General features: G+C 54.1%; 1 protein-coding gene across 1 annotated transcript; it reads left to right on the top strand.

Annotated features, from left to right (window-relative positions):
• Window positions 1-13,034: 13,034 nt before the first annotated feature.
• On the top strand, window positions 13,035-81,082 carry WNT7A (Wnt family member 7A). Its single transcript, XM_032647414.1, has 4 exons — window positions 13,035-13,283; window positions 17,999-18,225; window positions 35,466-35,737; window positions 78,749-81,082. Exons 1-4 carry the CDS (start codon window positions 13,213-13,215, stop codon window positions 79,226-79,228), a joined length of 1,050 nt encoding a protein of 349 aa, XP_032503305.1. The 5' UTR covers window positions 13,035-13,212; the 3' UTR covers window positions 79,229-81,082.
• Window positions 81,083-134,667: the final 53,585 nt, after the last annotated feature.

The raw sequence follows: 134,667 nt of genomic DNA, 5'->3' as shown, positions 1-134,667 counted from the left end.
GCAGCCCCGGCTCAGCTGGTGTCGGCTGTGTCCCACTCCCCAATCCGGACCGGGGACAGTACCCACCGCACGACGAGGGGAGGACACGCTCTCCGAACAACGTGACGGAGAATTTCTGCCCCAGAGAAGCAGAGTCTTTTAAGCGACATCCCCCAGAACCCTTCCCAGGTTAACTGGACCCGAGGGACCCCACCGAGAGAGGTGACAGCCAGTCCCACCAGAAAATGCGGAAGGTCTACAACATCCCCTGAGTCGGAGAGAGGCTGAGCCCCCAGCGGCTTCCGCCCCCCTCCACGGCCTCAGGTGTGCAAACGGGGAAACAAGGGCCTCCACAGGAAAAGAATCCTCTGACGTTACCTCGCGGGCTTGGTGAACGAAGTGCCCTGCTTTCCCTGTTTAGCCTGAAAAGACGGGGTCTAAATGCGAAGGATCACAGGACTTCCAGAGCAGCCTCACCTCCACCAACTCCCGCCGCCTCCGCTAGGCGGGACTCTCTCAACCTCCTGGCGGTCACCCGCGCTGTTCCGCGGGACTCGGCCCCGCTCGGCCCCGCTCGCCTCAGCTCGGCTCCACTCGGCCCTGCTCGGCTCCCCCCGACAGGCTCCGTCCACGTGCTCGGCCGTGCTCGGCCCACGTGCTCGGCCCTCGTGCTCTGCTGCTCTCCAACTGTAGAACAAATTCGAATTGCATGCTTGCCGCGTTGGGCCTTACGGTCTGGGTCTGGCTCGGCTCTCTTCGGCCCCCCTCGGGCTGTGTCCCGCACAGCCGCTTCCACCCGCAGCCTCGCCCCCTTCTCCAGTCACCTGAGAAGACCCCTGACACCTTCCCACCAGTCACCGACCCGGCCGCTCTGGGGGAGCCCGTCGCACACGACCCGCAGGGTTTCCCCGGGTTTCCATCGTCACTGAGGCCGTGCGGGCTGAGGGGTGGCCCTGGGTTCCGGACCATCGCGGACTCGACCCACATGGCAACTGGATGACCCTGGGGCCTCTGAATCTCCGTCTCTCCTTATGCAAAATGAAGCTGCTGATAACCCCGCTCTCTCGGGGCTCGTGGCGGGGCTCATGGCAGGGCTCGTGGCGGAGCTGGGGAGCAGTGAGTTAGTGCTGTGCGCTGTCGGTGTGCCAGGCCGAGGGTGGATGCAGGGGAGAGCCTGGGACAAGAGAGCGAGAGGCCTGGCCCTGAATGCGGAGAGGCGCACGGAGACCTGGCCCTCTCTGCCTGTCCATAGCTGTGTGGCTTCGAGCATGTTGCTCAGACGCACTGAGCCCAGTTTCCTGTCAGTAAAGGCCTAACTCCTGGGCAAGTAAAAACTATCTGTGCGCGCCCTGCCTCCAGCCCCAGACATCGCAGAATGAGGCCGCACAGGTGTCAGTCCCATTCGTCGTCCTTCAGAAGGTTGGGTTGAGGGAAGGACAGCCTCTTACAATGATTTCAGCGTGACTGAGGTTCACCCATAAACCTTTAATGGCCTGGAACTCAATACTGGGGAGACAGGGCCACAGTTGGGTACTTGAATTGCAAGCTGCAGAAACTGACCTTACGAATTTAAATGAAAACAAGTGTTGAACGGATAGTCAAGAGATAAGGAATTAAGGGAGGCCTGAAGACAAGAGTCAACAAGGCAGCAGCTGGGCTGCTCCAGGTGGTCTCAGTACCCAAAGCCTCTGAACAGTCACCCCTGGACACTGGGCTGCCACTGCCCAGACTATGTGTCCAGAGAGAGGATCTGATTAATGTGGTGTCAGGAAATTCTTCACACTGGAGTAGCTTTTGAAGGATAATAGAAACTTGCCAAAGGGAGAGGGAAGGCCTTCCAGGTAGGAGAAGCAGGTCCAGGGCATGTCCATGAGAGGGCAGGGATCTTGGGGCCATCGCAGAAGTCTGCTTGCCGCACTACGCCAGATGCTTTCCTGGCCCTCTTGTTCAGTGCTCACAAAACCCTGCAAAAATAGGTGCTATTAATTTTGGGGAAAATGATTTTATTTTCTCTATAAAATTGCTAAATGCTTTCAAGCTTTACAGCAAAATGCTGCAAAAATGCGGGGCGGAGGATCACTGCGAATATTAGTACCCCAAATAGCCAGTATTAATATTAGCAGCAGCATTCCAGATATCTTTCTAGGCATGTATATGACAGGAGGCAAGGAGGAGAGAAGAAAGGAGGAAGGTTGTGTGGAAGGAAGGGAGGGAGGGTAAAAGGAAGCAAGGAAAAAAAGAATTCTATAAAGTGGGATCACACTCTATTTGCTAAATTTTAAAATATATGGAGCTTATTTATACTCGAATTTAACAAAATAAAAAAATTTAAATGAACTAAAAGCAGTTGCTAATTTTACTTATTGTTTGTTACCATGACATGTTATTTCCTACCAGACTCCCCCAAGATTATGAAGAACGTTAAGAGGTTGGGGGTCAATTATTTTCTTAAATTACATGTTTGGCTCGATTTTTCCCTACTGTGGAGGATGAGAAAAGTAAGTCCCTCACACTCTCTTCCGTGCCCACACCCAGCATTCTGCCGTTGGGCTATTGTTTTCATAATGCCAAGGTCTTCAATATCTACATTTACTCTGCCACCTCCCTTCCCTGGGATGTTTAGTCCTAGTTCTGGGTTTATTTGGAAGCATTACTCACCTCTATCCCTGTTACCTTGGCTTTTCCCTCTCTGAGTTCCGTGTTTAGATTCATCTCTCGGTGGCCATAGCCTCAGTTGACAAATGTGAACATCGCGATTTGTTCAAAGACACTTTGCCCGTGGCAGATGAGTGCAGGAGTCAATCCAGCGCAGGATTCAAGAGTCTGAGCTAGATTTTCCTGACTCCAAAGACTGCTCAGGAGATGGGAGCTTTTGGTATGAGGTTGGCCTCTGGGGAGTGAGACAGTCACTCTCTCTTCCTGAACCTTCTGGGAGGCCAGAGGAGTCTGGACGGGACACAGGGCTAACTCTGCCCAAGAGGTCAGATTTGGGGCAGGGCAGGTTTCCTAACCCAGCCCCAGGGGTCTGAGGAGGGAATTAGTGACACCGGCTGCTGATCTTCTTGTCCTATATTTATCTGGAGGCTGAGGACTGTGGACAGAAAGTAGGACAATGAGGAAGCTCAAAGCATCTGTTTTCCTTCTACTAGAAACAAAAATTCCCAACCAGGGGTCTAAACAATGACAAGTTTCTTTCACTTGGCGAGAAAAAAAATAAAGCCCAGAGGTGGGCAGTCTGGGCTGCTGTGGCAGCTCGGCCATGTCCCCAGATCCTCCTTGTTTCCCATTCTGGCCTCCTTCTCAAGATGGCGGCCAGAGGTCGGGGAGGAAGGGGGAACCCCAGGGACTAGGAGCCCCGAGACTTGCACCTGAGTCTCATTGGCCAGAGCAGAGGCCTGCAGAGGATGCTGGGAAATGTAGGTTTTTAGGTCAAAAGACGGAAGCTTTATCTTCATGATAACATATTTCGTCATCACTTTTTAATATACAGTGAGGACAACAGCTGCATTTACATTTATTCACTCACAGATGTTTGTTTGAAGTGCCAGCCGTGGGTCAGGCACAGAGCCAGCTGTTGGGTATATAGTGGTGACTAGACAAGGGTCTGTCCTCACACGGGTCACTTGGGGGCTATGTGCCGAGCACCTGATAGTGATTCCTCCCTTTAATTCTCCCAACAGCACTGGGAAGTAAGCACTATTTTCCCCATCTTATGGACAAGTAAACGGAGTCTCTGAGAAGCTAACGATCTATTCAAGGCTTATATAAGAGAGTCAGAATTCAAACCCATGTTGGTTTACTTTAAAACTTCGGCTCTTTACAATTTTTCCACTCCTTGCTGTGCCCAGTGCCTGGGACCTGCCCCTCAGAAATGCTGACTTAATTGGTTGGAGGGGTAGAGCCTGGGCATCTGTGTACTTGAATTACCTTATTTAGCCCTCACAGCAACTGGAGATGGTATTTTTCTCTCTGTTTAAAATTGGGGAAACTAAGATCCAGAGAGGTAGACTCACTTGCCCAAAGTCACACAGCAAGTTCACGGTGGAACTGGGATGTGTGTCCACATCTCTTTACCTTCTCCAAAGAGCTGTCCTTGGCTCCATAAGAAGATCGCTTCCATAAAGTTGGGGGATACACTAGCCAACCCCTCTGCCCCAGCCAGCCCAGAAACCTCCCTGGGAATTTGTGTGCCTGAGGGGCAGGGCACCACGTGGCAGCCGGGTGATAAAGGGCCGGGCCAGGCCAGGATGTGCAGCGGAAGCCCAGCCCGCTGAAGGCAGAGGTGTGGCTGGGCCCAGGTCGGGGCAGGACGTGGGGATGCACTTTTTCCCCAGCACAACAAGCTGTGGGTTTCCTCCTCCCCAGCTGAGCCCTGCCTGATATGTCAGGCCCAGAATGGGTCCCTAGCGAGGGACTGGAGGGCTGGCAGGCGGGCAGGGGCCCAGGGCCAGTCCCCGGAGGAAGTCACGTGGTGGGGGTCACAGGCCTGACCCAGGAACGGTGGAGGGAGGGAGATATTTCAGGCCTGAGAGGAAGGGCCCAGCCCACGAGATGAATCACCAGGGACAGATTATCCTGAGGAAGACCTTGGGGGTGGAATTGTGATAAGCCCCCTCCTCCCAAGGTGACCGGAGCCCACGTCAGTGATCAGTGAGGCCACATGTGGCTCGAGCACTCAGCTGTGTCTAAGAATAGTTCCAGGTGCTTTCCAGAAGAGGCTTTTCGGTGACCTTACGCCATGAGGATGAACACCTCCACATTCGAGATGAGGAAAAAAAAAAAAACAGAGACTTGGGGATAAGTCACTCGTTCAAGGTCACACGGGCAGAGGTGGGATCTGAAGTGGGAGTCTGCCTATCTGTTGCCGCCAGCTCCTCCCAAAGCAGGGAGCTCCTGCCCTCCCGTTCCCGCCGCTCCCGGCCTGGCTGTGAAGTCTCACAAAACCACAGGCTCTCGGCTCCTCATGGCAAACCAGGCCTCGAGTCTTATGCTTGCTTCTAGAAGAGGCACTAGACTTGTCCAAACCCCTTGATGTCCAAATGGGAAGGGTGGAATCCAGAGGGGGCAAAGGGGATCTTGATGCCACTGAACTCCAAGCTCCCCATTCCCCCACCCACACTATAGTTAGTGTAAAATGGCCTCGTAATGACTCTAAGCCCCAGTTCAGTGGAAAATCCCATGTGATGGCCCACCTACGAGCTCATAAACCATGACGGTCCTTGGAAACCAACAGGGACAGTGTTTCTCGAATTTGAGAAAGCTGTCTGTGTGCTCCTCCCCTGCACCAAATGGTGGCTTGACCAATTTTTATTACAGGCATACCTCGTTTTATTATGCTTTGCAGATATTGTTTTCGTTTTGCTTTTACACATTGAAGGTCTGTGGCAACCATGCGTTGAGCAAATCTGTCAGTGCCAGTTTTCCAACAACATTTGCTCACTCTGTGTCTCTGTGCTCCATTTTGGTAATTCTCGAAATATTTCAACTTTATTATTATATTTGTTAAGGTAATCTGCGGTGCGTGATCATCGGTGTTATGGTTGCAAAAAGATCATGACTCACTGAAGTGTCGGTTGATGGTTAGCATTTTTCAGCAGTAAAGTATTTTTAAATTAAGGTGTGTACTTTTTTTAGACATAATGCTTTTGCACACTTAGCAGACTATAGTATAGTGTAAACGTAGCTTTTATATGCGCTGGGAAACCAAAAAATTCTTGTGACTCGCTTTATTGTGATATTTGCGTTACTGTCTGGATTTTCAGTGGTCTGGAACCGAACCCACAGTAACTCAGAAGTCTACCTGTATTCCATTGTTTAATATACACTATCATAAAACTAAGTACAGGCTCTTCTAAAATCAGCAAGTTCCAGATTAAATATAGACAACTACAAGCAACACAGAGACAAACTCAAGCAGGGAACTCAGCGGAGGGTGGCCCTCGGTCAGAAAGCTGACATCCCGATAGTCCAAGGTACGTGGATGTTAGATTCACACTGAATTGAAATGACAATTTTAAAATTCTCACTCTTGGAGCCTTGAGCCAGTCTCTGGAAAACTAAGGGTCTGCAGATGTCCCTTTTGGGGAGATGCAGACTTAGGGCAGCCACGCCTGGCCCCATGTCTGAGCTGGAGAAATCAAGGCCCAGAGAAGGTGGGGACCCACTCTTCCCTTCTCTGATCCCTCTGACCCCCCATCAGCTGCTTTCCCGTTGGTTTGACGAAGAACTGTGAACCTGCCACTGCTGTCCTCGAATGCCAGGGGCTCACCTGAAGTAAAGTAAGCTGCGCTCCCTGAGAGAGGTCTGAGCACAGTGGCCACCATTCAGTAGGGATGGCACTGAGGGAGGATGGGCGCTGCATTAGGACTGGGCGCAGAAGGGTTCCCCGGAGGCCTAGCTCCCCAGACGTGGCCGGCACCTGGGGAGCTGGTTAAAACCAGAGAGGTGACAACCTCCTTCAGGAAGTCCAGGAGGGGGACCTGGGCATCTTTTTATTTTTGTAACTAAGTTATCCTGATGCCACGGAAGTTTGAGAAATACTGACTTAGATGACCTTTAAGATTCCTGAAGGTCCTTAAGGGCTGGATTCCAATATACATGTTATCACCATTATCATCGTCAAGTAGCTGTCATATGTCGCATGCATGGTATATAACAGACACTCTGCTAAATGCTTCACACGTACGACTGCATGTAATTCATGAGGTAGCCTTATTATAATCATCCCGGTTTACGGAGGAGGAAGCCGAGGCTGAGGGAGGTTAATCACTTCGCTAAGGTCACACAGCAAGTGGCTGAGTCAGGACTCAAGGCTGGACCTGCTGCCCCAACGCCCTCAGCAGCGTTTCACATCTGACCCTGCCTCAAGCTGGCCGTGTGTCTTCGGAGCCTCCTGTAGCTTCTTCAGTATTCAGTCTCCTCAAGTATGGAATGGACAGTCTCTTGCATCCTTTGTGCTCCACGATCTCTGTCCCAAATCTGCAAACAGGCCTTTTGGGTTTTCTGCTTAGGTGGGCAGTCAACAGGACTTTGGCAGCAGGAGCAAGGTGCTGCTTTTCCAGGCCTGATGCCCACGTTCCAACTCCTCCTGGTCAGGATGCTTCTGCCCTACCGTCCTGGCCCCCTGTTTTCAGCACTGAATCACTCACCGGAGAGTGGGAGGGCTGGGATGTGGATGAAAACAGTGTGGAGGCCCCCATTCCTGGTAGGGGTGGGGAGATGGGGAGGGGGAGACAGAAAGGGAATTGACAGTTAACTATTAAGCACTGACTGTGTGCCAGGCACCCAGCTAGGTGCTGGGCAAGGGACTTAGCCACTCAGCAGCTCAGTTTTCTCTTCTGGAAAATGAGGGTGTTATAAGGAGTAAATGAGACCCTCTCAATTAGTAATTTTCCGGTGATCATCCACTGAGGTCTGACCACGTGCCAGCCATCGTCCTGGGAAATGCAGCAGTGAAGTGACAACTATGCCTACCTCACAGGGCCAGTAGTGCAGGGGAAAACAGACACAAATAAGTCAACAAATAAACATACCATGTAAAGCTGGGGGTGGTGACAATGAATGCTAGGAAGAGAAATAAAGCCAGGGTAAGAGGTGTCTAGAAAGTGCCGTGAGGGGCAGGATGGATGCTCGGGGACTAGCTGGATGGAGTGACCACTGATAAAACTATGTGGGAGAAGAGTGCTTCCAGGGGGCAAAGACACAGAAAGGGTCCAATGGGGGGGCCTGGCACATAGCAGGGTCTCAGTAAACGGTGCTGGCCTAGCTCTGAGGGAAGGGCGGCTCCTTATTGTACCAGATGGCCCATCTCTGTTGCTGCCGCTCCCAGCCGTGGGAGTGTGGCCTGCAGGCCCCCTTCTCGTCCCATGTGCTCCCGTCCTGGGAGAGAGGACCTGGGGGGGAATCCACAGCCCTGAGACAGGAGAAGAGGGAGGAAGAGCTTCCATGGGAGGGGCTGCACCACACCCACCGGTCTGACCCACAGCGGGGGCTCCCCCAGCGGACACTGCTGAGTCAGTCCCAAGGGGGCCAGGTGCCAGGCAGCCACAAACTAACGGAGGCTCGCTTGCTTGGAAAACCCACATGGGACTGTCACTGCCCTCCCTGCTCACGTACAGGTGACATGGACGAGGAAGAAACAAAAGAGGCCCAGAACGGAAGGCAGGGCCCCTGCAGCAGCGAGCGCTGTGAAGGAGCCGGACGGGCAAAGGGATAGAAGGAGGCTGGTGAGGAGGCCACTTGAGGTTGAGTGGCCTGGGCAGGTGGCTCTGAGGAGGTGACATGTAGCAACTCCTTTGAAGCCATGCAGAGTAGTGACAAAGGAGAATGTCACTCTCTTGGCTCCCACACGAGAGCTCTGCCCCACACCCCACAGCCCTGTGCTCCTTCATGCTGGAAAGGCCCGCACTTTCACGACAGGCTGCCCCGGGCAGCAGGTCGCTGGGGGCCTGGCTCTCAGGAATCTCCATGCACTTCCCCCTGCTCCCAGCTGCTCCAAATACTGCAGCCATGCAAGCCTCCCCTCTGATTTGGGTTGCTGACCTTTTCCTATAAGCCCAAATGAAGGCAGAGACTGCCTTAAACACGACGTCCTTTCCTGATCGGTGGTGTCACCAAGAGGTGGCTGTGGCCTCCCCATCAATTGAATGTCCCAAATGCATCCATGGCCCTCACCGTGCTCCAGGCAGCCTTCTAAGCACTTTACCTTAGCATCTCAAACCTCACAACCACCCTCGGGAGGTAGAATCTGTTACCACCCACAGTTTACAGACGAGGCAAGGAGACATGTAAGGAGCTCTCCCAAGGTCACAGAGATAAACGTGGACCCAGCTTACAGCCCACACTTAGAGCAGTGTCTGGCAAGCAGCCGACCCAGTGTGTTAATACCTGCTAATGCCAGTCTTGGGATCCAAGCAGCCGCTCTCTGCGTCCAGCAGGGGGCACCAAAGCCCCCAGCCCCAAGCCCCGCCCCAGGCCCGCTAGGGGTGGCTGAAAGGGAAAGCCGCTGAAGAGGGGATCTTTGAACGCCAGGGAGCTGAGTGTGGCCCCTTCTCAGTCCTTGCCTCCCCTGCAGGGTCTGACCCTGCAAGCTCCTTGCTCCTCCCCTGCTTCTCTCAGGGGCTCCCAACCGGTTCCTGAAGCTCCGGCTCCCAGCTTGCTCTTTACACCACGCCCAGCCCCTGTGGCTCCTGCACAGCACCCCATCCCCGCCTCGGCTTGACGACTGCCCACTTCTAGCTGTGGAGACCCCGGGCACCCTCCCTCCTGCGCGCCCGGCACACACGTGCCCCTGTCCCTTCTGTGACCCGCAGACACACCCAACTCGGCACCTCCAAAACCAAGTTCATGGGCCTCAGACCAGCTTCTCCTGGGTTGTCCTCATCAGCCACACTGGTCCTGTCCTGGGGCTTCCTCACCCTGCCTACCCTGCCTTCACACCACCTCCGGTCCACCCACTTCTCTCCTTGACTCTTGTCCGGGCTGGGCCTTTTCTCCCTGGATAACTAAGACCTTCTGCCTCTCTTCTGCTCCCTTCTACTGGTCCCATAACAGTTACCATGAGCCTTCTGAAACACAAATCAGATGCCATCACCCGCCTCTGACCCTTTCTGAGAAGGCCCAAACTTATGAATACGCTCTGAATGTATCCCCAGACCCCCTCTTGGGCCTCATCTCTACAACCCGCCCCCACTCCGTTCCTCCATTCTCCAGGCCTGCTTCCCCCGGCTCCAAAAACTCTACCTGGTTCACACCAACACATTTCTTCCGGATCCCAGTTTAGGTATACCTCCTCCAGGAAGCCTTCCCTGACGCCCCATGCTGGATTTGGAGCCCCCTTCTCTGTGTTCCCACAGTTCTCTGTGTGTCCCCCGTCTTGAGGCCCGATACCGTTTCTATTGCAATGGCCTAAGTCTCTCTTCTCCAGGAGGTGGGCGGCGTAATTGAGGGGCTTAGAGCAGACGCTAAAGCTGAAAACTCTCTAGGTTCAAATCCCAGGTGTGCTAGGTACTGGCTATGGGAGTTTGGGAGTATATTCAATCCCTCCACGATTCATTTTTCCCATACTGTAAAATGATGATAATTCTGACAACCATTGTATTAGGTAGAAGACTAACACCTATCTCATAGTATTGTTAGAGGACTAAATGAGTTAATACACTGGCGCTCTTAATGGCAGCAGCCGGCACGTAGCACGTGCTACCTATACTGATCATTAAGTTGGTCCTCGAACTCGTTGCTTCTGGAGGGCAGACTCTGAATTTATTTGATCCACTGTTACGTCTCCAGCACCTGCTCCAACGTCCTGGTCCTGAACATCCCCTAACATTCGGGACATGAACGCATCTCTGGTCTAAGAATGACAGCACATGTAGAAAAGAAAGAGAACACGTCAGTGATGTTCCGGAGGCAGACTGCTCAGGGCTGGGAGAAAGACAGGAGGAAGAAGATGGCCAGGAAAGACCTGTGACTTTGCTCCAAATCCTGGGTGGCTCCGTCCCCGCCCCAGTCACTCACTGCCACCTCTCTCCACGCAGGAACCCCAGCCAGCATGGGGGACGTTGCAGCTTCCTCGCTTGTCTCTCTCTCCCTCTGCCCCTCCCCACTGACTCCTTCCAAGTCCCATCAGAGCTGCTCACGTGCCAGCCTCCTCCCTCCTGTCTGCGCCCCACGTCCACCCTAGTTGTTCCAGTTACAATTGCTATGCAACAAGGGACCCCAAGACACAGTGGCATAAAATAACCATTGCATTATACTCCCAGGTTATGGGGCTCGGAGCTTGGGCAGGGCACACTGGGATGACCACAGAAGCCACTGTTCACAGTGCCTCGGCCGGGAAGATGGGAAGACACGATGGTTGGTGGCTGGGCTCTTCTAGAGGCTTCTTCACCCACACGTCTGGCACCTGGGCTGGGGTAATTCCAAGGTGAACCTCAACGGGGACGGTGGACTAGAACGCCCCCCAGGGCCTCTGCATGTGCCTGGGCTTCCTCACAACATGGCAGCCTGCAGATTCTTCCCCTGGTGGCTCAGGGCTGCAGAGCACTGTTCCAGGCAACAAGACAGAAGGGGCGTTGTGGTGTCACTCTGTCACCTTACCGGTCACCTTACCAAGCCCCCACCGGCCTGCCCAGACTCAAGCAGGGAGACACGGAGGACCCGCCTCTCACTGAGGGGCCACACAAAGTGAAGCCACCCATGTCTGGTACCTGCACCACAGGGTAGCCTCCTCTCTGCTCTGTCCCACTTTGCCCAGCCCTCTGCATGCCCCCGTGGACTCTCCACAGGGCAGCCTTTGAACATACAAGTCACGTGAGTCCCCTTTTCTTTGATCCCTCCAACGTCTTCCTGCCAAACTCTGTGCTGAAAGCTGAGCTCCGCACGTGCCCACACAACTCTGTGGGATCCGCATGCCCCCATCTCCTCCTTGGGGCCCGCTGCCCTTCCTTCTCTTTCTGGAGCAGCCCCTGGCCCTCCTGGGGCCCCGCCCACCTCTGAGCCTTTGCACTGCCTCCTCCTTCGTGCGCTGCTGGGCCCTTGGCTCCCGTGTCCTTCAGGCCACCTCCTCACATCTAAAATCAACCCTCCAGCCCCAGTAGTGCCTCTCCCATCACTCTGCTTTATTGTCTGCACTTGCCCCTGTGATGTCTCAAATGATACATTTGTTTACTTCTGGTCTGCCTCTTCCACCAGCTCCGAGAGCAGGACGTTGTCCTTGTTCCTCATAGTATCCACGGTGCCCACCCTGGTGCCTGGCACAGAGATCTGTGGAATGGGAATGAAGGCAAGAATAGTGGTTTTCAGGGAACGTGTATGATTTTTTTTTTTTTTTTTTTTTCCGGCTGTGCCATGCGGTTGTAGGATCTTAGTTCCCCAGACTGCGGGATTTTAGTTCCCCCAACCAGGGGTCGAACCCGAGCCTCCAGCAGTGGAAGCGCGGAGTCCTAACCACTGGACCGCCAGGGAAGTCCCCACGTGTGTGTAATTTAGAAAAGCAATTCAGAAGTAATAGCCCTGTGGAGGGGGCTGTTAACTAGAGTCAGGCACGCCTTGTTTCCAATCTGGCGCTGCCATTCACCAGCTGGTGACTGTGGGAAAACACCTTTGCGCCCCTGAGCCTCGATTTCTTCAGCTGAAACTTGAGTCCAACCGCCCCCTAGCTCACTGGACTGGGGTGTCTGTCACAGGAAAGGATCAGGACCTCTGGTCAGCCTCGACGCTGTCCCCGGGAGCGAGGCGGAGCTGCACCGCCCGTCGCGCCCGCCAGGTGTCGCCGCGAGAGCGCGCTGAGCAGCCGGCTGCGCCCGGAGCCTTACGGCTACTCGGGCGCCCCACGTCTGGGGTGCGTGCGGGGCGTCCAGGCCTCAGCCCGACTCCGACTTTCCTCTAGGAGCGGGACTCCACAGGAGGCTGTCTCACCTGGGCACCCACCTGCCTCCCCGCCTCGAATAGACGGGGGCGGGGAGGAATACTCTGAGCCAGTCGTCCCCGCTCCGCCAGTAGCCCTGCATAAGGGGGCGCCCTCCCCTGAAGCTGGGCTGGAAGCCAAGGGGAGGGAGGAACCTGGGTGCGCCCTAACACCCCACAGCTCCGAGCGCTCGGCCGGGCCGCGGCGACGGGGAGGCAGGCCAGGGCGAAAGGGTTCTCGGCTGAGCCCCGATTCCCGCCAACCCGAGGGCAGTCCCTGCGCGTCCGCTCGCCCCGCAATTTACGAGTTAGCGTCGGGTGGAGCCCCTCCGGACTCCCACTGCCCCGGACCCAGCTCGGCGCCCCGGAGCCGGGAGGGGGCGCCGCGGGAGCGCGTGGGGCAAGCGCGAGCGCGCTGGGAGCAGGCGGCCCTGTCCCGCGGGCGCGGGGGCGCGGGGCGGGCGCTCCGGGGAGGCGGGTGGGGGAGGGGCGGGGGAGGGACGGGAGAAAGGAGGGAGGGAGGGGCGGGGGCGGGGGCGGGCGGCTGCAGCGCCCCCGCACTCTCCGCGCCTCGCACACTTGCACCGGCCGCTCGCGCGCAGCCCGGCGTCGCCCCGTGCCGCGCTCGCTCCTCCCTCCCTCCTCCCGCTCCGTGGCTCCCGCGCTCCCGGCGAGGCTCAGGCGCCGAGCGCGCGGACGGGCGCACGACAGACGGCCCCGGGAAGCCTCGGCCCGCGCCTCCCGGGCGGGCTATGTTGATTGCCCTGCCAGGGCCGGCCCGCGGGATCAGCACAGCCCGGCCCGCGGCCCCGGCGGCCAGCGGGGACTATGAACCGGAAAGCGCGGCGCTGCCTGGGCCACCTCTTTCTCAGCCTGGGCATGGTCTACCTCCGGATCGGGTAAGGGCCGCTCGCACCTCCTGCACGCGCGTCCCGGCAAAGTTGGCGTGGCTTGGGGAGGGGTTGCGTCGCCCGCGAGCCGCCGCCGGCCGCCAACTTCCTTGGCTCCTCAGAGACGCCGGGTGGGCGCGGTGCGGGAGCGGTGGGCGCACAAAGGCCCCCCTCGGGCGGGAGCCCCAGGGGCGCGCACAGCTCCAGAGACACGGGCAGGGGGACCGGCCGTCCTGAGAACGCCTGAGGCTGGAAGACCCCCAAACCAAGGACAGCCAGTAGGGACGCTCCAGCTTCGGGGACTCTGAAGAGGGCTAGCCGCTGCAAAGGTCATCGTCTCCCAAGGACCCTTCAGACCAGGGCATGGGAACAGCAGGTCCAGCGGGAACACCCTGCCGGGACCACAGCCGCTCGCAGGGAGCTCAGCCCCCAGAGCCCGAAAGGAACTCTGTACACAGAGGCGAGGGCACAGCCGCTCCTAGTACAGGGCAGTCCCCGGGCGGCAGGCGGGGCCGGTCCGTGAACAGGGAACAGGTACCCGGAGGGAGGGACGTTCGCTGGCAAAAACACAAACCGCTCCTCAGAGCCTTGGCACCACCCGGTTTCCAAGGACCCTCAGACTCCCGGAGCCCCATCCCAGGAGAAGGGGACAGCGCCAACCACCCTAACAGACGCACACAAAGGTAGAACTAGAGATGGCCCGAGACACCCAGGGAGACAAGCTCGCAGAGCCAGCGCCAGAGAGAGGCGGGACACCCCGCCCCCTAAAACTGGGCACCCAAGGCGGCCAGCTTGCTCGCGGAGCAGCCCTCCCTGCCTCACGCCAGCCTTTCTAGGAGGTGGGGCCGGGGCGGCGCGCTGGCTGGAAGGTGGGAGGGGGCGGCTCGGGACGCGTCTTGGAGCTGCATATGCGCGGCCAGTCACCCTTTGTACTTCGGAGATAATGCGCGTGAGGCACAGGAGGTGGGGGCGGGGGCTTTAGGGATGGGTAGAGGTTCTGACGCTCAAGGGCCACCTTGCCAGGTTTCACGCAACCTGCTCCCCAGCTCCGCTCGGGGAGAGGTCGGACTGCAGGGGCTGCGGCGATGGTGTGTGTGTGGTGGATCCTTTGTGTTTTGTCACTACCACTCCCCCGTTTCCCCACCCCGCGGCTCTGGCGTGGGGATTTCTCAAGTTGACCGGCCGTGGCGGCCAGCAGGTGCGCACAGAGCGGACCAAGCGGCTGCCAGCCCTGACCGCGGGCCGAGACGCGACCGCGGGCGGAGAGGCGGCTGCGAGGCTCGCGCGCTGCCTGCCTGCCGGTGTGTTTTAAGTGTTATTGATTCGCCCGCATCTGGGTGGCTTTCTTTTTTTTCCCCTGCTTTAATCTTCATCTTGGCCCGCGCCCCGCCGTCCCGCGCGCATCCAGCATCCAGGAAGCCGGTGGGGCTGATTGGCGCTGGCCGCGTGCGGCTTTATCTCCTTTTTAATTAGAAACGGGGCGGAGGGACCCGGGAGGGGAGAGAGAAAGGGAAAACAACAGAAAATAACTCCTCTGGCCGCCCCGCCCGCCCGACCTCCCGCCGGCGGCGCCGAGACCTCATAGTCCCCGCAGGGGCCCAGCTGCCCGGAGGGAGGGCGCCGGCCTTCCGCCCCGCTGCCGCCCTTTGGGGTGGGGAGAGGGCCAGGTCGGAAGGAGTTGCAGGGTGGTTTGGGGCCAGGCCCTGCTGCTGCTCTCTGTACCTCGGGTTATCCATCTGTAAAATGGGCATGGGAGGCCTTTTGGTTCCTCGGATGGATGGCAGGGCACCTGTGGTATTCTTATTTTATCTGGATAGTTCAAGTGACTCAAGCACTAGCCTTTTTGTAACAATCAGATGCAATAATAACCACCACAGCAGCTCATTTATTGAGTACTCACTGTGTACCTGATACGTTCAGAGCACTTCCCATGTTTTGACACATTTAATTTTTCAGCAGCCCTATGAGGTGAGGTCCAGTTCATATCCTCATTTTAGCAATGGGAAAACTGAAGTACAGAGAGGGGATGTAACTTGCCCAAGGTCACACAGCTACTAGGTGAAGGAAGCTTAGATGGCACCCTAGACCTGAGCTCTTAGCTGCGAGACTATGGTGCCTGTGCATTTTTTACCGCAATATATAGTTTGGCTCTCTGCTGGTGTAGGGATTTCCTGGTGGTCAACTAGGTGTCGACAGGTTCCTCCTGACTTGTGGCCAGAACATCTCCACTTGACCTCCTCTTTCTGTGCTGCGTCTTCCTGAAACATTTAAAACATCCTAGCTCCCTGTTAGACTCTCTTTGAGTGGCTGAGACGAATGACTGAGAGCTCTTGCTAGGGTCCTGTTTTAGATCCATCACCTGCTAGCCTCCAGGCCTCAACCTCGGTGAGCCTCGGTTCTCAGCTTCGCAAAGTGGATATGTTAAACGGAGATGGTGATTCCTGCCCTATAGGGCTGTTTCGAAAGGCTGACTGGTCTAGAGTTAGTGGTAGCACCTGCCATACTGCATTTGCATATAATAGGGATGCTGCAGAAGTTCCCGGATGCATTCAAGGCATAACTAGGGGCACCTGCTGTGTAATAGGCAGTGACATTTTTGAAGCTCCACAATCCATTTAGCAAGCCCAGCAGACAGCCTCCCTGTCCTCAAGGAGCTGATGGTCTAATGAGAAAGACAGGTGATAAAAAAGCAAGCACACAGGTTAAAAACAAACACGTACATTAAAACATTTCAGAAGACCATGAGTAATCAAGAGTATTAAGTAAACAAAACAGATTGTGATGGAAAGTTAGGAGGGATGGGGTGGAGAGGCAGGTTCCCTTAGGTGGGATGGTCGGGGAGGGGACCCTTGAGGTTACTTGGATGATGGCAAGAAGCCAACCGTGTGAAGGTCAGGGGGTGAGAGAGCTTCCAGGGAGAGGGACCACCTGCCCGAGGCAGGAAGAGGGCTGGTGTGTGGCAGGAGCGGCAGTTATGTGCTTCGAGAGGAGTGGGGTCACCTCAGCTCTTGTGGTGTTGGTCAGGGGACCCTCGCCTTGAGAAATCCCAATTCCAGAACAACTTCCCACAGCTGAGCCTGGACTGGAAAGACGAGGCAATTAGCCCAGCGGCTGACCATGGCCCATGTAAATGGGAGCTCATTATTATAACCAGAGTGAGGTCTTCTCTTTCAAAGGGTGCTTGATGACCTTTGAAGGATTATACAAAAGGAAGCTCCAGACAAGTGGGCCATCTTTGTGTAACGGGAGGGCTAGCTGCATTGTCAGGGCTACCACTGGAGCCTCTTTGGGGTTATCTTGATATTAGGAAATGGGCCCACCCTCAGGCCAGATACCCACAAGCCACACTGACGCCTCTCTTTCCCTTGTACCCTTCCCCAGCCCTCCCATCGGCTCCACCTCATCCATCAGCGAGCTGGGTCGCCTCCATCTGCGGCCACCCAGGCCAAGCCACCTCTGGCCTGCCCACTCTCCCTGCTGTTGTTCTGGAGCCCTGTAGCCCTCTCCCCCCTGGGGCTGGAGGCATGGGATCCTGTCAGTAACCTGCTTCCAGCCCTTCAGTGCTTCTTGATGTACCGAGATAGATCAGCCCTGAGCCGTCTCCTCTCCCCAGACCCCGCCCCCCCCCCCACCGAGCCCTGGTTCTGCATTGGGTTCTGTGGGTTCTTTCTGTTCCTTGGCGATCCCAAGCTTGTTCCCTTCCCAGGACTTTGCATCTTCTGTTTCCTCTGCCCAGAATACTCTTCCCCAGACCTTCCCATGGCTGGTTCCTGACCATTCGGGTCTCTGCTGCACTGTTACCTCCTCAGGGAGGCCCTCCTTGACCACTCATGCTAAAGCGGCCCCTCTCCCTTCCCTCCCAGACCCACCACTACTTGTTATCACAGCATCTTCATTTATTTTCTTTGTAGTGCATGTCATTGAATGTTGTGTTGTGTTCATTTGAGACATTTGCATGGTCTCCCTCCATAGCCCCTCGAAGTTAGGGCCTTGCCTGCCTCCCAGCATGGTGCCTGGGAGCCTGGTGCCCTGATAGGTGCCTAGTACGTACCTGTGAATGAGTTGGGAAGACAGGAACCTTGCTGCGATAGTCATAAGCGTCCTCTAGGCCAGTTATACCTGGAGTGGGATACACGTATTCCATTGGCACGCAGGAAGGAAATACTACAACTTTTATTCACAGTTGCTTTTTAAAGATTTTTTAAAAATAAAACATATACATACATACAATATGTCGTCCATATATAACATGTCTGAACAGTTTTTGTTTTTTAATCAACATCTGTGCACCCATCCCCCTTTCAGAGGCAAACGCTACGTGAAACTTGGTGGTTACCTTTGCAGTTTTACCACCCAGAGATGACCCCTAAACAGTGCAGTTCCATTTTGCATGATTTTAAACTTCATCTCAATTGAATTCTCCCATAGATGCATAGGCAACTGGCTTAGTTCATTTGACAGTATGTTTGTGACACGCATCGTCTTTCTTTGTGTCTAAGAAAGAAATTAAGCCTCACTAATATTGAATATACACGTGGTACAAGTACCGATGGGAATTATAAATGAGTGAACGTGGGTTGGGGGTGCAGTATCAAAAAAGTTGAGAGACCCGTGCTGGGAGCAGTAGCAGGGGGAGGGCAGGGCTGGACGCCTAGGGAGGGCCTGTAGGTGTGCCCCCCACCTTGCTGGCCTAACGCCCCATCTCTCTGTGTCCCCTGCTCCAGTGGCTTCTCCTCGGTGGTAGCTCTGGGCGCGAGCATCATCTGTAACAAGATCCCAGGCCTGGCTCCCAGACAGCGGGCGATCTGCCAGAGCCGGCCCGACGCCATCATCGTCATAGGAGAAGGCTCGCAAATGGGCCTGGACGAGTGTCAGTTTCAGTTCCGCAATGGCCGCTGGAACTGCTCGGCGCTGGGGGAGCGCACCGTCTTCGGAAAGGAGCTCAAAGTGGGTATGTGCTCACCCAGACACCCCAAGCGGGGTCTTATAAACTATGGGGAGACCAAATTGCCTCGGGAGTGCTCTGGGACCCCCTTCTCTGCTGCAGGCTAGAACGCCCTAGATGAGGGATCCTGCAGGTGCCACAACTTGAATTTAGGTCTGCTGATGAGGGTCAGCTCTCCAATTGGAATCCACCACCAACTGTTCCCAGTAGAGTTGCACACCAGCAGCCAGTGGCCCAAATGCTAACTGGCGGATACAGCACTGATACTGTTTTTTAAATTGAAGCCCAAATTTAGAAACTATCTGTTTCGCCTAAAAATATGGACTTCTGGCTTCTTTGGAAAAATTGGCAGAGCTACGGATAGCTTACACCTGTGCCCACTTAGTTACTAATGGGCTACAGCTGAGAACACAGCGCCCTTTAGGTGGAACCTGGGCAGCCCATTCACTGCCACAGTCCCCACCCTTCTGCATTGCCTTGCCTGGCCACTGTGGGCATTTGAATTTCCAACCCCTGTTTTATGGGAATGGTGTAAAAGCCTGGTGGAAAGGGCACGGGAACAATGTTGGTTGCCAGGAAGCCCCGGTCGATGTGGGGAAGGCCATGTTGTATTTGTATGTCTTCTCGCTTGTATGCGTCTGGACTGGGGGGCCGGAAACCCTGCAGCCTCACTGCTGAATCGAGCAGTGAACTTCCCTTAAAGTCGGGTCTGCCTCAGGTCCCTCGGCTGCAGTGGTTCACCCAGCCTGCTCGACTGCTCACAGGGCACCCCTGGGTTCTCTGTCTCCTTCAGCCCCGACATCAGCAAATCCAGTTCATGTTGAAAAGATCCACCCCAAGTCTGGCCACTGCTCCATGCCCTCACTCGCTCCCCCTCGGGTCACACAGGTGGCACCTCCCAGCCTCCGGCCATCCTGCAAACCCTCCTGCCGGCAGGGTTGTCCTTTGTAAGTGGAAATCAGATCCTGTCATTTCCCTGCTTAACCTCCTTGGGAGGCTCCCCCTGGCCTCAGAATGAAATCCCAACTTCTCACTGGTCCGCCGCTGCCCTCTGTCCTCATCCGCTCCCATCTTCCTGTCCCCCTTGCCCACCCAGCCTCATGCTGTTTCCCAAGCACACGGCACTGTTTGGGTCCTGCTTGGGGGCCTCGGCTCCACGCATTCCTTCTGCCTGGTATCATCTCCCACCATCCTGGGCACCTTCCCTTGTGGTTGCTGTGGTTTTCCTGCCTTCTCCTGCTCACACCCATGCCCCCTGTTTCTGGGACCCAGGCCTGGGCTCTGGTGTTATTTTGAGCTGTGTCTTTGTTGACATATGAGATGTTACATATGGGGAGACTGAGGCCCAAGGTCAGCAAAAAGTGAGTGGCAGGTTCTCCTAGGACTGGGCGGATCCCAGTATCACTCGCAGTCCTGGAGTAGCTAGCCTGTTGGTGGCATTGTGATAATGCCTGCCAGGGTGCAACAGGAGGGCTCCAGTGCAGGGAGTCCTGGGATGAAGGAGTCCCTGCTGTCCAGAAGCCCCCAGCTGCCCAGAGTTGTAGGATTGAGGGATCCGTTGCAGGCTGAGGCGGGGGAATACCGCCAGTATGCACCACCAGTTTATTTATTTATTTATTAAAAAATTTTAAAATTTTAATTAATTTATTTATTTTTGGCTGTGTTGGGTCTTTGTTGCTGTGCGTGGTCTTTTTCTAGTTGCGGTGAGTGGGGGCTACTTGTCGTTTCACTGTGTGGGCTTCTCGTCGTGGCGTCTCTTGTTGCAGAGCATGGGCTCTAGGCATGCGGGCTTCAGTAGTTGTGGCTCGTGGGCTCAGTAGTTGTGGCTCGCAGGCTCTGGAGTGCAGGCTCAGTAGTTGTGGCACTCGGGCTTAGTTGCTCCGCGGCATGTGGGATCTTCCCAGACCAGGGCTCGAACCCGTGTCCCCTGCATTGGCAGGCGGATTCTTAACCACTGCGCCCACAGGGAAGCCCCCACCAGTTTATAATACCAGTATACACTGAGCAGGAGCAGAGGCCTGGGGCAAGGAGCATTCTTTGAGAGGAGGACCTGGGTAGGATGGCCTCAGGGGATTTAAGCAAACAGAGGCGCCAAGAAAACCCCTGGGATTGCGATGCTAGACAGCAGGCCTGCGGGACCTGGAAGGGAGTGGGAGCCAGAGCCTGGAGGTGTGTGGGGTCACGGCTCGCAGTTTCTATTTCTAGGTGGTAGGAGATAACGGGGAGCTTTGAGCAGGGGCATGACTGCCAAAGTAAGGTTGCACTATGTGAAATTGCCACAAGTCAGTGGTTTTAGGCCCACAGAAATAACAACATTATGTGATTCAATCTAATGGGAATTCTGGAAGAGTCATTAAAGAGTGGGTACAGAATTCATTCATTCACTCACTCATGCGTTCACCAAAAATTTCTCCGGTGCTCTCTGTGGCTGGAGGCTGCTCTTTCAGCCTCTGTGGTCAGGGAAGGCCTCTGGATTTGTGAGGGAGGTGTCTGGGGGAAGACAGAGAGGGGACGGCAGGTGCAAAGGCCCTGAGGCAGGAATGTGCTTGGTGGTTTGACAAACAGCACGGAGGCCGGCGTGGCTGGAGTACAGAGAGACTCAGAGGTCAGAGAAGGAGCCAGGAGGCAGACATTGTGGCACCTGTCAGGCCAAGTCCGGGGTTTGGATTTTCCTCTGGTGAGCGGAGGGGCAAGTGTGGGAGTGAGGAGTCTGGTCCAGTCTTCCAGGCAGAAGGTGGCAAAGTGGTAGCAGTGGAGACCCGTTTTGGCCGTGAGCTGCCAGGATAGAGCGAGACTGCCAATCTGGAGGCTGGTTAGGAAGGAGTTACCCTGGTCTGGGTTTCTCAGGTGGTGGCAGTGGGAGCAGAGGAAGGGGAGGTCAAGATGAGACCCCTGCGAGTCTGAGGAGTCACTTCCCCTCTGAGCCTTGGCTTCCGCATGTGTAAATAGGCAACCTGCTCCAGGACAGCAAGAAGCAAGCCTCAGATTTACGCTTTCCAGGCTCTTCAACACTGCCCTGCCCTCGTGGGATTGCCTCTTTCCGGGAATGACCAGCCAATTGGGGCTGCCTTGTAGGGGTGAGGGATCAGGATTCTAGTCTTTGGGGACTCTGGCCATCAAGTCCACACTCTGGACGCAGAACACATCACTGGCCTTTGCAGAGACTTCCCAGAAGCTCCACCCCACACTTCTGCCTACTTCCCATTGGCCAGGACCTAGTCACATGACACACCTAGCTGCAAGGGAAGCTGGGAAATGTAGTCTTTTTTTTTTCTTTTAATTCCGAGCGGCTGTGAGATAAGCTAAGGGTCTGTGACGGAGCAGGAAGGAGGAGATTGACATTGGTGGGGGGCAGCAGCCCTTCACGGGTTCTGCATCCCATGCTGAGACCCAAAGGCTCACCGTTCTCCACCTCCTCACGCCCAGTGCGGTCCCCACTCTGCCTATGTTTCTGTCTCCCCTCCTGAGTGTTCTGGATTTTACTGCTTAGATCTGAGGAGAGGGCCCCAGGGCAGGACCAGGCAAGGCCCTCGTGGATGCTGGAAACCGAAACCCAATTCAAGCTGCCTCAGGCGGGAAGGGGAATTGTGCATCCTCGGGAACTGAAGGTCGGTGTGCCGACTTGGGGAGCCCTGGGACGTGAGCTGGCATCAGCTTCCTCTGGGGCAGAAAGGTGTCTGTCGGGGGGGTCAACCTCCAGGCTCAGGTCCTGCAGGAAAGAGCCTGACCTTTCTGTGGCAGCGCCTGCAAGAGCCCTGGAGCTCACTCTGATTGGATCTGGGGCCTGACTTCTGGGCGTGTGTCCATCCCAAACCATCACAGGGGCCACTGACAATAGGGCTGTTGTTGTCCAGGCCTGGGAGCCACACCTGCACCATCTCCCAGGGAGGGGGACTGTTTGTGGGGCTTTCAGGCAGCTCGGGCAGCCGGAATGAGGACCGACCGCAGGCGGGGCGACTTCCACACACAGTCCTGGGGGCTGAAGTCCAAGATCAAGGTGCTGGCAGGGTTGGCTTCTTCCGAGGCCCCTACGCTTGGTGTGTAGAGGGTCGCCTTCTTCCTGTGTCTTCATTTGGTCTTTCCTCTGTGCACGTGCCCTGATGTCTCTGTGTGTCCTAATCTCCTCTTCTAACGACACCAGTGAGGTTGGAAGAGGGCTCACCCGGATGGCCTCATTTTAACTTAATCACCTCTTTAAGGGTCATACCTCCAGATACAGACACATTCTGACGTACTGAGAGTTAGGGCTGGGCATATGAATTCTACGGGGGGACACAATTCAGCCCATAACAAGCAGCCTGAGAGCAGCCTGGTCTGCACTTTAGGGAAAAGCATATGGGGTGTGGTGGGTGCTCGGAGGTGAGATTCCCAGTTTGGAAAGAGCAGATTGGACCAGTGGAGATGGCCTTGGTCTGGGTCTTGAAGGGTGGGAAGAATTTCATGGGTCAGTGAATGGGATCCCAGGCAGAGGGAACATCGGGACAAAGACGACGTGTGACTGCTAAGGGGATGGCGAGCGGGGGTCTGCAGCCTCAGGTGAGGTGACAGGCTGGCGCTCGAGGGTCTTAAACGCCTGGGCTTATGTGAGCCCACGACAAGTTTATCAACTGCTAACCAGGCTCAGTGTGGCCCTTGGGGACCCAAGAAGGTGTTCACCCCACTCCAGGTTTTTCATTTTCATAAATGAAACAATGAACTCCCCCTTGAATCCACCACCAGCATGACAATTAGAATAAGGACCGGTAGCTTGCACCCCTGTGTACGTCCCTCAGGCAACTCCTGCTCCCGCCTCCCAAGTCACACTTTCTCTATCCTGAATCTTGATGTCTAATTTATGCTACTGATATATTCCCCAGAAGCACATTATTTAGTTTGAGTCGTGTTTAATTTTACAGAGAAAAGGCATCACGCTATAGGCAGTCTTTTGGAATTTACTTCTTTCCCCTCAGTATTAACAAAGCCCATCTGTGTTGTTCTTCTTAGCTGTTGTTGATTCATTTCAGCTGTGGTGAATAGACCCCATCTGTGCACCCATGCCTTGGTTGAGGGGCATCTGGGTTGTCTCTGAGCACCTGCTGTCACAGTGCCACCGCGGGCCTCCCTGTGCGCGTCTCCCGGGGCCCACGTGTGTGCTTCTCTGGGGTGTATGCTGAGGAATGGAATTGCTGGGCACAGGGTATGAGGATGGACCTGATTTCTGCAGTGACCGTGCCACGTGCCACTCCCCCAGCCGGCAGTGTTGACCTTCGGCCTCGCTCACACACGGGATTGCCCAGACGTCTTCATTTTTGCCTGGGGGATGGGTGTAAAATGCTTTGTCACTGTCCTCTTGATTTACATTTCCCTGAGAAGTCGTGTGGTTGAAATCCCTTCCTATGTTTACTGGCCGTGCAGGTTGACTCTTCTGTGAGTTGCCTATTCGTGCTCGTTGCCTGTTTTTCCATCTGGTTGTGTGTGGTCGTGTCACAGGTAGAAGAGTGAGGGCTGCATCAGGCAGGACCCCAGGGAGGGTGGGTCCCATGGGGCTTCACACCCCTGTCTTTCGTCTTTTCGTGGAGGATCGGTGGGTGAGGGCCAGGAGCAGAGGCAGCCCTTCCTCTGGGTCCATCACCTCATGGGTCTTCTCCATCCCCGAAAGGAGGCATGTCCACCTACAGCTCAGCTCAGAGCCACGTGGAGGCTGACCAAGTCACGTGGGTGTTCTGTGGCAAGACTGGGATGGCCGGCGAGTTCCCTGCTGCTGGAGGGGTTCTTGTTTGTGTGGTCCTGCCACACGTGAGATTCTTGAGGCCGCCGTGTGTTGGACAGCCTCGTTTTGTTGGTGGGCCCTGAGGCAGCGACACGAGCCCTGACATCCGAGTCACGCAGCCCACCTTGTCAGGTGGCAACAGCATTGACAGGACGTAAGACCCTAGCGCCTGGTGGGTTAGGGCCCTAAAAGGATGTCCCTTCACCCTTCCAGGAGGCCCACGTGCCTGTCTCCTGTGAAGAGGAACTCAAGGACCTGGGGATGCTCCAGATTTTATTCCTGGTGCAGCAGGACAGGGAGATGTGGAGTAGAAAGGGGAGAAGCTATTGGTCCCATTGCTAACCTGAGGTCATCATTTTGATTCTACAAAGTGTATCCGCCAGTCTGTCCACTTCTCACCACGTCCCCCATCACCTCCTTGTTCAAATCTCCATCTTCAGAGACCTGTCAGCCAACTCCATCAGCCCCCTAATGTACCCCCCCAACCACCTGGCACCCAGCAAAGAGTCTCCCCACGGTCGCTGTGACCACGGTGTCTCCCTGTGTAAAACCCTTCCTCTCGCTCTGAGAATAAAATGCCAACAGGTCCCCTGGTGCTTTGCTGACCTCCATGACCTGCATCCCAACCCCCTCTCCACCCCGGCTCTGCCACCCTCTTCCCACCCTCTCACGTGACTACGTCCTTCCCACCTCAGGGCTTTTGGCCCAGCTGGTCTCTCTGCCTGGGTGCTCTCCCATCCTTCCACCCTCAGCTCACATGGCAGCCCCTCACCAGGACCGCCTGTGTAGTGTAGATCACCCATTCTCCAGCTACCCCTCACCTTCCATGTTTTTCTCCTCATCACTTACTACTCCAGGGCACATCCTCTATTTATTTGCTCATTTGTGCCGCCCAGAATTGTAGTTCAGCCCTGCAGTTACCTGCCGCTTCTCTTCCCAGCTTCCCCATTGCCTGGCTGTGGACCAGGACCAAACGGCAATGATAATATACCCATCTTGCAGGTGAGGGCAGCTGAGATTACTTACACCCCACGAGGCACCCAGGACGTGCTCCATAAATCACAGCTATGTTATTCTTGAGTCTCTCCAGCCGGAAGGGCTCAGTGGATGTGGTGCACCCCCAGGTACTGGTGCAGACCCCCGCCCCAGCTCCTTCTGGAGCAGAGGTCAGAGCAGAAGGGCCACAGGGAGAAACTGCTGAGCGATGGTGGGTAACCTGCACACCCCAGCGTTATGCAGGCCTCCACCCAGACGCCACCTTCTCCAGGAGGCCTCCTTTGACCATCTGGCCGAGACAGCCTCTCCTGTAGGTCATGCTGTGCTGTTGTCTTTATAGCACTTACCACTTCCAGAAGTGACTTTGCATACTTTTGCAAGGCTGTGTGTGTCTGCCATCGGTCCCTGGCTGTGGGGAAGTCCATGGAGCCCGGACCTGTCAGTCATCTTCTCTCTGTGACCCCCAGCACCTGGCCCATGGCCTGGCACACAGTAGATGCTCAGGAAACACATGGAGAGATGCTCGCCCCCCTGGCAGGCCAGCTCCTCTCTACCCTACACGCCCAGCTGCTCTGAGCCCTCCAGAGTCTTGTTAGTCTTGTGGCCCCAGGTCTGGGTGCACCGCACACATGGGAAGCGCTCTGTTCTCTTTGTTGAGTGAATGCTTTCCATTTCTGACCCAAAATACAAGACCGATCGTTCATTCCTGCACGTGAGCATTTTGATCCATGTTAGTCCAGCGTTCTGTTAGCTCTCCTCCCACATTTGCGTTGGCTTCAAATGGGATCAAATGTTGAGTAGGTCAAGGCCTAGGGGAGATCCCCCCTCCATGGCGTGACTCAAGAGGACCTGTTCCCCAGTCTGTTCAGCGGACTGGTTTCTATCCCTCCCCACCCCCACCCGCTGCTCTGGGGTAAAAAGGAGGGCTCCCTGGATGATAAATTTGGGAACTCAGCATGCTATACTCCCTGCTTGAGAGAGAGCCAGTGTATTAAAGGCTCTGAAAAGTCCTGCAGACAGGAGAGCAGCTTGAGGAGGCTTCCCTGGAGGTCCACACTCCTCTGACCTCAGACTCACTGGCCATCTGGTGGAGCTGCTCTTCCAAGGCACCCACACCAGGAAACACTGCTCTGGCGACCCTCACAGATTGGCCATGCTCGGACTGTGGCTTTTGGACTAACCAGGAATCCACCCAAAGTATATTTACCCACCACCAAGTCCGACATCCTTCCGCAAGGGCACAGAGGAGGCACGTTCCAGTATCTGACATGGACGTGGACGATGAGATCTATGCGAGTCAGCGTCACTCTGCAAAGTCCCTGAAATCAGCCACAAAATTCAGAATACGTAGTTTTCTATACAAGCGGGAAAACATTCGCGTGTGTATATAACGTATATGCAGTAATGCACCAAATATAGAGAATGAAGATGCACCCTATCCAAAGTGTTCATACACTATTTTTTTTAGTTCAATTTTTTTTTTTTTTTTTAAGATTCCACATATACATGAGATCATACAGTATTTGTCTTTCTGTGTCTGGCTTATCTCACTTAGCATAATGCCCTCAAGGTCCATCCATGTTGTCACAAATGACAGGATTTCCTTCTTTTCTATGGGTGAATAATATTCCATTGTATGTATATACATATATATATACACATATGCGTGTGTGTGTGTGTGTATCACATCTTCTTTCTCCATTCATCTGTCGATGGGCTCAGGTTGTTTCCATGTCCTGGCTATTGTGAATAGTGCTGTGGTGAACACGAGGATGGAAATATATTTTCGAGTTAGCATTTTCATTTTCTTTGGCTAAATACCCAGAAGTAGAATTGCTGTATGCTAATTCTATTTTTAATCTTTTGAGGACTCTCCATATTCTTTTTCCATAAAGGCTGCACCGACTTACATTCCCACACGTACAGTATGTTAAATTTACTTTTCCCCGGGTGCATTTGGTTGAATTCATGGAAGTTAAGTGCTCATGGGACACCCCCCTGCCACCCACAGTGTGTCCACCCATTCATTCACTCATTCATTGGTCCCACAGATGTTGGCTAGAATCTTCAGCGTGGTAAGTGGCTGATGAATTGGCCACAGGGTCTGCTCTCGGGGCGCTCACCGTCTGTTGGGGGCAGACAGCAGAGTCGGGGCTGAATGTGCTCTGAGGGGTCTGGTAGAAGAGCAGAGGGCACGGGTGGCACTGGACTGGAGCGTGGAAGGCTGCCTACAGGGCCACCTAAAATGGGCCGCCACAGCCCAGGAGAGGAAGGGTGTGGTGGGGATGGGCAGCCGCAGGAGGCTTGCAGGTGTGACCCAGCCAGAGCCGGGGATCCAGAGTGATCGGGGCAGGGAGGGCAGAAAGAGGCTGGAGAGAGTAGTGGAGACAAATCCATCCCACAGGGTTTGCCTGGGAGGGGAGCTGTCCGAAGAACCTCTCTCCCTTGTCTCTGGGGAGAGACAGGATGTGGGAAGATGATCAAATTCTTAGCACATATAGAAATTTGCTATGAGTCTAGCATTATTATCAACAAAGAAATGGTGATTTCCTGATGTGTGCTCCTGGGGACGGCTGCATTCTTTTTCACATACTCACGACCTCCTGTTTGGTACTCCCCTGTGGAATTTTTCCAGGGAAGGGCACAGATGACCTAGGATTCAGGCCCTAGGGGCCACCCTCTTCTGTCTACCAACCGGGGAACTTGGATGCATTTCTGGGCTTCTGCTCCTGTCCCGTTTCACCGCTTCTCCTCCCGAGTGGTCACTTCAGCAGCTCGCCCCTCTCCCTCGGGTGACCGGCTGGGCCCAGGATCCCAGGTCTGAGAATCCGTATGCCTCGCACAGTGGCTCCGTCTTTTCGTCTGTCTGGGGCGGGGTGGGTGGATGGAGCACATGTCTGGTGAGCTGATGGCTGCTTGGAGGGTTGATTTGAAGACCTTTCCGGTGAGAGACACAGAAGTGAGGGGCAGGCCAGCTCCACTTTCTCTCTGCCATTTCTTAACAATACGCCATCTTGCCGGAGCAAAAGACCTATTCTTTCCCTATTCTTGCTTAGAACGCCGCTAACAAAGGACTTTTTGTCTCGCGTGCATTTTTTTTTTTTTTTTTTTTTTGCAAGCCTCAGTTCATCCTGGGTTTTAGCTCTCCTGACACCATTCTTTGAGATGAGTCTTTTGTTAGAACGTTCTCTTGCCAGCTTTCTTATGGTTGACACACACTCCCACACTCCCACGCCTTTACATGCACAGTCATTCATTCACTCAACTGTCGAGGCTTCGCAGATGAATAATCCGGGTCCTCACAACCTTGTGGGGAGAGACTGATCTTTCAATTTAACACAGAGTAAGGATGGCAAAGGTGCTGAGCCAAAAGCCGAGGAGGGGATGTCAGGAAGGCCCTCGGACAGGGGACCCCGAGGTAACTGTCTTGATGGAGACAGTTAACCAATGCCACGCCTAGTAAGAGCTGCTGCGTACTGATCCCTTCCAGGTGTGGTCTTGGCTTGGTGGCTGGTGCCTTGGCTTGTTTCATCTTCCTAATGACTTTAGGAGGCAGGTGCTTTATTATTCCCATTTTACAGAGGAGGAAACCGAGGCCTTGAGAGGTCAGTCAGCTCACGCCTGATCCTTCCCCCCGGGGAAGTGGAGCCAGGCTGCCAACCCGGCTGGCTTGGCCCCCCAGGGCCCTGCTCTGAAACCCCTGAGCTACATGGCCTCTCACCAAGCCCGTGGGAGAGGAAGGGCATTTACCAACTGAGGGAGCGGCGTGTGGAAAGGCTTGGAGGCAGGACGGCTTGGAGGAAGGAAGGAATGCCCTGAGCATTTTTTTTGTAAAAATTTTTTAATTAAATCAGAAAAAGAAAGATACAGTTTACATGATATCAGTCAATCATATGGCTACTTTGACTTACATTTTAATACACTCATGGTCCTATTTACTCCTCTGTACAAGTATTAAAAAAAACCTCAGGTGTTTGAATAATCTTCTGTAAGTTGGTTGTTGACCCTTGGCAGGTGGCAGCAGTGCGGTCTGGCCTTCCTTGCTGGGGAGAGATGCTTGGATAGAACGGAGGTGGGAGAGAAGGGCGGGGGCTGGGAGACCAGAGTCCGTCTCTGTGGGCCTGTTACATCAGCCAGGCCCCGCCCAGACACGTGCCCCCTGCAGCCCCCGTTCTTCTATCTCTTCATCCAGAGGCCCCCTAGTTCCTCTGCTCGAAGACAGCCAGATGTGGCGTTCTGAGCCCAGAAGGGCTGTGAGTGTCATGCCGTGGGGCTGGCAAAGGCAACCTTTTTCCGTCTGTGTATTTTCCAAATCATCATGTATTTCAGCTGGTGTCACTGCAGATTGCTCACCCTCTGACCCGTTGGCTTTAAATAGCAAAATAGAAAAAAATACAATGCGCTTTGTGGTTTCCAGTAAGATACTGTAAATACACCCAGATAATATTCCGGTGCAAACCATTTGCAGTGGCTGCGCAGGGCGGTGGAATGGAATCTTTCAGGCAGGCTTGGACATCAGTTTATTTCCTCTGTACCCGCCGGGGTCGGTATGGAGCTGGAATGTGGGGAGGGCGTCAGCCGGGCTCCCCGGGTTCATCTCAGTGATAACAACGGTCTTTACTGAGCACCTTCTGGGGAACGGGGCCTCTCTGTACACAGAGGTTTCGTTTCGTCTTCAGGGCAGCTTGGCCGTGTCCTCCTGGTGGATCCCATTTCACAGGTGGGGAAGCTGAGGCCGGGGAGCCAGCATCCTTGCTCAGGGTCACCCCGCCCTGAGTGAGGAGCAGGGCGGAGGGACTAATAGGCTCCATCTTACCCAAGTTCTGAGCTGAGGCCGCCTGAGCTTCTGCGTGGAAAGTTACCTGGAGATGCAGGTGGATTGAAAGTGAAAGAAGCTGTGGTGGAGGTGAGGACAGGACTCCACGCCGGGAGCCAGGAGACCCTGGTCCTAATCCCCCAGGTCTCGCTGCTGAGTCATTGATGAGCCTGGGCACGTTTCCCGGCCTCTGTGAACCTCTCTTGTTCCAGGATGAACCCACGGGCCTTACGTCTGTGGCTCTGGGAGGCTTTTCTCTGGTTCCGGGCACAGAGGGCCCTGTGCTGGGGCAGGATGGGAGGGCTTGCAGGACCTGCCTCTGCCCCAACAGCCTCACTTCCTCCTACCCCCGTGGGCTTACCTGCTCCCGCCACTGCCCAGGCCGGGTCAGGGCCACCGCAGGGTCTGCCCATCAGCCGGGAGCCCCCTCTCCCCTCAGAGAGCCTCATGGCTGGCTCCTCCCGGCTCACAAGTCCCCACCCCAGGTGGTCCCCGCTCCCGTCACCTCCCTGTCCTGCGTCTGCAGAGTCCTCCACTGCGGCTGAGTGAGTGATGTGTCTTGCTTTCTGCCCCCTCAGGAGCCAAGGCCATGTCTGAATCCCTCCTCTCAGTTTCCCCAGCCCCCAGCACAGTGCCTGGCACATAGCAGGTGCTCAAGCAATATCTGTTGAGTGAAGGAACAGGGCACGTGGCTCGGTCGGGGGGGCCGAGGAGAGGCAAGGTGTGATGGAGGTTCTTCTTCTGCTCGTGCCCAGGAGGGAGAGGTAGGTGGTCAAGGCAGGAGGGGGCTAGGTCTGTTCTTGGAGGGGCAATGGTCAGTGATGGGCAGTAAGCCAAGCCCAGTGTCCTCTGCTTACTGGCCCCATGTGGAAGAGTCGGGAAAGAGCCTGGGCCAGGAGTCAGGAGGACTGGGGTGGGTGTCATAACCTTAAGGCAGGAGACAGGGTCAGACTCTGGAACCAGGCTGACCAGGGTTGAATCCTGGTCTGGGCCTCAGTTTCCACATCTGTAAAATGGAGATAAAAATGCTCCACACCTCGTAGTGTCGCCAGAGTGAAGCGAATTGATCTGTAGTGAGTGCTTAGGAAAGAGACTGGCAAATAGTAGGCATTTTATGACTTTGCTGTTCTCCTTATGAACCGTGTGCCATTGGGACCATCACCTCTTTCTGTTTCTGCAGCAGTAAGACACACCTTAGAACTGCCCGTGCAGACAGCCAGTAAGAGACAAATAGACAACTTCGGGAAATTGCCCAACTGGAGGGGCTTCCCCAGGCTGAGAGTGGGGTTGTCCCGGGAGCTCCGAGCGTGGTCAGGGTCGGGGGTGTCCTCCGCAGTGGTTGGAGGCCTGTGACCCCTAGGTTTGCATCCTGGCTCTGCCTCTGTAAGTCACCTCCTCGAGCCTCAGTTGCCCACAGATGCAATAAGGAACTGCTGCTTACCTGGGGTGGGCGAAGGAGGCATGGACGGATGGAGCTTAAGATGGCCTCTCACGCAAGGAATCTGCGATGGTAAGCTTCTGGGATGCTCGTCTACCTTCTTTCTGCCATCATACCCTGTTCTCAGGAGGCCATCCCATTTGAATGCGTCCTATAAATTTATTGATGTTTTAACTGGTAACAGTTGAATGGCAGAAATAAAGGCATTTTGATCAGGGTTGCTGCCTTAAGGCAAAGGAATCTCTCTCAACCGTGGGCTTTGCCACGCAGTGAGGAGCTGGAAGGGTGGTTGGAGCAGGGGCCGAGGGAGGACACTGCCAGCTTGGGCCTGGAATCCCAGTTCTGGCTGGTTTCTGGGTTGGCGGCCTCAGTGAATCAGGGTACTTCTCAGATCCCCGGTTTCCTCATCGGTAACGCTGTGGAGGATGGTGGCCACCGAACGGGGCTGTTGGGCAACACCCGCAGGTGCTTAACAAAGGTTACTTTCCTTCTACCCTCTCCCTGCACTGAAAAGCCCCGAAACCCCAGGCCTTGGACAGACTCTGTCCTGACGCCCTGGGGGAGGTCACGCCGAACGGGTGGAGCCCATTCGCTGCTCCGCACCTGCCTGGTCGGAGCCTCTCTGAACCTCAGTCAGCTGGTTTCCCTATAAATAGGTGACCAAACACTTTCCCAAAGCGCCTAGCGTGGAGCCTGGCCAGTAATAAGCACTAAATGAAGCTCACCTGGTTTTTGGCCACTGCTTGGAGCATTCATTCATTCATTCATTCATTTATCTATCCATCTATTCATCTAACAGATATGTACTGAGCACCTCCTACACGTCAGGCCCTGGGGACACGAAGGGCACATGACAAAGCTCTGCCTTCAGGGACATTATGCTGTAGGGGCAGCAGGAGTGGTGGCTGTGGTGTGAGAAGCAGACGACAAACAAATAAGTCTAAACTGGCAGGAGGGCCGTGGAGAAAACTGAAGCGGGGGAGTTTCTCTCTGTACCCCTCAGGGGGCCTGTAATTCCGTCCACTGTAATTATTATAATACTCACTACCGTTAATTCATGCACTGGTCCCAGGGCTCACAGATACCTGGGACCCCCACCCGCTGGGTGCCAGCTGGGTGAGATTCACAGATACGGAAATGGAGGATCAGAGAGGCCCAGCGACTTGCCCAGGGTCACCCAGCTTCTGGCGGGGCGGGCTTGGCAGTGAGGTCTGCTCATTCATTCATCCGTCACACACTATCGTGGGGACTGTAAACAGCGGGAGACAGACAGACACGGGCCCTGCTCCCTCGGGAACCCCCTGGGCAGCCGGAGTCTGGGTCAGCCCCACACGCTGGCCTCTGTGTGAGGCTATCGTGTCCTTCAGTGCATCGTGGAGCTCAACGAGGCAAAACGGACTTGGTGGTAATCGTGATCACAGCGGCAGCGGCCAGTGTTTACGGAACACGTACCCCGTGCCGGGCGCTGTGATTCCGTCCACTCACCAGCCCGTGATGCTGCTAAGCCCATTTCATGGAGGAAGCAACGGAGGCTTAGACAGGTTGACAGGCCTGACGTTAGTTACACGGCCAGCCCACTGCCCAGGGCAGCTTTCCTGGTGGTCAGTGAGGAGGGGGAAGTATGGGGACTGGGCAGTCCTAGTCTAACACTGGTGGGCAAGGCCCAGGTCAAGGTCAATGGCAGGGGTCGGCAGTGACCCTTTAGCATCTGGAAGCGTTGGACTGCAACAGCCGGTACCTGGGTCCCGGGGAGCTCAGAAGCGAAGAATAACGGCCCCTCTGTTTCTCGGGGGCCGTGGGTGTGGAGGTGAGGGCCAGCTGGGTGGGGAGGGAAGGCCATGGCCCATGATGGACTTCACTCTGGTCTAGGAGTGCACCTTGAACTCACGGGAGTTGTGCGTGTGCCGGGTGCAGCCGCCCTTCTCCCACCCACCTTGGGATGTGCTGGGGGATCCTGGGTAGGAGCAGAAGCCGTCTGCATTGCATGCGCTGCTCAGAGGGCTCAGAGATACCTGGGACCTCCGCCTGCTGCGTGGTAGAACCTCACACACTTGTCCCCAGCCCCACCCCCAGGGAAGAGCCTGGGGGAAGGGCAAGTCTCAGGTGGCGGGCCAGGCTCCGACCCTTCCTCAATTTGCTGCTGTGTTCTGAGCCTGATAAAGGAGATACAGTTTCCCTTTAGCTGCCAGAGGCTGCCAGTGGGGCCGCTGCGCTTTGCAGTCATTTGCTCCCCGAAGAAAGTTCTTGGTCTGAACAGGGTGTCCAGAGGCCACGACTGCAGCTCAGCGCTGCTGCCCACCAGTTGGGTGGCCTGGGTGAACCAGACTTTTCTCTTGGCCTCAGTTTTTTCAACAAATGAAAACTCCTACTCCATACCTCACAGCCTCCTTATAAGGGACCGTTATTACCATCGTCAATAGAAATCGTAATAAATCTAATTTATTAGATCACTGGGGTCACTGTCTCATGCCAGGCCCTTTGCTAAATGCTTTACCTTTGTTAATTCTTTCTAGTTCTCTCGACCTCCCTGATTAAAGTGAGCGGTTGTCATCCTATTTTGTAGAGGAGGAACTGGAGCACAGAGCAGTTAGGTGACTCACCCAAGGTCACACAGCTAGAAAGTGGTGGAACGGAGATTTCCTCCCGCCATCTTATTCTCTGTATACTCTGCACCTGATGATTCTTTCTCTGATGTCTGTGACGGTCGCCTGGTTCCTCCAGTGTATCCTTTTCTCGTGGGTTTGATTCTCAGTAGTGTGAGCTGGTGCCTGGAGACTGAGGCTCAGGTGGAGGAGGAACTGGTCCAAGTCACGGTCAGGCAGTGGCAGAGCTGGGATTGAATCCGGGCGTATGGGCTCCAGCACCCCTGTATTAACAGGGCCGCCGTGGAATGTCAGGGCCAGGCGTCGGCACAGTGAAGCCGTCGGTCCAGCAGGTGGACAGGCCTACGTGTCTGCAGGGTGGGGAAGCGGTGGCCGGGGGTCGGCGTACAGGTTGCTGGCATCCTAGCAGCCTGGGTGAGGGGCTGCGAAGTGAAGGAGGGACGGGTGAGAAGGTCCACCTGAGTCGGGGTGATGACGTCCTGAGACACTTCTCCATCCCCGGGGCCTCTTCCTCGAGGGTGCTTCCCTGACCCCCGCCCACCCTGGCTCCGAGAGCGAACGCGCTGAGCGCCCACACTAGGCACGGGGTCTGGGTTCATCTCCATCCCGGCAGGAGGTGCCGCTCTGGGACCCAGGGAGGCCGGGAGGCTGGGTGGCAGGGCGTATCTGCACCAGGCCTAAGTGACCGCCCCCCACTCTTGCACCCCAGCTACTCAGGACCCTTCCACCCCACTCAACAGCTCAGCACCGCCCTGCAGGGCCCTTGTAAATTCTTAACATGTGGCTCCCAGCCCCCCAACAGGGCCATCTCCACCTCCACGTAGCTGGGAAGCCCTGCGGGGAAGTGACACCTCAGCAGCTCCCCAGGCCCCCACTGACCCTTTGCTGTCCTGTCCCTCCTGCCTGCCCGCGAGCAGTCCCTCTCCCCTCCCGCAGCCCTTGTCCCCTGTGTCAGTCGGAGTCCCGAGGATGCAGGTTCCAGCCTTCTCTGGAGACGCTCACAGTCGAGTGAGGGGGGCCACAGGTGACACAGCAGCGATAGCAAGGCCACGAGCACAGGAGCTGCTGTGTCAGGCAGGTGCCACGAGCCAGGCAGGGCGCTGAGAGCTTCACATGGACAAACTCTACTCCCTTATCATCCCGGTGAGAAAGGGACTATTGCTGTGTCCCCACTTTCCAGCGACGAGACTGAGACACAGGGAGGGGGTGGTGGCGGCTGAAGGTGACAGAGCTACAGACCGATGTTCTGGGGTTTCAGCCAAGGCCTCTGGCTCTGGAGCCTGGGTGCACTGTGGTGGTCAGAGTGCTGCTTTACAGTTTGTCACCAGGTGCCACGAGTGCGGTGCGTGTGTGCAGCGGGCATGGCCACATCAGCCTGGGGGGAGTGGGTGGTCATCCACAGAGGAGTCCCTCTTCTGGTCTCCAGCCTCTCTCCTCCGCTGCCCCGTCGACTCCCCAAGGGCGTTCAGTGACTGGGGATTCAACGGGGATGCGCGTGATGGGGGTGCCTGGGACGGAGCTTTCTCGGAGTGAGGAACGGGCGCTCAGTCAGTCTCTGTGGTGCCCCGACAGTGAGCTCAGCCTCCCTTCCCATCCCAGGACGCCCTGGACCTGAGCCCAGCCTTTCCACTCTTGTCCCCGCAGGGAGCCGGGAGGCCGCCTTCACCTACGCCATCATCGCAGCCGGCGTGGCCCACGCCATCACTGCTGCCTGCACCCAGGGCAACCTGAGCGACTGCGGCTGCGACAAGGAGAAGCAAGGCCAGTACCACCGGGACGAGGGCTGGAAGTGGGGTGGCTGCTCTGCCGACATCCGCTACGGCATCGGCTTCGCCAAGGTCTTTGTGGATGCCCGGGAGATCAAGCAGAATGCCCGGACTCTCATGAACTTACACAATAACGAGGCAGGCCGAAAGGTAGGCAGCTAGGGAGGGGAGCCGGGCGGCTCTTGCAGAGATGCTGCAAAATGGCTTATTCATAACAGCTGGTGTTGGGTCTCTGGCGATGGGCCACAGGGCTCTGCCCGTAGCCTCATTCTGCTTGCGTCTGTTGTCGATTTGCTGCTGGTCAGGATTTCTGTGTGGCATGACGCTTGTCAGTTACCGACAAGGTTGAATAATCGAATCTCTGTTTAAACATTGGATGTAACTCAGCAAGATGGAAAGAGGGACGGATGTGAACTGTCATCCTCGGGCCCACAAAATCAGCTGTACAAAACTCTGATTGTGGGGAGGAGTTGAGGTGAGTGCAGTAGGAGTCATTGCTGTAGGGCAGATGCCAGGGTTGGTGACGTATCCTTGGTCATCTTAACCAAGATCTGGAGCTCAAAATAATGGAGGTGACCATTCCCTCTTCACCGCCTCCTCAGATCCTCCTAGATTCTGGGCTCAGCTTAGAAGAGAGTCCAGGCTGTCCCAGGATGTTTCTAATGGAGGTGGCTGGCTTACAAAGGCGATGGACACCCTATCCCGTGAGGCAAGGGCCTATGGGGTGGGGCTGTCACAGGAGGGTGACAGGCAGGACCCACCCTCCTGTGACAGCCTGTGTGAGGGCCCGCAGGCCCCGGAGGTACTGGGCAAGGAGGGGCTCTGATGGGCCAGGCCAGACAGGGAGGGAGGGCTCCATGCCGCCGGGGTGGAGGACGGACCACTGCAGTGACAGGGTGTGTGTGGGCACCACTGGGGGGGGCCAGGCAGGAGCAGCGGTGAAGAGAATGGGGGAAACCGTGCCCAGGGCTGTAGAGACCAAGGAACACAGACCCCGTCCGTGGGGCCCCCAGCTTGGCTCCAGCCCGTGGAGGCTGTGCGGGAATGCCGGCCCAGGGTGGCCTCATCCTCTGGTTTTAGACCCAGATTTTCATGCACAAGCACTTCTTCTTTTAGGCGTTGGCATTTAAAATTGGTCGTCACCAGTGACTCTTAAAAAATGTAGAAAAAGGAAAAAAGAAAGAGGATTACTATAGGAGCTCAAACACACACATGCTGGCTAAGGGTGGGCCTCGAGCTGCCCATTTGGGTGCCAGCTGACCAGGTTTGGCTAGAACATGTCCGTGGGCCAGCAGTCTTCTCGCTCAGTCCTGTGCATGCAACAGGACAAGCTGAGTTCCCTGTGCTTCTCACAGCGTCCCTGTGAACGGTGGCCTCATTATCCCATTTTGCAGGTGAAGAGATGGAGGCACAGGGGGATTGTCACGTGCTAATCGGGAGCAAAGCCAGGATGTGAAGCCTGGCGTCTGGTTCTCGGGTTGGTGTCCTTTGCACAGTGCGGGCTGGCGGTGGGCTGCCTGGGTTCGGATCCGAGCTCTGTCGCTCGCTCCTTCCCGGGAAGGAAGCAGAGATGGCAGGAGTGTCCTCGCGGGGAGAAGGCAGGAGTGCCCTTCCCCAGGGCTGGCACACAGCTGGTCCTCAGCACGGGCTGGGTGTGACCTCAGACCGAGGGAGGGAGCTGTCTGGTAAGTGGTGTCGGGGGGTGGCTTGCCCACCCGTGTACAGTTGAATGGGAGGCACCAGCAGCCCTTCCTCCTGCCTTGGGATTCCCTCCCTCCCTCCCTCCCTCCTCTGCAGTCTCCGGCCACATCTGGTGTGTCAGAGCCTCCCAGGCGGCCACGGTGAGTCACGCAGCAGGCTGCTCACCTGGCCTGTCCTAGGATGATGGCCGGGGTAGATCGCAAGGCCCTGCCGGCCCTGCCCTGTGCTGGAAGCTCCCGCTCAGGGTGGCACATTCCTCCAGGGTTCTCAGCTCTTCATCCCTCCCGATTTCTACGGTCAGCTCACTTCCTAGGGCTGAGGTCATAGGTCATGGGGTCCCTCTGGCCTTGAAGCTCCCATCCCTGGGAGTGGACAGGAAAGGGACAAGTGGCTTCCCTCTCCCCCTGTTTCCTCCTGTGTGGCTACCTGGTCCAGCCACAGTGAGAACGAAGGGAGAGAGCGCTTAGCTGGGGGAAGGAAGGTCCCATGCACATCAGGCGGGAGAGGGTTTCTTTTTTGGATTTCCTTCCCATTTAGGTCACCTCAGAGCACTGAGTAGAGTTCCCTGTGCTCTACAGCAGGTTCTCATTAGTTATCTATTTTATACATAGTAGTGTATATATGTCAATCCTAATCTCCCAGTTCATCCCACCCCCCTTCCCCCCCTTGGTGTCCATACATTTGTTCTCTACATCTGTGTGTCTATTTCCGCTTTGCGAGTAAGTTCATCTGTACCATTTTTCTAGATTCCACATATAAGCGATATTATACGATATTTGTTTTTCTCTTTCTGACTTACTTCACTCTGTATGACAGTCTCTAGGTCCATCCACGTCTCTGCAGATGACCCAATTTCATTCCTTTTTATGGCTGAGTAATATTCCACTGTATATATGTACCACATCTTCTTTATCCATTAGTCTCTTGATGGACACTTAGGTTGCTTCCATGTCCTGGCTATTGTAAATAGTGCTGCAGTGAATATGGGGTGCATGTGTCTTTTTGAATTATGGTTTTCTCCGGGTATATGCCCAAGAGTGGCATTGCTGGGTCATATTGTAGTTCTATTTATTTATTTAATTTAATTTTATTCTATTTTACTTTATTTTATTTTTGGCTGTGTTGGGTCTTCATTGCTGCACGCGGGCTTTCTCTAGTTGCGGCGACCGGGGGCTACTCTTTGTTGCAGTGCACAGGCTTCTCACTGTGGTGGCTTCTCTTGTTGTGGAACATGGGCTCTAGCTATCTGGGCTTCAGTAGTTGTGGCCCTCAGGCTCAGTAGTTGTGGCTGGCGGGCTCTAAAGCGCAGGCTCAGTAGTTGTGGCTCGCGGGCTCTAGAGCACAGGCTCATTAGTTGTAGTGCATGGGCTTTGTTGCTCCGCGGCACGTGGGATCTTCCTGGACCAGGGCTCGAACCTGTGTCCCCTGCATTGTCAGGTGGATCCTCAAAAACTGCACCACCAAGGAAGCCCTGGTAGTTCTTTTTTTTTTTTTTTTAAAGGAACCTCCATACTGTTCTCCCTAGTGGCTGTACCGATTTACATTCCCACCAACAGTGTAGGAGGGTTCCCTTCTCTCCACATGGGAGAGGGTTTCCTGAGCCACCAGCTCCAGCAGGCATGAGGGCTGTGCTTGCTGTTCAGGGCAGCTCTTGGGTGATGCAGATGTTGGGACTGTCATATGTTGTAAGGTCAACCTCAGGGGCCTTTTTGGAGTAGGTGGGCCCCAGAAAATGAGTGAGGTTTGGCTTGGCAGAGAAGAGAGGTAGAGGCAACCCAGCTAGTGGCCAAAGGCCCAGAGGAGGGGCTTGGGGCCAGTCCAGGGGCCCAGACTGGCTGGTCTGTGAGTCCCTGAAGGGGTGGCTGCAGCCAGAGGGCTGCAAGGTCACCTTCCAGGCCAGGGAGTGGGAGCCGTGAGTTTTCCCCTCAGGGCTGCCCTGTCTTTACTGCTTGAGTTCCAGCTCCGATATCCCCTCTTCAGAGAGGCTTCCTTCTCAACCCCTTCCTAGCCTTTCCCCGGGCAGTGCCTTGTTCCGAGGCCTTCTCCCCTCCCCAGATCATAAGCTTGATAAGGACAGAGACCTCATGCATCACATTCACAGCTGCACCCCAGGGCCTGGTGTATAGAGGCGCTCTATGTACGTACGGAGTGAATGGTTGAGTCCCCTACGGTCACTGGGGAGCCACTGATGGTTCTGGAGCAGCGGGTCAGAAGTCTCAGAGACTGACTCCAGGGCAGCAGAGCGAGGCCTTGGGCAGGGTCACGAACGGGGTGTGGGCATCCTTGGTGGGGTGCGCAGGTTGGGCCTCACTTGACACTTCTGAGCAGGAATGGTTTTCCCAGCTCAGGGTGCCCCCTGCTGCCTAGCTCCACTCTGGTTCAGGAGGACGCTTGAGGGTCACCTCCTGGAAGGGCAGTTCAGCCAGGCACTATATGTTTTCCAGAGCCAGGAGGTAGAATTTGGGACTCCCCAGTGGACACAGGAAAGGCCTCATTAATCACCAGTCCAGCCCCTTTGTGGCTTAGGGGTGCAAACAGAGGCCCAGAAAGGATCCCGACTGGCCCTCAGCTATGCAGGGCAGTGGCCACACCCCTTGGTCAGGGCACGGCAGGAAGGTGGTCTCCCAGCCTAGCCCCTCGCTCCCAGACGTGGGGCACCCCGAGGGCCCAGACACAGATCAGGCGGCCAGGAGCAGGGCAGCCACCTAGCCTGGGAAAGGTAAGGCTCAGTGTGTATCATCTCTGGGTTCCATCCCTTCTGGGGGCCTCAGTTTCCTCATCTGTCAAATGGCAGTATGATCCTCGATCTGTTCTGGATCCCAGGTGCTAGTCAGGGCCAGGCGAGGGCACACACTGGAGACCCCCAGGATCCTGCAGCCTGCCATTTACTCAAAGGCACGGGACCCCATTCCAGAAACTCTGCCCACAACAGGCTTCCGTGGGCCCCATGCACACTGGAGCTGGAACCGGCAGGAGGAGAGGGGCCAGCCCGCAGCAGCTCCTGGCTGAGCGTCTTGGGAAGGATCACAGATGTGTTTATCACCGGCTCCCTCCTCCTGCTGTGAGAAGACAAGACTCAACCTGACCACTGGCTCTGGGGCTTGTTGGCAGCTGGTGCGAGAGAAGGGGGAGGGGAGGTGGGGAAGGGGTGTGTGTCCCAGAGCAGAGGTGGTGGCCCCGCTGAGTGAGCGGAGATTCGGGGCTTGTCCTCCGGGCGGCCCTTGGGGTGGCAGGGTGCCCCCGACTCAGCTGGCAGATCAAGAGGAATAATGCTGCGGGGGGCACCTGCCCTCACAGGTCCTCGGTTTGGGTCCGGCCCAGCCAGAGCCAGGGTTTCACCTGCAGATGGGGCCGCAGGGCTGGGGGTGTCTGTGCCCTGCCTCCCCCCCCGCACTGTCTTGTGCAATTGTGTGGTCTGCAGGGTTGAATCAGAGGGGTCACGGTAGAAGACAGGAATGGGGGAAGCCAACAGGTCCTTTGGGGACGTGATGTTTGAATCAGAGTCTATCTCTATTGGAATTTTAGGGCCATAGTATTTTGGCACTGAAATCACAGACGGTTCAGGTTGGGACTGTAGAATGTTAGGTTTACACCCTCACATGGGGGGCTTGGAATCAGGATCGTTTGATGGGAGGGAGAGAGGCATCAGAAGCGGTGGGTTGAAACCTTTTTGTTGTTTTTTTAAGTATAGGTACATTTTGATGAGGTCATTTTTTTTTTTTTTAGATTAACTTGAGTAATTACACTGCAATTTAAAAAACAAAAAATGATTCACAAGAAATTTGCACTAGAGTAACTTTGAATTGTATTTTCTTATTAATGGTTGAAGGTATAGCTCATAGTTGGTGGTAGTCCGAAGGAGCCAATAAGAAAACTTTAAATTGCTGTTTGAAATCTTTGTTTTTTTAAAAAATTTTATTTATTTTTGGCTGCATTGGGTCTTGGTTGCTGCACGCGGGCTTTCTCTAGTTGTGGTGAGCGGGGGCTACTCTTCGTTGCGGTGCGCGGGCTTCTCATTGCGGTGGCTTCTCTTGTTGTGGAGCACGGGCTCTAGATGCGTGGGCTTCAGTAGTTGCAGCACGCAGGCTCAGTAGTTGTGGCTCGTGGGCTCTAGAGTGCAGGCTCAGTAGTTGTGGCACACGGGCTTAGTTGCTCCGTGGCATGTGAGATCTTCCTGGACCAGGGCTCGAACCTGTGTCCCCTGCATTGGCGGGCGGATTCTTAACCACTGCGCCACCAGGGAAGCCCCGGGTTGAAATCTTTGGATGGCGGAATCTTTGTGGCTTTGAATCGTTTCTTTCCCACCTTTGGGGCAGTGAGGATGTGAACTCACCGTGCTTCTTGCCCTCAAGGTGCTCTGTCTGGTGACAGAGGCAGTTAAGAGGAGCAAAAATGATGATTCAGGGCTAAACACCGCAGGAGAAATGCAACACAGAAGGTACATAAGAGCTCAGAGGAGGGTGCGGTTTCTTCTCGGAGGAGTCTGGACACTTCTGGGGCAAGAAGAAGGGACCCTTTAGAAGGGCTTTGAAGGATAAGTAGGAGTCCACCAGGTGGACAAGGCAGGTGGGAGGGAGGGCAGTTCAGGGAGAAGTAACGGCATCTATAAAAGCATGAAGTCCTAAAAAGGCATGATCAGGTGGGGGCGGACTGCCTGTATCTGGGGAGAGGGGATGATGGGTGATGAGACTGCAGAGGTGGCTGGGGTCAAGTGCAGGGCCTTGCCTGCCAGATCCAGGAGCAGGCTTCCCCCTTAGGCTGACAGTTCCTGAGGAGACTTTGCAGGAGGAGTGCCGTGTTCAGGTTTCTGGCTCTGTCTGGGACAAAGCGGAGAACAGAGTGAAGGGGGCAGGGTGGCAGCTGGTGCCCCAACCCAGCAGGGACCACGGGTAGGTGGGAGGGACAGCTGTTTTGGAGCAGAAGAGGCAGGACCCACCTTGGGTTGCACTTGGGGTGGACGGGTGGGCGGTGTACCTCACTGGGGCCAGGCACTGGGGCGTGTGGAGTCTGGACTTGAGGGGAGATGATTATTAGGGTGCTTTTGGGCATGTGAGTGGGAGAGCCTGTGGGCATCACATGGAGATGCCCAGGGGCCACTGGTGCCTGGAGAGAGGTCTTGATTGGAGCCACTTCCTGGCAGCCACCAACGCGAGGCAGTTGCCAAAGCCCTGGCATTTGGCAGGATTGGCCAGCAGGAAGATTCTAGTGGGAAAGCCCAGAGCCGGCCACAGCCTTGAGGAAATGGGCACTGGGGCAGGAGGGCTATGGAACACAGAAGAGCAGACAGGGAGGTGGGTCCTTGTGGATGCATCCCCGAGCACTGAGCTCAGAGCCAGTTTCTGCTGCATCCTGGCTCTGGAAGCTGGGCTGCGGGGCCGGGGGTCCAGGCTCTCCACGCCTCGGTGATGCTACTGCTCCGGGCCGGGGGTGCCATCGAGGCGTTGCCGGCCACTGAGGGCAAAGTGTGCTGGGAGCTCTGGAGGCCCCAGGGAGGGAGGGGGCCTCCACAACCCCTTCCTGGGAGCGTGGTGACTGAGCCCAAGAGAGGCAGCCCTGGGGATGGGGGCCCAGCTGGGACGGGGCTGGCCCCTGCTGGAATGTGCTCCAAGGGAGGTGAGCTCAGGGGGATGGAATTCCACCCAAACGAGAGTCACCTCCCAGTCCCTGCCCAGCCTCTGTGCGTGGAGGGTGCTGGTCTTGTCCCTTCCTGCCCTGCCCTGTCTGGTCTGGGTGCTCCTGGGAGCTGGATTTCCACCCTGCCCTGGCTGCAGGCAGGCCTGTGAGTCAGGGGACACCAGGGACCTGGCCTCTGGCAGCTGGGGCGGGGCCCCGATAAGGCTTGCTCAGCTATGCTCTCCTCTGCTGTCCCGAGGGCCACTTGCATATTTGTCCGGATAGAATGGTCAGTGGTGGCACGTTGAGGGCCCGAGGAGCCAGGCCCTGCCTGGCCTGAAGCCAGCTGACCAGGCCGGGCTGTGAGGAGGCCTCCGCAGGCCGCCGTGCCCTCCCTTCCTGCTCCAGATCTGGTGCAGGTGTGGGTTCTTCCCTTCCCAGATGCAAAGGCTTCCAGCTGGAACTTGAGGGACTTGGACCAGGGCTGGCCTTGGGCAGATCCCGGCCCTCCAGGGCCTCAGTTTCTCCCATGGTGGGACCTCGTGTCTCAGAAGGGTCTTCTAGTTCTGACATGTGGGGGTAGGGAATACAGGGTTCTTAGGACCACTGGACACCAACTGTGTCTCCAGCCACATGCTCCTGGAGTCCGCCAAGCTTGTTCCTGCCTCAGGGCCTTTGCACATGCTGTTTCCCCTGTCTGGAAGGCCCTTCCCTCAGATGTTTGCATAACTAGTTCCTGCTGTTCCTTCAGGTCTCTGCTCAGACGTCGCCCTCCCGGGGAAGCCCTCTCTCACTTTCTGACTTCCCTCCCCTTTCTCCACCTCGGCTCTGTCTGTACACTGTCTTGCTTTATTTTCTCTATAACACTTAACACCATATGAAATGATTTTATTTGCACAGTTCTTTACGTCTTTATTCCCTCTCTCCTCCCACTACAATGTCAGCACCACGAGGGTAGGGGTGGCCTGAGTTTACAGCTGTATCCCCTGTGCCTAGAACAGTGCCTGGCACATAGTAAGTGTTCAAGAAATATTTGTTGAGTGAATGAATGACCCGACAGGTGTCTCCTCTTACCTGGGGCAATTTCCCAGGAGTAGGGTTGCCAGATAAAAAACAGGACTCCCAGTTAAACTTGAGATAACAAATATTTTTTAGTACAAGTATGTCCCAAATATTGTGTGGAACATACTTATAGCAAAACTTTATTCATTATTTATCTCAAATTAAAACTTAAATGGGTTTCTTGCACTTTTTTTTTTTTTTTTTGCGATATGCGGGCCTCTCACTGTTGTGGCCTCTCCCGTGGCGGAGCGCAGGCTCCGGACGCACAGGCTCAGCGGCCATGGCTCACGGGCCCAGCCGCTCCGCGGCATGTGGGATCTTCCCGGACCGGGGCACAAACCCGTGTCCCCTGCATCAGCAGGCGGACTCTCAACCACTGCGCCACCAGGGAAGCCCCGGTTTCTTGCACTTTTAAATTCAAATTTTTATGTTGAGATATTGTCAACTCGTGCAGTTGCAAGAATTCGGAAAGATCCTATGTGCCCTTGGCCCGGTTTTCCCCAACAGCTCGTAAAATTATATAGTATCCCAACCGGGTTATTGATATCAGTATAGTCACGACACAGAACATTCCACTGTGAGGATTCCTGTGCTACCCTTTTGGAGCCAGATCTCCTTCCCTCCCTCCTTTATCCCCTCCTAATCCCTGGCAGCCACTAATCTGTTCTCTATTTCTACAGTTTTATCATTTCAAGATTGTTATATAAATGGAATGGTACAGTGTGTAATCTGTTGGGATTGGCTTTTTTCACTCAGCATAAGCCCCTCAAGATTCATTCAACTTGTTGCATTTATGAATAGTTTGTTCCTTTTTATTGCCGAGTGGTGTTTCACAGCATGGAACCGTTCATCTGTTAAAGGCCGCCTGGGTTGTTTCCAGTTTGGGGCTATGACAGATAGGCTGCTGTGAACAGTTTTGGACAGGTTTTGGTGTGAACGCAGGGTTCCATTTCTCTGGGGTAGATGCCCAAGAGTGTAACTGCTGGATCGTACGGTAGTTGTACGTTTAGCTTTGTAAGAAAGGGCTAAACTTTTCCAGAGTGGCTGTGCCGTCTTACGTGACCACCAGCAATGTGCAAGGGGTCCTGTTTTGCTGCATCCCCTCCAGCATTGACGGTCGCCACTGTTTTTTGGTTTTGCCGTTCTGAGAGGTGTATGCAACATCTCACTGTGGTTTTAATGGCTGTTTCCCTAACAGCTAGTGATGTGGACCGTCTTTCCACGTGCGTATTTGCCGTCTGTACATCCTCTTCAGTGGAATGTCTGTTCGTGTCTTATGCCCATTTTCTAATTAGATTAGGTTTTTACTGTTGAGTTTTGAGATTTCTTTGTATGTTCTGGATCCTAGTCTTCTGTCAGACACGTGGTTTGCAGTTTTTTCCTCCCAATTTATAACTTGTCTTTTCCTCCTCCTCATAGGCTCTTTTGCAGAGCACAAGTTTTTAACTTTGATAAGGTCCAATTTATCAGTTCTTCCTTTTACGGATAGTGCTTTTGTGCTAAGAACTGTTTGCTGAGCCCTGGGTCCTGAAGATTTTGCCCTGTGTTTTTTTCTAAAAGCTTTGTAGCTTTACATTTAAGTCTTTTGTTTTTTAAAATTAATTAACTTTAAATCAACCAACTAAGGTTTGTTTCTTTTTTAAATTGAAATTTTTAGTTCGCAAATTTGATTTTTTTTTTCTTATTTTCTTCGGCCGCACCTCATAGCATGCAGAACTTTCCTCACCAGGGATCGAACCCATGCTCCCTGCAGTGGAAGTGCAGAGTCATAACCACTGGACCACCAGGGAAGCCCCTTGAAATTGATTTTTAAAATGTATTTATTTTTTATTATAGTAAAATACCCATAGCATAAAACTTACCATGCCAACCATTTTTAAGTGTCTGGTTCCGTGGCGTTAAGTACATTCACCCTGTTGTACAGCCGTCACCACCATCCATCCCCAGAACTTGCTCATCTTCCCAAACTGAAACTGTCGCCATTAACCACTGACTCTCCTCCGCCCTCCCCAGGCCCTGGCAGCCACCGTCCACTTTCTGTGTCTATGAATCTGACTTCTCTAGGGGCCTCCTATGAGTAGGACCAGACAGTGTCTGTCCTTTTGTGGCTGGTTTATTTCACTGAGCAGAATGTCTTCAAGGTTCCATGATCCATTTTGAATTAACTTTTATATAAGGTGCATATATTAGGTCAGGGTTATCGTTTTGTCTATTTATGTTCTCAGCCTGGCAACCTCTGCCCAGCCTCTGCTGCCCCGTGGAGGAGGCTGGTCTCCAGACAGTACTGAGAAAAATCGTTTCAGAACCAGACTCCCTTCCTTGGGCCCATTTAATAGATGAGAGACTGACACCACCACGGAGGCCCTGCCAAGGCCACACACAGCAAGGGGGGCGGGGCAGGATTCACACCCAGGGCCTGGCTCCCAGGTCCTCCTGCCCCCTCCTCCCCCCATGACTGGCCGGGGCAGGTGGGGCTGGGCGGGGCTGACGTGTCCACTGGGGAATGCCCACTGGGATGACCAGGCCGGGATGTGCAGGCCTGGAGGAAAAAGACAGGTCCAGAGCGGAAGCCACTGAGGAGGGGCTGGAGGGGAACCAACTCGGGCCCGGGTGGAGGACGCCCACGAGGCCTGAGGTTTTTTTTCCAGTTTTCTCCGATGACACAGCGAGGGCAGGGCCCAGCCAGGTCCGGTGGGTGATGCTGCCATGATAGCAGTGGATGGTGCCGGGGAAGGGAGGGGATGAGATGGGGGGGGGATGGGGGTGGGGAGCCGGGGGGGGGGGGGCAGGAGCGGCCCTTCTCACAGAGAAGGGAAATGTCTGTGGGTCCCCAGCCCCGTGAGGCCTGGTCCTCAGCACCCCACTTTGCTCTGGGCTACTGAGACCCCCTCCCCACCCCAGACTGGGTGGGCGTGGGCGGCCTGGGGCAGGCCCAGAGGGGGCGGCTGGACACAGCAGCCTGGGAGGGGCTTGGGAACTCTGTCCTGCAGTCAGTGAAGGGCTGGGGGCGGGGGCGGTGGGAGGGCGGCAGGCAGGACCAGGACCATGGAGTAGAGGAATGTGGGAAGATGCAGGTTGCAGCTCTGATGAGAAAATGGGATAAGCCGGAGGGCAGGTGCCTGTTTGGTGGGAGAATGTAGATGATGGGGTACATACTGACTTAACCTCCACGAGTCCTGTGAGCTTGACGTTCTCCGTTGTTCTCTCCATTTTACAAATGGGAAAACGGAGGCCCAGAGAGGTAAAGAAATTTGCCCAAGGCCACACAGCTGGCAGATGCTGCCCTACGCTCTGAATCCAAGTAGTCTGGCTCCAGACCCAGTTCTTAACCTCTGAACTGTTTCACCAGCCCTGGGGCTTCTTGGACTCAGATATGTTTATCCTCAGACCCAGTTCTCACATCCTGCCATTCCAAAATGTTGTCCTAAGATTCTCCAATCCCCTGTGTGGGGCAACTTGGAGACTCTGGGGTCCCCAGCCCCCAAAAGGCCCCAGTGTCTGGTGGTTTGGGGACTGTAGATTATTCTGGCACTGTTCGTGCTCCCCCCTCCTGGTCACTGCGGCCCTGGGACAGTCCTTGGGCCACTGTCGTCTGCCTGAGAGAGGCCTCTTGCAGGCCAGGAGGGAGCTTGGCCATGTGGAGAAGAAGATTCTGTGCATTGCCCCCTCCCCAGCAGGAGAGGGGGCCTGGACCGCAATGGGGGGTGCAGGGGCTGGGCAAGGAGGTGCCCAGGAGTGCCCACACTGTGCAGAGACCTGGCACACCTCCTGCTGTCACGGGTTTTCTGGGCTGGCTCAGCCTAGGGAAGGCAGTGGGGGACCCACATCCTGTCCCCCTGCCGGATCCTCTCATCCTTCCGGGCAGGCGTGAGAGACACCTCGCCATCTCCCAGAGCCCAACCTGGAGCCTGGCACCCAGTGGGTGCTCTCAGCGACGTGGCGTGACGTGAGTGCAAGGCTGGCATCCAGAAGGGGGCTTAGAGGATTGGCAGGCCTGGGGGTTGGGAGTGCGTGTCCTTTGCCTTCCTGGGCACGGCTGTGCAGGGGATGGGGATGGACTGAGGATGGCTTGTCCCGGTGTGGGAGGCGGCCTCCAGAGACCATTCCCGGCTTCCCTGCTTGTCAGCTGTGTGGCCTTGGGCATGTTCGCTTGCCTCTCTGTGCCACAGTTTCTCCATCCGTAAAGCAGGGACAGTGATCGCTTTGTAGAGTGTTGTGAGGGTTAAAAGATTAAATGCATTTGAAGTGCTCGCAGCTCTGCTGTCCTATATGGTGGCCACAGGCCACGTGGGGCTATTTAGATGTAAATTAATCACAGATGAATAAGACTGAGCATTCACCCCCTCAGTCCTCCTGTCCAGTGCTGTGTAGCCACGTGGCTCGTGACTTACTGCAGGAAGGTCCAGTGGACAGGCCGGCTTGGAGCGGCAGGTGCTGGGCTCGGGCTTTGGTGTCACTACTAAAGGGACCCGGAAAAGTCTCAGCAGCGAGGGGAGCAATCCTTTCACCTCCCTGGGCCCCTGCCAGCCCAAGGCGGGGTCTCCAGTAGCGGCCGTGTCACTTCTCTTGGAAGGAATCCCCACCATGGCTGTTGGCCCTTCAGAGGGGGCACATTTGAAACCGGCTGAGGTGGGAGGGGGCGGCGTGGCGAGGCCCCGGGAGGCCTCCCAGGTGAGGTGCAGCCGAGGGGGCTCGGTTACACCACGGTGAGACCAAGTCAAAAGGCGCCCACCAGGGACAATTACCGCCTTTGTCCTCTGCAGGGGGAGTGGGACTCTCGGGTGTTATCAAATCTGCCCAGACAGGGGACGGGGAGCCAAGTGGTGGAGGGTGGGCAGGGGCGGGGCGGGGCGGGGGGTGAGGAGGAATTGGCACCCGGGCGGCAGCGTCACTTGCCCTAATCTTGCACACTGTGTGTCCTTTGAGGAGAAATCCAGGTACTATTATGTCCCGAAAAAGGACCCATTACCTGACACAGGGCCTTCTTCAAGTCTTCACCCTGCAGTGTGCCTTCCAGACGCTAATCCCGTGCTCTGTCTACACGAGTGAATCCGTTTCACTGGCCCGACCACCTTGGGGGTCCTTCTGAACTCCATTTCACAGATGGGCAGCTGAGGTCCAGCCAGTGACTTGAGCAGCGTCCCGGGGCAGTCCCCGCTGCAGCAGATCAAGGGCTCACCCGATCTCAGGACCTCCCCAGGACGTCGTGCGGAGGGGGCAGGCCCAGGGCCGGCCGGGGGTGGGCAGGGTCAGGCCAGCCCTCAGCTGCTCTGCCCGCCTCTCCCAAGGCCTGATGCACCATGTGCTGCCCCACGCCTAGTGCTCTCCATAAATGACCCCCAGGGAAGGTGTGGCTCGCCCCGTTGCACACATGAGGAGAGTGGAGGTAGAGCGGGTTTACTGAGGTGGCCCAAGTAGGAAACATCGAGCCAGGGTTCCCTCCCAGCCATCCTGCTTCTGTAGCCCACGCTCTGCCCGTCCTCTCTGGGTCTCTTCTTAGCCCTCAGTTGTGTGTGTGTGTGTGTGTGTGTCTAGTTTAGACCTGGAAGGATTGGTCGTATTTTGAAATAATGATTCTCACAACGTTTGTAAAAACACTTTATAATTTGCGAAACCTTTTCTAACGCTTTTCTTTGGCCGAGGCTCACAACTTTCCTCCAAGCAAGCGGTGTAACTGTGCCCATTTTTCAGGCGACATACCTGAGGCTCAGGCCGGGCGCCGCTCAGCCTGCAGGGTGGGTGGCTCTGCGGGGCATAGAGTCCTGGGTTGCGGGGGGAGGCCGGGGGCTCCTAGCAGGAATGACACGGCTGAGAAAAGTGGCCAGAAAAACCCTGACTCTGTAATTTGTTTGCTGCGTGCCCTTGGGTAGTCTCCCGCAGCCTTGGTTCCCTCAGTGGCAGGAAGGCCGCGATCACCTGCACTTCTCAGAGCCATCGTGCTGAGTGAATGAGATGATGCCCGGGGAGTACCGAGTCCCACACTCTCGGGTGGTGAGTGCTCAGGAGACAGTAGCTATTGGTACGGATATTGTTATTACTATTATTAGTGATGGTAGCAGCAGTAGTCATTTTAAAGCCACTGTTAGGTTTTAATTCCTGTATTCCATTCTGTAGGATCTTTCTAGCTCTAAAGCTCCATGTTTCCCATGAACCATTCGTGTAGCCTGCTAGGAGGACTTGGGGAGGAGATGTCTGGGAATCCATGGAGATTTGTCACTTCACTGAAAAGAGGGGGTCGCTGGGGAGAACGCTGTTGCAATACCACATCGGCCCTCCTCACTTCGTGACAGGTGAGGTCCATCTGGGTCTCTCGGGGGTATCTGAGCTGCTCCCTGTGGAGAGAGCCCACCCAAGCCCGTGCCACACTCTGGGACCTGCACAGTTGTCCGTAAAGTCCAGTCTCCAGCCCAGACCTCCTTTCAAACTCAAACCTTGTGCATCCAGCTGCCCCCCGCCCCCCGCTCCTGGACGTCTGCTGGCCCGGAACCCACCTGTTCCAAACCTCGCTGCAGGTCCTTCTCCCACAGCCATGCTCCTGCCTTCCATCCCCTGCCAGCTCAGGAAACAGCAGCCCCGTCCTCCCGGTTGTCTGGGCCCAAAACCTTGGCTTCATCCTGACTCCTTTCACACCCCACATCCAGCATGTTGGCTCTGGCTAAAACGTCTGTCCAGGACCTTCCCCGTCTCACAGCCCGCACCCCTGCCCCCATCATCTCCCACCTGGAGCAGCACAACAGCCTCCTAACCCGTCTCCCTGCTTCCACCTTGGCCCCGGCAGCCTCTTCAAATGTAAGTTAAATCGTCTCCTCTCTGCTCATAACCTCACAGTGGCTCCCAACTCAATCAGAGGAGAAGCCGAAGTCTTCACAAAGGCCGACAAGGCTCTTCATGACCTGGACCCCTGGGCCCCTTTGACCTCATCTCCTACTTCCCCTTCACTCACTCTGTTCCACCTACATTGTTCCTTAAACACACCGGGTGTGTCCCTACCTCAGGGCCTTTGCACTTGCTGTTCCCCTTGCCTGGAGCGTTTGCTATCCGGACATCCACCCCCTCCCTTCCTCAAGTCTTTGCTCAAATATCACCTTCTTAAGGAGGCCTTTCCTGACCACCCTATTTGAAATTGCCCCCCATCTGCCTCACCACTTCCTGTCCGCTGTCATGTTTTCTTTTTCTACATGGCACTTATGACCACCTGACATAATATTGGTAAGTCGCCAAATGATCCCAGGGTGGCTGGGGAAAAAGTGCTGTAGGAGGCTTCTGTGGGAACTGTACAGGCTCAGACAGAAGCTTTCCTCTCACCTATGTCTTCAGTATTTGTTCCAGAGGGTCGGTAGTAAATAGAGATTTTATTTTTAAATTCCTATGTCCCCTTATCTTACTCCAGGCACTATTCTAAGTACTTCATATATATTAACTCATAAAATTCTGATAAGAGCCTAGTGAAGTAAGTACTATTTCAAAAAAAATTTTTTTGAAGTATGGTTGATTTACAATGTGTTAATTTCTGCCATACAGCAAAGTGACTCAGTTATAAATATATATATATATATATATATATATATATATATATTCTATTTCATGTTCTTTTCCATCATGGTTTATCACAGGACATTGAATATAGTTCCCTGTGCTATACAGTAGGACCTTGTTGTTTATCCATCCTATATATGATAGCTTGCATCTGCTAATCCCAAACTCCCAATCCTTCCCTCCCCCACCCCCCTTCTCTTGGCAACCACAAGTCTGTTTTCTATGTTTGTGAGTCTGTTTCTGTTTCGTAGATAGGTTCATTTGTGTTGTATTTTAGATTCCACATATAAGTGATATCATACGGTCTTTGTCTTTCTCCTTCTGACTTATGATGTAAGTAGTATTATCTCACTTTTACAAATGAGGACACTGAGGCACAGAGAGGTTCACTAACTCACCCAAGGTCACACAGCTAAAAAAATAGCCAGGATCTGAATCCAGGCAGTCTGGCTCCAGAGTCTCTACTCTTGCTATAGTTCTTCTCTTGTGTGCATTCATTCACTAAATATTTGTAACATATCTACTTTGTGTCAGGCACAAGATTTTAGAGACCAGCAGATGACTAAAAAATGGTCTCTGCCACCTCACACCAGTTAGAATGGGCATCATCAGAAAATCTACAAACAACAAATGCTGGAGAGGCTGTGGAGAAAAGGGAACCCTCTTGCACCGTTGGTGGGAATGTAAGTTGATACAGCCACTATGGAGAACAGTATGGAGGTTCCTTAAAAAACTACAAGTAGAACTGCCATACGACCCAGCAATCCCACTACTGGGCATATACCCATAGAAAACCATAATTCAAAAAGACACATGCACCCGAGTGTTCACTGCAGCACTATTTACAATAGCCAGGACATGGAAGCCACCTAAATGCCCACCAACAGATGAATGGATAAAGAAGATGTGGTACAGATATACAATGGAATATTACTCAGCCATAAAAAGGACTGAAATTGGGTTATTTGTAGAGACGTGGATGGATCTAGAGACTGTCATACAGAGTGCAGTAAGTCAGAAAGAAAAACAAATATCGTATATTAACGCATATATGTGGAACCTAGAAAAATGGTACAGATGAACCGGTTTGCAGGGCAGAAATAGAGATACAGATGTAGGGAACAAATGCATGGACACCAAGGGGGGAAAGTGGCGGAAGGTGGTGGTGGGATGAATTGGGAGATTGGGATTGACATATATACACTAATATATATAAAATGGATAACTGATAGGAACCTGCTGTATAAAAAAAATAAAATTCAGAAAAAAAGGTCTCTGCTATCAGGGAGCTCACAGTCTAGTAGGAAATGCAAAACAAATAAATAAGGGGAAGGGGAACATATTCATTCAGCAAACATTCACTGACATCTACTAAATGTCAGCCCTCTGTTAGGCACTGGAAATCAGAGATAAGACACAGTTTCTGCTTCAGGGTGCTTACCTTCTAATAACAGAGGGAAAGTGTGAATTACTGCGTGTAATCATGGCAGCATGAGAGGAATAGGGTAAAGGAGAAGGTAGGGGACTCTGGGACCCCGGGACAGGAGGTCTAACCCCCTGGGGGCTGGTTTGGATGGGTCGATGGCTGAGTGGTTGGGTAGATGGATATGTGGATAGTTGGATGGATAAATAGATGATAGACAGTATTTTGAAGGATGGTTAGATGAATGGTTATACGGATGGATGAACAAACTTATGATTAGGTGGATAGATATTAGAAAATGGTTGGATGAATGGATATATGGATGGATGGATGGATGGATGGATAGATAGCTATTTGGAAGGGTAGGTAGATAGAAAGAAAGTGTTTGGAAGGATGGTTATATGGATGGACAGATAGATGGATGAATGGATAGTTATTTGGAAGCACGCTTGGGTGAATGGATGGGTAAAAAGCTGAGCTCATTGCTGGCAAGTTGGACATTATCCCAGTGAGATCACCGGAACAGCTGAAAGAAAGGGATGGAAATCCATTCATTCTTTCAGCAAATGTTTATTAAGCACCTATTTATGTGTCTGGTACCATTTTAGGCTCTGGAATTAGATGGTACTTGCCTTTATGGAACTGAGATTCCAGAGAGAAAGCAGAGGACAAACAAATAATCAAATATATATAGAATCTGCTGTCAGAGACTAATAAATACTACGATGACAAAGTAAAGCAGGTCGAGAGGGCAAAGATGATGGAGGGGGCATTTTATCTTAGGGAGTCGGGAGAGACCTCTCTGAGAAGGCGAGTTCTGAACAGGAAGTGAGGAAGTGTGCCGTCTGGGGAATAGCATTTGAGACAGAGGGAACAGCAAATGTAAGAGCCCGAGGCAAGGAGGCCAGTGTCACTGAGTGAGGGAGAGAGGAGATGAGGTCCCAGATGGTGTGTTTGGAGTCTGGGGTCCGGGTGGGAGATATGGGCAGATCACCTTCTGGGCCCTATAAGGAGTGTGTGTGGGTTTGGTTGTGTCTCGGAAAACCAATGGCAGACTTTGAACCTGGGCTGATTTGTGTTTGGAAAGCACCACCCCCCTCGCCGTTTCCCTGCTCCCCTCGGTGGGGGTCCCAGCCCTGAATCCTCCTGGCCTGTTCACAGCTGGGAGGCTGTCAGCATTTTGATTACAGCTCCCAGCTCTCAATGGTTTACAGCTCAACGGTGAAACAGGCCCTGGGCCACGGGTGGCACCTCGGAGTGATTTACTTGCTCACCATTTCTATATTTAGTGCTGTTTAATGCCTCTAGGCCAAGTTTTCAGAAAGAAAAAGGAGGAGGAATTTAGGGGGAGTTGGTTACTTTTTTTTTTTTTAACACGTAGATCCATTTTTCAGTTATTTTCTGAGATTATTGCCCAGACTTTAAAAAAGTTGCAGGATGCCAACTAATGGTGTATTCTGGGACATCTTTTCTTTCTAAGAGAGCCTAGTCTCCGCTAAGCTGCCCTTTTCTCTTGAAAGTTTGTGTCTGCTTTCTGCTGAGCGCGAGCTGGACCGAGTGTGTGACTCAGGGGGCGAAGGTATCCATTACTTAATATTTCACAGAATACGGCTGGACTTCAGGCCGTTTGCTCTCACTGACCCCTAAAGCGGGGTCCCTCAGACCCCCAGCCAAGGCATCTGCCGGGCATCTCAGATTTTAATTTGCACACGCATCACCTGAGGAGTGTGAAGACGCAGCTTCTGATTCTGCAGGTCTGGGATGAGGCCTGAGAGTCTGCATTTCCAACAAGCTCCCGGGTGATGCCCTGGGACCAGTCTTTGAGCTCAAGGATTTTCATCAGTGCTGTCCAATAGAAATTAATACGAGCCACACAGGTAGCTTAAATTTTCTAGTAGCCACATCAAAAAGGTAAAAAGGATGACAGTAAACTTAATATCTTTTATTTAATCTAATATGTCCAAAATATTGTCACTTCCCTACGTAATCGATATGAAAATACTGAGATGGTTTGCGTTCTTTTTTTTTCCCATAAGTCTTTGAAATCTGGCAGCTGCTTTACACGTAGAGCACATCTCCGTTCAGACTAGCCACAGTTCAGGCGCTCGTGTGGCTGGTGGCTCCCCTCTTGGTCGGCACAGATCTCAATGTGGCTTGAATACCTCTGGTGACAGGAAGCTCCCTCCCTCCCGGGACGTTCACTCCATCCCCACAGGCTCTTAGTTGGGATTTGCGCCCAGGCCAACTGGGAAGAGCCAGCTTCACTCCCCGGGTCCCCGAGCTGGTTGGCATCCTCTGCAGAGAACCGTCTTGCAAAAATGCGGAGGGCCCCTCGAAGCCCTCCCCTCCGGCTCCCTCCTGTGAGCGGGCCCCTCACGCGCTCTGCCTCAGCGATGGTCTCTGTTGTTGTTGTTCTTTCTTGTTGAAGAACCGGGGTCAGGGAGTTTCAGTGCTGTTCCCCTGATCACCCAGCCAGGAGGTGGCAGAGCTAGGGCTCCAAGTAAGGACATTGAGACCTCTCCTCCCTCTGCTGTAAGAGGCTCCAGGTCCTTCATGACAGCGGACCGTCCTGGCCCACCCGAGCTCCTCCAGGCACACAGGGCCGGCCCACCTGGACTGACGGAGCCGCAGAGCTGGCCGGGAGGGTGGGCATCAGAAGCCACACGGCCCCGGGGCTCAGATCCTGTGTCAGCTCCTTGTTGCCACAGAGCAGTAAGAAGCAGCTCGTCCCCCCACCATGCCCACCCCCTGCCCAGGGGAGAGCCCCCGCCATCTCGGCTGGAAACTGCCCTGGGATAGAGATAACCCAGGGTGTTTTTCCCAGTCGCTGGCCTGGAAAAAAACCTGACTCCACTGGGGGCAGGAAAGAGGCTATCTCAGGGGAGGTGTCCCTGCGCCCGTGTCCTCAGGCCTGGCTGCAGGGCAGCAGGAACTTCGGCCCAGACCAGCCACCCTCCTGGACACCAACACAAAAGGGGCTTCTGCTCTGGGATGGGGGCTTCAGTGGTAGCTGGTCACTGGGCAGGGCCTTGCTGAGGTCAGGGCAATTCATCTGGGCGTGGCCAGGGGCACAGAGGGTGGTCAGCCGGAGGGCGGATGCCTCTGTGCTCTGGGGCGTCCGCTCCTATGTCCTCTGTCCCAAAGCCCCTCCCTGGGGGCTTCAGCTTGATATTCTATGGACTGAGCCAGGGCCTCCTGTACCAGACCCAACCGTGAAGGAAATGGCCGTCCAGGCTCCCGAGCCAGGGTGGATTCATTCATTCGCTCATTCGTTCATTCAGCAAATGCTTGCTGAACATCTCAGCCTCGTCTTGGTGCCTCCTGAACGAGAAAGATGAGGAACCGGAAGAAGGGTGTCACAGGCAGAGGGGACAGCAGGTGCAGAAGCCCTGGGGGCTTGGAGTGGTTCAGAAGGACGTGGCATTAAGTGTGCACAGAGGGATTCACAGGGCCGCACAGCCGTCAACACAAGCAATTCTAGAACTTTTCATCGCCCCAAGAGGAACCCCCGTACCTGTTAGCAGTGACTCCCCATCCCCCTTTCCCCCAGCGCTGGGCAGCCAGTAATCTGCTGTGTCTGTGGGTTTGCCCGTTCTGGACATTGTGTGTAAACGGAATTGTACAATATATGACCTCAGGGGTCTGGCTTCTTTCACTGAGCGTCATGTTTTCAAGGTCCATCCGTGGTGTAGCAGGTGGCGGCACTTCATTCCTTTTTATGGCTGAGTAACACTCCCCTGTAGGGATAGACCACATTTAGTTTTGTGTGTTTCTGGACGCGTGTTTCTGGTCTGACTGTTGTGCCGTGCTGTGGTCAGTGCCCCACATCCTTGAAGTCCATCCTCTTCAGGGCTGTCCCTGAAAAAGCCATGTCTCTGGGTCAAGAGAGGAGGAGGGTCTGGACAGACACAGGCGGGACCTGCGCCCTGAGTACTCTGGCTCTGCATCCCCGTGGGGCTGGCCAGAGCCCCGCAGCCCAGCAGGTGCCGTGGACACTGGCTCGGCCTCCGTCAGCTGGTTCGCGGCGGCTGCCCCTGGAAAGCGGCGAGCGGGCCTCCGGCTTCTGTGCTTCCTTGCTCCCCATCTGTGGTTCTGCCTGGCTGAGCCACTGTCCTACTTCTTCCCGCACCTGCTCAGGCCTCTGGTCTGTCCCCCACGTGGCTGCCTGAGGGAGCCTCTCCAGTGCCAAGTACCCTGTCCTGTCCGGCGGTGGGTTGGCCCTCCCCCCTGACGGCTGGCTTCCTTCCCGTTTCTGGGCTCCCCCGCTCCCTTCCGCACTGCCCTTCTCCCGTGCCGTTCCCTCTGCCCGGGTTGCCCTTTCCTGCTTTCTGTCCAGCCTGGCCCTCCTCAGGTCCTGTCTCAGCTCAGGGATTATTTCCTCACCTCCTCATTCCAGTCGGGCTCCTTTGTTCCTGCTCTCAGCCACTCACCCAGCAAGTACTTGCTGAGCACTGACTGTGCTCTGGACACCAGTCAGAGTGCTGGGGCCACGGCAGGAGCAGACAAACCGAGTCCCTGCCCTTGGGCAGTTGGCATTCTGGTAAGAGACAAGAGAAACCGAAGACAGAAATGTGTGCTATGTCAGATACCGATGCCCGTGGGGAGCAAAACGAACCAGGGCGGGGGTCAGGGAGAGTCCCTGCAAAGGTGAGATTTGAGCAAAGGCCCCTAGGAAAGGAGGGCGGGAGCCATGGAGAGGGTGGGGAAGAGTTCCAGGCAGAGGGAGAGCTGTGCAAAGGCCCTGAGGCAGAGCATGCCTGGTGTGTTGGAGGAGCAGCAAGGAGCCCATGGCGATTAGGGTGGAGTGAACAAAGGTGTAGGGGTGAGGCCAAAGAGGTAGCAGGGACCACAGGGTGCAGGTGGAGAGAGAACAGTGTAAGGGACCATGGAGTGTAGGTGGAGAGAGAACAGTGTGAGGGAACACGAGGTGTAGGTGGAGAGAGAACAGTGTGAGGGACCACGGGGTGTAGGTGGAGAGAGGACGGTGTACGGGACCACGGGGTGTAGGTGGAGAGAGGACGGTGTGAGGGACCACGGGGTGTAGGTGGAGAGAGGACGGTGTACGGGACCACGGGGTGTAGGTGGAGAGAGGACGGTGTACGGGACCACGGGGTGTAGGTGGAGAGAGGACGGTGTACGGGACCACGGGGTGTAGGTGGAGAGAGGACTGTGTACGGGACCACGGGGTGTAGGTGGAGAGAGGACGGTGTGAGGGACCACGGGGTATAGGTGGAGAGAGGACGGTGTGAGGGACCACGGGGTATAGGTGGAGAGAGGACGGTGTACGGGACCACGGGGTGTAGGTGGAGAGAGGACGGTGTACGGGACCACGGGTTGTGGGTTGAGAGAGAACGGTGTATGGGACCACGGGGTGTAGGTGCAGAGAGAACACTGTACGGGACCACGGGGTGTAGGTGGAGAGAGAACGGTGTGAGGGTCCACGGGCTGTAGGTGGGGAGAGAACGGTGTACGGTACCACGGAGTATAGGTGGAGAGAGAACATTGTACGGGACTACGGGGTGTAGGTGGAGAGAGAACGTTGTAAGGGACCACGGGGTGTAGGTGGAGAGAGAACGGTGTATGGGACCATGGGGTGTAGGTGGAGAGAGAACACTACGGGACCACGGGGTGTAGGTGCAGAGAGAACACTGTACGGGACCACGGGGTGTAGGTGGAGAGAACGGTGTAAGGGACCATGGGGTGGAGGTGGAAAGAGAACGGTGTATGGGACCATGGCGTGTAGTGGGAGAGAGGACATTGTACGGGACCATGGGGTGTAGGTGCAGAGAGAACACTGTACGGGACCACGGGGTGTAGGTGGAGAGAGAATGGTGTAAGGGACCACGGGGTGTAGGCAGAGAGAGAACGGTGTAGGCAGAGAGAGAACGGTGTAAGGGACCACGGGGTGTAGGCGGAGAGAGGACGGTGTACGGGACCACAGGGTGTAGGTGGAGAGAAAAAGGTGTGAGGGACCACGGGGTGTAGGTGGAGAGAGGACGGCGTATGGGACCACGGGGTGTAGGTGGAGAGAGGACGGTATACGGGAACACGGGGTGTAGGTGGAGAGAGGACGGTGTACGGGACCATGGGGTGTAGGTGGAGAGAGGACGGTGTACGGGACCACGGGGTGTAGGTGGAGAGATGATGGTGTACGGGACCACGGGGTGTAGGTGGAGAGAGGACTGTGTACGGGACCACGAGGTGTAGGTGGAGAGAGGACGGTGTACGGGACCATGGGGTGTAGGTGGAGAGGGATACGGGACCTCTCGGACCCAGCACAGAACCCCAGCATTGGCCAGCAGCCATGAGCATCGTTCTAGTCTCCACCCCCAAGCTCCCACAAACTGGAACGGTATGGGGCAAATCCAACAAGATGTTATTTCACCTACTGTGTACTTCTAATCAATAAGGATTTTAAGAACATAGCAGTGGCAGCGTTAGTACTTGGAGCAACGTGAACAATCCCTCAGTGCTTTGTAACACCCCACCTGACTCAGATTCTTCCATTGTCTTAGAAACATTTTCCAGTTGGGCTGTGGAGCGGGGGACCGCTGGGGGACTGTGACCACGGGAGGGGCAGGTACGTGCTTTCCTTCAGAGCCACCGATGGTGGAGGCTGGCATTGGCCTCGTGCCCGCGTGACATTTGGATGCGTGGCTGCCTTATCCCCCAAGAGCGTAAGCTTCCAGAGAGCGGGGGCCTGGCCTCTTTCTGCCACCTGGCCACCAACCTCAGGCCCGCCCAGGCCAGGGATTAAATTAACATGCGGTAGAAAAATGAATTAGTGAGTCAATGAATGAATGAATGAATGCCAAGGCCAATCCACTGATGCGTCAGAGGTCGGGAGGAACATGTGTTTGATGGCTCCACCTACTCCCGCTGGCCTCCCTGCCCCTCAGGCGATAGTTGGGGTCCCTGACTGCCTCACTCAGTCTGCAGTCCACACTCCAGGGCGGCAGACCCTGTCAGAGGCCACCCCCAGATGAGAGAGCCGCAGCCAGAGCGGTGGCAGGGCTGGGCTGGGGCAGGGTTGCCCGTGGGGCTTGTCTGTTCCACGTTGACAGTGGGCCGCGCTGGCCCCGGGAACAGGCGAGCACAGCAGAGGCTGCCCAGGCCCTGGTGGGCCGCACGGGGACCCCCCCTGCTGGCTTCCACCATCCAAGAATCTGTGTGTGAGCTTGTGTCGGGGGTGGTGACTGTGAGAGTCACGTCAAGAAAGACACAAGTCTGGGGGTAAGGGGTGTCGGTCCCCGAGAAACGGTTCCTCCGAGACCTCGGAGCTGGCAGAGGCCAGTTCGTGGAGGCCTCGAGAGCCAGGCCACGGACTCTGGGTTTCAACCCCCGGATGACTGGGAGCCAGAGACAGTGTTTGAGCAGCCGTAATCTGGCGAACACTCCTTACAGGAGGTCCCAGTCTAAACCAGGAAGATTGTCCCTCGGGATGGGGTTGACACCCCTTTTCCTGAGGCCCTGGCCGGAGTCCACGCCTCCCGTGCCGTCGGGCTAACCCAGCTGCATTCCAGCGGCCTTGTTCTGTGGAACGCAGCTTCCCCTGCCATCCCCACCCGAGGCAGACAGGAATACTTGCTTGAAGTCGGTGCATCCAGTGTGACTCAAAGAATGTGACCAAGAAGAAAATACTCCAAATGTTTACTAAAAAAAAAAAAGCTGTCTTTTCCCCTCTTTCATCTGAGTTGCCCAGAGGAATACAGCTGCAGCTGAAAGAAATGCAGCTTTCTGTTCATGATGGATGGACGTGCAGGAGGAGGGCAGGTGGAGGAGGAAGAGGGGCGGGGGCGGCGGGAGAGCAGGGGCGGTGCTGTCACCTCTGGGCCCCCAGCCTGCAGCCCCCTCCCAGGGCGGCGCTCACACCTCGCGTCTCCTGTGTACGTTCTGTGAGGGCAGTGTCCACGGCTGCCTGCCCGCGGGCTTCCACGTTGTCTTAGGTCAACGTCCTTGGAAAGGCCCGCTGCACGCAGGGCATTTCCCAGGAAGTGGGAGCAAAGCTGGGCTGCGATGCGGCAGCTACAGAGGCTTCAGCTGGTCCGATGAGTGGCTCTGGGCTGGAATGGCCCTTTAGAGTTGTCCCCAGCATCGACCAGTGGATTGGCCTGGCCCAGGGCACACCTGCCGAATGCAGCCGTGCCCCTTCCAGGTGGGTCTGGCCAGTGGAAGGCACTGGAGGGAGTCCTGAGGGCACAGCAAAGTGGCCTGGGCCAGGCCACTCACTCCTGGGGCTGCCCTGATGAGGGGCCGTGACCGCGGGTGAGGCTGCTCCCGTGATGGGAGGACGGTTCCAGGACGGATGCGGCTGAGGGTGTCAGCGGCTGACACTCCGGGCAGCCAGGCAGCGAGTGCGTGGTCCTGGAGGAGGACCTGGGGGGGCACCGTGGCGTCCACAGCACTATCCAGTCCCGTGACCGTGGCCTGGGGGAGCAACGCCATCCCGGCACGCCTGCCTTCCTTCTGTTCAGCCGCGTTCCGTAGTGCTGCAGCCAGACTGCCTGGGTTCACATACCAGCCCCGCACTTCCCGTCTGTGGCCCCTGGTGCCTCAGACTCCTCACCTGTAAAGTGGGGATGATGAGGTAAATCTGCCTCACAGGGTGACTGTGTGGATTCAGCGAGGTGCTGTCTGTTAAGAGCTTGGAATGCCAGCTGATGCTGTCAGTGGCTCTTATTGGAGTTGGGCACCGTTCCTGCCCTCGTGGGGCTCACAGCCTGGCGGGAGGGATGGGTGTGCAGACAGGAAGTTATGACACAGGGCAGTTTGGCATGGAGCAAGCATGGGCCTCTGTGTGAGCAGCTGTCTCTACTCTTATCCAAGAACACAGGGAGTTCACGCAGTGCCGTCAGTAATCTATAACCACCATAATAACACAGCTGCCCTTCCTGAGGGCTCCTCCGGCTGGGCACCACGCCTTTGGTCACTGGGTCCTGATGCTGCCACCACTGGATGTGTTCTGTTGAACAAGGAGACACAACCGAGGCCAGTGGAGGGGTGGCACTCGCCCAGTGTCCCAGCCGGGGTCTGGTCAGTGGCACAGTTGGGATCACGGAAGGAACCTGAACGAAGGGGTTACTTACAGGGCATACGTAGCATCCAGGCTGTCCTCCGAGGGGTGCTGCAGCAGCCGTGGGGAGCTCGTACTGCCTGGGCCCTGTGGGGCAGAGAGGGGAGCTGTGGACTGGAGGGCGAGCAGCTGGAGGAGAGGGGCCACCTGGCGGGAGCTGGGGCTCCAGGTAGAGGAACGGGGTAACGGCCACCACGTGGCCCTACAGAGAGGGGATCCAGGGAAGAGATGTCCCTGCCCCTCTCTCCTCCTGCCGTCCAGTCTCTTGCAGGACTCCCCACTCCCTGCTCCCCACTGCTGGCTGGGCCTGACCAGACGCTGGAGGACAGGAAGCCTGTGGGCGCAGGGTACACAGGTGAGCCTCCAGGGCCGGAGAAGGGGGCACAGAGGTGCCCAGCACATCCAGGCCCTCAGCCTTGACTCCAGCATGGCCCCCACCTTGTGGGGCTCCTTAGGCAGATGGCATGAGGGGCCCAGCACAGGGCATGGCCATAGCACGTGCACAGCGAGGGACACCTTGTGTCACACACAGAGGACGAAGGACCAGTGCTGGCCTCTGTTGTTACAGGTGGTTTGGGTCACGTGCAGCTTGGAGACAAGAAACACGGGCAGCTGGGGCCTGGAGCCCTGGAAGAGGAAAGTAGCGGGACGCGGGGACCATCCTCCTGCCCGCGTCCCCTGAGTCTAGCCCAGGCAGGGCCTTCTGTGGAAACCACACAGCCCCGGAGGAGGCGGCCTCGGCACCCAACACATCTGCCTCCTGCTCTCTGTGTTCTCCCTGCCGGTGCCGCCTCTCCCAGGTGGCCTGGCTGCCTCGGGTCGGGTGGGGAGTGGGTTTGGAGAAGGTTCGGGAGCCAGGTCTCCTGCTGGGGGAGGGTGGCTGGGAGCTGAGAGCGGCAGAAGGCCCAGCGGCAACACGGACGGGCAAGGATGCTGCCGGGAGTGGGGCAGATGGGGTGAGGGAGGAGGAGGTGACCGTGGAGGCTCTCCCGTGCAGGTGGCAGCAGCGCAGACGCGCCGCAGGAGCTGGGGGCGCGGGTCACAACAGGACAGGCATCTGCGTGTGGGAGGAGGCAGGAGGCAGGGCGACGGGCCGAGCTGCTTCAGGGGGCCCACTGGCCACTCACGGTGGCCCTGGGGGGACGGTCACTTCCTCTTGTCTGCACTACCGCACTACCCAGAGGTCGACTCCCACCCGGCAACGTCTGGGAGAATGTGCCCTCCCTGTCCTTCTGTGTCACTGTCTTCTCTCTCGGAAATCCCCCTCCGGCGCCTTCAGGCAGGGGAGACTGGGGCCCAGAGAAGGAAAGGGGCTTGCCCGCAGCCACACAGCAATGTGGAGGCAGAAGCAGAACCAGTGCCTGCCAGCTCCTTCCACCCCATAACCCTGCCCCCGGCCCCTCCAGCACCATGCCACACTCACCCCGGCACCCCCAGCATTCGTTGTGTGGAAACGGGAAGAACTCACGGGTTAGGGGCCTATAGTGTGAGACGTGCCACACCAGGCCCTGATAGCCCTTCTCTCCTTAATCCCCACCATTTCTTCTGAGGAAAGAATTGCTCCTACTTTACAAGGAGCAGACCACTGAAGAGGCTTGGGTGCCAAGTAACAGAATGCTTAACCAGATGTGGCTTCATTGATAGGAGCTGGCTTTTTCTTGCAAATGAAAATCTGGATGTAGTTTCTTTCAGACGTTCAACAGTCTCTTCGAGGCCCAAGCTGTTTCCCATCCTCCCGTCTGCAGATCGTCACCTTGTTGGCCTCTGGTTCTCTTGCCTCGGCATCACAATATGGCTGCCTAAGCTCCCAGAACCACGCTCTCACACCACAGCATACAAAGACGGAAAACAAGAAGTTGCTCTCTCAGGTCTCTCTTTTTATCAGGTAGTTCCTGTGTTTTCGGCCTCTGTGGTCAGCGGCAGGCAAGCTGTGGTTGGACCATGGAGGGCCAGACGGGAGGTGTGCCCTGTTCCCTCTGGCTAGTTCTCCTATCACCAGCGTGTGGTGGCCAGAGGTGGGATTCGAAGCAGGTTCTTGGGCTGCCTGGCTCTGACACTGGTGCCTTCTCCCCTGCTTCAGGCTGCCTTTTGTCAGTGTGCTGCCATGTTGAGACTGATTCTGACTGCCTGGGTCACTGATCACCAGCTGGGGTGCACACGGCCCAGAACTGACCTCTCCCTGCAGAAGAGTCAGGCTGGCCAACAGTGGGGGGGGTCAGACGGACAGAGCAGCAGACGCCCAGCTAACCTGCAGCCTCTACCTTCAGGGCCTGGTCTCCCCAAGGCCCTCAGATCTGCTTCCTGCTGTGACTTCAAACCCATGAACTAAAGGACTGGCTATTGGGTCTATGTAAAACATCTTACTGCACAGACGAAAGGACCTCTGGGACAGTTAGGACATTTTAATCCATAAAGGACAGAAACCCAACTCAAGCCAGCTTAAAAACAAAGGAAATTCTTTAGTTCATGGAACCAAATGGTCCTGAGTTAATGGATTCAGGGCCAGCTTGATCCAGGGTACAAATGATACTCCCAGGAACCAAGTCCACACACCCCTCATTCTCTATTTCTCAGCTCTGCTTTCTTAGTTAGACCCACATGGTTGCGAGATGCCTGTCCATAGCTGTCCACAGCTCTGCCCTCGGTATCCCATCCTGTTCCTCTGGCAGGAAATTACCAATAGTTCTTGACTTCTCTTCACACCAAATCCCCAGGACTCACTCTGATTGGTCCTGACTTGCCTGAGTCACCAGTTCATACCTAGCAATGACCAGAGGGAACTGGGAGTGATGACTGGTGGGAACTGGGGGTGATGACCTGTGGGATCTGGACATGATGACCAGTGGGAACTGGCAGTGATGACCGGTGGGGCTAGGGGTGATGACCTGTGGGATCTGGGAGTGATGACCAGTGGGAACTGGGGGTGATGACCTGTGGGATCTGGGAGTGATGACCCGTGGGATCTGGGAGTGATGACCCGTGGGAACTGGGGGTGATGACCCATGGGAACTGGGGGTGATGACCCGTGGGATCTAGGGGTGATGACCGGTGGGAACTGCGGGTGATGACTGGGGAGAACTGGTGGTGATGACGAGTGAGATCTGGGAGTGATGACCAGTGGGAACTGGGGGTGATGACCGGAGGGATCTGGGAGTGATGACCCGTTGGAACTGGGGGTGATGACCCGTGGGATCTGGGGGTGATGACCCGTGGGAACAGGGGGTGGTGACCCGTGGGAACTGGGGGTGATGACCCGTGGGATCTGGGGGTGATGACCCGTGGAATCTGGGGGTGATGACCCGTGGGAACTGGGGGTGCTGACCCGTGGGAACTGGGGGTGATGACTGGGTAGATCTAGGAGTGGTGACCCGTGAGAACTGGGAGATGTGACCCGTGGGAACTGGGGGTGATGACGCATGGGATCTGGGAGTGATGACCCGTAGGAACTGGCAGTGATGACCCGTGGGATCTGGGGGTGATGACCGGGGAGATCTAGGAGTGATGACCGGTGGGAACTGGGAGTTGTGACCTGTGGAAATTGGGGGTGATGACCCGTGGGATCTGAGTGATGAGCCGTATGAAGTGGGGGTGATGACCCGTGGGAACTGAGGGTGATGACCGGTGGGAATTGGGGGTGATGACCGGTGGGAACTGGGAGTGGTGACCCGTGGGAACTGGGGGTGATGACCAGTGGGAACTGGGGGTGGTGACCCGTGGGATCTGGGGGTGATGACCAGGGAGATCTAGGTGTGGTGACCGGTGGGAGCTGGGAGTGGTGACCCGTGGGAACTGGGAGTGGTGACCCGTGGGATCTGGGGGTGATGACCTGTGGGACTGCTTTAGCATCTGCGGCTGGGGAAAGGCTCACCGAGGAACCAGAGTTTGCGGAACTCGGAGGCCCAGCTGCGCTCGCTGTAAAACAAGGCACAAAGAGAAGGGCGTCAGGAGTGGGAGAGGTCGGGAGAGGTCCGTGCTGGAGGAGTCCTGCTGGGGCTAGGCGGGGCGCAGGCAGGGCACTCTGAGGAAGAGGTGGCTTTTGCCGAGGCCCTGGAAAGGCTGGGATGGCCTGGGCTATGCCGGGATGAATGGAGGTGCATTCCTGGAGGAGGGCAGGTAGGAGGACCGGTTGCCCTGAGGTGGGGAAATCCTCCTGGGCTGTTTTTTTCCTGGGGACTGCAGTTTGGCGGAGAGGTGAAGGGAGGCGGTGGAATTCAACATTGGCAAACAGCTTTTGGCTTTAATACTCAGATGCCTTTCAGAATGCTGTGGCAGGTGACAGAGGCTCCTGGTCCCAGGAGCACCACATGGCGGGGACGTGTGGGAGCCAGAGGTCGCTGTCTGACCTCCCTCCTCCTCCAGGAAGTTCACCCCTAGATCATCTGGGCAGCCCCGAGAGTTTGGACAGCCCAGGAGGCCAACCTTGATGGTATCTGTTGCGTGTAATGAATCAGGAATCTTTCTGGAGCCAAGTTTCTCCGGAGGCCTCTCCCAGGCGTGGGAGCCCCGCCCTGGTAATTCTGGGCTCTGGGCAGCACCTGGTACATTGTTGGCACTTCCTGGGGGACCTGTCAGAAGGAGATTGATTTTCTTCCCTCCAGCGATGCAGAAAATCCTTCCTACTGCTCCAGACAGGTTTGGGGCTGGGCTGGGGGACAGAGAAGCAGGGTGAGAGCAGCCCTGCCCCACCTGGTTCAGGAATCCCCACTGCAGACCCCACACCCTCCCAGGACAGGTGCTCACCAGCACCCCCCCGCCCCCTGGCGGCCCCTCCAGTGCTGGTCAGCCTAGTGGGGACGGCTGGCATCTCACTGACCTGGGATCTGTTGCCTATGACTCCCCTCCAGCTGGGGTCCCAGTCCTGTCCTCGGAACAGACACACAGTCCCTCCTATTCACCCTGCCCCAGGACAGGCCTGCAGAATGTATGGGGCGGTGACCAGGACCCCAGACACTGCCTTCTCTGGGCAGGACAGCTCCAGCTCCTTTAGCCTGGGCTCTCCAGTCCCTTCCCCTCCACGTGTGCTCTGTCCATCTGCTGGGGCGTAGCCCAGTTCTGGAACCGATAGAGCAAGACCATCTCCTCTGGTGTCGTGAGCGCTAGACCTCTGTTAGTACGGCTTCAGATGGTTGGCTTTTTCGCAGCCTCTTTGTCCGTAGTGCTCTGGTGGTCAGCTAAAGCTTTCCGTCTTTCTCAGTCTCTCCTATCTTGTGCTTCCGCAATCTTTTTTTTTTTTTAATACCAAGAATTATAGGTGTTCGTCCTACTTCTGGCTGTTTTCAACCACACGTTTCATTTAGTCTTTGGAAGTGACTGAATCCTGACTGGGATGATCCACTGTGGACACCCAAGCTGGCTGGGGCCAGACTTCAGTGGCACCAAAAGACCCTTCTGCTCCCCGAGAGGCCCCTTTTCCTGGCCACTCACTGTGCCCCAAATTTTCTCATCACACCCTCAACACTAAGCCCTTCCCCAAGCCTGGCCCCTCCTCCGGCCCCTCGTCTCAGTGCACGGCCTCCGTATCCATCAGAGGCCCATGAGTCACCCCTGGGCCCCGCAATCCTCCCCCACCGAGTATTGCCTTCTCTTCCCTCCACTGCACCCTCTTCATCGGAGCTGCCGTCATCTCTGGCCTGGGTGATGGGGACATTCCCTCTGGATCTCCATCCTGCCACTCTGACTCTCTGACCTAATTTCCACTCTTTTTGCCACGATCTTTCAGAGTGTCAGACCTCATCACTCCCTGCACGAAAGCCCCTTGGCTCACAGGTACTCCAGGTGCATCCCAGCCCTGCCGCCTCCCTGCTCCATCTCCATCTCTTCTCACACGGCCCCAGCCGTGTCTCCTCCGTTCCTCTTGGGGTCGGGCTGCAGCCCTCCCACCTCTGGGCCTTGGCGTGTTGCTCTTCCCTGGTTTGAACTGCCGTTGCCCCATCCCCCTACGTCTGGCTGATTCTTTTTTTTTTTTTAATTTTTATTTTATACTGGAGTATAGTTGATTAATAATGTTGCATTCGTTTCAGCAAAGTGGTTCAGTTATACGTATACATGCACGTGTATCCTTTTTCAAATTCTTTTCCCACTTAGGTTATTACAGAATATTGAGCAGAGTTCCCTGTGCTGTACAGTAGGTCCTTGTTGGTTATCTATTTTATTTTATTTTTTTAATGTCAGGTATTTATTTAGAAAGATTTTAGTTTCTTTTCCTTTACATTTTTACGTTTCTTCACTTTTCTCAGGTTCCATAGAAATTTTTTAAAAAATATTAGTCCAAGTTTGAATTAAAAAAAATTTTTTATTTTATATTGGAGTATAGTTGATTAACAACGTTGTGTTAGTCTCAGGTGTACAGCAAAGTGATTCAGTTATACATATGCATGTATCTGTTCTTTTTCAAATTCTTTTCCCATTTACGTTATTACCGAATATTGAGCAGAGTTCCCTGTGCTGTATAGTAGGTCCTTGTTGATTATCTATTTTAAATATAGCAGTGTGTACGTGTCAGTCCCAAACTCCCAATCTGTCCTTCCCCCCTGGTAACCATAAATTCGTTCTCTAATCTGTGAATCTGCTTCTGTTTTGTAAGTTCATTTGTATCATTTTAGATTCCAGATATAAGTGATATCTTATGGTATTTGTCTTTGTCTGACTTATTTCACTTAGTATGATAATCTCCAGGTCCATCCATGTTGCTGCAAATGGCATTATTTCATTCATTTTTATGGCTAATATTCCATCGTATATATGTACCACGTCTTCTTTATCTATTCCTCTGTCGATGGACATTTAGGTTGCTTCCAGGTCTTGGCTACTGTAAATAGTGCTGCTGTGAACTTTGGGGTGCACGTATCCTTTTGAACCATGTTTTTCTATGGATATATGCCCAGGAGTGGGACTGCTGGATCATGTGGTAGGTCTATTTTTAGTTTTTTAAGGACCCTCCATACTGTTCTCCATAGTGGCTACGCCAGTTTACATTCCCACCAACAGTGTAGGAGGGTTCCCTTTTCTCCACACCCTCTCCAGCATTTGTTTGTAGACTTTTTAATGATGCCATTCTGACTGGTGTGAGGTGATACCTCACTGGAGTTCTGATTTGCATTTCTCTAATAATTAGTGACGCTGAGCATCTTTTCATGTGCCTTTGGCCATCTGTATGTCTTCTTTGGTGAAATGTCTGTTTAGGTCTTCTGCCCATTTTTTGATTAGGTTGGTTGTTTTTTTGATATTGAGCCGCATAAGCTGTTTGTAAATTTTGGAGATTAATCCATTGTCGGCCGCATCGTTTGCAAATATTTTCTTCCATTCTGAGGGTTGTCTTTTCGTTTTGTTTATGGTTTCCTTTGCTGTGCGAGAGCTCTTGAGTTTAATTAGGTCCCATTTGTTTATTTTTGTTTTTATTTCCATTTCTCTAGGAGGTGGGTCAAAAAGGATCTTGCTGTGATTTATGTCCTAGAATGTTCTGCCTATGTTTTCCTCTAAGAGTTTTATAGTATCCAGTCTTACATTTACATCTTTAATCTGTTGCGAGTTTGCTTTTGTGCATGGTGTTAAAGAGTGTTCTAATTTCATTCATTCTTTTACATGGAGCTGTCCAGTTTTCCCAGCACCGTTTATTGAAGAGCCTGTCTTTTCTCCATTGTATGGTCTTGAGTTTGGCTGATTCTAATATGTCCTTCCTGGTATCTGGCCCTTGCTGCAAACAGAGCAGCTCCTCCTGGGTCAAGTTTTCCTCGCTCTCTGTGTCACTCCTTCACAGCACTCGCCAACTTGTAATTAGATTTGGGGGGAGTATTAATTCCATGGCTGCTTCTGGTGTGGGTCTGCAGGCTCAGAGAAGGCAGGGGCAGCATCTGTTTGTATCATGGTCCTCCCAGGGCCTCCACAGCAGGAGTGATGCCAGCAGCACACAGTAGGTGCTCAGTGCAAAATGAGTGAGCAAGTGAATGAATGCACATCAGAGCAGACACACAGTAGGTCCTTCTTTCCCCTCGCAGTTGGCCGGCACCTGTTCTACGCCAGGCTCTCTGCCCGGGGCTAGGAGGTGGAGGGGAATGTCCCCAGCCCCCCAGGAGTGTCACAGGTAGGGTTCTCCAGGAGGAGAGGCTGAGATGGAGTTCGGTCTAAGCTGTTTATTAGGGGGTCAGTGAAGAGGGTGGGAGGGGCAGGACAGGGCAGAAGTGCAGTCGTGATGCTGGCCTGCAAAGCCACGGTGGGAGTGGCCGGACCTTGGGACCCCTGCCTGTCTCTGTCCCCGGAGAGGGCTGAAGGGATTTGGAGCTGGGACAGACCCTGCAGGATCTGACAGCTGGAGCCTTCCCTGTCCCATGGTGTGCTGGTGCCAGGGCTTATCACTCGTAAGATGCAGTATTAAATAAATATTAGAGATTTGCAAGCTGATTGGGAAACCACCGGTAGCTTAAAATTGGCCATGGTGGGAGGATTTATCCCACAGGAATTGGCAAACGCTACAAAACAGGGCTTTTTTTTTTTTTTTTTTTTTTTTTTTTGAGAGTCTGTTCACCAGCACATCTCTACATGTAGCTGTGAAGCAAGACCTCCCTTGAAGGGGGTTTGGGTGGTATATCTCCATGTCCACCACAGAGGGCTGCTGGCCTGATGGGGGAAGCTAACAGGTAGACAGTCACCACAGGGACAAAGTGAAAATTACCCAACAGCCCAGGACAGTTATGGAAACCATGAGGGAGTGAACGACTGCCCTGGCGATCAGGGAAGGCTTTGTGGAGGAGGTGACTTTTTTTTTCTGACAGTGTAGAATATTCAAATGGTACAAAGAACAATCCTATGAAAAGTAAGGCCCCTGATACCTGGTATCCTCCCCGGAGGCAGCTACTCCTACCAGTGTCTCACGTATTCCTCCAGGGATGTTATTCTGTGTTCTTAGGAACACGCACACACAGGTCTTTTCTGTCTCGTACAAACAGCTCCTGCTCTGCATACTTTCCTGCACCTCTGTTCTCTCCACTGTGTACCTCACTAGAAAGTACAGGGCTGCCTCATTCTCTCTGGCAGCTGCAGGGCATTCCACCTCATCGGCGCACCATGATTTGTGGAACCCGTCCCCATTGGTGGATCTTTAGAGCCTTTCGGCCTTTTGATATTTCAGATAATGCCTCTCTGAGGCTGTCATTTTACACATGCATGAGCCTCCCCGGAGGGTACATATTCTGTGGTGGAATTGTTGGGTTGAGCCTCTATAATGGCAGTAAAGATTGGCCTTCCAGATAAGGGCCGGCAGGTGCAGAGCCCAGAGGTGGACGAAGGGGAAAGAGGACAGGCTGGGAGTCCCGGCGTGGGACTCGTGCTTGGCTCTGCCACGAGGAATGGTGTGCAGCGCCGGGGTCGGGGCCCATGCAACAGGCACATTCGGACTAGGAAATCCGGGAGAGTTTTAAACAGAGACTGCAGGCCAACAACTGACGAATGGGGGGATGGAGTGCGGCATACCCCTACAATGGAATATTATTCAGCCATAAGAAGGAATGAAGTGCCGACACCTGCTGCACCGTGGCTGAACTTTGAACGCATTATGCTGCGTGAAGGGAACTGGACACACAACAGGCCACATACTGTATGAGTCCATTTATATGTCCGGAACAGGCACATCTATAAAGACAGAAAGTAGATGAGTGGTCGCCAGGGACTGAGAGGAAGGGAGAGGCAGGAGCGACTACTGACAGGAATGGCGTTTCTTTTGGGGTGATGAAAGTGTTCTAAACTTGGTGGTGATGGTTGCACAGCTCTGCGTGTACTAAAAACCACTGAATCGTGTACTTCAACACAGTGAATCGTGTGGTATGTGAATTATATTGCAACCAAGCTGCTTTGTAAAGGAGAGGTTGCTAATAAAACAAAGGGCAAAGTTAAAGGAACCAAGGGGGATGGTGCAGCACCCTGGGGCTGGCACCAGGGGTCCCATTACTCCTTAGGGTGGTCGGGCTGCTAGAACCCAGGGGGACTCACAGAGAGGATGTGGGAGCCATGACCTCTGCTAGAGGAACACAGCCACCCTGTGGGCCAGCAGTGGGGGAGCGGGAGGAATACTAACCAGGACCTCGCTCTGCCCTCAGGGCTCCCTCCAGTGCCTTCCACTGGCCAGACCCACCTGGAAGGGGCGCGGCTGCATTCGGCCGGTGTGCCCTGGGCCAGGCCACTCACCGATAGCCATCAGGGAACTAGATCAAGCTCAGGGGTGCCACCCTCTGGTCCAGCCTCCTGGGGAAGGGTGGGGAGTGCTCTGGAGAGACGTATGGAGGAGATCCAGCCTGCTCTGTGGTCTTAAGTCCCTTCCTTTCTCTGAGACTCAGTTTCCTCACCTGTGAAATGGGATGGATATGCCCATCTCTCAGCACTTGTCAGACTACCAGATGCCATCAGAGCTCTGAAAACGCTTGGTCTGGGTGGGTTAAAAAGCAGTGTGGATATGAGGTCAGGATCCTCAGAGAGAGTCAGAAGCAGCCTCGTAAATCATTTACTTCAAAGCCTTGAGTTCAAAATGGGGAAACCCAGGCCCAGTGAGGACATCCAGCCGGTCAGCTGCAGAAACAACCGAATCTTGACTCCAGAAAAACTCCCTCCTTCTCTCCTGGGATTTTTTTTTTTTTTTAAATAGACTATTTTTTCAGAAAAGTTTGAGGAGAAGGTACAGAGCTTTCCCATATTACCCTCCACCCCCAAACACACACACACACACACACACACACACACACAGTCTCCCAGCACCAGCGTGAGTGGTGGATTTGTTACAGCCAACGTGAGGTCTTTATAAAATCGTAAATCCTGCTCCCGGCAGCACTGGCTGCCCTGTCCACACGCAATAAAACCCCATCTCCCGGCCCAAGGAGACAGGATGACTAAATGCCGTGTGGTGGCCTGGATGGGATCCTAGAACAGAAAGGGACATACCATATCAACCAAGGGAATGTGCATAAAGTATGGACTTCAGTTCATAATAGTAAATTAATATTAGCTGATTAATTAACTTACCACGCTAATACGTTTACATTTACCACACTAATGTCAGATGTTAGTCATAGGCAAAACCGGATACAGGATGTATGGGAATCCTCTGTACTATTTTCACAATTTTTCCGGAAATATAAAACTTAAAGAAAAGTTCAATAAAAAACACTGAATAATAAAAAAATCGCACCTCCTTAACATGGTTGGTAGAGCCTCTGGGATGGGCCCCCTACCTGTGCCACCTGGGCACCGGCACCGTAGCCCGGTCACCGCAAGGCCTTGGCCCGTTGTGCAGAAGCCTCGGGCCCTTTGCCCTGCCTCAGTCCGTCTTTCAAGTGGAGATGAAACGAGGGGACAGGTCTGTGCTGCCCTCTGCTCGGGTCAGTGTCACGTAGCCGCCCCTGCCTCCTCCCGCGCTCTCCAGCCCCGATCCTCTCCCACCTTCTCCGTCTCACTTATTCTATTATCTGAAGTGGGTGACTGCTCCCCTCTCCCCACAGCATGTCTTCTTCACAAGGGCGGCAGCTTTGTGGCCTTAACTTTACCGAGACCCCAGTCCTTGCACGGGGCCGGCACACAGTAGGTGCTCGGCGTGTCCCAAGCTCTTCAAGTGTAAGGGGGGTGCCCCGGAAGTCCCCCTGGGCAGCTTGGAAGCTGGGAGCCAGCTGGCCTCACGGTGGGAGCACAGCATGGCTCTGTCCCACACACTTCCTCTGCTGTTGTCCCCTGCTTTGGGCAAAGGGCTCGGTGCCCATCTGGGTGATCAGCCCTGGCCAGGGCGGCTGTGATTATGCCCAGCTTAATGCGGACATAATGCGATCACTGAGGCTCTCAAGATGCAGAGTTCGCGGCACGAAGGGGCTGCGTGTCATCTGATTAGGGGCCGACACAAATGCCGCCACGGCCTCAGGTCGTGGTGGCCACAGAAGAAGAGGAAGGCAGCTGCCTGCCCAGCCTGGGCGCCTGGCCCTGGCTCTGGGGCTCGTTGCTCGGGGGCCACCGCCGAGGACACATTCGGTGTCACAGACGCACAAATACAGCCCAGTGCTTCTTCACGACATCCCACCAGGGACTTTTTCTTAAAAAGCCGACTTAATTAGTCTAATTCATATACTGTACCGTGCCCTCACGCAAAGCGTACAGGTCAACACCGATATGTTCACAGATATGCGCAACCATCCCCACAATCATTTTACCTCAAAAAGAGACCTACGCCCTCTTCAGCCGTCTCCCCCCATTTCTCCAACCTCCTCCAGCCCACTAGTCTACCTTCTGTCTCCACAGAGTTGCCTCTTCTGGACATGGCCTATAAACACAGTTGTACAGTACGTGGTCTTGTGTGTCTGGCTTCTCTCACTGAGCAGCATGTTTTCAAGGTCCATCCGTGGTGCAGCAGGTGTCGGCACTTCACCCCTTTTTATGGCTGAATCATATTCTGCTGAGTAGATGGACTTGTTCATTTATCTGTTCGTCAGTTGGGTTCATTTATCTGTTCATCAGTGGTCATATGGGTTGTTTCCACTTTGGGGCTATTTTAAAGAATGCTGCTATAAACTTTGTTTGATCAGTTTTTTATGTGGATGTGTGTTTTCATTTCCCCTGGGTATATGCCCAGGAGTGGAACTGCTGGGTGTCTTAGTGTGCCTGAGTGGCTACAACAAAATGCCCCAGACTGGGCGGCAGAGAAACAACAGAAATTGATTCCTCCCAGTTCTGGAGGCTGGGAGCCCGAGATGAGGGTTGAGTCCTGATGAGGACCCGCTTCCTGGCTCATAACTGGGGCCTTCTCACTGGGTCCTCATGAGTTAGAAGGGGCTGGGGTCTCTCTGGAGCCTCTTTTATGAGGCGCTAATCCCATTCACGAGGGCTTCACCCTCCTGATTTAAGAACCTCCCTAAGGCCCCACCAAATACCATCACTTTGGGGGTTAGGATTTCAACGTATGAGTTGAGGGGTGGGGAGGGCGAGACCCAGACATTGCGACCATAATCCTGGGTCACTTGGTAACTGTATGTTTAACACTTTGAGGAACTGCCGGGCCATTGCCACAGGGGCTGCACCATTTCACATTCCCACCAGCAGTGTCCGAGGGTTCGTTCCCTTTTCTCCGCATCCTCGCCAACAACTGCTCTACCTGTGTTTCCTCTTGTAGCCATCCCAGTGGGTGCGAACTGGTGTCTCACCGTGGTGCTGATGTGCGTTTCCCTGGAGCTAATGATGCTGAGCGTATTTTCTTGTGCTCGTGGGCTACTGTGCCCCCTGCATTTTTATAAATTGCAAGTATAGCTTACACGCAGAAAAGCACTCGGATCCTCCACGTGGATTGAAAAGAATAATTTTAAAGCACTCATATCAAGGAACAGAATATTGCCAGGACCCCAGGCGCGCCCTGGGTGATCCTCACCCGCCACAGCCCCTCACCTCCTACCCGACGGACAACCACTGCCTTGATATTTATGACCCTCATTTCTTTCCTCTCCATTGCTCTCACCGCCTCTGTATGTGCCCCTAAACAACACAGTCCAGTTATGCCGCCCTTGAACTTGATACGCATGAAATCGTTCTGTGGAAATCGTCCACGATTGCCTCCTTCCCTCCCCACTGTATTTCTGAGGTTGACCTCTGCCGCCGTAGCTGGTCATGGTACTGCCCTCGAGTGTCCCGCTGAGCCCACACGCCTCCGCTTATCCATTTAACCGTGGATGGACATCAGGTCCCGCCCAGTTTGGAGCCACAATGAACGCTGATGCTCTGAACATCCTTGAACCTGTTTCCTGTGCGCACAAGCATATGGTTCTCTAGGGCACACATCTTGGAAGGGACACTTCTGAGTCACGGCTCTGTGTATCTCAGCTTTCCAGGTGCTCTGTGGCCTCACCCACACTCAGTGTCAGAATCTGTTCTCCATGCCCCCTGCCCCCAGGCATCCGTGTTGGAGTCTCTGACACGCTAAGATCTACCAGCCAGGCCGTGCGGCCTCAGAAACGCCTGCCCAACTCTGCCCCCAGCACACATCACACCTCTGCCCCTCGCTCTTACCCACGCTTTTTAGGCCAACACGGAAAGGTCACATTTGGGAACTATCTCCTCACTGATGACCAAAAGGGACACCTGTGGGATTTGGGGGGCTGCTCACCCACCACCAGCTGCACGTGTGTGGAGGCTGCAGGACAGTACGTGCTCTGTCGCTCTAGGTGTCCCGGAACCAGGCATTCAGCTGACCAGAATCCATCCCTGTCCCCGAACACTCTGGATGCCCCGGCCTCGCTGGCTTGTTTGAGTGCAGACACCGTGGCCTCCCCTTCTGTTGAGTATACTGACCAGCACTGGTCACCTCCTCCTAGAAGCTGAGCATCTAGGGTTGGGAGGACCCTGGACATGGGCCCATCCTTGGAGACGGGAATCTTACCTCGTCACCTCTGTGTCCCCAGCACCAGCACAGGCCCAGACCCAGAGGCAGAACTAATGGCTATTTTGGGATATCTGATTTTGTTCCAGCCCTCTAACTTTTGTCAGAAAAGACGGAATTGCCTTCACTCCATGTTCACTGAAGGCAACTGAGGCCCGGAGAAGGGGGTGTGACAATCCCAAGGTCACAGAGCAAGTAAGCAGCCACCAAGCACTTGATTCGCACCCCTTGGCAGTAAGACCCTCGTTCCCGAACACCTCACAGACCAGCTCCAGGAGTCAGCCGAGCCTCGGGTTTTGCCTTGTTCAATGGAGTCACACTAACTCCATGGAGTTAAATAAGACGCCACGTATAAAAGCACGGACCCAGTGTGTGGTGTGCACAGGTGACAAATAATGTCTAGTCATTTACTCATTCTTTCACTTATTCTTTCACCATGTAACAGGCAAAGGCAATTTGGCAGTCTGGATGAAGAACCAGGAAAGTGACCCAGAAACCACGTTCACTAATACATCCCCATCCCAGTGCCTGGCACACAACAGCAAGTGTCCATTAGGATGAAATCACGTGGAAGATGAGGAGGAAGTAGGAGAAGCTTTAGTTCCAAAAACGCCTCCTTACACATTACATATAGTTTTTAAAAAAACAGAAAGAAAGGAGGGAAGATAAATATTGGAAAACAAACAAACAAACCCTGAAAGCAATATGAATATCTTATACGATGGGGGGTTTGGTAAATGGTGTCTTCTTTTATTGCTGGGATATTCCAAAGCAGGGGTCAGCAAAATCCAGCACGTGGACCATCTCTGGCCCACTGCCTATACATGTAAATAAAGATTAAGTGAAAACCAGTCGTTAGCTTTGCCTGTCCTTGAACTTCCTATCAGTGGAATCACACAGTATATTCTCTTTTGCGTCCAGCTTCTTTCACGCAACATTACATCTTAGAGATCTGAGCTTCTTGTGTGTGTGAGAAGTTCATCCTCATTTCTGTCCAGCATCTCATTGTGCGATTATAATGAAGTACTATCATCCTCCCCGTTCTGCACGTGGGGAAACTGCAGCTGCGCTGAAGCAAGTTGCCTGAGGGCACACAGCAGGTTCATGTTAGATCTGGGATTTAAACCCAGGGTCCAAATCTCTGCTTTTCACTCCCTGTACAATGCTGCCCCTCATGCTGTGATGATGCCTGAGAGGTGCTGGGAACTCAGAAGAAGGAAAACATCATCCAGGCTGGGAGTCAGGGAAGGTGAAATCAGAGTCAGGGTTCCCAGACTCAGATGTCCATAGCAGTGTGGACATCTCTCTACACTGGGTCCAACTACATCCAGTGCCTCTCAATCTGGAAAGCTCTCCTCCAGAAGGGTGTGGTGTCCTAATGTGTGTCCATTTGCATTTCCCTGTGGTGTGTGTGTGTGTGTGTGTGTGTGTGTGTGTGTGTGAGAGAGGGAGAGAGAGAGGGAGAGGGAGAGGGAGAGGGAGAGGGAGAGGGAGAGGGAGAGGGAGAGGGAGAGGGAGAGGGAGAGGGAGAGGGAGAGGGAGAGGGAGAGGGAGAGGGAGAGGGAGAGGGAGAGGGAGACTTTAAGGATGCTCGGGGTTGCCATGTGACGGCAACTCGAGCACCTCCCGGGTGCTGATGTGTGTACGTCTTGTGTGCTCCTGCATGTACACAGCTATCTGTGTATCTCTCTCCATGTGCCTGGGAGATTCAGGTTGCTGCCACAAGTGATCAAAGCAGATGACCTCTGAAAAAGCATAGCTTGTGGTCAGGGAAGCGATAGGGAGTGGTAAGGACTGTGGTGAGTTGAGGGATGCCGACCCGTGAGGGAGGCAGGTGCTGATAAAACTCCAGGTATCATGCCATGCGATGATGCAGGCTGAGGGGAGCCAGATGCAGCAGGACTGCCGTGCTGGCCTCTGTGGCCAGCAGGTCAGTGCCCAGATGCACTGGTTTTGAAATAATTTGAGTATCACTGCAGAGTTGCCAGATGCCCTTTCTGTTTGCCAACAAACCTGGCAGTCTGTCTTTGAAAGTCTCCTGGTTTTTAAAAGTTGGTTCAAAAATGATTTTAAGCCTGTGCAGCCCCGAGAGAACCTATGCGTGGTCTGGACTGGCCTGAACTGATCTAAGCGCCGGCAGGAGGACCACTCAGGGCGGGCTGGCAGGGAGGGGGGGCGAGTCCTGGGGAAGGCGCAGCGCAAAGGCTGCAGGTGAGAGTGGTTCGAATCCGGGTCTCAGTTTCCTGCGCCAGAAAGAAAAGCACACGCCAAGCCCAGCCAGGCGGGGCAGGGGGTGGGCGGGCCAGGGGCCCCACTCGGCCGGCCACTCAGTGACGCGCTGTGCTCTCCCTGCCACCCCCGCAGATCCTGGAGGAGAACATGAAGCTGGAGTGTAAGTGCCACGGCGTGTCGGGCTCATGCACCACCAAGACCTGCTGGACCACGCTGCCGCAGTTCCGCGAGCTGGGCTACGTGCTCAAGGACAAGTACAACGAGGCTGTTCACGTGGAGCCCGTGCGCGCCAGCCGCAACAAGCGGCCCACCTTCCTGAAGATCAAGAAGCCGCTCTCCTACCGCAAGCCCATGGACACCGACCTGGTGTACATCGAGAAGTCGCCCAACTACTGCGAGGAGGACCCGGTGACGGGCAGCGTGGGCACGCAGGGCCGTGCCTGCAACAAGACGGCCCCCCAGGCCAGCGGCTGCGACCTCATGTGCTGCGGCCGCGGCTACAACACCCACCAGTACGCCCGTGTGTGGCAGTGCAACTGCAAGTTCCACTGGTGCTGCTACGTCAAGTGCAACACGTGCAGCGAGCGCACCGAGGTCTACACGTGCAAGTGAGCGGCGGGGCGGCGGCCCCACTGGCCGCACGCGGGGCGGCGAGGACCGGACGCTCTCCACGCCGCGGGCACGGCCCAGACCTCTGCAGCCGCGCTGAGCTTGTCTTGTCTGCTGTGGGGTCCCCCGCGGGGGACCCCTCCAGGGCCCCGAGCTGTCCACGCTACACCCAGCGCCGCTCCCTCGGCCCCAGACGCCGCCTGGGGCCTCCTTGGCTGGAGCAGAGCCTTCGCACCAGAAACTCTGGACTCCGGGGCCTCAAGAGAGCAATATTTAACAATTTATTCTGATAAAAAATAATATTAATTTATTTAATTAAAAAGAACCCTTCCACCTCGTCGGGATCCGTTTTCTGCAATCAAAGTGGACCGCTTGCTTTCCTGTGGGATAGTTCCGTCGCTAGGACAAGGAGCTGAGTAGAACTGTACATAATGATTCTTTCTGCAGACACTTCTACTAGTTGATTTCGCAAGTACCCCCTTGCCGCCCTAGATGTTTAAGTGCAAGGGCAGACATCCTCTATACCTATGTAGACATATACACACACACTTATATTTTTTTGCCGTTTGCTGCTAATTCTCCAGAGATTTAAGCTGGTCCAGAAATGGAGACGTTTTCCAGGATACGTTTCCCATCCTGTAGTCCTCCCCAGCTCAAACGTCACCGTTAGAGAAGTCCAGTTTGGAATATATAGAGGGAGGAAAGGTAATACTGAAACTCCCGGCAGTTTCCATCTTTTGGAAAGTGAGCCACTGGATAAGAGAATATTTTGTAAGAGGCTATTTTTCTACGAATATTTTATTTATATCGGGTCTGCCTGTGTCATTCCATGGCTCGTGCTTCTTCTTAATTCCACTACTCCCTTTGGGGTGAGGAGGGGTGAGCCCTGGGTATGGGGTCAGCCCCATGGGGACCCTCACATGGCTGGGTTCTCAAGTTCCGTGGGCAGAAGTGGCCCCAGATGCATGGGCTGCAGTGTCATCGGTATCCCTAGGAAGGAAGCAGGTCTCTGGCCACAGAGCAGTGACCTCGAGTTGAGCCATGTAGTGGGCAGGCTCCTGCCCTTGGCGTCACATGACCATCACAGGGACAGGTCATCGTCACTCAGCAGAAGCCAGCTAAGGGAGCCCGCTCCTCGCCAGGACGCCCTGCCGTCGCCGTGTATCCTCAGTTATGGGGCAGCAGAGCTGGGGTGAGGGGTCCCACGGGCAGCAGTGAGTTAGCGGATGGCTGGTTGGTGTCACGGTCCCAGGGCAGAGAGAGGTGTGGGTGAGGCCTCTCTACACTGGGTCCAACTACAGCGAGTGCCTCTCAATCTGGAAAGCTCTCCTCCAGAAGTGTGTGGTGTCCTAATGTGTGTCCATTTGCATTTCCCTGTGAGTGTGTGTGTGTGTGTGTGTGTGTGTGTGTGTGTGTGTGTGAGAGAGAGAGAGAGACTTTAAGGATGCTCGGGGTTGCCATGTGACGGCACCCTCGAGCACCTCCTGGGTGCTGATGTGTGTACGTCTTGTGTGCTTCTGCATGTACACAGCTATCTGTGTATCTCTCTCCATGTGCCTGGGAGATTCAGGTTGCTGTGTGCCCGTGCATCTGCTGGTCCCGGGTTGTCTCTGCTTGCGGTTGACAGCTCGTGGCGTGAAGCAGACAGCGAGGACCTTTGGTGATTGTGTTGAGCCACCAAGAGATGGCACCTCTGAACTACGTGCCCATAGACACTGATGAAACTCAGATACCTCTGAGACCACAGCCCCATGGCCCCACACACTGGGAGCCCCTCAGTGTCTAAGCTGTGTTGGACTCCCCAATGTTAGCACTGGGCCTGGATCACAGCATGGACAAATAAAATGGCTGGACAGTTGGTTGACTTCTTCCCTTGGACCATTTTTTTCTTCTTTACATGGGTGTCAGGATGGGTAGGCATGTAAAGGGATGAGTGGATGGATGAATGAGTGAGTGGATGGATGGATGGATGGATAATGATGGGTGGGTCGGTGGATGGATGGGTGGATGAGTGGACGATGAGTGAGTGGATGGATAATGGATGGGTGGGTAGGTGTGTGGGTCAGTGGATGGATGGATAATGAATGGGTGGGAAAGTGGATGGGTAGATGGATGGATGGATGGGTGCGTGGGTAGATGGATGGATGAATGAGTGAGTAGATGGTGGATGGATAATGGATGGGTAGGTAGGTGTGTGGGTCAGTGGATGGATGGGTGGATGGGTGGATGGATGAATGGGTGGGTGGGTGGATGGATGAATGGGTGGGTGGATGGATGGATGGATAATGCATGGGGGGTAAATGCGTGGGTCAGTGGATGGTGGGTGGATGGATGGATGGATGGATGGATGGATACGTGGATGAGAGTGTGGATGGATAAGTGGATAGATAGATGGTTGGATAATGGATGGATGACTAAGTGGGTGGGTTGGTAGATGGGTAGATGGATGTGTGGATGGATGAATGGGTAGGTGGATGGATGGATGAGTTGATGGGTGGATGGATAATTTGATGGATAAAGGATGGGTGGGTAGGTGGGTGGGTCGGTGGTTGGGTAGATGGATAGATGGATGAATGGGTGGGTGAATGGATGGATAGATAATGAATGGGTGGGTAAGTGGATGGGTTGCTGGATGGGTAGATGGATGGGTGGATGGATAATGGATGGGTGGGTAGGTGGGTGGGTTGGTGGATGGGTAGATGGATGGATGGATGAATGGGTGGGTAGATGGATGGATGGATGGATGAATGGGTGGGTAGGTGGATGGATAGATGGATAGATGGATGGATGGATGGATAGATAAGGGGATGGGTGGATAGATAAATGGATGGGTGGGTACATAAGTGGATGGATAGATGGATGGATAGTGGGTAAGTGGGTGGGTCAGTGGATGGTGGATGCATGGATGGGTGGGTGGGTGGGTAGATGGATGGATGGATGAGTGAGTGGATGGTGGATGGACAGTGGATGGGTAGGTAGGTGTGTGGGTCAGTGGATGGATGAATGGATGGATAATGAATGGCTAGGAAAGTGGATGGGTTGATGGATGAATGGATAGGTAGATGGATGGATGAGTTAGTGGATGGATGGTTGGATAGATGGAGGGATAATGCATGAGTGGGTAAGTGGGTGGGTCAGTGGATGGTAGATAGGTGGATGGATGGATGAATTGGTGGGTAGATGGATGCATGAGTGAGTGGATGGATAATGGTTGGGTGGGTAGGTGGGTGGGTCAGTAGATGGGTAGGTGTATGGGTGAGTGAGTGGATGGGTGGGTGGATGAATGGGTAGGTGGGTGGGTGGATGGATGGATGGATACATGGATGAGAGCATGAATGGATAAGTGGATAGATAGATGGTTGGATAATGGACGGATGGGTAAGTGGGTGGGTTGGTAGATGGGTAGATGGATGTGTGGATGGATGAATGGGTAGGTGGATGGATTGATGAGTTGATGGGTGGATGGATAATTTGATGGATAAAGGATGGGTGGGTAGGTGGGGTCAGTGGATGGGTAGATGGATGGATAATAGGTGGGTGGGTCGGTGGTTGGGTAGATGGATGGATGGAAGAATGGGTGGATGCATGGATAATGAATGGGTGGGTAAGTGGATGGGTCAGTGGATGGGTGGATGGATGGATAATGGGTAGGTTGGTGGATGGGTAGATGGATGGATGAATGGGTGGGTAGATGGATGGATGAATGAATGAGTGGGTAGATGGATGGATAATGGATGGGTGGGTCGGTGGATGGGTAGATGGATGGATGAATCGGTGGGTAGATGGATGGATAATGGATGGGTGGGTCAGTGGATGGGTAGATGGATAGATGGATGGATGGATGGATGGATGGATAAGTGAGTGGATGGGTGGATAGATAAGTGGATGGATAGATGGAGGGACAATGGATGGGTGGGTAAGTGGGTGCGTAGGTGGGTGAGTAGATGGATGGATGGATGAATGGGTGGGTGGATGGATGGATGGATGGATGGATGGATGGGTGGGTAGATGGATGGATGGATGGATAATGGATGGGTGGGTAAGTGGGTGGGTTGGTAGATGGGTAGATGGATGGATGGATGAATGGGTGGGTGGATGGGTGGGTGGGTGGATGGATGGATGGATGGATGGATGGATAGATGAATGGGGTGGGTAGATGGATGGATGGATGGATAATTGTTAGGTAAGTGGGTGGATTGGTGGATGGGTGGATGGATGGATGAATGGGTGGGTGGGTGGATGGATGGGTGGGTGGGTGGATGGATGGGTGGGTGGGTGGATGGATGGATGGATGAATGGGTGGGTAGATGGATGGATGGATGAATGGGTGGGTAGATGGATGGATGGATGGATGGATGAGTGAGTGGATGGGTGGATAGATAAGTGGATGGATAGATGGATGGATAGTGGGTGGGTCAGTGGATGGTGGATGGATGGATGGGTGGGTGGGTAGATGGATGGATGAGTGAGTGGATGGTGGATGGACAGTGGATGGGTAGGTAGGTGTGTGGGTCAGTGGATGGATGAATGGATGGATAATGAATGGCTAGGAAAGTGGATGGGTTGATGGATGAATGGATAGGTAGATGGATGGATGAGTTAGTGGATGGATGGTTGGATAGATGGAGGGATAATGCATGAGTGGGTAAGTGGGTGGGTCAGTGGATGGTAGATAGATGGATGGATGGATGAATCGGTGGGTAGATGGATGCATGAGTGAGTGGATGGGTGGATGGATAATGGTTGGGTGGGTAGGTGGGTGGGTCAGTAGATGGGTAGGTGTATGGGTGAGTGAGTGGATGGGTGGGTGGATGAATGGGTAGGTAGGTGGGTGGGTGGATGGATGGATGGATACATGGATGAGAGCATGGATGGATAAGTGGATAGATAGATGGTTGGATAATGGACGGATGGGTAAGTGGGTGGGTTGGTAGATGGGTAGATGGATGTGTGGATGGATGAATGGGTAGGTGGATGGAAGGATGAGTTGATGGGTGGACGGATAATTTGATGGATAAAGGATGGGTGGGTAGGTGGGTGGGTCAGTGGATGGATGGATAATAGGTGGGTGGGTCGGTGGTTGGGTAGATGGATGGATGGAAGAATGGGTGGATGGATGGATAATGAATGGGTGGGTAAGTGGATGGGTCAGTGGATGGGTGGATGGATGGATAATAGGTGGGTGGGTCAGTGGATGGCTCGATGAATGGATGAATGGGTAGATGGATGGATGGATGAATGAGTGGGTAGATGGATGGATAATGGATGGGTGGGTAGGTGGATGGGTAGATGGATGGATGAATGGGTGGGTAGATGGATGAATGAGTGGGTAGATGGATGGATAATGGATGGGTGGGTAGGTGGGTGGGTCGGTGGATGGGTAGATGGATGGATGAATGGGTGGGTAGATGGATGGATGGATGGATAATGGATGGGTGGGTAAGTGGGTGGGTCAGTGGATGGGTAGATGGATGGTTGGATGGATGGATGGATGGATGGATAAGTGAGTAGATGGGTGGATAGCTAAGTGGATGGATAGATGGAGGGATCATGGATGGGTGGATAAGTGGGTGGGTAGGTGGGTGGGTGGATGGATGGATGATGAATGGGTGGGTAGAGGGATGAATGGATGGATGGATGGATGGATAATGGATGGGTGGGTAAGTGGGTGGGTTGGTGGATGGGTAGATGGGTGGATGGATGAATGGGTGGGTGGATGAATGGGTGGGTGGATGTATGGATGGATGGATGAATGGGGTGGGCAGATGGATGGATGGATGGATAATGGATGGGTGGGTAAGTGGGTGGGTTGGTGGATGGGTAGATGGATGGATGGATGAATGTGTGGGTGGACAGATGGATGGATGGATGGATAATGGATGGGTGGGTAAGTGGGTGGGTCGGTGGATGGGTAGATGGATGGATGAATGGGTGGGTAGATGGATGGATGGATAATGGATGGGTGGGTAAGTGGGTGGGTCAGTGGATGGGTAGATGGATGGTTGGTTGGATGGATGGATGGATGGATGGATAAGTGAGTAGATGGGTGGATAGCTAAGTGGATGGATAGATGGAGGGATCATGGATGGGTGGATAAGTGGGTGGGTAGGTGGGTGGGTAGATGGATGGATGGATGATGAATGGGTGGGTAGAGGGATGAATGGATGGATGGATGGATGGATAATGGATGGGTGGGTAAGTGGGTGGGTTGGTGGATGGGTAGATGGATGGATGGATGAATGTGTGGGTGGACGGATGGATGGATGGGTGGATAATGGATGGGTGGGTATGTGGGTGGGTTGGTGGATAAGTGGATGGGTGGGTGGGTAGATGGATGAATGGGTAGGTGGATGGATGGATGAGTTGATGGGTGGATGGACAAGTTGATGGATAGATGGATGGATAAAGGATGGGTGTGTAGGTGGGTGGGTCAGTGGATGGGTAGATGGATGGGTGGACTGATAAGGGAGGAGAAAACATACAGAAGTTTCTTGAAGCCCCCCACCCCATGTCTCAGTTTATCTCTGCCTTGGAAAACCTACAGTGTCTACCATGAGCAGAGACTTCCCAATCCTGTGGTCCCTCTGCTCCTGGTCTCATGGCCCCTGAGAATGGGGGAGTTTCTGACCAGACTCCCCAGATGACCATTTAATGCTAATCACATAACATGATATCAGAAATCACCCCATGATTCCCCTTCGATCCAGGTGAGGAGCGGGCGTGGCATGAGGGCAACCAGGCCTTTGAGAAGAATGACCAGGTCGGCTGCCAGGCTTCCCGTGACCCCTTAGAATACTGTTAGTTCCCAAGCTTGGGGCCTGCCTTCTCTCTCGAGGTGCCCAGCTCAGCTGTGCTCTGAGACTCAGCTTCTCCATCTGTAAAGGGGGAGAATAATCTCTCCCTCACAGGGCTGTTGTGAACGTCCTCCCTCCTGGTAATGACTGCACGGCCCTTTGAGTGGCAGAGCAATGGATCAGTGCTAAATATTAGTATTGTTAATTATCACTACTACTATTACTATATTCTTCCCATAATGATGAGATTCTTCAAACACGGCTTATGGTAATAAATATTTGGCTCTGTGGTGGGCAAAGGCATTTTCCCCCTCTTTGGTTTATTCCTAAAGTGGCTTTTCCAGAAAACTGGCTTTAAAAAGGCCAAAATCATAAGAGGCTGAATCAAAAATCAGAAAGCCCCAGGACTGGTGCTGAACACCCAGAATGCCGGGGCCCAGGTGTAACAAAACTGGGAAGTGAGCCGCTCAGCACAGGCCCATTGCAGCCACAAAGGGACGTGGGCCACCCCGTGGCCAGATCTTCTGGTTTTTCAAGAAGGGCTGAACATTTAGGTTTTTAAAGTAAAATCTACTTTTTCTGTACGTTGACAAACACCATGAGGATGGAGCAAAACATGACGGCAAGCTGAACTTGGCATTTGTGTCGGCGGCGTGCAGCCTCGGACTCGGACCACATCTCTTGTTTCAGAGACAGAGAAACTGAGGCCCAGAGAGAGGCAGGATTCTACCCCAGACCACACAGCAAGCACAGTGGAGGGATGACCAAGGCCAATCTGTTGTTCAGACACATATGTGAGTACGCGTGCGTGTGCACTCTCACATGCCCCCTGGACTGAAGTTTCAAATCAGCTCAGGGCTCCCCAGGGAGGAAGCCGAGCCTCCCCACGGCCCCGCAGGGATGGGCTGTGCCCTGCACCACTCTGCAGGGGGTGCCCTGGCAGAAGGCCTGGGACCACCCCCCAATCTTCCCGCGCTCCTTGCCCCCTGCCCCTCCACTCAAGGGACTCCCTCAGCAAGACCCGGGTCAGAAGAGTCCTGGGACAAAGTTTTCTCCACCTGAGGTACAGCCGTCCCCTGCCAGCTTCAAGCAAGTCCGTGACATGTTTCCTGAGCCCCTAGGAGGCTGATCACTCACACGTACAGGTGAGAATCTGTATTCCAGACTTGGCGGCTATGGGCTGATCTAGAACAACTTCAGCTAGGATGGCTGGGTCTTTTCCCACACGATCTCATCCTCCAGCAGGCCTCATTCACACCAGAGAAGAAGGATTTCAGAAACAGGAGCAGAAGGGGCCAGGCTCCTTGAGGCCAGGCCCAACACCAGCACTACGTTAATTCTGCTACATGCTAAGCGCCAAAGCAAGCCACAGGGCCAGCCCAGGTTCCAGGAACTGGGAAGGAGACTCTGTCTCTTAATGGGAGCTGCTGCCCGGCCACACAACAATGGGTTGTGGCACCGGGAGGGGACTTGAGACAGGACCCCTGTGAAGACACTGGCACATGCTGTCCCGAGCAGAAGACAATCTTAGCACTGACCATGTGGCAGGGACACAGCCACTCTGTTTGATGGACCCCCCCACTCCCACCCCAGAGCCTCAGCCACCTCCACCAGCTGCTTGGTCCTAGAGTCAGTCTTGGGTTTTGTCTTCCTCCGCTCCCCCAGCCATCAGCAAATCCCACAGGACTACCCTCTGTCTGCAAACCCACCATCCACTGGCGTGGCTGGATCTGGCTCAATTCCCGCCACACAGGTCCTCTTCCTCCAGGTGACACTGCTGGACCACACTTCCCATCTCCCTTGCACTTGGAAGTGGCCATGGGACTAGGTTCTGGACCGTGAAGTAGGGGTGGTGTGCTCCACTTCTGAGCCCATCGGCACCCCCCACACTCTTTCCCTTCCACTAGCTTGACACAACGGGCCATGAGGTGTGGGCAGTGGAGCCCCAGAAGGAAGAGCCTTGGGTCCCTGAATGGCCACCTGGAGGAGAGTCACCTGCTCATCAGGAACACCCAAGGGCAAGGAATACACGTCTGTTGTGGGGAGCCACTGAGATTTTGGAGTTCATCTGTGACAGCACAGAGCCCCTCCCTCACTAGGCTCCAGCCTCAGAGGCCTTCCTCCTGTTCTTCCAACATGCCATGTTCCACCCTGCCCCTGGGCCTTTGCATGTGCTATCCCCTCTGACCTCTGCATGGTTGGCTCTTTCTGATTAATGAAACTCAGCTCAAATGCCAACACTTCAAGTATATACCTCTACCACCCTGGCTTCCAGCACCCCTCATCCACTATTTTTGTCTCTCTGTGGCATTTACCACTATCTGAAATGTTATCTCTCATTTACTAAAGGTTGTGCAGTATAGGTGGTTAAGAGCATGTACTCTGGAGCCAGATACTCTTATGTTCAAGTCTGCCTCTGCTATTTATTGCTGTGTGGTTTTAGGGCAAGTAACATAACCTCTCTGTGTCAGCATGTCCCTATTTGTAAAATGGGAGCAGTAATAGAATTATCACAGTGATTAAAGGAACTAACACATGTAAATGGCAAAACACAGTGCCTAGTACACTACAAGAACTGAGGAAGTGTGAGGTTTAATTAACATGCTTACTGAATTTCCTGGGGGCAGGACTTTGTTTCTCCTTGCGGCCACTGGGTCTCCAGTGCCCAGCACACAGCTGGGGTTTAATATTGGTTGACTAAGAATGAATGACAATAAAAGGGACAACCTAGAAGAAATGGATACATTTCTAGAAATGTACAATCTCCCAAGACTGAATCAGGAAGAAATAGAAACTATGAGCAGACAAATTACCGGTAATGAAACTGAATCAGTAATTTTAACACTCCCAACAAACAAAATTACAGGACCGGACAGCTTCAAGGTGAATTCTACCAAACATTCAGAGAAGAGTAACACCTATCCATCTCAAACTATTCCCAAAAATTGCAGAGGAAGGAACACTTCCAAACTCATTCTAGGAGGCCAGCATCACCCTGATACCAAAACCAGACAAAGATATTGCAAAAGAGAAAATTACAGGCCAAAATCACTGATGAACATAGACGCAAAAGTCCTCAACAAAATATTGACAAACCAAATCCGACAATACATTAAAAGGATCATACACCATTATTAAGTAGGATTTATCCCAGGAATGCAAGGCTTTTTCAATATCTGTAAACCAATCAATGCGTTCATCACGTTAACAAAATGAAGAATAAAAATCATATGATCACCTGAATAGATGTGGAAAAAGCTTTTGACAAAATTCAACATCCATTTACGATACAAACTCCTCAGAGGCAGCATACCGCAGCATAATAAAGGCCATATATGACAAATCCACAGCCAACATCATACTCAATGGTGAAAAGCTAAAAGCATTTCCTCTAAGACCAGGGACAAGACAAGGATGCCCACTCTTGCCACTTTTATTTAACATAGTTTTGGAAGTCCTAGACACAGTAATCAGAGAAGAAAATAAATAAATAAATAAAAAGGCTCCATTAAGAAGTAAAGCTGGGCTTCCCTGGTGGCGCAGTGGTTGGGAGTCCACCTGCCAATGCAGGGGACGCGGGTTCGTGTCCCGGTCTGGGAGGGTCCCGCATGCCACGGAGCGGCTGGGCCCATGGGCCGTGGCCGCTGGGCCTGCATGTCCAGAGCCTGTGCTCCGCGACAGGAGAGGCCACAGTGGTGAGAGGCCCGCATACAGCAAAAAAAAAAAAAAAAAAAACCCAAGAAACAAGAAGTAAAGCTGTCACTGTTTGCAGATGACATGATAGTATACACAGAAAATCCTAACGATGCCACCGGAAAACCATTAGAGCTTATCAATGTATCCTGCAGTAAAGCTGCAGGATACAAAATTAATACACAGGAATCTGTTGCATTTCTAAACACTACCAACAAACTATCAGAAAAATTTAAGGAAACAATCCCATTTACCACTGCATCAAAAAGAATAAAATACCTAGGAATAAATCTACCTAAGGAGTAAAAGACCTGTACTCAGAAAACTATAACACACTGATGAAAGAAATTGAAGACGACAAACCAGATGGAAAGATATACCATGTTCACGGACTGGAAGAATTAATATTGTTAAAGTGTGATATGATATCACTCATATGTGGAATCTAACTTAAAAAAAAACCATACAAATGAACTTACTTACGAAACAGAAACAGACTTACGGATATTGAAAACAAACTTATGGTTATCAAAGGGGAAACGTTGGGGGGAGGGAAAATCAGGAGCTTGGGATGAATATACACACATTACTATATATAAGATAGATAACCAACAAGGAACTACTGTATAGCACAGGGAATTCTACTCGATACTCTGTGATAACCTATGTGGAAAAAGAATCTAAAGAAGAATGAATATATGTGTGTATAACTGAATCACCTGAACTAAAACACTGCAAATCATCTCTACTCCAATAAAATTAAAATATTAAAAAAATATATTGGCAAAGTGACCATACTCCTCAAGGCAATCTACAGATTCAGTGCAATCCCTACCAAAATACCAAGGGCAGTTTTCACAGAACTAGAACAAATAATTTTAAAATTTGTATGGAAACATGAAAGACCCCAAATAGCCATAACAATCGTGAGAAAGAAGAACAGACCTGGAGGAATCAAGTTCCTTGACTTCAGACTATACTACAAAGCTACAGTAATCAAAACTGTCTGGTACTGGCACAAAATCAGACACCTAGATCAATGGAACAGAATAGAAAGCCCAGAAATAAACCCACACACTTATGGTCAATTAATCTATGACAAAGGAGGCAAGAATATACAATGGAGAAAAGACAGTCTCTTCAACAAGTGGTGCTGGGAAAACTGGACATCTACATGTAAAAGAATGAAATATACAAAATAAACTCAAAGTGGATTAAAAGACTTAAATGTAAGACCAAAACTAAAACTCTTAGAAGAAAATATAGGCAGAACATTCTTTGACATAAATGGTAGCAATATTTTTTTTGGATCCATCTCCTAAAGCAAAAGAAATAAAAGCAAAAATAAAACAAATGGGACCTAGTTAGACTTAAAAGCTTTTGTACAGGGCTTCCCTGGTGGCGCAGTGGTGGGCTTCCCTGGTGGCGCAGTGGTTGGGAGTCCGCCTGCCAATGCAGGGGACACAGGTTCGTGCCCTGGTCCGGGAGGATCCCGCGTGCCGCGGAGCGGCTGGGCCTGTGGGCCATGGCCGCTGGGCCTGCATGTCCGGAGCCTGTGCTCCACGATGGGAGAGGCCGCAGCAGTGAGAGGCCCGTGTACCGCAAAAAACAAACAAACAAACAAACAAAAGCTTCTGTACAGCAAAGGAAACAAAATGAAAAAACAACCTACTGAATAGGAGAAAACATTTGCAAATGATATGACCGATAAGGGGTTAATATCCAAAATATATAAACAGCTCATACAACTCAACATCAAAAAAACCAAACAACCCAATTAAAAAAATAGGCAGAAGACCTGAAGAGACATGTTTCCAATGAAGACATACAGACGGCCAAGAGGCACATGAAAAGATGCTCAACATCATTAGTCATCAGAGAAATGCAAAAATCACAATGAGCTATTTACCTCAGAGAGAATGGAACCCTTGTACACTATTGGTGGGTATGTAAGCTTGTGCAGCCACTGTGGAAAACCGTATGGTTTCTCAAAACACTAAAAACAGAACTACCATATGACCTAGCAATTCCACTCCTGGGTGTATATCTAAAAAAATGAAAACACTAATTTGAAAAGATACATGCACTCCCATGTCCATAGCAGCACTATTTACAATTGCCAAGATATGGAAGCAACCTAAGCGTCCATCAATAGATGAATGGATACAGAAGGTATGGTATACACACACACACACACACACACACACACACACACACACACACACAACGGAATACTACTCAGCCATAAAAAGGAATGAAATTTTGCCATTTGCAACAACATGGATGGAATTGGAGGGCATTATGCTAAGTGAAGTAAGTCAGAGAAAAACAAATACTGTATGATATCACTTACATGTGGAATCTAAAAAATAAAACAAACTAGTGAATATAACAAAAAGGAAACAGACTCACAGATATAGAGAACAAACTAGTGGTTACTAGTGGGGAGAGGGAAGTGGGGAGGGGCAAGACAGCAGTTGAGGATTAAAAAGTACAGACTATTGTGTATAAAATAAATGAGCTACAAGGCGATACTATAAACACAAGGAATACAGCCAGTATTTTATAATAACTATAAGTGGACTACAACCTTTAAAAATTGTGAATCACCACGTTATACATCCGTAACTTATGTAATATTGTACATCAGCTTTATCTCAATAAAAAAATTTTTTAAAATAAAAATAAAAACAGGGAAAAGAAAGAAAGAATGAAGACCTGGATCTGTTCCCAGACTTGCCCGGCCCCTGCCCCGATCCAGGCTGGGGGGCAGTGGGCTGGGGCAGGCTTCTGGGGCCCAGGAGCTGGGGGACAAGAGGTGGCCTGTCCTGAGGGTTGTCCGCCTGCTCAGGGAGTGGCTGGGAGTGTAGACACAGCTCAAGCCCCCTGGACGTGGTCACAGGCACATCTGTTCCATTGACAAGGTGGCCACTGGTTGCCATGACGACGCTCCTGGCCCCAGAAGAATGTGCTGAAGACAACGGGAGAACTCTGCAGCCACCCCCAGCTTAGCCTCCAAGATGGCAAGCCACCTCTGACCCAGAGTAAGTGTCACCCTACATGCTCACGTGCAAGCATACACGGACCCACGGTCACAGGCGGACTGAACGAGACACCCAGAGGGACCTACACACACCCGGAGGGCCTCACGCCCAGGGAGAGGCCAGACACCAACATGGGAAGGGCAGACACACGTCCGCCCTGACCAGAGCCCCAGACAGACCCCCGCAAGAGGCCCTGAGACGCGCACAGGCCTCCCCAAGGGGCACAGGGTCACTCACAAGACGCACGCCCACCCAGAGGCCAGACACGGACTAAGCAACCTGAATCACCTGCGAGGCCATGGCCTGACCTCGCCATTCACCTGTGGTCCCTGGGACCTGCTCTGCGGCAGGCCCGCAGAGAGCGTGTGAACGTGTGCGTGCAAAGACAGACAAGCCCTGAGGCTGAGCCCTGCCCCCACAGAGCAGTGTGCCCCCCACCAAGCCCCCGCTCTCAGCCCCAGACGCAGGGTTCCAACCACAGCTCGCTCCCTCTTACCTGGAGAGATGGGGTACACGGATGATGCCAGGCGGGGCTCCCTGTTGCTAGCAGCGCAGTCAGCAGCAGCGCCCGGACCACCTCGACACCGCAGGCCCAGGTCAGCCCCACCGCCATTGCGGCCGGGTGGGTTCAGGGGCCGTGCGGGCCGGCGGCGGGGGTGGGGTGGGGGTGGGGGTGGTGGCTTTGCCCCCAACGAGCCTCAGACAGTGATTCTCAAAGCGAGGTCCTGGCGCCTCTCTCAGGGGATCAGGAGATCAAAAGGTCAAACTATTTTCATGGTAATAACTGGGATACTCACAGTTTTCACACACGCTCACAGGCGTACTGTGGAGTTTTCTAGAGGCTACGTGAGGTGTGATATCGCGAGAGGTGGAAAGTGGTGGCTGGTGTGAGAATCCAGCTGACTTCTATTAACCACACGTTCAAGAGATTTGCAAAAGTGAAAAACAGTGCCACCCTTTTCACTAAGTTTCATTGTATTTCATTGGTTTTAAAAGAGCTGTTTTTCATTAAAAATGTATTATTTCTGTAAACACAGTGGGTTCATTGTCATTTAAAATGAATGCATAAGTATTTATATTTTTCTCAGCTTTCATTTCTATCACTGTAAATATTGATAGAGATACACATACACAACAGCTGTGGGTCTGCAATAATTTTTTTAAAAGCTAAGGGGTCCTGAGACCCCCAGTGTTTGAGACCTGCTGCCTTAGACACATGGCTAATGGTTGATTATAGTTCCTCTGTGCACCCAGATTCAGTGAATGATAGGGAGCATGTATCGAGTCCTTACTGTGCCCAGGCCCCATCTGAGGGCTTTAGAAGGGTCATCTCAGGGAATCCTCACGCCAGTCCTATGAAGAAGGTGATCTGAAGATGAGGAGGAAACCCAGGGTGAGCTTCCAGTAACCTGAGGGGACTGACCGTGGGCCCAGTAAGTGGCAGAGTCAGGACTGAAACTCAGGCAGTCTGGCTTGAGAGTCTCCCGCCCGAAACCCCACCATCTTCTACCCCTCCCTGTGCTTAAGGTTCCAAATAAGATCCAAGATGCCCAGTTAAGTTTGAATTTCAGATCAGCAAAAAAATTTAGTACAAGTATGTACCAAGCATTACGTGGGACATACTTATACAAATGCACTGTTTATCTGAAATTCAAATTTAACTGGTGTCCTCTATTTTTATTTGCTAAATCTGGTGACCCCAGCTGTGCCAGGCCTGCTCTGGGTGCTCAGGGCCCCTGCCTTCTGGACATCTGTCCTCAGCAGCATGACCTGACCACTTTCTGGCTGTGCACCCCAGGGGCAGTCCCTCCACCTCTCTGATCTGCATTATAGTCCTTCTCCCCAGAGCTAGAGATGAGGGGGTGGCAGGAGCAGAGTTGTGGTGATTGTGGGCACATTTCATTCTAGTAACATTTTCCCTAAAATTCAGTGTCCACAACATCCACTCACCCACCCTACACACCCGCCCCTGTACCCCACACGCTATAGCCAGTCAGGTCTACTTGGAGAAGTTGTCCCACAGCTGCTGCAATCTGCTCTCCCACCCCCTCCCCAGCCCTGGATGACTGGGAAGGACTGTGTCCTCTGCAGCCTTGCTTTGAGTCTCTCTGGCCTCCAGCAGGGCACGGCTGGGGAGGTGCCACCCGGCAACAGGCTCTTGAACGTCCACAGGTCCTGGGGCTTCCCCATCACAGTGACACCCATTTTACAGACAAGGAAACTGAGGCTCGGCTCCCGGAGCCTGTGATTCAGCACTTAATTAGGGGCCAGGCCGCTGCATCCTGAAACGCCACGCCCTCCTCTCCACGGGAACGTCTTCTGCCCAGAGCAGCCTCCAGCCCACCTTCCAGCCCCCACAAGCCGGCAGACCTGGATGGTGGCAGAGAGGTGACTTACAGCAGACACTCTGACACAGCTCTAGCCACTGGAAGGCAGCCAGGGCTGCACATCTGACAAGGATGTGGCAGTGCTGAATCACTGAACACGCTGGTGGACTTTTCCACTTAATATATAATTACTTCCTTGAGTAAGATCCTTCTTCTGCCAGCCTGGTCCCCTTCTCTGCTGTTTCAGTTTTTTCCTTTGACCTCTGAACCGATGATCGATTGGTGTGGTTAAGCACCAACCACAGGCAAAGAAGGCCCAGGGTGGCAGGAACCCCACCAATCGCACTTGGAGAGAACTTAGATTGGAGTTCAGTAGGGTGACCAAGAGATCAGGAGCCCAGGAGCTGTGTGATCCTGGGCAAATCGCTTGACCTCTCTGAGCCTAAGCTGCCTCATCAATTATTGCATGTTGGTGTGGGCCAGGCCCTTTTCTAAGCACTTTCACACATCTGCTCTCATGTAATCCTCTCCATGTGAGACAGGTACTGTTATCAGCCTTGACATATGGCTGCTGTTAACATAGTACCACAGACTGGGTGGCTTAAACAACAGAAACTTCTTTCCTCACAGTTCTGGAGGCTGGAAATCCAAAATCAAGGCATCAGCAGGCTGGTTCCTTGTGAGGGCTGTGAGGGAGCATCTGTTTCAGGCCTCTCTCCTTGGCTGGTACCTGACACCCTGCAACCCGAGTAGCTGCACACTGTCTGCCTTCAATGCGTGCCTCTGCGCCCACATTTCCTCTTTTTATAAGGACTCCAGTCATACTGGATTAGGGCCCACCCTGATGGCTTCATCCCAGTTTAATCACATCTTCATTGATCCTCATTCCAAATAAGGTCACATTCTGAAGTTCTGGGGGCTAGGACTCCAACGTATGAATCTGGGGGGAAAATTCAACCTATAACGCTTAGTTATAGGTGAGACAGCTGAGGCTGAGTTTAAGTGACTGGTCCAAGATCACACATGCTTTAAAAGCTAGAAGCAGGATTCAAACTCAGGTTCCAGAGGCGCTCGCTCTCTCGAACCCTCAGCAGCACCGCTGGTTCAATACTGAGCCAACCACTCCTGCGTGACAGGGCTGTGCTGGGGACTAAACGTCATGAGCCACAGAAAGCATTTCAAACGGTGCCTGGCACAGCGTAAGTACTGAACACACGTTAGCTATTAATACTACGGTCCGCCAGGCCTGGGTTCAGATCCTGCCCCGACTTCTCATGCTGTGTGACCTTGGGGGGCTCCACCTCTCTGGGCCTCAGCTTTCTCACCTGTGAACGGTGGGGTGGATGACACGTGTTGTCGGGTGCCTGGACCGTGCTGACTGTGACCCCTCCTTCTCCCCAGGCGCCGGGACCTCTCCAGGCCCAAGGCTCTCTGGGCCTCCATGTGGCCTCCCTCAGGCGTGGCAGGAGGTCTGACCCAGGGTGCACATCAGCCTTGGCTGGTAGAGGGAGGAGAGAGAAGAAACAAGTTTAATTCAGGTGCAGAGGCCCGGAATCACTGGGGGTTGTCTGCTCTGGCCAAGATGGAGTCACAGGGACCGATTTAGTACCTGAAACAAACTAACCAAACAGATAAAATACATGACTCAGTGATTATCAAGACACTGGCTTCAGGACACAAAGGACCATGATCACTGCAACACAGGAATGAACACAGTGAGCTCTTTTTTTTTTTTTTTCTGTACGCGGGCCTCCCGCTGCTGTGGCTTCTCCCGTTGCGGAGCACAGGCTCCGGACGCGCAGGCTCAGGGGCCATGGCTCACGGGCCCAGCCGCTCCGCGGCATGCGGGATCCTCCCAGACCGGGGCACGAACCCGTGTCCCCCGCATCGGCAGGCGGACTCTCAACCACTGCGCCACCAGGGAAGCCCCCACAGTGAGGTCGTATGATTACCCACCTTGTTGCCTTGAGAGCTTTCAGGCTGGGTCGTGGGGAAGGGGAGCTCACAGGGCTCAGAGAACTCCTGGGGTACACGGAGACTACAGCAGCCATGGTTCAAGGGCAGAGCACAGGAGGAGACAGTGCCCAGAGGGAGAACCTGCTGATCCAAGGAGGGGCCCCCTTGCAGGTAACCTGTGCAGGTGTGCGAGGATGCTATCTGAGGCCGGGGAAGAGCCAGCTGAAAGGATCAGAGAGACGGTGGCCTGGTGTCACACAGGACAGGGAATGGTGCCTGTGTCCGCCAGCCAGACCAAAAGCCTCCCATTTCACAGGGCGGTGAGCAGAGCACTCAGGAAGGCCTGGCCTCAGGAGCCAGGCATGACTAGCCATAGACTGAGCCTTGCTCCAGACCCACCGGCCAGGTCATAAAAGCAACACCTGAAAGAACCAAACCATTTCCAAGTGACTTGACTGCGTCTCTGAATAAAGCTCAAGAAGATTCACAGGACACAAAAATACTAGCACCCAACCAGGTCAAATTCACAATGTCTGGCATCCAAAGATCACCAGGGGGCAAAGAAGCAGGAAAACACAACCATGATGAAGAGAAAGCAAATCCACTAATCAAAACCAAGCCAGAACGGACACAGACACCAGAATTAGCAGAGAAGGACGTTAAAATAGTTCCTGTAACTGGGTGCCACGAGTTCAAGAATTTTAAATGTGGAAGATTAAAAACACCTTCTCAAGATAACAACTATGAGGTCTGAGATGAAGAAATATACTAGACAGGGATAAAGGCAGATGAGACACTGCAGAAGAAAACATTAGCAACGTGAAGACACAGCAACAGAGACTGTCTGATACGAGAGACACAGAGAAAAAATTTAAAAAACTGAAAAGTGCATCTGTGAGACCACTTTCAGCCACCTAACATACAAGTCATTGGAGTCTGGGAAGGAGAAGGCGGGGAGGGAGGCAGAAAAAATACTTGAAGAAGTAATGGTTGAAAACTTTCCAAATGTCATGAAAATTTATAAACCAATAGGTCTAAGAACCCAACCAACCCCAAGCACAGGAAACACGAAGACAGTCACAGTAAAGGCACATCGTATCAAATTGCTCAAAAGCAGCGATAAAGAGAAAATCTTAAAAGAAGCCAGAGGAAAAAACATGCTACTTTTTCAAACACACAAAAACTAAGCTAGTTCATCACCAGCAAACAAACGCTACAAGAAATGCTAAAGAATTAGCATTTAGTCTTTTCGGAGGAAGGAAAATTGACACCAGATGGAAACTTGGATTTACACAAAGGAACAGATTGCACTGGAAGTGGCGACTCCATGGGGAAATGTAAAAGATGATATTCTGCAGTATTTAAATGTCTTTCAAAGTAACCGACTGTCTAAACACAAGCAGCGACGCATCTATTGTGGGAGTTATCGTTTAGACGAGGAGCACGTGGCAGAGAAAGGTTAAGTTACCTGCCTAACAGGTGAAGGCAGGTGTGAATCCAGGTCTGCTTGAAGCTTAAGGGTTTGGTTTTATTTTTGGTGGAAATAAAAGTATTGTAGTTACGAATACTTGTATATACATACATATACATGAATCTATAAGTGTATAATTAATATATTTACCTGTGATTTGCCTGTAAGGTTATTCACAGTGATTTTCCCCCAGGTGGTGGACTTAGGCATTTCGTGTTCTTTTTCCTTACCTGTATTTTGTAATTGTCCTTTATTCCGATTTGGTGTAAAAACTTTCAATTACTTTGAGAGGAACAAAGCTCCCGGTTACGCTGGCGTGTGGGAACTGTTTTCACAATCTGCTTCCTTTCTTATCCATTTTTTTAAGTCGATCCCCACAGGGTTCCCTTTTCAGGAAGGCGCAAGGCAGCGACTCCCACTGGGAAGTGTTCTGAGCCACGTGGCCGGAGACCAGGGTCCGCAGCACCAGGTAGGACCTCCGTCCAGAGTTAGCTCTCCAGCTGCCTTCTCGATGTTGCCACCTAAATAGCGGTACAGAAAATAACAGCATCGAACCTGGAAACGAAAAGCTCCCCAGCGTGCCAGGCAGAGCAGGTGAGGCAGTGGTCCCCAGCTTTGGCTGCACTTGGCCTCATCCGCCAAGCTCTGGAAGTACAGTGCCTTGCCCCCACCCTGCGACTGAGTGGGGCTGGGGAGCCGCCGGGGCGTGGGGTTCTCTCAGAGCTCCCTGGTATTCTTGTGAGCAGCTGAGGCTGAGGGCCACCGATGCGGCACACGGGTGACATCAGTTAACCACCCCCCAACCATGCCAGAACTTTGCAAAGTACATAATTTTCACTCCCAGGTTACAAGTGACAAAATAAGGCTCAGAGAAGGACTGGCTTCTGACTTGTCCCAGACCGTGCAGCCAGGCAAGGGCAGACCCAGGTTCGAACCCCACAGGCCTCCAATGAAGCAGCCCAGCATCCCACCAGACACCATGCGGCCAAGCCTATACTCATCATTTTGTGCCAAGATGTTTCTGCATCCCAACTTCTTCTTTTTTTTTTTTTTCTTTTCCATTGTGGTCTATCACAGGATATTGAACGCAGTTCCCTGCGCTGTCCGGTAGGACTGTGTTGTTCATCTTGCCTCCCACGTTCTTAATCTGCCCTTCTCAAGCTTCCCAGTTACCCCAGGTGGGACCCCCAAAGTCACCCTGGGTTATCCCTTCTCCCGGCCTCCAAATCCAATCAGTCACCAGGTCCCTGCCGATCCCACCTCCTAAATCCCTCCCCTCCAGCCCCACTGTTATAGTCAGCCTTCGTCATCTTTCCCTGGGACTGTGGCCCAGGTCTCAGAGCTCTCCAAGCCCCAGGCCCCTCTCTGGGCAGCTCTGACCTCTGTGCTTCTCTCTCACACTGGATGGCAACTGCCTGCCCCACCAGGATGGCCCCCGTACCCCACAAAGAGCAGGGTACTCTGTGGGCACTAAATAAGTGCTTAGTGGATGGATGGATGATTAATTCATTAATGACCAGGCCTTTCCTTTCTTCCCCGCTGGGCTCTGAAGTCTTCAGAGTTAGGGATTATTTCATCTGGCTCTGTGTGCCGTGCTCTCAGCACTTGCCCAGCCCGAGTAGGGCCTAATAAGTGTTTGTCGACTGAGTGACAGAACGGGCCTTTGCACATACTGCTCCCAGCGTCTGGAATGCTCTTTCCAGACATCCCCATGGTTCACCCCCGCACCTTCTTCAGTCATTGCTCAAATGTCACCTTCTCAATGAGGCCTGACCACCCTACTTAAAACTGAAGGGCCTCCTTCCATCCAGGATGCCAACCTCCCCGCCCTGACTCTTGTTCCCACCTTCTCACTGAGGCTAGCCCTCACTCATTTATTATGTTGACTGCTTATGTCTCTGTTCCCATGACCACCAGAAAAAAATAAAGTCTGTTTTAAACACAGAGCTTTTTGGCCCCGTTCTGTGTGATTTCTCCAATGCCTAAGACAGGGTCTAGCACACAGTAGCTGTTCAATAAACAATCGTCAACCGAGGGAATGGCTCTTGTTCCGCCGGTGACTGCCCTGTGGTCTGGGGCCGTCTCCTTGGTCCCTCTGAGCCCAGCGTTTAGAATAATGAATAGTGATGATGGTGATGAAGGAGGCTGGCTGGGCAGGCCGTCGCTGGCGCGGCTCATACGTAAGGTGCCTCTCCATCCTCCAGGTGCATCCAGGGCCGTGCTCCTCCCTTGGGACTGGCCACGTGACCGGCACTGGTCAGTTTCAAGGAGAAGTGATGTGCCTCAGGTCCAGGCAGACACTCTAAGAGCCAGTAGCAACCCCTGCTCCCTTCTCTCTGCCACAGCAATTGGCAGTGTTCCTGACGCTGGCTGCCCCATCGGCCTGACTCGATGACAGCGCAAAGCCACAGCTGAGCCATCGGGGGCATGCAGAATGAGTGAAAAACAAACTTCTGTTGTGCTAAAGCCCCCGGGACTTGGGCTTTTGTTACCGTAGCATAACTTCGCCTCTCCTGACCGACAGTCCTGATGAATGGGATGCCGTGGCCCACGTGTTCCCCAGAGGGTTTGGTGGACGTGCAAGAATCACAATGACAGTGGCTTACCTGTGTCGTGTGCCTAACGCAACAGCTGCCCTGCTGCGTGGTCACAGCAACCCAGTGACTAGGCCCCGCTGCTGTCCCTGTGGTGGCACAGGCAGGCGACACACTTGCCCAGGGAGCCGTGGGAGATGGGCGGGCCGCGAACCAGGCCGTCTGGCCCCAGTGCCTGGACTCTTCACCGTGAGCCACCCTCCGCGGGTTCCTGTTCCTTCCCTGACGGTCTGAAGGTTCCAGCCACCCCAGCCCGGCGGCCAGCTTGCCCCCCGAGGAAGGCTGGCAGCTCAGCGTCTGGCCTCTCTGTTCTGTTCGGGCCCAGGCGGAGTGCAGTGGGTGTCAGGTCCAAGGGTCTTTACTGAGGCAGTTATGTGGGTGAGGCTCTGCTGGTGAGAAAAGGGCTGGGGCCTCTGGCTGCTGTGAACCCCTCCACGTGCCCCCACGTTGGTGTGCGGGTTAGTCCACACTCCCTTGGGGAGTCTCCCTTTCCCCCCCCACCCCGGGCTCTTTCATCAAGAGCACCCAGAGCTCCTGGCCCCCAACAGAAAGCATTGCTTGGATCAGAGAGTGTCAGCTCCCCGGACCATCTGGCCTAACACTGGGGGGACGGAGGCCCGAGAAGGAAGGCCTCACAACTGAGTCAGCCTGGATTCAACTTCTGCAAAACCAGTTTCTATGATTCCCCGGCTGAGAAGCCTTTCTTATTGAAATTTGGGGTGGTGATGGGAGAGTTCCCCCGTGTGCATGGGGAGTTGGGGAGAAGGGGAAGACACACCAGTTGTGTCAGGGGCTGGATATAAGAAACCCACTTCCCTGGTGGCACAGTGGTTAAGAATCCGCCTGCCAATGCAGGGAACACGGGTTCGGTTCAACTCCTGCTCCGGGAAGATCCCACATGTGGCGGAGCGCTAAGCCCACGGGCCACAACTACTGAGCCTGTGCTCTAGAGCCCATGCACCACAACTACTGAGCCCGCACGCCTAGAGCCTGTGCTCCGCAACGAGAGAAGCCACCGCAGTGAGAAGCCCGCACAACGAAGAGTAGCCCCCGCTCCCCACAACTACAGAAAGCCCGTGCGCAGCAACGAAGACCCAACACGGCCAAAACGAAATAAGTCAAAATAAATAAGTTTAAAAAAAAAAAAAAAGAAATCCACTAAGGCCTCTGAGGTGGGTCCCCCTGCGCCCACCTCACAGGTGGGAAGCCTGAGGATGCCCAGAAAAGGGGCAACTTGTTTGTAGTTGTGGGGCTGCTGAGTGGCAGGGCCACGACTCACACCAGGCTCCTGACGATGGCCAGGGTGCAAGACCACCTCCTGCCGCCTCACAGCCACCAGCCCTGCAGAAGCTGCCCCTGTGACGGGGAGTGGGGTCAGAAGCTGAAGCCACCGGGACAGCTGACTCTGAGTCAGACCTTAGCTCTGGACACTCAGTGCCTTGGGCCAGGGGGTCCCACCTGCTGAGCCTCAGTCTCCTCGGCAGTACAATGGGCACAATAGAGATTCTTTCTGCAGTGGGATCGTGAGGTCAAGCGCACGGCACAGTGCCTGCAAGTCACAAGTGATGGGCACCCAGGTGCCTGCAATGCCCGCTGCCCCAGACAGCACCACAGGGCGCCACAGGGACCTGTGAGGAAGTCTTGGGACAAGTGTCCAGGAGCAGAATTGCTGAGTCCCAGGACGGGGGCACTTCATTTGCATGAGCCCCAGAGGTGGCTCTCGTGATTGGCTCCAGCAGCTGCTGTTCCCGCGCAGGGCACCAGGGGTCCTCCACGCCCACACCCATGCCCACACCTGGCAGCACCCAGCCCTGTCCTTCCCAGTCTAGTGGATCAAAGTGAGACTGGTGAGTTTGCCCATCTCTGCACGTGCTTTGGGGCCTTTTCTGTCTCCTCTGCTGTGAATGGCTTTGCTTACAACCCTGGGCCTCGTTTCCCACCAGGGCCACTACCTGAGAAAACCGTCCCGAGCTCCCTGGCTGGCCGAGCTCCCTGCTCCCCGGCGTCGTCTCCTTATGTCTGGGGGGCTTCTGGACTCGGGGGGTGCCCCGCTCTTGGCCTCTCCCTGCTGGGGACAGACCACGCTGCATTCTCACCCCTGTCTGCTCTTTTGCCTCGTTCATTCATCCACTGGTTTCCCATCACAACTGGAATAAATCCAAACTCCTTACCGTGGCCGAAGGGGCCCCGGGACCTGGCTCCTGCGGCAGCCCACCTCTCCTGAACGGCCTGCTGGCAGCCTAAGCCGGGGATTCCAGGCTGGGTTTGACCCGCCACGCTCATCCCCACTCTGGGGACTCTGCCCGTCCTCCCCTCCAGGCAGGTCCCTGTTCCCAGAGGCGACCCCCACCCACCCCAACATGTGCCTTCTGCAGACTTAGGAAAAGCAAGGGGCTGGCCTGGATTGCATGAAGCCACCAAGATGCCGAGGTTTCGCTATTAGAGCAGCAGGAATGACCAGCTGGAACAGCGGGAACTGGGGCCGTGTCCATCTCATCAGCTTGGCCCGGCCCGAAGTCTGGTGACAGCGCTGACAGATGGGATGAATCGAGCAGCCCTTCCCTCTCCTGTGCTCGCTCCAGGCACAGGAGGGACGCCCTCTTTCTTTATATCTTCAATAACAAAAGTTAATACTTGTTCCCTGGTTTAAAAACACACAGAAGTGTCTCAAGTAAAAGGTAGAAATATGCATGTCTCCTCCAAAATCCTACTCCCGGGAGGGAAGCCCCAGGACCGCACTGTGTCTCTGTGAACAGGGACATACACATTCTCATCTCCACCCCACCCCGGGCCTGTTTCCCAGGCTGTTCCGCTAACTTCACCATCCATGTACGTAGACTTACCTCCTTCTTTTTACCAGCCGTAGAGTATCTCATGGCACGGAGGGACCCAAATGATTTCATCAGCCTCCTGATGACGGACACAGGAAAGGGCTCTGTGCACTTTTCCACCATCACAAACAACATGGTGACAAAGACCCCTGAACGTTTACCTTTCTATGCTGGTGTGAGCCTTGCCGTAAGGCTGCCTCCTAGAAGTGGGGTTTCTGGGTCAAATGGTGGTGGCTTTTACATTTTGATGGACCTCCCAGGAAGGGGGTTGATCATCCCCTAGGATGACCCTGGATCAGCCCTGAGGTAGTGAGCTTTCCTTCGCTGGAGGAATTCAAGGGATTTTTAAACCACCACTCGACAGGGTGCCGCAGACAGGGGCTCCTCCGTCAACGTCTGAGTTGCCCTGGACGACCTTTCATTTGTCCCCACTCGCAGCTTTTATTTTTGTACAAACCTACTGCAGGCTGATCCTGGCTGAGACCTGCATGAGGTTCCTTCACAGCCATGATCTGAAGCCGGGGTGGGGTCTGCTGAGGGAACTAGAGCAGCCCCAGCCTCAGCCTGACACTCCCCCATCCTCCCCCGGGAATGCCCTGTGAGATACACACAAGAAATGCAGTGGCACTTGTAGAATCAGTGCCACTGTTTGTCACCAGATGTTCAGAGGCAGGAGTGCTAATTTATGCAGGCAAGTAGGAAGGGGAGACGGGAGGGAGGCTGCTAGGAGGACATGCGGGCTGGGGAGGTGGGAGAGCCTCTCGGTGGGGCAGTGCAAGAAAATGCATCCTAGGAGGGACTGAGCAGGAGGGGGACCACAGGACATTCAGGGGCTCCCGGTAGTGAGACGTAAGGAGGCTGTGAATAAGGATCTCCGATTTTACTACAAGATCTTGTAATACCATTGAGAATTCCCACCATCGGATTCCTGTATCTTATGACTCTGCTTTAAAATGCTCTGATAACGTCATTCTGAGCCTCTGATTCTATCTTAACGCTCCAGGGGGGGCCACACAGAGCGGGCGGCTTTGGGTCAAGGTTCCTGGAGATCACATCCAACTCCCAAGAGTGGTGAGAACAAGCTCTGCCTGGTGGCTCTGTGCCTCGGCTTCCTGGCTTGTCGATGGGGACAGAAGGTACCAGCTCAAAGCGTCCCAGGGAGGGTTCAAGGAGCTCACCTACATGGACTGCTGCAAAGGGGGCCTGGCACACAGTGGGTGCTCAGCAATGCTGGCTTCAGCTGCTTTACAAGTCGTCTCAATGCCCAGGAATCCAGCCGAGTCTGGGAGCTGAGACCAGGGGCTGAGCTGTTCTGAGCGGCCTCTGCAGCTCTGGAAGCATCTGGGGCTCCAGGGCCCGGGTCCACTGGGTGGCCAGCCCTCCACAGCAGACAGCTGCTGGGAAGTAAAGCAAACACGCAGAGGGAAGGAAGCTCCCGGGGCTGCAGGAAAGCAAACAAGGGCCACTTCCTCCAGCCGTGCATTGTGGACAGCCAGCCTTTCCCAGGGCTGCTCCTTGGGAGTCCTCCTCGGGCGCCCGGCCCGTGTTTGGACAGCTTGAGGGGCGCGGGGCAGAGCAAGCAAGAGATGCAGACAGCCAGGCCCGGCCAGACCCTCATCCTGCCCGTCCCCCAGGCAGGGCACTGCCCAGCAGCCTTCCTGGCCACACGCTCAGCTACGCCCACGGGGCCCCCAGGATGGGGTGCTGGGGCTGGGAATACAATAACATCAATAATAATAATTAGCGTTGATTTAATGCTTACCAGGGGCCAGGCACTATTCTTAGTGAGGTATGCAGTATATTCTCATTTAATCTTTTTTTTTTTTTTAGTTTATTTATTTTTATTTATTTATTTTTGGCTGCATTGGGTCTCCGTTGCTGCGCGCGGGCTTTCTCTAGTTGCGGCAGGCGGGGGCTCCTCTTCATTGCGGTGTGCGGGCTTCCCATTGCGGTGGCTTCTCTTGGTGTGGAGCGTGGGCTCTAGGCGCATGGGCTTCGGTAGTTGTGGCACGTGGGCTCAGTAGTTGTGGCGCACGGGCTTAGTTGCTCCGCGGCATCTGGGATCTTCCCAGACCGTGGATCGGACCCGTGTCCCCCACGTTGGCAGGCGGATTCCTAACCACTGTGCCACCGGGGAAGTCCCTCACTTAATCTTAATAACATCCCATCACCACTGCCATTTTACAGATAAAGAAATCCTTATGAGTAATTTTACAGCCCAGATGGTCCAGTTCTGGGCACTACACGCTCAGGAAACCACATATTGCCTTTCAAGAGATAATAAGAATGATGCCAACAGGGGACATTTCCTGAATAGTCTGCTTGCGTGGTACCCTATTAGGTGGGTATCATTATGAGACCCATTTTCCAGCTACAGTAAACTGAGGCACAGAGAAATGGAGCCACTTGCCCAAGAGTAAACACTTAGAAAAAGGAGTAGCTGGGGGACTTCCCTGGAGGTCCAGCGGTTAAGATTCCATGCTCCCAATGCAGGGGGCCGGGGTTCGATCCCCGGTCAGGGATCTAAAGATCTCACATACCGCAACGAAGATCCCGCGTGCCGCAACTAAGACCCAGTGCAGCCAAATAAATAAATAAATATTTTTAAAAAAGAACAAAGGAGAGGTAGTAGCTGTATTCAACCCTATTTCTGTCCAGTGCCAACACTCACGATGCTTACCACTATGCTAGTGTATTAGTTTTCTCTTGCTGCTGTTAACAAATGACCACAAACTTAGTGGTTTAAAGCAACACAGACTTACCCCCTTACAGCTCTGGAGGTCAGAAGTCTGGAATCACTTTTAGTGGGCTGAAGGCAAGGTGTCAGCCGGGCTGGTTCCTTCTGGAGGTTCTGAGAAGAGAATCCGTTCCCTTGCTTTTTCAGCTTCTAGTGGCCGCTTGCATCTTGTGGCTCCTGGCTCCTTCCTCTGTCTTCAGAGCACATCACTCCCTGCCTTCCTCAGAAAGCCATTAAGATAACATCAGGCCCACCTGTGTAGTTGAGGATCAACCCCCCCCCCCTCCACCTCAAGACCCTTAATCTATTCACATATTCAAAGTCCTTTTGCCATACAAAGTAACATATTCAGGTTCCAGGTATTGGGACACAGGCATTTTTGGGGGACTGTTATTCTGTCTCCCACAGCTAGGTTGGGCTGTGTCTTGCCACAGTAAAGGTAGTGATCTCCCCATCGCCGGAGGTATGGAAGCACTCAGGCCCACTCAGAACCCTGGTGGTGGGAGTCATGGGTGCTTAACTCAGACCTGAGACCTCGGCACTCACTCTCAGCCCATCCTGCACATTTTGGGATAGAGAAACTGAAGCATCCCTCGCCCCAGTGGGGGTCACTCCTACTCACCAGGCCCCCAGCCCTCGGCCGGCACCTCCCTCAGGGATCATCACACCCCAGGGCCACGTTACCCCACATGCATCCGCTGCCTGCTGCGAGCCTGCCCAGGGCCCAGCTGGCATCCCCTCCCTCCGGTGCTAGCACAGTGCGTGCCCCACACACGCGCGTGGGAAGAGCAGCAGTGAGGCTGGAGGGCGCCTGTGACCGGCCAGCTCACGGACAGCCTGGCTGGGGCCTGGCACACGGCAGGTGCCCAGCCACTGTGTGTTGGTTCTCTCTCCGCAGGCTCTAAAGCAGCGCCACCCCGGAGAACGTTCCGCAGTGTCCAGGGTGCCAGCGACAACCATGCCTGGCTACTGAGCTCTTGCAATGCGGCCAGTGCGAGGGAGGAACTACTTTTTATTTTATCTTTCTTAAATGTGAGTAGCCACACGTGACGAGCAGCTCCTGCATTGGATGGTCTGGCTCTCCCAGGACCTGGCTCTCCCACAGACTCAGAGCCTGTTTCGGGGACAGGCCACCGCTTAGGCTGAATTCTCTCAAGAAACGCCAGTCCTGGCCTGAAACTGGGCCTCTTCAGGCCGCCCTCCCCACTGCCCTGAAAGGTGTGGCTTTGAAGGTCTCAAGCCCAGTGCCTGGAGCTGTTTGGCCTTCTCGCTGCCCCGTGTGAACACCCTCACACCTGACTGTGCGGCTGCCAGGCCTGTCGCCACCGCCGCCAGTGTGAGCTGAGGGCCCTACTGTGCGCTGGCGGTGAACAGGCAGGCCTGCAGCAATGAGGCGGCCGCCGTCATCATCATCGACCTGCAGGTGAAGAAGAGAAGGTTCAGGAGGGCCGGAGGATTCCCCCATTCATCCAGGAGAGCTTGCCCCGCTGGACCACAAATCCCACTCTCCCAGGTGCTGCTGCGGAGAAATTCCTCGAGTAAAGGAGCCCAGCATCTTGGGGGCAGGAAAGAGACAAAATCGGGGCCACCTGAGGCGACCGCAGCACCCTGCCTCACCACCCACCCCCCGCCCGACCTGCCTCCTGGGCCTGGGACTGGTGTCCCACCGAGCCGGTCACAGCCCGAGGGCCGGTGGGGGGCAGGAGGTTCCATGGGCAGAGGCAGGGCGGGCCCTCGCCGGGCCCGGCCCTGTTTCGTCCAGGGCCGGGAACAAAGGGCTTTCACGGGGTGTAATCCAGGCTGAGGGGAGAAGAATGGTCAGGTGTGTGGAGAGGCAGGTTCACATGGAGGGGAAGAGGCCGCCGTGCAGGCCCGGCTGGCACGGGGGCCCGGGTTCCGGCCGCTCCCCGGGCGCTGGCAGCCGGTGAAGGCCCCGTTTGTGCACCGTGTCAGCAGGGAGGGCTGGCCTTCTAAGGGGCGAGAATCGTGTGCCCGATAGTCTCGCAGGGGCCTCTCCCTGCGGGGCCGGGCCCCCCGTGAGGACTGTCAGCCATTGTTAGCTGCCCTCGTGTGAAGGAAAACGGGACACAGGTGGTCAGCTGATACCTGTGCGATCCGGCGCGGGACTGGCTCCCTGGGCTGCGGCTCCGGTTACACGCCCGGGACAGGGGAGGGGGGCGCCCGCCCCAGGAGCGGCCACGATGCTGCTGGCCCTGCGGGAGGCCCCGCCCATCCACGCGAGGGAGGGAAGGGGGAGAGCCCAGAGGCCACAGAGCCCTCACCCAAGACCCCTCACCCAGAGAGGAGAAGACATGAACACACCCTCCAGGACTGTGTGGCCACATCCACCCGACCATCAGCGTGGAACAGGAAGTCAAGGAGAATCTGGGGAAATGGAAGAGGCCCCACGTGCCGTGTTTGTCAGCGTCTACGGTGTAAATGAAGGCGGGCGCCCGCTGCACCGCACAGACCACGGGCACTTAGCCTCTCACCAGCACACACGGGCGTCCGTGGCCACTAGGGAATGGCAGTCACAGCCTAGTTGGGAAGTGTGGTTAGTCCTCACCTGACAGGTGTTCTAATACTTACCACCCCCATTTTACAGGTGAGGCACAGAGAAGCTGAGTCACTGGCCCAAGGTCACACGGCTGTGACACGGCCGCGATGGAATTTGAGTCCAGACCGTCTGGCTCCAGAGTCCATGCTATTGACCACTGCTGTACCCTCCCCACCCCCATGGCCCAGTTAAATAACAGCCATTTACCGAGCACTGGTGATGGGCTGGCCATGCCGCTGGATGAATTCTCTCACTTAACCTGTTCAACCAGGTGTAGCTCCTGTGATCACTCCCATTTTACAGAAACCAAGACTCAGCTACGGGAAGGGGTGTGCCTGGTGCATCAGGCAGGGTCCTGGCAGGAAACAGACAGCACCGTCAAGTGGGTAATTAACACAGGGGACAGTTACAGAGGCGTGGGCAGTGGCTAGAGAAATCAGTAGGGATGGTGAGGCACCTGGGGGCTAGCAGCAGCGGGGAGCTGTTCCCTCGAGGCCTGAGGCGCAGAAAAGCTGTTCCTGGGACCAGCGGCAGCAGAGGAGTGGGCTGCCGGGCAGGAGTCACAGGCCTTGGTGGACGCAGCCACCTGCCGCCCTGCAGGAGGGCCAGGGAGCCCCACTCACGCGCTGTGGACAGCCCCGGGGCCAGCCCCAGGATGCGAGGGGGTCTGGAGGGGCTGATGGAGAATAGCCAGCCCAGCTGTCTCCACAGAGGTGGCGAAGGCCAGAGCTTGGGCTCCCGCAGGGCGCACGCACCTGCCGGCACACACGCTTGCCATTGGTCCCCAGCTCGCCTCACAGGTGCTCAGCCCTGGCACTGGCCACAGAGATGATGCAAAGTCCCAGGAATATGGTGCCTCCGTTTCTTCCTGTCCAGGGGACTGGAGGCACCGAGCCAGATGCTAGCTGGACACCGAGTGAACCAGGTAAGCCGTGGAGGCTGCAGAAAGCATTCCATCCTCCATCCAACGATGGAAGCCGGCTTACCCAGGCATCCAACTGGCATCCGCAGGGCACAGTCTGGACGCTTACATGGCATTTTTTAAATGGTTTTTACAATTTTTATATACACACATACATACATATGTATATACATGTATTATGTGAACGTGTACATATGTGTATATGTATATACGTGCACATATACACCATATGTGTGTGGCATTATATGTACATGTGCATACATATATGTGCACACACACTGGATATATGTATGTGTGTACATGTGTGCATATACACAAGCTTGTATATACCAAGTTTACTCACGGACGAGGGTATCACACAAGCTGCTACAAAGCTGCACACGTGCGGGGCCGGGACAGAACAGCAGGTAGGACCCGGGTGTTAGATCCAACCGGATGAGGTGGTGATGCCAGAGTTTCAGGGCGATGAGGTTAAGGAAGGGCTCCAGGCTTGCTGAGGACTCCCTTGGGGCTTACCGCGACCTGACATCCTGGACACGGGGGTGGCCACTGGCATTGCTACCAACCTGAACGCCCTGAAGCTGCAACCCAGCTCTGAAGCCTCCACCCAGCTCTGAAGGCTCCTGGTCTCTGCCTTAAACCCCTGCATCTGGGGGCTTTGTTTTCTAGAGCCCCCACACCGAGATGGGGTCCTAGCACAACCACCCAGCAGGGTGCCTTCGGCAAGACCCTCCCTTCTCCCTGTCAGTCAGACTAACGGTATGGACATCACGTCACGGTGTTTTGTCAGCTGAAATGAGTCCCCACGCTCTGTCCACAGCAGCTGTTACTGTCCTTGCTACTCTGTGGTCACACATGTTAGTTTAATGTCATTTCCAGTAGAAATACAAGGTAAGCCACATAGTTCGCTTAAAATTTTCTAGAAAGTGAAAAGAGGGAAGGGATACGGGGACATATGTATACATATAGCTAATTCACTTTGTTAAACAACAGAAACTAACTCAACATTGTAAAGCAATTATGCTCCAATAAAGGTGTTTAAAAAGATAAATAAAATAAAATAAAAAGTGAAAAGAAACCGATGCAAGTAACTCTAATAATGTATGTTATTTAACTCAATATTATTTCAAAACATGGTACCAGCCACATTTTAAGGACTCAGTGGCCACATGTGGCCTGTGGCTACTGCACGGGACAGCGCAGGGTAACGAATGCCTGCGAACATGAATGAGTGAATGAATGGGTGTTTGCTTCAGGCTAGGACACTCAAGAGACTTCCTGTAGCAGGAAGTATTGGCGCTGGATATGCAGGGGGAGCTGATTTGGACATGTGAGGACGGGGAGGGTCGCCCAGGCTCATGCCCTTCCCATTCTAAAGATGGAGAAACTGAGGCCCAGAGAATCTGAGAGCAGGAAGCCTTGGCACGAATTGCAGAGAGAAGGCACAGTATCTAGAAGGTGAGTAGGGAACAGGTATGATCCCTACTGCCAAGTAGAGGGTTGGTGAGAGGGAGGGAGAGAGGGAAGGAGGGAGGGAGGGAGGGAGGGAAGGAGCAAACAGCGTTAAGGAGACAGGGTGGTACAAGGGGAAGGGGAGGCTGTGAAGTGAAGGAGGCGTAGAACCCTGGAGAGAAATCATCTGTGGCTTTAAAAGATCCCGCTGCTGCTCTAGATGCTCAGCCTGCTGTCGCCCTGGTAACGGGAGAAAAATCACAGAGCAATTTGTAATCAGCGGTGGTTCCTGCTGCTTCCTGGGAACATTGTTCCCCACTGGAGGCCACATCTTTGAGCAGAAGGGGCCCTGCGGATCGCGGAGTCCAGCCCCCACCCAATGCTGGAGACCACTTGCATCACCCTCCAGGTGAGGCTCCCTGAACAGGGAACTGCCCCCTTACTGGTCAGCCAGCCCCATCCCTGCTGAGTCTGCCTGGGATGACGCTATCCTTCACACCAAGCTGGAGCCTGACTCTCCGTGCTCTGGCCGCTGGAGCCCAGCTTGGCCCTCTGGGCTACGGCCCACCTCCTCCCCTGCCTGGGGCAGCCGGCAGAGACTCCAGACGGAGCTCGGCATCTCCCCAGCCCCACTTACAGAATGGTGTCTGCAGACTCCGCCCAAAGCCGGTTGGTACCTCTCAACCAGCCCCAGGCACAGGATCCAGGAGGGGTCTGAGCAGCGTAAAGCACAACTACACCTCCCTCATTCTAGGTATAGACCTTGATTAATGGGACCCGAGTTCAAGTTGGCTCGGCTAAGAGCCCATCCTCCCTGCTCTCTCCGTGTTTGTTTCCAAGTGATCTCATCATTGCTATGAGACACCCACCTCAGTGAGATCAGGCCTCCCACTGCCTGCGTGTCCTGTCCACTTGAAGGTCTCACAGGCAACCTGATGATGCCAGTGTGGAAAGGCTGATTACCCCCCCAGACCTTCCTGCTCAGACCAACTTCAGCAGTGCTCCTCATTTTTCCCTCAGCTCCCATGTCTGACCCTTGAGGCTGCCCTTCCCTTCTCCTAACAGATCTGGAATCCATCTACTTCTCCCTCCCCGTCTCCTGCCACGTGGATGCACCACCACCATCTCTCGCCCAGGTTATCGCCCTGCTTAAAACAGCCCAGGACTCCCCACCCCACTGGGAACAAAGTTACTCCTCGCCGTGGCCTGTCTCTGCCATTTACTCCTGCCCCTCCCCCCTGCTCCCAGCCACACAGGCCCTTTCTGTTCCTGGGCTCTGCTCCCACTCAGGCCCCTGGCACGTGTGGTCCCTCTGCCCAGGATGCCCTTCTCCCAACTCTGCTGTCCAGCCTCAGCTCCAGTCTCCTCTCGGAGGGCACTCCTTAAGCCCCTGTTCCCCACCGATACCTTTCTCATTTCCTCCAACACCGGTACAGGTGTTCACCGGCATTTGCTCCCTTCTCCCTACTCAGTTGATGGGGTCCCCAGTGGACCGGGAGCTCCTGGGGGCTGGGACTGGTCTACAACACCTGGTGCTCAGTACACAGCAAGTGCTCAATAAATGCTCCAGGAATGAGTGCGTGGCCCCCACGTGCCCACCTTGCGCTGCAGGCAGGTGACGGACGACAAGCTTCAGGGCCTAGGGACGCGTTCACGCTCCGCCTGGGCTGCTCAGCCTCTCGGTGACCCTGAGCAGGCTTCCCTGGGACCCCGGATCACTCTGCAGCACCCCACCTAGGGGCCTTTCCCCCAGACTGTGTCTGGGCATCCTCTCCTCCCTTCAGGCATCAGCAGAGCCCAGGCTGCCTCTGTGGTCAGGGGGCAACTCCAGGGTCTGGGCCCCAGAAGCTCCAGGGGGTCAGGGGGACAGAGGTCCACCCTCCTCGGGGCTATGCCAGGGCTGTCAGGACCCCCGCTTGAATCTGGGCTCCAGGATCCAGCATGCCAAGAGTCAAGGCTCAGGCAAGCGTGCTCCAAAGGGCAGAGGCCCTAAGAGGCTTTCTCACATTGTCCCCAGTTGCTCTGTGACCAGGTGTAAAAATCATTCTCCATTTTACACACGAGGAAAGACTCACGTGAGAAGTGATTTGGTTAACGTCACACAGCACGTAAAGGTGAAGCAATGGGCCCAGCACCCTCCAGCAGCAGACCCAATCCAAGGCCAGGGAGAGAGCAGACTTGGGAGCCTCAGGGCTGGACCCCGCAGCACCGGAGCAGGTAGGGGGAGGGCTCATGGCTCAGGCTGCTAGGAGGGTCCCCAGGCACCTCTGCGCCAGGACAAAGGACCTCAGACTCTACAGGTCACTTATTCTGTGACCTTGGACATGCCCCTCCCCTCTTCCAGGCCTCAGTCTCCAATTCTGGATAATGGAGCCGCCCGGCCCACCTGGGGTAGAAGGGGGAGAGGACTGGAGGGAGGCTCCGAGGAGACTGGGGCATCAGGGAGGGGCCAGGCAGGGAGGCAGAGGGCGGAGGCATTTCACACCTGAGTGCCCCCAGCCCCCATCACCTCCTCCGAGGTGGCCCCCCCCACCGTGGCTGCATAACTCACTCTGTGGTCCATTACTGTCTGCCCCACTCCGGCCCTGGAACTTGTCCAGTCGCAAATGGAAGGGAGCTGAGAGCAGGCGAGCCTGTGGTTCTGAGGACAGGAGCCTCCTGCGATCAATGGGGTCTGGCGAGGGTGGTGGGGAGGAGAGAGAGGTGCTGTGTCCACACCTGCTCCCTTTGCCCTCCCACCCCTGGCCTGGGGACTGCTCTTCACAGGTTGCAAATGTCGCCCTCCCTGCCCTGGATGCCAAGACCCTGGACTTGCCCGTCGGAAACCGGGTGGGGAGGGCAATGACTTACCTACAGTCGTAGATCACACACACGGGAGGCCTCCTGATTCCTGATCGCAGGCCCCTCCCAGTTGCCCCACCCTGGGTTTTCACCCTAGGAAGTAGTGGCCTTTGCATCTGTAAGTGAAGGAGCTTCACCAATCATTGAAGAAACTGGAGTGGGGACGACTGTCCTAGCTAAACCTCTGCAAGAGGCAGGTCAAAGAGTGGCTCAGCCACGCCCTCCCCCTGTGTCTCTGTGCGAGTGGGCCTCTGTTTCCACATCTGCAAAATGGGTTCAGCAAGGGGAGGTTTAGCAAAGGGAAACCATCTTGCGACTGCCGCCGGGCTTAGGAGGTACCCAGCTAGTTCACCCCGACCTGCATTACCCCAGCGCTCCCACCCCAGCTCCCAAGAGGAGTGGGACAGAAGCTGCGTGGGCTCTGCTGGTGCCTGGAGAGAGGAGCGTCTGGGGGGAAGGCCCGTGGTGGGGGGCGTGGCTGCAGAATGATCAGGGGGCCCAGAGAGGGCCTACGCACGAGGTGCCACGAGCCAGGGCCCCGGGGATCGCCTTGCTCCTCTCTGTCACCGGCTGTGAAGGCAGCTCCAGAGGGGGAACTGATCCCGAGAGAGGCGGAGCGCCCTTTCCGGGGTCACAGCGTAGGTGAGCAGCCCTGGCAGAGTGTGGGCGTGCCCGCTGGTCCCCTTCAGAGCTCAGCCGTCCAGCACGACAGCCAGCAGCCACGTGTGAACCCTGGGCACTTGCAAGGGGATTGAGATGTGCAGTGTGGGTCCGACGCCCACCAGATTTCAAAGGCTCGGTATGAAAAGTCATGTGAAATGTCTTGTTAACGGTATTTTCAATATAGATTACGTGCTGAGATGCTTTTTTGGGTGGACTTCCATAAACTATCCTATTCAAATTCATCTTACCTGTTTCTTTTTACTTTCTTTTAACGTGACTACCCGAAAGTCTGAGATGACGTGTGGTCTGCGCCCCTTTTCTGCTGGACAGCGCTGCCCCCGCGTCGCACCCAGCAGTCTGGGGGCCCCCCAGCCATGCCTCCCGCGCCCCTCCATGCCACTCAGAAACGCCGGCTGTTGGGTGGCGATCGTTACTGTTGTCGCTGAGGCCCAGAGAGGGGAGTGCCCGTCCTGCTGTCGTGCAGCAGGTTAGGGGCGGCAGCAGCCTCTCCCGGGTGGCGGTCTGGGAGCCCCTCCACCGCACGCACACGGCCAGGCCTCGTGGCGGGAGGAGGGAGGGAGGGAGGGGCTAGCTGGGGGACCCTTTGAATTGCTCAGGTCCAAGCTCCTGACACAATGGAAGTACTGACCAGGCCAAGGCCGGGTGGCCCAAGGCGGGCCGGCCCCTGTCTGCTTAGCATACGAGGCGGAGGCCCCCGCCCTTCCCAGAGAGGGTTCCAGGAGCGACTATAATGTCCTGATTGTCGGACAATGCCATGATGGAGGGCCCTGTCACATTTTTGTCCCGGTTACTGGGGTCCCCATTCACGGCCACTGTCACCGAGCTCAGAACAAGCCAGGCCTGGCAGCCTCCTTTGCATTAAAATGGGATGAGAAATAAGCCTTCTCCGCTGTTCAGCTGGGCAGAAAACGGGATTAGGCCGGGGCACAGGGCTGCAGGGCCCCGATGGGGGCTGCTCCGGCAAAGGGCCCCTAACCCCCCCGCCCCAGGCCCGAGCAGGGCCTCAGCCTCCGTGCCCCCCTCCCTGGGCCTCAGTTTCCCTGGGTCTAAAACACGGAGAGAGAAGAGCCTTTGGACATGGTTCCGTAGCTGAGAAACTCCACGTTTATAGTAAAAAAATCCACGTAAAACTGGGCAGAGTTGCCCCAGTTGACTGGTGGTGATAGCGGATGGAGACGTCTGTCCATCGTCTCACCCTCGAGGGTGTTTCCCATCAGAACCTCGGAGCTCCCGAACGGAGGAGGGAACCACAGGAATAAGGCCCTTTCTAAAGCAGTGCAGAACGAGCACTAAAAGCGGCTAAAAGACCCGCGAAACAGCAAAGGACTGAAAGCAACGGAAAGGCCCAGCAGTGGGGGGCAGGCCGGGCCGCTCAGGAGACCTCACCGCCGTCCACTGCTTCACCACCTGCAGGTACGCGTGCCGACGGGTATGTACAGAGATGCCTGTGCAGCCTGGCTTGGGGGAGCAAAAATCAGAAACAGCCCAATGTCTATGAATAGGGGGCCAGCTAAATAAATCAAGAGGCATCGGTACCTTGGAACTCCACGCACCACTGAAACAAATGGGGGTGGTCTGTGAAATCTGAAATTGAAGGATGGTCAAGAAATATTAGCAACTGAAAACAGGAGATGCAGACACGTGTGTTTTGAGGGTCCATTTGTAGAGAAATCTATACTGCACGTAGATGTATAGAAAATGTCTGCGGTGAAGTACTAGAAACTATAAACACTGGCTGTCTCTAGAGAATCCGAGAGATTGAGAAGGAAAATTTTACTTTTACCCTATATAATTAGTTACTGTTAATACATACATTTTTCCTTACAAACATGTTTCCTTTAAAAGAAAAAATTAATTAAAAAGCATCTACCCCGGCACTGAGTCCTCTGAGGGGCCTCCTTGCTTGCCAATTCAATAGGACCAGTTCAACCAACGTTTAGCAAGTTCTCCTGGTGCCGCGTCCAGGGTGGTTATGATGCCAGCCACCGAAACGCTCCCGAACACTTCCACTCGGAGACAGAGACAAGCCAATGGCCCCCTGAACTGGATGCCACCAGAGCAGCCAGCATCCAACAGATATTACCCCAGAGGAGGAGGGGAGTAGCCAAGACTGGAAAGAAGAGGAAAAAACCAGCTGGGTGTTGACGGATGAATACAAGTTCTCCAGGCAGATCAGCCAGGGAAAGTTTTCAAGGAGAGGGAGAGGAGACTCACGCGCCTGTGCGGGAACTTGAGCTATCCTGTCTTCCACTTTACCCACAGCTCCCCGCACACGGTAGGTATTCACAGCTAATATTTCTTGAGTGCCTACTGTGTGCCAGGCACTATTTTAAGCCCTTCCTATTCATGAACTCATTCCATAAACGCTCTGAGCTAGGCAGCACTCTTTACAACCATCCCCATTTTACAGATAGAGAAATGAGGGTGTCCAAGGGTATGCAAGTTTGGAAAGCTCACAGACGCCAGTGCTGGGATGGGAACCCGGCTAGCTGGCACCAGAGCCCACGCTCTCATCCACGATGCTAGACTGCCTCTTGCAGCCGGAGAACGTGTCGGCTGACCCTGAAAGCTGGGCATTTTATACATGTGCATAATCTCTCTCACACACGGAGAGGCTCAGGGATCCCTTTCCTTGCCCAGGGCCACTCAGCCGGCAAGGGGCAGAGTGCGGGTTTCAATCGTTGGGTGTCCAGCCCCAAACCCCATGTTCCTCTTACCAGAGTCTCTGCCTCTGGAAGCGTGTGGGCGATTCAGTGCCGCCAGGGCCCGGGCAGTAAAGGTGCAAGTGAGGGTGAAAGACAGTGGGCTGCAGGGTGACCACAGGAGACAAGATGGAATGTGGTTACAAGAGAGCGGGCGCCCCGTCCAAGGCTCTCAGATCCGCTCCTTCAGAACGCTGTGCAGCCCAAAGAAAACACCGCCATGGCCACTGGTTTCCAACTTCTAACTGGTCCACCCGCTGCAAGTACGAAGAAAGCCAACCCAGCCAAGCAACTGTCTCCTGGCTCCCACCTGCCCAAACCAACCAGCAGGCCGACCTTCCTCCTCTTCCAAGCCCTTCCGGATCAGCCTGGGTTTGACCTAAGTCTCTCTTGCTGCAGTTTAAACTGGGGCCTGTGTACAGGCCACTCTCCATGCATGGGGGGCGGGGGGGATGCACGGCAGCTGGTATTTGCAGCCCAGCATCGTGCTAGCCACCTCCTTGGCTGTGACATTACAAGCCAAACGGAGGACGACCCCAGCAGCCTGCCCTTGTCTGCGCCCCACGTTAGAGTAAATGGCATTTACAGCCACCGTAAGCACGTCTGAGTTGATTACCCTAGAATTTGTATGCAGCGGCAGGTCATTACCAAAATTACAATTAAACCCTGGCATCCCGTAATTAGATGTTTTCATGAATTAGGTCCTGCGGTATTAATGTTAAATTTCCATGTTCTGCTCCTCCCCCGACTCCGGTGTCCTTCCCCTGCCAGCCAGGGGCCCAGCGCCCCCTTCAGCTCTTCTGAGCCCTGGGCTGGCTTCAGCCAGAGGCTCTGCCGCCTCCCAGACGGCAGTCACCAGTTCCTGCATCTGTCGTCACCACAAGAATGTCAGCTCCTTGAGGACGGAGACAGCTTCCCACATCCCTACTCTAAGCCCACAGCATGTGTTCCTTCCGTAAGTCTTTATTGAGAACCTTCTACGTGCAAAGCAGTCACCAGCTGCTGAAGTTATGGCAGTGGATGTATTGGATAAAAAACAAACAAAAATAACCCTGTCCTTGTGGACAAACGGTAACCATGAAGATGAGTAATGTAATTGGGGTGTCTGGTGTGTTAGAGCACGCCAGAAAGGCCATTAGCCTTTCAAAAAAAGGCTAAAGAGTGACAATGAACCTGGGAAGGAAGATGCAACATGTCCTGGAAGATGGTGAGAAGTTTCAGATGTGGTGCCCAGAGGAAGTGTTCCTGAGGCCTGGGCTTCAGGCTCTGTGTGTACGCATCTTGGAGGAGTGTCACCCACCGAGATGTCATGCCACACGGGCCTGAAGCTGTCTCCTGGGAATTGGCTTCCCCACACCCCAAGGCTGCTGAGGGATCCCCCGAGTTGCCACCACCCCGCAAGGTAGTGAAAGGGCGCTTTATGAACCCACCGCGGCCGGCACTGCTCGCGCCCTGGCTCCGCCCGAACCCCACAGTGCATCCTTCCCCATCCCCGAGAGACAGAGCATCTCCGGCGGCCCTGCCAGGCTGCCCTCCCCACACTCCAAGCCCAGAATTGGCCCGGCTTCCTGGGTGGCAGACAGCAGGGCTCAGGGGCAGGGCAAGATAAAAGAGGCCCAAGCGAGTCTCCAGAGACCCCAGGTCACCTCCTGAAGCACCTGGAGCAGCTGGGCTCAAACCTGGCATGGGGGGGGGGGGGCAGCCGGGCTGCTGTCTGGCACCCATCAGGACATGCCCCGTCTTCTGCTCCCCACTGGACCCCTTCCTAGTCGGGCTGCTCCCTGTCACGGGGCTCAGCAGGGGAGCAGCCTAGCACTCCTAAAGCGGAGGTTTCTGGGGTGCTGGCAGCAGAACGACAGGGCAGGCCCCTGGACGCAGGGCCACCTCTAGGTACACCCGTGCCCTGTGCTTACTAGGAGACTACAGCAGCCCAGTCAATACAGGCAGAAGCACGGGTGGCACAGTTCACTCAGGAACACAGCCACGAGGCCAGGAGCCACGCTCAGATGAGAGCCAACGGGACACGGGACGGCGAGGGCAAAAGGAAGCTGCAGACACAGCTGAGGCCGCAGGGCTGATGGCAGAAACGACGACTAGGATTTATGTGCATTTTCTTGCTCTCACATGAATATCCTTGTATATATTAACCCATTAGTTTTCTCCTCCCCGACCCCCCAACTCCATCCTGTCGCGATACAAGGCACACGAATCTCAGCGTTCGAGTCGCAGCGTCAAAGGGCTCGCGGCTCGGCTGGAAGAGATCCGGTGACAGATGTCACGCTTCCTCTTCGGGGCCAGGGGGCACTTTGCCTTCCGCTGGCGGGAGGGTAGGTATAAGCATGGTGCTGTCACATCGCTAAACAGAAGGGAACACGTTATGCACGTCTGGGGAAGCCGACGGGACGAAACATGGCTGTCGCCCAGCCTCACACCCCACACAGCCTGGGAACAGCGTTTCCCAGGGTCCCTTCCCCGTCCCGTTGGAGGAAGAGTTTCCCGGGAGCAGAATTCCCATGAGACGGGGTGGCAGAGTGGACGTGGCTCTGGCGTGGCCTGGGCTCACGTGGCAGCTTCCACAGACATCCACACAAGCTCCCGGGTCGTGCGTGGTTGACTCTGGGAAGCCAGACCTCACAGCTCCCCAGACTTCTCTGCTTTTCCTGATTGGAATTTCTATACCAGCCGAGGCGTGATAAACGTCTCTGCAGGGTGCTGAGGGGGCAGTGTGGGAATCTCACACTGGCCAAGGTTTCTCAGGGTCAAGAAATGTGCAGTTTGGGGCTTCCCTGGTGGCGCAGTGGTTAAGAGTCCGCCTGCCGATGCAGGGGACGTGGGTTCGTGCCCCGACGTGGGAAGATCCCACGTGCCGCGGAGCGGCTGGGCCCGTGAGCCACGGCCGCTGAGTCTGTGCGTCCGGAGCCTGTGCTCCGCAACGGGAGAGGCCACAACAGTGAGAGGCCCGCGTACCGCAAAAAAAAAAAAGAAATGTGCAGTTTGAACAAGCTACACCCCTCCAGGCAACTGGGAAGCTGAGGAGGCCGGGTAAGGGCAGAGACGGAGGACTCGGGCCTGAACTCCTAAAAGTTCCCAACATATTGAATCTAAGAGGGATCAAGGAGGCAAACAGTTCTGACAGCTATGAGGACTCTTTGAAAACAATAATAATAAAATAAACCAGAGCAACATTGCGCAGTTCCAAAGATCCTACACAATCTAAAGCAACATTTGTCAAAAGTGGCGCACATCGCCCTGGAGGGCATCGAGTTGATTTTACGTGGAACAGGAAAAAAGCTTTTCCATTTCAACAGCTATCGCATATCAAACCCATCATAATTCGGGGGACAGCGTTTCTTATGGTTAGATTAAGTCAGGCAGTGAATTTAAAAAGGGGATCCATTTCAATAAAAATACAAATGACAGCAGAGGTGGAGACCCCTGATAAGATGCTCCAGGAAGCATGTCTGCAGCATCTTTACCAATAATGCGTCACCTCCTTCTAATCATGAGAAAACACCAGACAGGTTCACGCTGAAGGTCAACAAAACAACTGACAGGCATTCTTTCACAACATAAAACAAAATATAAATGACCAAAGAACAATACCAAATTGGTAGAGACAAAGGAGACATTTGAAAAACCCTGCTCTAAGGCAGCTGAGCACTCTAGGGTATGAACGGTTCTTTAAAAATCAAGACACTTAGAAGTTGTTCGGAGTCTAAGCATTCTCCCCTCCCCCTGAGATCCCCCTAAACGAGGAGACGTTTCTCCCAGCCATGGGCCACCCTGGAGGGAGTGGAGGTGTGCGAGCTGTGGCTGGACAGGCATCTGGGTACCCAGAGACGAACTGCGGGCTGGCCGACCTCCTGGCATCCTCTCAGCAGGGATGCCTGGGCCCTCTGGTCGGCTCTCAGCAGACCCCGAGCAGCAGCTGCCACGGAGCCCCGGGGCAGGCCGGGGTCCCCTCGAGGGCACCCGGGCCCCTGACAACCCCTCTGACCGGGCTCCCACCACCACCAGGGGTCTCGGCTCCAGCGTCACCACCTCCTTGCCCACGCCACGCCCCTCCATGCCTTTGCTCAGCTGCCCTCAGGTGCCACCCAGCCTTCCCCACCCAGGGGAAACGTCACTTCCTCTGGGAATCCTTTGCTCAAGCCAGGCAGAGGCCACACTCGCCAATGGAATCCTGCAGCCGCTCTCTGCAGACCCCCTGCCCTTGCCTCACTTCTTTGGAATTCTCGAGACCCCTGTCAAGGAGGAGGACCAGGCCATGTCCACCTGTGTGTGTCCCCAGGCCCCTCTGTCTGGCCCCTGTCCCCATACCCCAGAAGGTGCAGGGACCTCCTACCCAAATCGCCGGCTCCTCCATTCCCACTGCCCGCCGCGGGGCCACGGTAAAGGCGGCGGTTCCCGGGGGCACTGGTCGTTCGACCATGCTGCCCGGTTCAGGTGTGAATCAGCGGAGACGGCAGCTCCCCCAGCCTCTCCCGCCTGCCAGAGCTCACGGCCCAACCCCAGGGAGCTCATCAGAACCTCTGCGCAGAATGAGGGCCTCAGAGGACACCCAGTAAAATGCAGAGGGACAAAGCGAGCCAGGGACACTGCTTGGACCCCAATCCCCGTCGTGCCCTGTCCCCCCACCCCCGTGGACCCCAGCCCTCCTCCCCTGACTCTCCACCCCTACCCCAGGTTCAGATGCTCAGGAACAAAGTCCAGGGCAACGCCAGACACAGAGCAGGCACCTCGTTCAACAACAGTTGCTGCCCCGTGTGCTGGGCTACAGCCGAGGGAACAGGAGTGGATCCGTCCTCCTCCTGGGAGGCCCAGATCGTAGACAGACAGGCAGGGGCTCCTGTAACAGGCAGGCGGGTGAGCGCTGGGAGAAAAGAGGTCAGAGTGAAGGCAGCACCACGTCATTCTCAATTTTCTCACAGCCACTTGGAAAAAAGTGAAAAGAAAGACAAAATTAATACTAATCATACATTTAATTTAATCCAATAGATCCAAAATATTATCATGGCAACATGTAATCACTACAAACAATTATTCATGATTTGTTTTACATTTTTTTTAAACACCAGGTCTTGGAAATCGGGTGCCTGTTTGACACTCATGACACGCCTGGATTCTGAGTCGCACATTTTAAGTAACTGGTGGCTGCTGTCTGAGGGCAGGTCACATCACGGTGGCCAAGGAAGGCCTCTTGGAGGACGTGATTTCTGAGCAGGGACCTGGAGGAGAGGGAGTGAGCCAAGCAGGTAACAGGAGAGGAGCATCCCAGGCAGTGGGGCCAGCAAGTGCAAAGGCCCTGAGGCAGCACACGGGCGCTGTGGCCACTGTGAGGGCTTTGGCTTCTCCTCTGAGCAGGTGGGAGCCATGTAGGCAGTTGAGCCGACAGCAGGCCCCGCCTGGCTTGGGTTCCAGCGGAGCGCTCTCCATCAATGTGTGAGCCCTGGGTGTGAGTCCTGGCTCTGCCAGGTCCCAGGGTGTGACCTTCGGGGCTTGTGGCAGCACCTAGTGCCATAAGGGTCACAACAGTGCCTGGCATGCGGTGGGCACCCCCGAAAAGCCAGCGTCCCCCACTGCCCTGTGAGTCTGAGTCTTCGGGCGAGACTTGCCTTCTCCAGATGCCAAGGGTCTGGGTTCTCTGCTTCTTGGAGAAAGGCGGGGCATCCCCGCTCCCCCAGCCTCCCTCTCTCCTCTGGCTCCGCATTCTTGGAATTGCTGCTGGTGATAAACGGCTCCAAAGCCAGGCTGCCCTCAGGCATTCTGACTTGGTAGCCTCCACTTCCTCTTGGATGATGGCTGGGTGGCTGCCAGGAAGCCCCTCCACTCTACCCTGGCCCCCAACCCTGCGGGGACAGCCCAGCCTCTGATGTCCAAGCCTTAGACGGTGGGCGAGGTCTCCTCCTCCCTGGTCTGGTCCATCTCCCCGCCTCTCCACATGGCACTTCTTGCCTCTTTCATTCCACAAGCAGGAGCGCCTGCCCTGGGAACCCTGCTGCAGGCCATGGGAATACGGAGCGGACAGGATAGGCAGAGGCACCTGCCCCCCTGGAGCTGGTCTTCCAGGTTGCCAAGGTTACTTAGTGACCCTCCATCCCTCATTTTGTGGGGCTCCTGGAGCCCCTAACCCTCTGACCAGATTCCAGTGAAGACCCTCTTTCTTGCCCACCACTGCAACCCAGGACGGCAGCTTCTCGGGGGTCCACTGCTTTGGAGAGCAGGACCCGCGGTGAACCCCTTAAGAGGGATGTAGGTTAGATGCAGGAGGACTTACTCATCCCCTGCGGACAGGTCCTGAAATAAGAAAGGAAAAGGTGGGACTTCCCATTGCCTGCGGAAGTTTAAGGAAACGCTTTGAAACCGCACGAGTAGAAGAAAGAGAGGAGGCCTGCTGGCCAGACCCCAGGTACAGTAATAGCAGCCATCTCCTGGGGAGGGGTGCAGTTTAAGAGCCCTTCTCTGCTTCCTGCTTTTCTATTTTCCTGACTTTATATGATACTTACGTGTCTACGGTACCCTCAAGGGTTTAAAAAGAAGAAAGAAAAATGTGATAAAACAATCACAGTATTAAACCTGGCACGTCTGAGAACCTCCTGCAGCGACTGTGTCTCGCTGGCAGGACCAGGAACCCACCAGCCAAGGAGGGATGGGGGGCAACAGGGACCCGGGAGCCCAGGCAGCCAGGGAGCTGGGCCTGTGGAAAGGGAGACAGGGGCTGGGCAGAGAGAGCAGTGTCGGTGGAGCAACGGGGTCAGCGAGACCAGGCCGGACAAGGCGTGGCCAGCAGGTGACGTGGGTGGTGGAGGGTGAGGTGGACATAGGGGTCAGGGGACCCAGGGCCCTGGACTGGTCCCTTAGGCACTGGGGAGCCACTGATGGTGCGTGAGCAGGAGAAGCTGTAGTTTGCGAAGAACAATGGGCATCTCCTAGATTCCGCTTCCCTCTGTTTCATGATGTTGAGCCTATACTTCTCTGCAGTATAAAGATCCTGAGCATTTGTTCTCTGGAAGGCAGAGTGATCCCATGGTTAGAAGCAGTGGCTTCAGAGCCTGACAGGTTCGGATCCTAGGGCTGCACTCTGCAGCTGCGTGTGGCGTCCTCAGGCCACGACCCAACCTCCCTGGGCTTCAGTCCCTCACCCCAGGGTTGAGAATGGCCATAAAATGCCAGCCTCCTGGGTGGTGTGGTGGAGGCGTCAGATGACTCAGAACAGGTGAAGCATTTAAAACGGGGGCTGGCACATAGCGAGCGCCCCATCGCAGTCATCCGTGCTTCCAGGCTTCCTTGGGGCCGAAGACGGGCTCAGAGTCTGTCAGCAGGCAGACGCCAACAACAGCCCTCGCGTCGCCTGCCCTCAGGACGTGGCGTCCCCGTGCTCACGCTCTCTCCATCCCCTGTGCCTGCACAAGCTGGGCCAGTGCCAGGGAGCCCCTGATTCAGCTACTTCCCATCTCACTTAATCTTCTCAGTGACGGTGTTGGGGGGCCGGGGGACGTTCGTTCTTACCCCCATTTTACAGAAGAGGACGCTGAGGCTGAGCGAGGTGAGGGACCTCCTCTAGACCATGCCCGCCAGCAGTGCATCCTGTCCAGGGGCCCCTAAAGCGCCCTGTGCAGGCCTGCACCCACCAGGCACCTGTGATGCCCCTTCCAAGGCAGAAGGGACCCAGCTGGAGAGGCGGGCCCCCGTGGGGCACAGAATGAAAGAGAAGCAAGCACCTTGGTTTCCCAGAATGCTCTTGGGTCCTAAGCTCCAGGTGGGGAGGGGTGGAGACGGCGTGGGGGGCACCTCTGGCCTTTCATCTGGAGCCCGAGGCTCCTCCTCCCCAGTCCTCAGTGGGGGGCCCCCCATCACTCACCTGGAACCATAAATGAGCTGATTCTGAGGCCCACCTGTTGCCTGACAGGTATGCCAGCACCCGAGAAGGGGAGGGGTCCCCAAGAAGGAAGCGTCACCCACCTTGAGCTGAACCGTGCCAAACTTCTGAAGCCCCATAGGGAGGGTGGGAGGGAGGCAGACGCAAGAGGGAAGAGATATGGGAACATACGTATATGTACAACTGGTTCACTTTGTTACAAAGCAGAAACACACCATTGTGAAGCAATTATACTCCCATAAAGGTGTAAAAAAAAAAAAAAAAAAAAAAAAGCTCACAGAGCTTCCCTCTGCCAAACCTCACCTGCCTCCCTGGCGGCCACCCCTCCCCCAGCCCAGCTGGAGCGTGAAGCCGGGAAGCCCAGCTGGGGATCCATTCACCACAGACTGGACCTCTCTGAGCCTCTGCTTCCAATTCAGGAAAGGGCAGAGGGAATATTCCAGGGTATCTCAAGGAGATGACTCTGGTCATCCAAGAGTCCACTATGTTGCCTGCCTGTGGCCCGGCGAGGCCTTCCCTACCGTGTGGAGGAAGCTGGCATCCTGGCAGCGGGCAGCTGGCTCTGCGGTTCAGAGCTGGAGTCCACCCTGTAGCGGGCAGGCTGGCTGGGTGGCCTGTGGGGAACCAAGCCCAGACTCCAGGCCCAGCCTTTACCTGCGGGCTGCGCGGACTCCGTCTGCTCTGTCCCGACAGGAGAGGCCGGGAGCTCGGTGTACTGAGTACTTGTCATACGCTGGTTCCAAGGGACGCATCACCACCCTCATTTTGCTGAAATCCGGAGGCTCAAATAGGCGAGGCCCGGCAGGGTCGCTGGCCTTGGAATCCTAAATCCTATCTGAAGCCCAGCATCCCAGCGGCAACTGGGAACCGGTTTTCAGCAGCTGGGGCCCCACCTAGAGGGAACCCAAATGTGCCTCTCCTTGCTCTGTGCACTGAAGTGCCTGGATTTCAGAAGTTGGATTTTCTAGAAAAACAGGTATGTAATGGAATGGGGACACAGCCTGCCCTAGCAGAGGGGAGAGGTAAGCCTCCAGGTAGTAACTGTCCTGATAAGGGACTGCTGCGTGAATTTCCTTTCTTTCTTTTCTTTTGTCTTTAAAGTGCTTTGCGGAACCCAGGTTAATTAATTTTCCCCACAGCAGCAAGGACTGTCACCTGTCTCCTCTCCAGTGTCCCATTCCACCCCCCAAGCACACCCGAAGGAAGCGGGGGCTGCTCCCAGAATCCCAGAGATGGCAGAGAGTATAACTCAGCTGACAGAGGCCTGGGGAAGAACTAGGGTAGAACTGGCCCCTGGGAAGCTGCCCACCCGCGATGCAGGGAGAGAGCGGAGATTAGAGAAAGCAGGAGGTCTGGGAGCAGGCAGGCCTCCACCTGCCCCGCCTTCCTGGGGCATCACCTCCAGATCATCGGAACAGCCACGGTGCCAGCACCGCCTCTGCGCTGTGCTCTGCCGAGGAGAGGCCAATCCAGCCTCTGCCCTCAGTCTGGCAGCTGAGAACATTCGTTCACTCGCTCACTCCCTCACCAACAAAAACCATTAGCTTCTGGTCTGAGCCCTCTGGTCCTTGAATTAGGAACAGGGACCACAGGTAGAAATGAAACCCAGTCCCTGGAAGGCCCTCAACTGGAGAGACCATCCACCGATGGGAGGGAGTGGCAGGGCAGCACAAAAGAGACACTGGAGCAGAGGTCTGGAGAAGTTTCACATAAGAGGCAACACTGAATCTCAAACTGGGCTTTGAAGGGTGAGTAGGAGTTTGCCAGAAAGAGCTGAGCAAATAGGGAATTCAGGAGGAGAGAACAGCAAGTGCAAAAGCACGGAGCTAGACAGGGCCTGGGGTTGTCTGGGGAACCATGAGTAATTCCAAACAACTGGAGCAGAGGGCAATCACTGAAGATGGGCATGGTTGACAACAGTAGGATGGTGGACTTGCTGGGCCTCAAGCAGGGCTTCCTAACGTTCGCCCCATCCCTCCAGGGTGTGCAGAGGGATGATATTGTAGGTTGGCTACCGGGGGAAATAGAAGGCACTTTTGAGGTCAGAAGCTACCAGCCTGGGACTCCAGCCACTCAGCCTGCTCTACTGCCTGAGGCCTGCGGGAAGCCATAATTCAGCACACCTATAACCAGTAACACCCGCTAATAAAAAAGTGTTATCTAAAACATTAGTGTTGACTGAATAGGGGCCCTGCTCTTGTTCAGGGGTTCAGTGATGTCATTGAGGTCACAAGTTTTTCTACTTTGCCACTCTGCCACTCTTTGCATGCCATGCTATCTCTACTCATGGTCACGAGATGGCTGCCACAGTCCCCAGTATCACATCCTCTCATGATAGCAGCTCAAGCAAAAAGTAAGGGAAGCTATGGCCAAAAGGCTTTCTCCATGCATATCTCTTTCTAGTAAAATTGTTCCCAGAAGCCCCTGGCAGTCCTTCCATTAAACACTATTGGCCAAAATGGACCTGTGCCCATCCCTGAACAAATCCCTGGCCAAGGGGAGTGGGACAGCCAAGATCAACCAAGTCCAGTCAGAATTCATCCTCAGAATTAGATACAAAACTTTCACAGGAACAAAATATGGATTTTTTTAAAAACCACGAATGACAAAATGGTATCTGATCAACGCTTAATGTTTAAAATATACATTACTTTAATTTTAATTTTTTTTTTTTTTTTTTTTTTTTTTTGCGGTACGCGGGCCTCTCACTGTTGTGGCCTCTCCCGTTGCGGAGCACAGGCTCCGGATGCACAGGCTCAGCGGCCATGGCTCACGGGCCTAGCCGCTCCGCGGCATGTGGGATCTTCCCGGACCGGGGCACGAACCCGTGTCCCCTGCATCGGCAGGCGGACTCTCAACCACTGCGCCACGTGGGAAGCCCCGTAAAATATACAGATTTAAGAAAACTCCTTCCTTGCTCTCTGTCTCCTCCCCCTGCTGTATTTTTCTTACCTGCTCTTAACTCCATCATCTCATATTTTTGTGTTTTCTTTATTGTCTGTTTCCCTACCAAAATGTCAATCCCATGAGTTCAGGAACATTTGTGTTGGGGTTTTACTAATTGTCTGGCCTCTAGAGCAGGATCTGGCACATAGTAGGTGCTCAGTATGTACTGAATGAAGAAACAAATAAACTAAAGGGTATGAACAAGCATGGACGTGGGTCCAAGTCACCAAGGAGCTGAACACCCTGCGGGAGTTGGGAGCCATGGAGGGTCTGAGCAGGGCTAGACAAGGTTAACAGCAAACTGGGGAAGCTTGCTCTTAGCAGAGGCATCAGAGGAGGACTGGAGGAGCACGCTGGAAGCCAAGACACCAGGGAGGTGTGGTGCCATGGCACAGGCCAGAGCACAGCAGACCTGAACTCGGCCCCTGACAAACTGAGTGACTTTCTGACCACCTCCCATGTCCCGGCCTCTCAGCCACTGACCCCAATACTTCTTCTACCCACGATGCTCTTGTCCTCAGAGCTCCATGTCCAAACCTTCCCCACCTGCTGGGCCCTGCTCGGGTACCCCCTCCTCCAGGAAGCCTTCTGTGCTGCCTTCGGACAGCACAGGGCTTCGGCTGTGCCTTAAATCTGAGCCCCAGTCTGTGCTCCTTTCATACCCTTCCCGGGCTTTCCCGTGCGCACAGCAAGCAGGTGCTCTAGCAACATTTGAGTGAAGGAATCAGAGGGTTAGAGAGGTTCAGGCTTCTGGCTGGCAGAGGCTTTAGGAGGGCAAGGGATCTCAGATGCAATGCAAGGCCAACCCACAGAAGCTTCTGGAAGCACACAGGGCTAGATGGGCCTGCAGCCCAGCTTCCTGGAGTGGGAGGAAGAGTGAGGGCTTCGAGGCCTGGCCGAGGACTACGGGGGAGGGAAGAGAGAGCTCCTACCTGTTGGGTACCTGTCACGTGCCAACTCACCATCTTACCTCACATCAAAAAGCCCCATTCAACAGAGGACAAAACCGAGGCTCAGGGAGCCCTTTACCCGAGGCTGTACAGAGTCAACCCTGGCCCCTGCAGCTGCCAGACTTTTTTCTAAACTAGGATTTCTCAAAGGGAGTTTTATCTCCCAGGGGCATGTGGACTTTTATGGGGTGTTTATGTTCATCCCGGTAGTTGGGGGGTGGAGCTATTCCCACTTAGCAGACAGGATCCCAGAAGCTGGACATCTCACCAGGAAGAGCTGTCGGCACCCCTCTCTGTGATTCCCAGAGTCTAGAATCTCACTCTATTTTGCATTTAAACACAAAGCAGTTTTCTTATTTTTTGCAAGGTTTTTGTTTTTAATACATATGATCTTGCCAGGGGTGGAACCACTGTGTAAATCGAGGGAAGGCGATGCTTTCTATCTCCCCGGACTTTGCCAAGAGTTGTTCGCTGCTTCATAGCATCACTTGCGTTCCCCAGTTACTATAAACCACACCTGTGTCCGTCTGCCTCTGCGGCTGTTGTATACATGGTACATTCTATGCATGTGTGTAAATACATGTGTTAGCCCTTGTTTGAAAGTATTACATTTTTCAGTTAAAGAGTGTCCTATTTCTCTTAAATCGGAACGTGTTCATTACAAATAGACGCAATCGCTTGACAACTTTATCCTCTCTTCTGAGTCCTGCCCGAGCACTCACGTGATGAAATATGTATAGTTTTGTTACAATGATTTTCCTTTTATTTCTCTTTAATATTACAACTGGGGCATATATTGATTTGTTTAGATTATGGGTTGCAAGTAGTTAATGATATCTATGAATTCGATTTCAGGAGAGAAGAGGAACCACTGCAATATACTTATAAGTGGAGGGGGGAGGGCAGCGAGTGTCAGCTCCAAGCCACAGGGCCTTGGCCCAGAGGAAGGCTCACTGTGTACGCCTCACGTAGAGCCCTGCAGTGCATTCCCTCAACAAACACTTTTAGGGTCTCCTCTGGATCAGGCCTTCTGCCCGTGAGGGAGGGGGTACGCAGACGGTTAATCACAGGCTGGGGGAGGTGTGGTGAGCTCCTAAAAGAAATCACATCTCTGCCAACATCACTAACATCTTCGAGGCCCCCTGGTCATAATGAGGAAAGTAGAGCATCTCTGGGGTGAGGGGAGACACACAAGTGGCTTAGAGAAACAGAGGGACAGATCAAGGGTTTGGGGGGTGTGATTTCCAGAAGGGATTCGACAAGGAGAAGGGCAGCGTGTGGGTCAAAACGAAACTGCCTGAATTGAGCTGAACTGATCATTAATAAAAAGCGATACAAGGGGAGAGGTGATCATAGTTCCTTCCTGGGACAGGAAAAAGGTAGAGGAGAACACTGAGTCCCACACTGCCTGGCCATAGGATGGCAGTGTTGGCACAAGACAGCTTGGCACAAGACAGCAGCTCAGGATGTGTGGAGGGTGTGGAGGGAAGCAGGTAACCCAACGGTTTTCAGAAGCGGGGGAGGTGCGGAGACAGGCATTCAAAAGCCCGTCAAAGGCCAAGTATCTTGTGATTTCAGCACTGACTGCGCTGTATTTTACATTTGCGGAACAAATTCTTTTTAAAAACGCAAGTAGCAACACACGTAAATTTGTATGTCACAGAGACTTGGACTAACTATGGTTTAGGAAACTTTCAGGTGCCTATCCCAAGCTGCCTTAAGCATAAGGCGGATTTTTTTTCTCACCAATTGAAAAGGCAAAGAGTAGATCCGCCTTCGGGTGAGGCTTAATGCAGGGGTCAAGGTATGTCACTGCTACTGATTTCTCTCACCTCCTCTATGGGGTCACCCACTCTGCACTGACTCTTTGCCCAGGCAGGTCCCCTGTTGTGGTGAAGAGAGGGATGCAGAGGTGTCAACACCCCACCCCTTCCAGCTTTAGGTCCTTGGGGGCAACAGGACTCAAAAGACCTAGAGTAGAGCCTGGTTATTTCTGATTGGCCAGGCCTCGGGCATGCGATAACCCGGGACCCAATCGCTGTGGCTGGGACAGTGACGCACAGACTGACATGTGTCAGGGTTGGAGCTAGGGTGGCCCCACCAGGACCATGGGGCTGACCCCCGGAGAGGCGTGAATTCACAGGTGAAGACTGGCACTTAGCAGAGAAGGGGTAAGGGGGGGCTACAGAGAGGTTTGCCCACTATTCACGCACATATCCACTGAATCCACAGTCATCTGTTTCACACTGTGGAGAAGGTCGGAGGTGGCGATGTGGAGGAGGATGGCAACTCCAACCGAACGGTGACTGAAACCTTGCCAGCGGCCAGGTACTCCTCCGGGCATTCTCACATTCCTTACGTCACGCAATCCCCTCGGCCACAGATGGGGGTCGGCACTATTATTATCATCTCCATTTTACAGAGAGGGGAAACGGAGGCACAGATACCGTACATAACTTTCCCGATATCGCCCAGCTGTATCAGTTCAAAGTCAACCTCCCCGCTCCAGCAGATCATGTGGCCACTCTAAGTCTTTACTGAAGCTTCTTACGTAGTCAGGAAGATAAATCCTGGTACCAGGAACTGATACAGGAGAAGAGGCAATCCACAAACAGACGGGCAAAGGTCTAGTATTCAGAACTTATAAAGAACTCTTACAATAAAAAAGACAACCCAATTAAAAACGTGCAAAGGATCTAAACAGACATTTCTCCGGAGAAGATGTACAGAGGTCAACAGCACTTGAAAGATGCTCAGCATCCTCGGTCATAAGGCAAAGTAAACCAAAATCACAAGAAGATTCCACTTCACACCCACCAGGACAGCTCTCATAAAAAAGACAGACAGTGAGGAGTGCTGGCGAGGATGTGGAGAAACTGAAAACCTCAGACACTGCTAGTGGGAATGCAACATGGTGCAGCTACTGTGGTAAAAAGTTTGGAGGGGCCTCACAAAATTAAGCATAAGTTATCGTATGTCCCAGCAATTCCACTCCTGGGTATATATTGAAAACATATGTTCATACAAAAGCTTGTACATGGATGTCATTACAGCACTATTCACAGTAGTCAAATGGTGGAAACAACCCAAACGTCCATCAACTGACGAACAGATAAACAAGATGTAGTCTATCCACGCGGTGGAATATCATTCAGCCATAAAAAAGGAGTGAAGTACTGGCACCTGCTACAACAGGAATGAACCTGGAAAACTCTATGCTCGGCGAAAGAGATCAGACACCAAGGCCATGTATTGTGTGATTCCTTTTATATGAAACGTCCAGAACAGGTAAATCCATAGGGACAGAAAGTGGATTTGCCGTTGCCTGGGGAGAGGGGCAATAGGCGGTGACTGCTAAAGGGCTCAGGGTTTACTTTGGGGGTGACGACATTCTGGAAGTAGATAACGGTGATGGAAGCCTAACCCTGTGAATATAATACAAAACCCTGAATTGAACGCTTTAAGATGATGGATTTTTATTATATGTGAATTATATATCAATTTAAAACAGGAATAAATAACACACACAAAAATTACGTAGAATGCAAGAAGAATCAGGACATGCCTGAAGAAGAGGGTCAAGGACCTGCCTTATCAGATACCAGGATGTGTTAAGAACTCCAGTGATCAAGACAGGGATGCCTGGGGTTTCAGTGAAATCTGGCGCCAGCGTTACCACGTTAGTGATGAGCCTCCGTGAAAATACCACCGATGACATTCCACAAATGTCTGTGTGCCTCTCATTCCAGTGACCCACAAGGTAATGAATCATGCTGTCAGTGGCGCACCTAGCACCGAAGGAAAGACAGACGAGAGCTGTAAATAGCTGTTTCTCAAAGTGGGGTCCGTGGCCTCCTGCACTGGGAGTCTCCTGTGGGGTGAGGTTTCAGGACCACGCTGTGAAGGTTATGACGGTGGATGCTGCACTGATCAAGTTCATCCCACTCAAGCTAGGGCTCCAACTCCTCTGAAGATCATTCGAGAGGAAAGTAGCCTGCCTGCATTTCTTTAAGATGCAAATAGTTGGGGTGTGTATTGCTCCAGCATACTGAAGGCCTAAAGGATTTAGAACGCTTTTAAAATATTGGAAAAGACAAACTGACCCACAGATGTTGAGAGCCAATAGACAAGACATTTTGCTAAAGGGATGGACAGGACTCGGTGAAATCATGGACACCTGAAGAACGAAAGCATTGCCTTTGTAAGAAACGTGTGGAAAATAGCTTTTTAAATTTGCGTTTCCCATATCCCAAATTCTCTTGCTCAAAATTCTGATAAGCTCTGATGATGTCACAGGATTTTTTTTTTCTTTTTTTGTTCTTGGTTAGTCTTTAAGGCCGGAATTTATTTCTATTTTTAAATGTTCAAGTCACTTTAAAAGGGCCCAAAGATGTTAGGGTCTAATAAAAGGTCATACTGAGGTGGTATCTGTTGGTCCCTCCATTGCTAAAGGCTCAATTTAATCCTGGTTAATCGTACACCCTGATAATTCTTCTAGTTGGTGGTGGTGATTTCCTATGACTCCCAGCATCTTTCATAAATGACCGTCAGTCCATGAACGATGAAAAATGCAGTACCAGAAATCATCACGAAATGTCTGCGGATTCTACTTGACCATCCTTCCCGCATTGTTCTTTAAGACCAGGTTCTCTGGTTATCAGTTTGGGTAGCTGAGATCATGATGAATCTCATCTGGGTATTAAATGCAGCTCCTTCACTACAGAAACCAGCAAACACCCTTCAAGATAAAATGCCCACAGAAATGTCTTGCATCATCTAATTCTGCACATTAACCCGGGGAAAGCCCAGATGCCAAATCCCTGGTCTTAGGCTAAGTTTTCAAGGCATTTTTCACTGAACATTTGATTTTGTAAATACACTCATTTGAACAAGATTTCAAGGGCTAAGTATTCTTTTTGCAATTCCACTCCAACTGTATTAGCTTTGAAAGGACAAGAAGATTTTCAAACGAACGATCAGGGTAATTACAAAGGCAATGACCGCTTTGCAGGAAACATTTTAAAAATCACACAGAGAAACTTCAAACCACCCTCGAGTCTGC

Source organism: Phocoena sinus, chromosome 11 (assembly GCF_008692025.1).
Source record: "Phocoena sinus isolate mPhoSin1 chromosome 11, mPhoSin1.pri, whole genome shotgun sequence".
NCBI classification, from domain to species: Eukaryota; Metazoa; Chordata; class Mammalia; order Artiodactyla; family Phocoenidae; genus Phocoena; species Phocoena sinus.
This window is presented reverse-complemented; position numbering and strand designations above follow the sequence as displayed.

What these genes read in the sequence shown, in the direction of transcription:
- WNT7A (XM_032647414.1), top strand. Translation starts at nt 13,213, where the DNA reads ATGAACCGGAAAGCGCGGCGCTGCCTGGGCCACCTCTTTCTCAGCCTG. An exon ending in ATGGTCTACCTCCGGATCGG is followed by an intron (nt 13,284 to 17,998) that starts GTAAGGGCCGCT and finishes CCCCTGCTCCAG; the next exon opens with TGGCTTCTCCTCGGTGGTAG. An exon ending in ATAACGAGGCAGGCCGAAAG is followed by an intron (nt 35,738 to 78,748) that starts GTAGGCAGCTAG and finishes CCACCCCCGCAG; the next exon opens with ATCCTGGAGGAGAACATGAA.